Below are 144179 nucleotides of genomic sequence, written 5' to 3' on the forward strand. Positions count from 1 at the left end.
TACATTGTGTGATGGGATTGCTTACGTCACAGGGCCTCCAAAGGTCCTTAAGCTAAATACCAAAAAGTTCACCACGTCACATGACCCGCAGGTCCTGCAATGCTAATGGAAACAAGTAATTAACCATTTATTTACATATACTATGCTATTTACATTAACCTATGCATGAATTAGAGATTATACACTAGAATAGAGGCGACTAGGGGTAGGCTGGCTAAGAGGGATCCCTAAGTCCTAGGGACTCTGGCTATGGGACCCATAAATAAACAAGTACCGTATGGAATGTGGTACTGGGACACCACACATATATGGACTAATAAAGCCTATGAGTATTGCCTATGAGATTGGATCTGTACACCTTTTGAATCCGCAGTGAGTTTCCTTTGATATACCTTTTCCAGTTCAGTAATTCTTCTAGGCACCAGTTCACATTTCTTACCACTCAACAAAAAGAGTATAGATGAGAGGTTGTGACATAGCAATTAGTATGGTTTTATTTTCTTTATTACAGTTTTGTTATTGTCCCTATGCGAGCATAAAATAAATTTTTTGTAAATATATCTGTGTACACAGACACATGTGAAGGGGTTAACATGTGATCCCCAACACAGGTGGTCTGAATAGATCATGTGACCTTCTAGGACTATGGGATCTCCAACTCAGGTGCTCTGAGTGGATCTTGTAACCTTCTAGGATCATATGATTTCTAACTCCGATACTCTGAGTGGATCATGTGACATCCTGTTTAAATAGGATCTGTTTTTCATCAGATATCAGTATGACTTAGGTTGGTTTGACCAACCGAAACACGTCACTTCATGTCCATCCACCTTCATCAAGCTTTTAATCACGAGAAGCCGTGCTGAACTTTGTACTTTGCGGCGAGGCTACAAAACTGGGTGCACTGATCTCTAGAAAGATTGACTATATGACATATGAATAGAGGTTAAATAAGCTAGTACAGAATGATAAGCACAATCTCCATTGGCATACCTGCTGCTGCTGTAGTAGCCATAATAGTTGCTACAGGGCTTTCTGGTTTGAGGGTGCACACAATGGCCTGACACATATTCTGTGTGGAGCTTGGCCATGCACCGAAGGTCTTGGTGTTAGCTACTATCAGTACCCTGCATTTGGCGGATCATACTACATTTTCATATTTTACAATCGCAAGAGTTTAAGCAAATAGGTGCCTTAAAGCGAACAGCAAAAAAACAAAGAGGGCGCTCTGTAGCGCATTACCGCTTGATGATAAATGGGTGAACAAAGGTGTGGACAATGCTCACCCAGGCCGTTACACTCGCCAAGTGTAACAATGGATCGTAGCGTGTGATAGTGTATGCCGGCAGCCTATCCGCCTCGGGGAAAATCTGCATAAACCAAGGAGCCTCCAGGAGAACGGCGGATGTCAAAAGGCGCTGGACATACTCGTGGGGTAGAGAACACTTTAATCACCCATCATGCAACGCGTTTCACAGATTAACTGCTTCATCAGGCAGAGATTAGCTTGGTAACAGGTACTCTTTAAGATGTAATCTTTACACTAATAATTTCGGAGTCTTGTCTGCGAACTAGATATAATTGAGGGTCTGATATGAAGTGACATACTGCAACATATTTATAGAGATGAGTAAATCAGTTAGAACAAACCAAATGTGAGGTTATTGTTTTCCCTCTTTGCCTTGTAAGAGCTATAACTCTCTTATGAAGGTCCCAAAAAAAAAAAAAAAAAAAGCCATATAAAGGCTTGGTTTTGTGGGACAAATTGTACTTGTAATGTCAACAACCTTCTTATTAACATGAAATATACTTTGAAAAAAAATGTGTAGAGTGGAATTAAAAAAATTATTACCAAATTCTGTAATTTTTATGGTGTTTCATTTGTACAATGTTCTCTATGCAGTAAAGCTGGCATGTTGTTTTTATTCATCTAGTCAGTATGATTACAGTGATATCAATTTACATTGTTTATGTTTCACTGTTTTAAAAGGGAAACAAAATTACAATAAAAATGGCTTAGTAATGTCATATTCTAATACCTATATTTTTTATTTGTTTATTTATTTTGACATTTTTGGGGTACATGGGACTTTTTATTCCATTTATTTCTATATCTATATTTTTTATTTATTTGTTACCCTAGAAGAATTGTATGAGCAACATTTAAGTTGCCTATGTAGAACATTGCAATACTAAAGTATTGCAGTATACTTTCAGATCAGTGATCTGCTAGTAAAGCCTGCCTGTACTGATGTCATGTTGGATGGGGTTGATGTCATGGGCTGTGTGTGGGCCAGTCAAGTTCTTTCCATCAAACTCACCCAACTATGCCTTTGTGGACCTTGCTTTGTGAATGGGGCACAGTCTGGTGAGACAGAAAAAAAAAAAACAAAAAAAAAAAACAAAAAAAAAAACTTCCTTTTTCCACAATGTGTGAAGCATTCATTCACTAGAACTAGAGGGTTTGTGGCAAAACCCTTAAAACAGCCTTATAGGTGTATTCCTCCACCATCAAACACTACAGATGGCACAATGCAGTCAGGTAGATAACATTATTCTAGATCTAGCCAAATCAAGACTCATTCCTCAGACTGCAAGATAGAGAAGCATTATTCTTTACTCCACAGACCATGTGTCCACTCTTCCAGAATCCAGTGATGGCAATATATACACTACTCCATCCAAGGCATAGCATTTAATAGCAACATGTGTGCTTGGTGATGTAAGGCTTGAATACTTCAGTTTGGCCATGGGAATGTATTCGCTTATCCTCTTCCCGCCTTAGGGTGTATTCATACATCCTAGAAATCACCTGCACAGCGCGATGCAGGAGTTTGCTGGTGGTATCTGGCGGTCAATTACAGCCGGGGTCTTGCCGCAGCTGCTGAGCATATATGGGATTGACAGGGGGTGGGGGCTCCCTCTGTTCCCCAACGGCAACCACTCGCTGCAATCGCGAGGTCCCGAGGGTTGCCATGGCAGCAGGAGGCCAGCTGATGGTCTCTTTTCTGTCTAGTATGGCAGCCTGTGAGGTCCAGCCATAGGCTGGATCACATGGGCTACAAGTCAGTGCAGTACAATCCATTATACTGTGCTGCAGTACAGATATACTACAGCATAGTATAACAGTAAAAAAAAAAAGTGATCTTCTGGAGAGTTTCATTGAATTTTATGTAGCCATCTATCGGTATTCTTTTTATGTAATATTCTTTTTCTTTAAATGTTTGCAACATTTCCTTAAAGGGGTATTCCAGGATTTTTTTTATTTGACTATGCTACAAGGGCTGTAAAGTTAGTGTAGTTCATAATATAGTGTCTTTACCTGTGTGTGACGGTTTTCTCACAATTCTTCTGTGATTTTCACCCCAATATTTATTTTTAACAGCATACAAAATTACTGTTGTCTCGGATTTTTCCCAGCTTGCAATGCAGCTAAGACATGACTCACTAGTCAGCTGATGACAGGGAGCCTGTCTGCTTCAATGGGTGGAGGGATCAATCTGCAACTAATGCAACAGCTGGAGGCACCCTGATTGCAAACCACAGGTCTTTTGATGGATGCAGCTCATTTATATTTCAATGGGTGGGGTGGTTGATGTGTGGGAGGGAGGAAAATGGAATTGTGGGATTTGTAGTCAAAAAAAGAAAAGTCAAACAGGAAATACAAGTTCACAAAAAGCTAGCCACAGTATAATGGCAATCTCACAACATAGCCATTTAGCCCCAAGACAAGCGCAAATTCTTCCTAAGCATGACCATTACTGTCTGCCAGGTACGTACTAAAATGACCTTATGGTGGATAACCTCTTTAACCCCATGAGGACCAAGCCCATTTTGGCCTTTAGGGCTGGGCCAATTAAAATTTTTGCATTTCAGTTTTTTCCTCCTCTCCTTTTACAGTCCATAACTCTTTTGTGTTATAAAAAAAAAACACTCAATTTATATAGTTTTCTATTATTGTACTATTTTAAAAATATGCTAACTTTTTTTAACAAAATTGAGAGGCATAAAATTGTCACGTTCTGACTGCTTTAACTTTTTTATTTTTAGGGCAATTTCCACCGCGATCTGTAGTTTTCAGCTGTAAATTTTAATAAAAATGTTTCCAATATATGATGTAGATAAAAATCAGTATTTTTGGTGTTTGGTATTTTTTTTATGTTTATGTTGTTTATCATGCGGCAAATGTACACACATGGTAATACCAAATATGTAAATGTTTTGCCTTTGTTTGTCTAATGGGAAAGTAAGGGGGATTTATTTTTTATTTTTTTAGGGGAGGGAGTTTTATATTTTATATAATTTTAGAAACTTTTTTTTTTTCCCCATAGGGGACTTTTATATGCAATCCTTAGATTGCATTTACTGTATAATGGCATAGCATTGCACAGTAAGATCGTCAATCCACTGATTGAATTGAATTGGCAATTGGGCGGCAGGAGACAGGTAAGGGGACCCTTGCGGGTGTTCTGTGAGCTCCACTGAGCTGCCGACATCTTCCACTTTCACTGTAGATGCCGTGATTGGCATTGATCACGACATCTAAAGGGTTAAATGCCCAACATAAGCAGTGAGTGTGAGGCTTTTGATACTAACCGACACTCCTGTGCTCGCTTCAAAGCCGCTTAAGGATTCAGTGTGTACAGGTACACCCTTGGTCCTTAACCCCTTAAGGACTGGGGGGTTTTCCGTTTTTGCATTTTCGTTTTTTGCTCCTTGCCTTTAAAAAATCATAACTCTATCAATTTTGCACCTACAAATCCATATTATGGCTTATTTTTTGCGCCACCAATTCTACTTTATAATGACGTCAGTCATTGTGCCCAAAAATCTACGGTGAAACGGGAAAAAAATCATTGTGAGACAAAATTTTAAAAAAAACGTCATTTTGTAACTTTTGGGGGCTTCCGTTTCTACGTAGTACATTTTTCGGTAAAAATTACACCTGATATTTATTCTGTAGGTCCATACGGTTAAAATGATACCCTACTTGTATAGGTTTGATTTTGTCGTACTTCTGGAAAAAATCATAACTTCATGCAGGAAAATGTATACGTTTAAAATTGTCATCTTCTGACCCCTATAACTTTTTTTATTTTTCCGTGTATGGGTCGGTATGAGGGCTCATTTTTTGCATCGTGATCTGAAGTTTTTAACGGTACCAATTTTATTCATTTTTTCATGATATAAAAAGTGAACAAAAATGCACTATTTTGGACTTTGGAATTTTTTTGCGCGCACGCCATTGACCGTGCGGTTTAATTAACGATATATTTTTATAATTCGGACATTTCCCACGCGGCGATACCATATATTTTTATTTTTATTTACACTGTTTATTTTATGAGATAAGAAGGGTGATTCAAACTTTTAATAGGGAAGGGGTTAAATTATGTTTATTCACTTTTTTTTTCACTTTTTTTTTGCAGTGTTATAGCTCCCATAGGGACCTATAACACTGCACACACTGATCTTAATCATTGATCACTGGTTTCTCATAAGAAACCAGTGATCGATGATTCTGCCGCTTGACTGCTCATGCCTGGATCTCAGGCACTGAGCAGTCATTCGGTGATCGGACAGCGAGGAGGCAGGTAGGGGCGCTCCCGCTGTCCTGTAAGCTGTTTGGGATGCCGCGATTTCGCCGTGGCTATCCCGAACAGCCCACTGAGCTAACCGGAATGCTTTCGGTTTCACTTTAGACGCGGCGTAAAATTTTGAACGCCGTGTCTAAAGGGTTATTAGCGTGCGGCACATCGATCAATGCCGCGTGCTATTAGCCATGAGTCCCGGGCGTTGTTAGAGGCCGGGCCCGACCCGCTATGACGCGGGGCCACGCTGTGGCCCCCACGTTATAGATCGGGAGTGGCACATGACGTTCCAGTACATCATGTGTCCTTAAGGGGTTAAAGGGGTACTCCGGTGGAAAACTTATTTTTTTTTAATCAACTGATGCCAGAAAGTTAAACAGGTTTGTAAATTACTTCCATTAAAAAAATCTTAATCCTTCCAGTACTTATTAGCGGCTGTATACAACAGAGGAAATTCTTTTCTTTTTGGATTTCTTTTCTGTCACGACCACAGTGCTCTCTGCTGACACCTCTGTCAATATCAGGAACTGTCCAGAGCAGGAGAAAATCCTCATATCAAACATATGCTGCTCTGGACAGTTCCTAAAATGGACAGAGGTTTCAGCAGAGAGCACTGTGGTCGTGACAGAAAAGGGTCCCAATAGAAAATAATTTCCTCTGTAGTATAAAGCTGCTAATAAGTACTGGAAGGATTAATAATTTTTTATAGAAGTAATTGACAAATCTGTTAAACTTTATGGAACCAGTTGATTTAAATAAAAAAAAGTTTTCCACCGGAGTACCCCTTTAAGTACCAGGACGCAAGTAAGCCGTTCATCCTTAACAGGTTAAATACTGCAGCCAAAATTAACGTATCCTCTATCCACAGGATAGGGGATAGGTAATTCATAGCGAGGTGGTCTGATTGTTAGACGGCCCTCACTCCAGTCATTTCGAGTGCTGGTCTTTTCGGAGCTCCCATAGAAATCAATGGAGTGCATACCATCTCCCACACGTACTCCTCACTCAGAGCAAGGTTCTGTTGTAGAGATTGTGGAGGGTCTCAGCGGTCGGCCATTATCCTGTGGATAGGGGATAAGTTAATTTTGGCTGTAGTACCCCTTTAATGTTGTCCTATGAAAAATAGTATTTAAAGTTTAAACCAGCCCCAAATCGGAAAGTTTTTGGCCATCACCATCAGTGACCGACATCTGGGATCACGAAGATGATGGTAATTTAACCCCTTAAATGCTACTATCAATTGAACGGATTGGCACCCCTGGTTGCGATGTGACAATCTAATATGGCAGCTGAATGGCTTTGCTAGGCCTTTGTGCATAGAATTGATCAGTATAAGCAATCTAATTATTACTTATGAAAGTCTCCTAGAGGTACTTAAAAAGTGTAAAAAAAAAAAAAGTTTTTTCAAAAATACAAGGCAACTGCCATAATAAAATTAAAATCATGCACCTTTCTTAATTTTTGGTCAAAGGAAAAATTATTTAAAAAGTAATCAAAATGTCCCATCAAAAACAAACAAAAACTATTACCCTTTTAAACCCCTTACCTCATAAAACTTAACTTTTGATTACTTCAAGTGAATGAATATCTATTTATACAGTTAATATTGAAAAATGTATATTCCACAGCTCTTATAAATGATGCCACATTATCTATGGCTGGATTAGAGGCTACCCTATCAGAAAATAATTCCATATAAACAACATTAGAGTACATCATTACCACTTAGTGAAATACACTAATACAGATACAGAGCATCCTGGTGCCTCAAAATGAATCCAAAAAATAGAAATATGGATGTGAGGATAAAAAAGAAAAGGCAATTGCATCATATCAAAAATTAGACCACTTAATTCTAGTGGATCTATTGATCAATTGAGGCCGCTATGAATATGTCATTTATAATAGCATCCAGTGTCCTATGCATCTAAGATTGATTATGCATCAATATTTCTAATCTTTAATTCAGGGGTCTGAAGCGTACCTTAAAGGGGTTATCCAGCATAAGGTGATTTTAGTACGTACCGGGCAGACAGTAATGGACATGCTTAGGAAGGATCTACGCTTGTCTTGGGCAAAATGGCTATGCTGTGAGATTACCATAACACTGTGGCAAGCTTTTGTGAACTTGTATTTCCTGTTTTGAGTTTTCTTGTTTGCCTACAAATCCCATGATTCAATTTTCTTCCTTCCCACACATCAGTCACCCCACCCACTGAAACATAAATGAGCTGCAGACCGGTGGTTTTCAATCAGGGGGCCTCCAGCTGTTGCATTACTTGCAGATTGCTCTCTCCACCGATTGAAGCAGACAGGCTCCCTGTCATCAGCTGACTAGTGAGTCAGGTCTCAACCGCATTGCAAGCTGGGAAAAATCTGAGACAGCAGTCATTTTGTAGCTGTTAAAAATAAATATTGGGGTGAAAATCACATAAGAATTGTGAGAAAACCATCACACACAGGTACAGACATTATATTATGAACTACACTAACTTTACAGCCCCTGTAGCATAGTCAAATAAAAAAAAAATCCTGGAATACCCCTTTAAACCTCAATACAATAATGTCTAGATGGATTATTAATTGATGGATTATTGATAGCTCACTTAAAATCCCAGCTCTTATAAATGTTGAATAGATTGCCTAAAGGCAAGTGCACCTGCAGGATGTGCTGCCACTACATCTTAAGCCAGTGAATGATATGTGTTTGCACCATACAATATACAGGAGTGCTGCCTAAAGCCAAAACATACTGCTACTTTCTACATGTTTCGCCACTATATGTGGCTTCATCAGGGAAAACCTGGTACTGTCTGGATAGACAGGGCTTTTATGCCCTCCGTTTCCTAGGCTGATGGGTATCTGAGGATAGTCCTGAGAAATTACCCTGGAGTATCTCCTAACTTGTTTTGATGGCCAGAGAGGGACCTTTATAGTTAATTGTATGAAAGTTTTCACATGCATTTCTATATGCCTGAATACTTCTTCATTTCATTATTATCACATGATTCATCTAAATATAACAAATGTTAAGATCCAAACTGTACAAGATGATGGATTAATATGCAAGTTGGGCCAGTCACATAGTTTCTGTCTCAATGTAGAAAGTACAGTATAATAATGCACATCTTTGCGCTAGGTCAAAAAGAAGGACATATAAACCAGTACTCGGCCACTAGAAAGCAGCCCAGTGGCCAGACCCCATGATCAAACATGTTATGCCTTATCCTTTGGATAGGGGATAACATGTCTAGGGGTGGAGTACCCCTTTAAGGAATAAAAAGGGACAGGGCACTTGGGTTGAAAGATGTAACTGTCCCTCTAATAGAGGGACACTTGGGAGGTATGCAATTAAACTCGTCAAAAAAGGGGCGTGCCCCCAAACATAAAAATCCCAACATATTTACTATGGTTTCCACAGAAAATGTGGTGGATTTGAGCTGAGGAAAACCCTGCAGATTAGAGCATGTGTAAAAAAAAAAAAAAATGTAGGGAAACCTTAGTAAATACTTTGAAAAAATACTTGTAGATAATTAAAACCCACAAAGAAAACTACATCCGCTCTTAGTAAATCAGGGCCATTATGTATAAATAAAAGCAGTATTATAATGCAATTACTGTGTCTCACGTAGTTCCAACATTATGTACTCACATAATAATAATATATACAGTGGGGATCAAAATTTTGGCCACTTCCAAAATAACAGAAAACAAAAAAAAATGGTGTTTGCAAAAGTTTGGGCACCCTGCAGAGTTAATATCTTGTACTGCCCCCTTTGGCAAGTATCACAGTTTGTAAACACTTTTTGTAGCCAGCCAAGAGTCATTCAATTCTTGTTTGAGATATCTTTGCCCATTCTTCCTTACAAAAGTCTTCTAGTTCTTTGAGATTTCTGGGCTGTCTGTCACGCACTACTCTTTTAAGGTCTATCTATAAATTTTCAATTATGTTGAGGTCAGGAGATTGTGAAGGCCATGGCAAAACCTTCAGTTTACGCCTCTTGATGTAATCCCCAGTGGATTTCGAGGTGCGTTTAGGATCATTATCCATTTATAGAAGCCATCCTCTCTTTAACTTCAGCTTTTTCACAGATGGCATCAAGTTAGCATCCAAAATTTGCTGAAATTTCATTGAATCCATTTTTCATTCTACTCGTGAGATGTTCCCTGTGCCACTGGCTGCAATACAACCCTAAAGCATGATTGATCCACCCCCATGCTTAACAGTTGGACAGAGGTTCTTTTCATTAAATTCTGTTCCCCTTCTTCTCCAAATGTACCTTTGCTCATTCCGGCCAAAAAGTTAAATTTTAACCTCATCGGTCCACAGAACTTGTTTCCAAAATGCATTTTTGGGGTGAGGACGTAGAAGAGGTTTTCTTCTGATGACTCTTCCATGAAGACCATATTTGTACAAGTATCTCTTTATAGTGGAATAGTGTACCACAACTCCAGTGTCTGCCAGATCTTTCTGGTTTAAATAATTTTTATTGGATTTTTTTTTTTTGAGAAATTTACAACAAAGGAAAGATTGGCCAAAGAAAACAACATGGCCAAGGAACAATACATAACAAATATAACACAGTTATATAAATATTACTAAAGCAATCACTCAGCTGTATGTAGAAATATTAATTTGCAGAATAATGTCTTTGGATGTTGCGGATATTATAGACATATCCGGTAGATCATTATAGGTCATCTTGAAAAATAAAAACGTCACATAAGCAGTTTTAAAGTATTTTATAGTCATACCTATAACTCTGCAGCGAAGAATAGGATTTTTCCTTACTAGATCCCGTAGTCAACCCCTCTCTCGTCACAGGAAGACTCACTGGAAATATGTGCAAAGTGTGGCACCCAGTATTCATAAGTAGTAATGGGTAGTTCGAGTAGTACCATTTAATAATATAGGATGAACATAATTTAATGGAATGGATCCCAGAACAGCATGAAATCTAATAAAACCGTGATAGAAGTGATGTGCATGGTTAATTAGCAACACCTAGGCCAGTGGATAGTGCTTCGTCCAGGTCTTCCATCTTGACTCGCAGGTCCGTCTGTTGTTTAGCTTCGAAGCGTACGTTGTTTCGTAAAAACAATTGGACTTGACTGCTTCTATAATGTCAGCTGTAGAAGGGACAGAAGAGGATTTCCACCTAGCTGCAAGTTGGGATCTGTAGGCTATTAGGATATGGCATAAAGATGTTCTATAAGCGGCGTCTGATCTTTCTGGAGGAATTATGCAGTCAAAACATGGGTTTTGAATTGTTTTTCTCACAATCCTGCAAGCTGTTCTGTCTGATATTTTTTTTTTGGTCTTCCAGATCTTGCTTTAACTTCCACTGTTCCTGATGACTGCCATTTCTTAATTACATTCAGAACAGAGGATATTGACATCTGAAAACATTTTGCTATCTTCTTATAGCCTTCTCCAGCTTTGTGAGCGTCAACTATTTTCAGTTTCAGATTGCTAGACAACGGCTTAGAAGAACCCATGGTGCTGATTGTTGGGGCAAGGTCAGATGAGTCTGGGCATTTAAAACCTTTGAGATTGACATCACCTGGTCTTCCCAAATGATGATTGAGAACAATCCATGACACTGGCAGGTCTCAGCTTTGCAAAGGGGGCAGTGCATGTTATAAATTTTGTAGGGTGCCCAAACTTTTGCAGATGCCATTTTTTTGTTTTCTGTTATTTTGAAAGTGTAAATGATGGAAATAAAATCTAACTTTTGTTGACATATTAGAAGAATATCTAATCTGTAATTTGATGCCTTTTGGAGATGTTTCCATCTTTCCTTGGCTTCTTTATGCACATTAATACAAATTTTTACCTGGGGTGCTCAAACTTTTGATCCCCACTGTAGTAAGAGAGAGAAGTAGCGTACATTAGCTGGCCCTTCACTTTTCTGACCAGAATGCAATAGACAAGTACCTTGGCTTTCCTTCACATGGGGCACAGATACAGTTTACTGCCATAGAGCTATTTCTAAATTCTTTGGTCATGGTAGAGGGGCATCTTAGAAACCAGACATGGAATAGGATATTGTATTGTTTAACCAAATTTTCCAACCATTTGAGAAAGCATTATTTTCAGCATTTGTCTAAAGCACCACCTGCCTTTACATATAAAAGAATAAATGTGTTTGTTCGCCATATTCAGTAGCAGGGCCAGTACTGTTGGCAGTGACTATTATACTGTATTTTAAAAATGTAATTAGACATATTTGCCACTAGATGGAAGCGGAGAATGGTTACTGAATCGGTACTTAGCAGACATTTATCACTAAAGAGGCTCTTTTCTCAGATGCTTCCTCTTTCATTTCTCCTGTAAATGTGTGAATACATTGATAGCTGTTAGTTACACTTTTATTTGTCACTGTGTCCATAGGACAATGTCAGCAGTGAACGAGTATTGTGCTCAGTACTAGAGAATGTATCTTCAGAAGGATATAGATACTTTTGAGAGAGATAAGAGAAGATCTACTAAACTAGTACATGGATTCTAGAATAAAACTTACCAAGTGGTATACAAGTGGATGCTGATAAATATTGATATATATCTCCAATAGAAAGTGGTCAATCAGCCATCCAGCAAGTAATGTACCTATGTGCCCAATACTCATGTAGCTGGCGGTATTAGTGCTTCTACATTCTCAACAAGTATCACAGAAAGTATATGCAAGAAGTATAGAAAAAACGGAGCACTGCACTGACCGTTGTAGCTTGAAGCAGGAGAATCTTTATTTTCTCTGTGTATACATCATGTGCGGGGGGAGCAGACTGCTGGGAACAACTTTGGGCAACAGACCATATCACGCGTTAGGGCTTCCTCAGGTCCTAGGTAGGTAATAAAAGGTAACAGAAGTTTTGTAAACAAAAATAAACATATGTTCATATCACCATATGCGTACATGTCCGAACTGTTAACTGCATGGTCAATGGTGTATAGGTAAAAAAGATACCAGAGTCCAGAATTGCACATTTTTTGTCACTTTTTATACCCTATAAAATATTGAAAAAGTGTTTAAAAAAAAGTCCCATCAAAACAAAAATGTACCAATAAAAACGACAGATCACGGTGCAAAAAATGAGCCCTCATTTGTCCCCGTATACTGAAAAATAAAAAAGTTAGGGGGGTGGGAAGATTATAATTTTAAACATTATAATTTTTTAAAAGAAGTAAAACAAAATAAAACCTATATAAGTTGGGTATCATTTTAATTATGTGGACCTACAGAAAAATGCACTGTGTAGAATAGGAAGCCCCAAAAGTTACAAAAGGCTATTTTATTTTTCAGTTTGGCCCCACAAATAATATATATTTTTTTTTGTTTTGTCTTTCCGTAGATTTTGTGGTGAAATGAAAATGATTCATGTCATTACAAAGGAACATTGGTGGTACAAAAACATGCTTCATATGCATCTGTAGGTGAAAAATTGAAAGTGTTATGATTTTTAGAAGGTGAGGTGGAAAAAACAAAAGTGCAAAAATGAAAAATGGCCCGGTCCTCAAGGAGTTAAGCAATTGTTTCCTATACTAATAGAATATTTTCAAGTGTAGAATGTAGCTATAAATTTCAGACACATTTCTTAACAACTGTACTAAAAAAGAAAAAAAATACACAATGCCAGAATGTGTTAAAAATAGAGAATCTAATATTCTCCTGTTCACCTTCCGAGTACTGCCGGGCTCCATATCTTCACTGCTTCCTCCAACATATCTAATGTGATATTATGAGGAGTCCCCCCCTTACTCTATTAACACAACAGAGACTTGTGTAGTTCAGTCTTTTCCTTTTTATCTGTGAATCAAACTGCGAATGTTTCCTGTTATTGATAGGTGGTGTTCTTTATGTTTCGGAGCGGCGGCCTTGATTAATTGTACGCTTCCCCACCACTGCTATCAGCAAACTTTTCGGAGTTTGAATTTGGGCCAAGTAGTTTTTCGTAATACTGTGTGAGGGGAAATGAACTAGAGACATCCTGACTGTAAGGGTGAAAAGATTCTCCTGAAGGCTGGAACAATACAGTCACAAAGTTACATTCCAAACTAATTTATGTTCCTTTGGAGGCCATCCAGGTGTGCTCCATCCTTCTTGGAAGAACTGAATCTTTCATACCTGGATATTTTCATCAGGTATTACATCTATTATATCTTATTTATGCTTTTTAAATATATTTTCTTGTTTTCATTTATTATCATAGTTATGAGAATGATGGTCATAGAGATGAATCGGGGATCAGCAGTAATGTGTGTTAGATTTTGGGAGCAATCGCTAAATTTCCTTACAGCACCATCACAGGGGAAAGGAAGTATTGCACAGGGCATATTAAAATCAATGTACAGTACTGAGAGACACTCTTTCCAGCTACTCTAGAGCAGGGTTTCTCAACCAGGGGTACATGTACCCCTAGGGGTAAGCGAAGGGTTATGCAGGGGTACAGCAATTCGAGGACAAATGCAGACCATGCATTGGCCAGTATTTTTCAGTGCAGAGCGGGGATTGGACACCGCAGTCGCAGCGGCAGCTCACTATATTGTGCTGTGGCCACTTTACGTGAGCTGCAGTGGCTGCTGGGCCTCACGTGTGACACAGGCCTGGTAAGCATGTTAAACTAAGTGTAACACTGCAGTATGGGAGGGTGTTATTGTATGTATCTCATATATTGGCCCAGGGGGATCGGAGGGGGGAGTAATGGCACAAGGGGATTAAGATGGAGGGGGGGATAGTGGCAAAAGGGGATCAAAGGGAGGGGGGAATAATGGCACAAGGGGATTAAGATGGAGGGGGATAATGGCAAAAGGGGATCAAAGGGAGGGGGGAATAATGACACAAAAGTATTAAGATGGGGGGGATAATGGCAAAAGGGGATTAAGATGGAGGGGATAATGGTAAAAGGGGATCAAAGGGAGGTGGAATAATGGCACAGGTGGATTAATATGGAGGGAGGTAATCATTACCCCCCCCCCATCCATCTTAATCCCCTTGAGCCATTATTCTCCCCTCCCTCTGATTCCCTTTTGCCATTATCCGATTACTGCATAAGGAGATCAGAGGGAGTGGGAATAATGGCTCAAGGGGATTAAGTATCGCATTAGTATGGCATTAGAAAGCTAAGCACACGCCATTATGAAATTAAGTATTTTTATGACTTATTTTGCCTCGTACCCCTCGTGCGAACTTATGTGCGAGGGGTACCCGCGGACATACTTTCACCCTTTGGGGGTACAGTAACGAAAAAGGTTGAGAACAACTGCTCTAGAGGCCTAAAATGAAGTACCTCCTCTGAGAATACCCTAAGGGTAGGATCACACATAATCATGCATATTATGCATAATCACCATATTTGATGCTGGCGAATTGCTGCCGGCAGTCACAGAGCAGCAGCAGAGAAAGCACTGACACTCAGAGCTACCCTGCAGCAGCTGGGAGCTCCCTCTAAAGTCGCTTTGTGACTACCTGCAGTGCATTTGCCGCGTCAAATACGCTGCTGATGCGCTGTGTGTGACCCTTCTCTTATTGAGTATTTGCAAATGGCTTTTTTTTTTTAACAGAAAAATCATTTTTAGCAGAGCAGATTTCCTCCTCATTAATTTGCACTTTTTTTTTTAAATAAAACCCAATCAGAAAATATTTAGATCCTTTTACTTATTTAACTTTTTGGCATATTTATTATTTTAGCCTTCTTTTGTATGTTATTAAAGGGGTATTCCGGCCAAAGACATCTTATCCCCTACCCAAAGGATAGGGGATAAAATATCTGATCATGGGGGGCCTGTTTCTGGGGACCCCGCAATCTCCGTGCAGAACCTGCATTCTATGCAAGACTGCTTCTCCAGTCTCGGAAACCTCTGTGTTACCGAGACTGGAGATGTGATGTCACACCATGCCCCCTCGTGGCATCACACCCCCTCCATTCATGTCTATGGGAGGGGGCGTGACGGCCATGACATCATGTCTCCAGTCCCAGAAACACAGAGGTTTCCGAGACTGGAGAAGCAGCTCCGCATGTGAGTGTTGCAAGGAGATCGCGGGGGGTCCCAGCGTTTGGATAGGGGATAAGATGTATTTGCCTGGAATACCCTTTTAATGAACAAACAATATACAATGATGACCTGACGAAGGGAGGAACCTCGCAAAACACGTAGTCTTTTAAGTCAAATAAAGAAAAGAATATCCAAATACCACACGTCTCCTGCCAGTTCACTGTACCTTGGGACACAGGAGAACCATCCCAAGGTGCCCCGAGCTGCATCCACATTGTACACGCCGGATCTGAGACCCTGATGTCCAGATCCAGCACCAGCTATATTGCTTCAAACCGATGCACGGCTGCCACGGGGGATCTGATAGTGTATTATACACTTAAATGCGTTATCCAGTGTTGTGCCCTTAGCGCAACATGCAAAGGTGAGCGTGCCCCTCTTGCCCCATCTCTTCCTACTCACACCCTACATCCTTGGTAGTTCACAGTAATGGCACTTAGACTGCGCCTTTTTTTGTTCCTTTTTTTCATTTCTTCCACTTAAAAAAATCACATATATTGGCCAGCCTAAAATTGACAATGAACTTGACAATGAAAATGTTCAATGGCAAACATCAGATGAGCCACAGAAGCTTTCTTGTGCAAGGGGGCCTTGTGAGTGGTGCAGGATTTCAGTCCTTCTCGGTGTTGTGTGTTACCAATTGTTTTCTTGACAAGATCTTCCTATGTAGTTGGGCTTATTTTTCACCACTCAATAGTTAAACAATAGTGATACAAAAAGTTGCATTTAAGCTCTAGCATAAACAGTGGGGACCTCTCGACTTACCTTCAACAGAGGAGTACAGTGTAGAAAAGGATGTGGCATGTTTTAATTACCCCACTTCAACAAGAGTGTTACGCCGAGCGCTCCCGGTCCCTACTCCTCCCCGGAGGGCTCGCGGCGTTCCTCTCTCTGCAGCGCCCCGGTCAGACCCGCTGACCGGGAGCGCTGCACTGACTCTGCTGGCGGGGATGCGATTCGCATAGTGGGACGCGCCCGCTCGCGAATCGCATCCCAACTCACTCACCTGTCCCGGTCCCCGGCTGTCATGTTCTGGCGCGCGCGGCTCCGCTCTCTAGGGCGCGCGCGCGCCAGCTCTCTGAGATTTAAAGGGCCAGTGCACCAATGATTGGTGCCTGGCCCAATCAGCCTAATTAGCTTCCACCTGCTTCCTGGCTATATTACCTCACTTCCCCTGCACTTACTTGCCGGATCTTGTTGCCTTGTGCCAGTGAAAGTGTTTAGTGTTGTCCAAAGCCTGTGTTCCAGACCTTCTGCTATTCCATTTGACTACGAACCTTGCCGCCTGCCCCGACCTTCTGCTACGTCTGACCTTGCCTCTGCCTAGTCCTTCTGTCCCACGCCTTCTCAGCAGTCAGCGAGGTTGAGCCGTTGCCGGTGGATACGACCTGGTTGCTACCGCCGCAGCAAGACCATCCCGCTTTGCGGCGGCCTCTGGTGAATACCAGTAGCATCTTAGAACCGGTCCACCGACACGGTCCACGCCAATCCCTCGCTGACACAGAGGATCCACCTCCAGCCTGCCGAACCGTAACAGTAGATCCAGCCATGGATCCCGCTGACATATCCACGCTGGTCGCCCAGCTATCCCTACTGGTCGCCCAACGAGATCACCAGCTGTCGTACTTGACCACCACAATACAGCAACTTCAGTCACAGATACAGCAGCTGCTACAGCAACAACCATCTCCTCCGCCGGCTCCTGCACCTCCTCCGCAGCGAGCGGCCGCTCCCAACCCCCGCTTGTCCCTGCCGGACAAATTTGATGGGGACTCTAGACTCTGCCGTGGTCTCCTTTCTGGGAAGGCCCTGTCATGGGCCACAACGCTCGGAGCACCTCTCTCACAGTATCCTTTGCAATCTACCCCTGTGCCTCCCGCCGAGGAGGCTATGCAAGTGGATCGGTCTCGCCTGACCCCTGAAGAGAGGACTCGCCGCAGAAATAAAAATTTACGTCTGTACTGCACTGTGCGTTATCGCACAGAACCCCTGCTCATGAGCATTGAACTGCATCTCAAAAAAATTGAACTTTTTGTTTTGCCCAACTGCACCTCTGAAGCCCTCCTCGGTCTGCCATGGCCCCAACGCCACTCTCCTACCCTTGACTGGACCACCGGGGAGATCAAGAGCTGGGGTGCTTCTTGCCACAGAAAATGCCTCACATCTGCTCCCAGTCCCGTTAGTCAAACCTCAGTGTCTTCTCCTTTACCTGGTCTCCCCAAGGCCTATCAGGACTATGCTAAACTCCTCCTGTCTTTGTGTGGCTCTCCGCCAAGTATATCCGCTTCCGTGTCCCCAGTTTTAATCTGGGACCACGTTATCTTGGACCCTTTGAAGTCAAGTGCCTAGAGAAAGCTACTCCTGTCTCCGGGTCCTCAGATGTCTTCTCGATTAAAGAATTTTCAGGTCCCAAAAAGAGGGGGAGACCCAAGGGGGGGGGTACTGTTACGCCGAGCGCTCCGGGTCCCTACTCCTCCCCGGAGCGCTCGCGGCGTTCCTCTCTCTGCAGCGCCCCGGTCAGACCCGCTGACCGGGAGCGCTGCACTGACTCTGCCGGCGGGGATGCGATTCGCATAGCGGGACGCGCCCGCTCGCGAATAGCATCCCAACTCACTCACCTGTCCCGATCCCCGGCTGTTATGTTCTGGCGCGCGCGGCTCCGCTCTCATGGAAATACTTGTACTCAGATCTTTACCATCCAATCTAACAGACCTTGAAAGGTTCTCTAGAGAGAAATTTGAGAATATCCCATTGTGCCTTCAAGTCTTATTCTCTATAACAGTGACTCCACAAAGTGCTGAGCAAGGATTCTAAACCCTTATGTAGATGCCATATTTCAGTTTCTTTTTTTAACCCCTCCAATTAAAGGACATCTGCAGCAAAAGACAGCTTATCCCCTATCCACACGATGAGGGATAGGTGTCTGATCTCCCAAAAGGGGCCCCGCATTGCCGCTCAATGCGTGCAGCTAATGCACGTAGCGTCGACCTCTCTGAGGTCGATGGTACGCCCCCTCCACGCCACCTCTCCATACAGTTCTATGGGATGGGCGGGGAGGCACTGCCTCCCTGCCTCTCTCATAGAACTGCATGGAGGAGGCGTGTCTGCCACAACTTCACCCTGCGGCCGGCATGCCTCCTGTACGGGAAAGCCACAGCAGAGCCATGGCCCCGTGCAGTGGTTTGCGCGGGTCCCAGCAGTCCGACCCCACGATCAAACATAGGGGATAAAATGCCTTTTGCTGCAGATGTCCTTTAAGTTGCCGAAATTTGAACAAATATGATAGATTGATAAGAAAATGAATGATTTCCATAAAAAATAAGGTTGAATTCTAATGTTACAAATGGGGAGAAGTGAAGAGGTCAAAAAACTTTGTGTTTATTGTAAACAGGTAAAGTACATCTAATAATGAAATAAATGCTCGGTTGCACACGGCTTCAATATATTCTGATTTATAGACTAAGTGTTTCATTCTATAACACCTAATGCATTCAACTCATTGTGTTCATTAGATTGAAAACCATATACGGTCACCTGCTTCTATTGTACACATATTAGCTTTTCCACAGAATTTATGGCCATGAAATTCTTAAAGTTATGTTTCTAAAACTGTCTAGACTGGTCCTACCTGGTAGCATTAAAGTACCATTAATTTTCCTCAAGTTCAGCTCCCAATATCTGGATGTGATGGAGCATGGAATTCCCGCGGAAGCTAGTCAAGGCTGACAAACTCGAAAACATATTTATTTTGGTTGTATCAAAGGAGTTAGGTGCCAAGTAATTTTCTCGATTCTTTCATCTTTAACCAAGATTTTAAATGTGACACCTTAAGCATGGTGTCATCTACCAGACCTGATGGCTTAATGGCTGATGTGAAATATAGTTATTCATGTTCCCTTAAAAATGTGTTTTGGGCAGTCATGGGTCTACTCTACTGTATATACACTGTCTATGCCCTTACCTTTATCTCAACAATGCTATTACTTGCTGTTAATTTTTATTTATAAGGCTTTAGGTAAAAAATAACTTAGATGTAAGTAAATTAAAGGAATTTTTCTGGGAAGGGATTTTGCTATGTAAATACCTTGGGTTGCATCGGGAAAAGAAAGATGGAATACTTACCTTCCCAGATCCCCGGTCACTGCTATTTTGATGTCACTCAGTTCCAGCTGATCTTCTCTTCTTCCTGGATCCTGAGACATTTTCTTAGGGAAGGTAAAGCACACTCAGCTCAGTCGGAATAGCAGCTTTGGGAAGCAGGGCAAGTGAGTATGCCATTTTTTTTCTATTGCAAACTAGGTAATTAGAAGATCTAGACCAGTGTACAGAGCATATAACTAAGCTTACAGATGCTGCCATATACACTGTCATCACACATTAGTATGGTGAAATAGCTCTATCTTCGGTCATAAACATGCAAGGAGAACCTTATGTCATAATATCCCCACAATGATGGGTCTTACTTTTGCTCTAGATTTTACCTTACTATTTTTATCCCTTTTAACCCCAGATTGCTGGAAATATTACATTGTGTAATAAAGATTACAAAAACAATAATAGAAAAATAGCATGTGTAATTTTAGTACTGTGTGTTAAAGGGGTACTCTCATCTGGAACACACATCTATCTCTAGAGTAAAGGCTCCCTGGCCCCCACCACCCTGTTTGTAGAGGAGTTAGAGAAACAGTGATGCTCGCAGAGCTATGCCATTAATGTCAATTGGGAGTCAACCAAATTGCGTAATTATGAGGACTTTCCCTTTTTTTTTTTTAGCTTCCTGTCTGCCATGAACAAGCTGTAGGAGGCCAGGGAACCCTTGTTCTAGAGATAGATGTGGGTCCCCTGATGTATGGGACATTTATGGCAGATCTTGTGGATATGCTTAAAATGTCCCAGATGCAGATTTGTGCACTTCTCACATTAATGTCAATGGGAGTTACACAAATTGCGTAACACAGCAATGACCATGACCAGACCATTTTAGCCATCTGCAGACAGGATGAAAATTGTCAAGCAGACACCTTTTTCTTTTGTGACAAACCATTTAAGTAGACTAGGTTGTTTTTCATCTGTGACTACATTGCACTGCAAAATAAGGTATTGGCACTTTGGGGAAATCCAACATTGTTTATTCTTTTCTAAGAAGACAATGTTGAATGGCCTTAAAATAGTCTACTATTTTTAAAGACTGTATGTGAATTTATATATGGTTGGCCATCCTTGCCATTACTTATACCTGAAGGTGGGCATGCTTCTGAATGATAGGTAGCTAAGCTGGAATGGTTCTAATATATCTTTATGAACTTATGTAAATCCCATAGTCCATGCTGGTGTCCTCCTCTTATTTCTTAGAGAGGCCCTGTGGTCTCTTAGTAAAAAATTATTTAGTGCCATTGATAGACAGGTGAGAGGGGCTATTCACATACCTGCTCATAGTTTGGTGATCTGCCCCAGTTATGGAGATATAAAGGAGAGTTACTGGACGAGGATACAGTGTGTTGTGTGTGTGCACTGTGCTAGGAAAGGGGGTGTGTACACTTTATAGTCTGGTCATGTATTCATTTCCGGCCAGCACACATAACATCCTGTTCATTGAGCCCCGGCTAAATACAGGCGCAGACCATTAAGTATGCACAGCCTCATTCGGAATCAGCACCTATTTCACACAGAATTTTACCATGGAAATAAATAAGCACCGGGAAAAGGTCCCATTTAACAAATGGGATTCTGCTGTGAAACTCCACCGAATGAATGAACATGTTTAACTGGATTACAGAAATTAGCAGTTTGAACAGGTATGCGGAAATCCCTTTGAAATCAATGGTAGCGTCATGCAACTGAAATTCTGCATTGGATTTCAGCTAAAAAAGCTAAAAACTTTGTGAAAACATTTTGTGGCGTGAATGGACCTCTTTAGCCATCCAAAAAGAGTGTATAGGATTTAACAGTATATATATATATATATATATATATATATATATATATATATACATATATATATATTACCAGGAGAGCAGCGCAGCCAATTAAAGGTAATGCATAAACTAGGTGCACGCTGTATTTAGAGGTTAGAGGCTCCACTCTTCAGTGGATTCCCAGGAAACAGCAGCACACAAAAAAATGGTGTAAAAAAGTGAAGATGTATTCCATCAATTCAGTGCAATGCAGAACAACGTTTCTGCGACCTCACGTCGCCATTTTCAAGCTCAACTGAGTGATCCCAAGTGGTTTCTTATATATGCTCAGTAATTAACCTCATTACGTAATTAATATTCAGTGTATACAAACATGACGTGTAAACAAAACATGATTTGTGCTGTTAAGGCATAGTACAACGATGCTGTTAGTGATCAGTGTTCATATCGTGACAACAGTGTTCACCACCTGTGGCAATAGTGGATGTGCGGCAGTATGCTTGATAATTTCATTGCAGCTTTACATATTTACATATAATACAGTATTCTAGCACTTACCCGGCAGAGCATGCTGTATTCACACGTGCACTGTATTGAAGCGTGGACCTTCGGCTAATGTGTAGCTGCGCCGGGCTAACGAATCGGGTGCGCAACTATGGATCTGGCAGCCAATAGAAACATGCCAGTATCTAGAGAGACTGTAGGACTAGCCCGCATGCACGGTAGCAATTGGAGAACATCTTATGTAAGGGCAACATAGCCCATAGAGTAAAAAACGACGTGACTTGTAAATCTTGGCACAAAAGTCAGCTGTCTCGTGTTCCACAGCAGGGGTATAAGCAGTTAGAGCTGGCATGGCTCCTCTATTAATGCCGCCAGTACGTGGGTCACGGGTGTACACAGGCAGTCACCCCATATATCACCATGGGGAGCTGTCTGCGAGAGATCAGGTGAAGCGATATCCATCAGAGACAGGCACTGCCCCCCTATTCCTACTACCTCTCACAATGGCTGTTAGGGTACACTGCACCCAAAGAAACAATTTAGACATATCTGATGGATTTAAAGGCATATATAGCAAAGGCCATGTATACTAAAAGTAATAAAACTATTCATGTAGTACTCCATCAAGTGTATATATTAGTACAGCAGGTCTGCTGGTGGCCATAACCTCTTCAGGACACAGGGCGTATGGATACGCCCTGCATTCCGAGTCCTTAAGGACTGAGGGCGTATCCATACGCCCGTGGGAAATCCGGTCCCCACCGCTAGCCGGTTGGGGACCGGAGCCGGATGTCCTGAGACCCCCCCATGTCGGCGATCGGAGAAAATCGCATGGCAATTCAGACATGCGATTTTCTCCAATTCCGGGCTGATCGGGTCTCTGGTGACCCGATCACCCGGAAAATAGGGCTAATCGGAGTTGTCAGCAACAGCCCCGATCAGCCTAAAGGATAGAAGTGAGGTCGCAAAGCTGCAATCTACTCCTATCCCCTGGCATTAGTCAGAACGGAGTTCTGACCAATGGCAGCGCAGGACAGGGGGTTGCCATGGCAACCCCCCCGTTCTGCCCACCCCTGGATGTCGAGGGGCTCTGGAAAGAAGATGGAGGCCGTACCTGCAGGAGAAGATGCCTGGGGACCTGGGGTCTTCGCTGGAGCCTGCAGGATCCTGATCAGGTAGGAAATCGACAGTGGGGGGGGGGATTGAAAGTGAAAGTAAATCGATTTTTACTGTGGCAACCACTAGGGGGGCCAAACTGCAACTCCCAGCATGCCCAGAGAGCCAAAGGCTGTCTGGGCATGCTGGGAGTTGTAGTTTTGCAACATCTGGAGGGTCACAGTTTGGAGACCATTGTTACAGTGGTGCCCAAACAGTAGCCCTCCAGATGTTGCCAAACTACAACTCTCAGCATGCATCGACTGCCCAGGCATGCTCGGAGTTGTAGTTCTGTAACATCTGTCCCTTCAGATTTAACAATTTTCATGACATTTTTTTTAAAATTGCTGCTCTACTTTGAAGCCCTCTAATTTTTTCAAAAAGCAAAAGAATGTCCATTTTATGATGCCAACATAAAGTGGACATATTGTATTTGTGAAGAAAAATAAAATTTATTTGGAATATCCATTTTCCTTACAATTAGAGAGCTTCAAAGTTAGAAAAGTGCAAAATTTTCAAAATTTTCATGAAATTTGGGGATTTTTCACCAAAAAAGGATGCAATTAAACGCCGAAAATTTACCACCAAAATAAAGATGAATATGTCAAGAAAAAACTATCTCAGAATCAGAATATTCGGTAAAAGCATTTTCGCGTTATTAATTTGTAAAGTGACGGTGGTCAGAATTGCGAAAAAAGGCTCAGTCCTTAAGGTGAAAAAGGGCTGCGTCCTTAAGGGGTTAAACAACAGTTTCCAGTAGATCTGTACTATACATACAACGCATTATTCATGGGATCAAGATACAATATACAGGTCAGATATACAATATACAGGTCAGAGATAATACATAAGATTAAGGGACTACATTGGAGGAGGTTACCTTTTTATAATTTTTTGTACTTGAATTCTGCATTAAGGCCATAGGGCCTCATAGTATTTAAAGTGAAAATCCATTTGAGTTTACTTTTCTTTAAGGCTGTAACTCTATCTCCACCTCTTTTAGGTGGTGAAATATGATCCAAGATCATACATTTTAGATTTTGTTCCTTGTGATTTGCCTCAAAGAAATGCTTTGAGAATGGAAGATCCAGTCTCTGCTTACGGATTGTATATCTATGTTGATTGAGACGAGTCTTGAGATCAAGACTCGTTTTACCAACATACAATTTCAAGCATGGACACCAGAGGACATACACAACGAAGTCCGAGTTGCACTTGTGGTAATATCTAATATCATATTCACAGTTGGTTTGTGGATGTTTAAATTTTGAACCTTTGCGCATATAACTGCAGTTTACACAGCTTCGACATGGGAAACAGCCTGTATTTTTTACACTCAAATATTTTTGTCCCTTTTGTTCAAGTGAGACGTCTGTCTTGACTATCTTGTCCCTAAGATTGGGTGCTCGGCGAAACAACATTAGTGGAGGTTCTTTGAATTCATTAACCTGGGTGTAACTATCACGGATGAGATGCCAGTGTCTTCTTATTACTGATGAAATATGATGTGAATGTTCACTGCAGGTGGATATGAAGGGAATATGATTATGTTTTTCCTTTTTGTCAGGTTTCCCGATAAGGAAGTGTCCATTCCACTTGGAATGTGTTTCTGATGTCTCAGTTCCCTGATCCATGCAGTGTGTTCATCTATCAGTTTTTGAGGGTAGCGTCTTTCCAGAAAGTCTTCACTCATTTTAGACAATGCTTTCTCTAGTTTAGTGTCATCATCAGTTATGTGTTCTGCCCTGAGCATCTGACTATAAGGTAATGACCTGACCATAGCTCTAGGGTGCCCACTATTAAACCTAGGTAGTGTATCGGTATCTGTAGGTTTGTGGTACAGGTCAGTGGTCAATTTGTCCCCCACTATTCCCTCAGTCCCATCTAAAAAGTTAACGGAGGTGGTTGAATGTGTTAATGTAAACTTAATGTCTGCCTCAATGGAGTTCAAAAATTCATTGAAGGTAAGTGGTTCCTGTTCAGTGCCCGTCCAAAGTATGAAGATAGCATTTATGTATAGCACCCACTTCAGCACGTGGCGGAAGTGGGGCGATACATAGATGGATTCCTCCTCCATGTGTGCCACAAAAATGTTGGCGTAGGTGGGCTCCACATCACTGCCCATGGCAGTCCCCCTCCTTTGCATGTAGAATACATCCTTAAATATAAAGTAATTACATTCCAGTACAATTCTTAGAAGCGCGACAACAAAATCAACATTTTTGTGGCACACATGGAGGAGGAGGAAAATCACAAGGAACAAGATCTAAAATGTATGATCTTGGATCATATTCCACCACCTAAAAGAGGTGGAGATAGAGTTACAGCCTTAAAGAAACGTGAACTCAAAATGATTTTCACGTTAAATACTATGATGCCCTATGGCTTTAATGCTAAATTCAAGACAACTACAAAAAGGATAAAAGGTTAACCTCCTCCAATGTAGCCCCTTAATCTTATGTATTATCTCTGATCTGTATAGTGAATATCTTGATCACATGAATAATGTGTTTTTCTTTGTATTTATATTACAGATTTACTGGAAACTGTTGTTTATGGCCACCAGCAGAGCTGCTGTACTATTATACACACCTGATGGAGTACTACATGAATAGTTTCATTACTTTTAGTATACACAGGCTTTTGCTGTATATGCCTTTAAATGTGTCAGATATGTCTAAATTGTTTCTTGGGGTGCAGTGTACCCTAACAGCCGTTGTGAGAGGTAGTAAGAGTAGGGGGGCGGTGCCTGTCTCTGATGGATACCGCTTCACCTGATCTCCCGTAGACAGCTCCCCATGATGATCTATGAGGTGACTGCCTGTGTACACGCGCGACCCACGTACTGGCTGTAATAGTGGAGCCATGCCAGCTCTAACTGCTTATACACCTCCTGTGGAACACGAGACAGCTGACTTTTATGGCAAGATTTACAAGTAACATCGATTTTTACTCTATGGGCTATGTTGCCCTTACATAAGATGGCTCCCATGTTCTCCAATTGCTACCGCGCATGTGCGCTAGTCTTACAGTCTCTCCAGACACTGGCATGTTTCTATTGGCAGTTGCACAACCGATTGGTTAGCCTGGCGCAGCTGCGCAGTAACCGGAGGTCCACACTCCAATACAGTGCACGTGTGTATGAAGCATTCTCTATCGGGTAAATGCCAGAATACTGTACTATGTGTAAATATGTTATGCTGCAATGAAATTATCAAGCATACTGCCGCACATCCACTATTGCCACAGGTGGTGAACACTGTTTTGTGTGCTGCTGTTTCCTGGGAATATATATATATATATATATATATATATATATATATATATATTTAGGCCCATGATTTCTCAGAGCGCAGAGCGTAAACAGGCCTACCCATTATTTGAGGTAACTGCTGACATTATTTGCACGTATTAGAAAGACATGCTCTATAAAAGTCCATATTAGATTAATTGCCAGAGAGAACGGAAGCAGCAACAATTGCAACATGTAAATTATGTGTTGGACGAAGAAGACGTATCAATGGTTATAATAGTCATGAAAAGGGTGGCTATTAAAGGACTTTTTTATAGCACCTTGTCCTCCATTATTTTGTCTCATTTCATATAGTTGACTAACTTAACATTATAATAGACATAGATTATAGATGGTAATTTTAACTCCTCGGCGTGGGTTCACTATCAGTTCAGCAACATCATTGATCAATTGTGATGTTAAATGCAGATGGAAGCTCTATGGAATTTGCCTTCAAGGTAAATTAATAAGAAGAAAGAAGGAGACGTACATGCTCAACCTCAGTTCCTTTCCTGTTAATAACCTTGTTGCCATTGACATGATTGGTATCTTTCAGCTGTGGGGTGTTCAGGGAATGCCAAAAATGATTCTATGGGAGAACAACCCAGCGGTATGGTTATGTCATATTTAACCATCTCCTGCCCTTGAGAGCTTGTGTATCATTTTGGGCCATGTACTGAGAGGATTTCCTGAATTGTTAAATGATTTAAAGCATCCCTGTCATAAGAAAAAACATTTGACATATCACAGAGACATGGTGTGCGCTTCACTCCCATTATAGTTCTACAGAGCTGGTATTGTGCAACAAAACAGTAAAGGCAGCGAGCCGGGGATGGAGAAGTTTTCCCTAAGAAATAAAATAACTTGATAAGAAAGCTATATATATATTACATCTAAACTCCACAGTCGATGGATTAGATTAAAAAAACATAATAGTTACAAGTTCAAGGGCATTCACACCATGGTTTGGGCATATGGAAGTGGAAAAATTTGAAAAACAACTGCTGCCATATTCCCATACCTGTACCCTGTACTCTATTCATTTCAATATATGGTCCAAAATCACTCTATATGGTCTGAAAATATGGCAGCAGCAGATTTTTAAATTCTCCCTTCAGATGCCCAAACCATGGTGTGAATGCACCCTAATATTTTAAGTTGATCATTCAGAAATGTCTATTTTTCATTCTGTTAGGACATAAGCAGATGGCAACGTAATGTCCAGTGACAGCAACATGCATAATACAGAGCACATTATGACTCTGTAGGCACTCCATTTACTGCTGTATGATGGTATTTTTGGGAAATATATTCTCCGCTAAAAACAAAACTTTAAATGGACACTGTCATTTCCATTATAATATACATTAAAAAATGTGTGTATACGTGGGTGAAAAAAATGCTGTGCAGAGACAAAATACAGGAAGTGTGGGTGGACAAGCAGGGCTCTGTACACTGAGGACAAGCAGGGCTCTGTACACTGAGGACAAGCAGGGCTCTGTACACTGAGGACAAGCAGGGCTCTGTACACTGAAGGCAAGCAGAGCTCTGTGTACTGAGGACAAGCAGGGCTCTGTGCAGTGAGGACAAGAAGGGCTCTGTACACTGAGGACAAGCAGGGCTCTGTACACTGAGGACAAGCAGGGCTCTGTGCTTTGAGGAAAAGCAGGGCTCTGTACACTGAAGACGAGCAGAGCTCTGTGTACTGAGAACAAGCAGGGCTATATGCAGTGAGAACAAGCAGGGCTCTGTGCCCTGAGGACAAGCAGGACTCTGTTCACTGAGGACAAGCAGGGCTCTGTGCACTAAGAACAAGAAGGGCTCTGTGCACTGAGGTTCTGTGAAATGTCCTTGGCAGTGAGGACAAGCAAGGCTGTGTACACTGGGGACAAGCATGGATCTGTGCACTGAGGACAAGCAGGGCTCTGTGCATTGAGGACAAGAAGGGCTCTGTTCACTGAGGACAAACAGGGCTCTTTGCACTTAGGACAAGCAGGGCTCTGTGCACTGAGGTCAAGCAGGCCTCTGTGCACTGAGGACAAGCAGGGCTCTGTGCACTGAGGACAATCAAGGCTATGTTCATTGAGGACAAGCAGGGCTCTGTGCACTGAGGACAATCAATGCTATGTTCACTGAGGACTAGCAGGGCTCTGTGCATTGAGGACAAGAAGGGCTCTGTTCACTGAGGACAAACAGGGCTCTTTGCACTTAGGACAAGCAGGGCTCTGTGCACTGAGGTCAAGCAGGGCTCTGTGCACTGAGGACAAACAGAGCTCTGTGCACTGAGGACAAGCAGGGCTGTTTGGACTGAGGACGAGCAGGGCTCTGTACACTGAGGACAAGCAGGGCTCTGTGCAGAGAGGACGAGCAGGGCTCTGTACACCGAGGACAAGCAGGGCTCTGTACACTGAGGACAAGCAGGTCTCTGTGCACTGAGAATAAGCAGGGCTCTGTGCACTGAGGGAAAGCAGGTCTCCGTTCACTGAGGACAAGCAGGGCTCTGTACACTGAGGACAAGCAGGGCTCGGTGCACTGAGGACAAGCAGGGCTCTGTACACTGAGGACAAGCAGGGTTCTGTACAGTGAGAACACGCAGGTCTCTGTGTACTGAGGACAAGCAGGGCTCTGTACACTGAGGAAAAGCAGGGCTCTATGCACTGAGGACAAGAAGGGCTCTGCACACTGAGGACAAGCAGAGATCTGTGCTGTGAGGACACGCAGATCTCTGTGCACTGAGGACACGCAGGGCTCTGTACACTAAAGACAAGCAGGGCTCTGTTTACTGAGGACAAGCAGGGCTCTGTGCATTGAGTAAAAGAAGGGCTCTGTGCACTGAGGTTCTGTGAAATATCCCTGGCTCACACAGCAGGGCTCTGTACACTGAGAACAAGGGGGGCTCTGTACACTGAGGACAAGCAGGGCTGTGTACACTGATGACAAGCAGGACTCTGTGCACTGAGGACAAGCAGGATTCTGTGCACTGAGGACAAGCAGGATTCTGTGCAATGAGGACAAACAAGGCTTTGTTCACAAGCAGGGCTCTGTGCACTGAGAACAAGAAGGGCTGTGTCCACTGAGGTTCTGTGACATGTCCCTGGCTTACACAGCAGGCTGATTGACAAGCAAGCAATACACTGGTAATAGCTGAAGGGGCAGCATTTTCTTTCTCAAAAATATACACATTTTTTAACCATTCTATATTACAAATTAGCCAATGTATTTTTTTCAAAAGCAGACTTTTTGAAAAAATTTGGTTTGCAACAAACAGGTTTTGCATGAAGCGGCAATGCAATAAGCCTCAAAGTTAATGGCAAAGTTACAATGACATGCAGTAACTCATGGCAACTAACAGCTTATTTAATAACTCACTGCACTAGCAGATTTTGTATGCTTTTTAACACTAAAATAAAGGTGCTCTAAGTATCCCTGTTTGTTTGAAAATGCCTGCTGATGTTAAAATGCACACAGAGATATCGGAGGATGCAGTGGCTTTTTCCTCTTGGGAGTTGCAACAGCATCAAAGGTGATGGTCTGATGGTAGTTGTAGCCAACAGACAACAAGCTTTGGTGGACTGGTTGTAGTTGTAGTAGACAACTGACAGAACAGCAGACAGTTGTGAACTGGTGGGGTTGTAGTAGCCAGTGGACAGCAGGCAGTGGTTGTCTGATGGGAGTTGTAGTAGCCACCAGACAATGGTGGACAAGTGGGTATTGTAGTCAATGGACAGAAGGGGTGGTGTAGAAATATTTTATCAGTGGCATATGGCGCAGAAGCTTTAAATTCCTAATTGATCCATGCCTGATTCATTTTAAGAAAAGTAAGTTTTTCCATGTTGCTGAAAGACAGTCTTGTTTGCTTAGTGGTGTTGACGACACCTGCCACGATGAACACTCTCTGATGCTACACTAGAGGGTGGACAAGACAGAACACACATGGAAAACTGGGCAAGTTCTGGCCAATGGTCTAATCTGGTGATCCAGAAGTCCATGGGGTTTAGACACAGTTTAGGTAATCTCTTCCTCCTCCTGAGATGACCAAAAACAAGTGAATCAATCCACAATGGCCGTATTATCCTCCACATCAGCAAAACCCCTGGACAACATGGACAATGTTTGCTTGCTAAAGAGGCTGCTGCTTCCAATATCACCAGGCACCTGGCTGTTGCTGCTGCTACCTGTACTGGGCATGGGAAAATAGGTGATGCCCACAGAGTTGTTACTGCCACCAACATGCTTACTGGCGGAGGACATGGAAGGGGTACTCTTTCCTCTTCCCTGTCCTTGGCCAACCATTCCTTTAGCAGACATTTTATTTGTATATAAAAAAAAAATTTTGTGGTGATTTATCACTTAACAACTAGTTAAGTGGCGGACAAACTGACAGTCAACTTTCAGTGTTAACACTTTAAATGTGTAGTTATGTAAAACCTGGCTACAAAAGGTTTGATTAAACCCAGGAAATACAGGTAACTAGGCCTGCAAAGCCTATTCCACATTTACCCTCAATGCTTTGAATGTGGATATATGTTTAAAGACAGGTCAGCCCACTGTATAATACTTTGCTCAACTTGCTTTGATGTATAGTGTGATAGCTTTTTACGGGTTCCTTCTGTAGTCATACTGCCACAAATTTATAGTGCAGCAACTGGACACAGTAATGCAGGTACAAGATCACAGCCCACTGCACAGTGCTTTGCTCACCTTGCTTTGTATTGTGTTTGTGCAGGCTTACTAGTAGTTCCACAGTGAGTTCTTATGTGCGCAGCTCTCTCCCCAGCTTTTTCTTCAAGATAGCGGCCTCAGTGCAGTGCATAGGGTTTTAAACCCTCCCCTATGTCTCTTAAACCCACCCCTATGCTCTTTCCTGATTGGCCTGGTAGCTTTATGAAACATTTTGCAAGCAATGATTAGTCATGTGATCTTGCTGCTAGCTGCAAAGTATGCTGGACTGTCCTGATATTATTTTAATGTTACTTTCTCATCCTATCATGCATTTAGATGCCAAAACATGTGTTCCTTATCCCTTTTCTACAATAGCGCCGTTGCCAGATTCGCAAGTATGCAAACCTCTGCAAAACATTTGCAGACAGAAAGTTCTGGGGTCAAAAGCCAATGCTTGACTCGAGGGACTGAAGAGTAATTAATTGAAACTTTATTCTGTGCACTCCTGATGGTTTATAACAAAAACCTTGCTTCTAGCTCTGCCATTATTTGAGGGGCCATAGTTTTGTGTTTTTTGGCTACAATCCAATGAACTGCTCTTCCGTTGCTCACATCAAGTTTTGACTTTTGACCACAGCTACTTCAGTACACAGATGTTTTGCTGGTCTTTGCTTTCTGAAATGCAATCAAGGAAACACTAGACCTTGACATATCCATCAACTAATCAAGTCTGATCACAGACACCGTTACCAGGTGCGCACCAACAATTATTCCCCTTTGGAACTTTGTCAGATCTGACAGATCATACCCCTAAAACAAACAAAGAAGGGGCACTTCACTGGTCATAGCAGGTGTGTCAGGGAGTCAAAAGATATGGGCCACCATTAACAAGTTTTTTTAATCAAACACTGCAAGGAGTAGAATTTAACTACTTTAAGGCTGTCCTGGGCCCTATTCTTTTACATAAACTATCACAGAGTATAAGATACACTTAGTGTCAACCGAAAAATTCCTAATCCAAATATGAAACACTAAAATTTAACTTTTATTATATACCTAAATTAAAGCAAATGAAATTAAGATCCTATCAGACCAACCTATGTTAAAATCAAAGATCCTGATATATATTCATGTTGGCATGATGAAAGCCATAATTGATTTATCAGAAAACCAATTGCTCCCACCAATCAGGAGACTTGCCGTTAATGGTCCGTTATATGGTTACTAAGGAAAAGATGGGGGGGTGGGGAGGGTGGAGGGGGGGAAAGGGCCTAGGGATGTGTTGGCCTATGGATGGCGGCCTCTACCTACTGGCCCTTTCTACTAGGTCCCTTCACTACCCCTAAACCTAGACGGAGTGATCGCCCTAGAAAGGGCGGCCCCGTACTGGAACCTACCCCTATTGTACTAGCCTTACCCTGTACTATAGACAATGAGGAGGCTCTCTGTCTCACTAGTGGGGGCTATCTATCTCTTAGGATGGGAGAAGGATAGAAATGATCTATTGTCACCACTGTCATAAGGATACCATCTGAGATGGATCTAATTGTAAGGGAATGACAACAATGGTCCGTTGTCACCCCTATCATAAACTGTCGCTGGTACTCTAGATCTTACTAGGTGAATCTATATATGCGGTTATAGTGCAATAGGGTTTTTGTATTGTCTCACCCAGCTACTTGGTATCACATAAATTTAACATACATATGATGAAAAAGGAACATAACAGTATAGATAGACTGTAATATATGTTAAAGCGACAGTAGGATCATACACGAGCACATATTGTGGAGACAGAGCAATAGATGTAACCATGTAACTTATCTGGACCAAAAGTGGAGAAATCGATGATGGGGTGAAACCCCAGCTGTGTCCCGACGCGTTTCTTGCCCTAATCGTCAGGGGACAATAAAGGGTGTAAGATGAAATTAGGACCAAGGTTGTCCAGCATGATGGTCAGTTGGGGATAGGGATAAGATGACCAATGTTCCCGCTGCCATGTTGGAATATGGTGTCGGCCATACCTATATACCACGTCCCAATCAGTCCTGGCCAATCATTGATCACCGAGCGATAGACTGACTGGGAATGCCAGCTAACCAGTGTCTCTCATTCTAACTCCGGACCGCCCTATACCTGTAAGGAGGAAGTCCTTACCTTGTTGGTATACTCCTCGGCGTTCACCTGTATAAAGCATTTACTTCCGGATATCGGTCAAGTGTCCGATCTAGGTCACATGACCATAGATGTCGGAAGTACGTTTGCGCGTGTCATCTAGTGTGTTTTATACTCCCGGACTGCGCCGCGCAGGCGCACAGGAGTAATTGTGATAGGTTGATTCCCGCACCTGCGCCTGGCAATGATTGCCGGTGATCCTGCAGTGTCTAAGTGTTGAGACATGCGCATTAAGGCAAAAGTGACACTTAGAAATATGTCCTGCTTGTTTGGAAAAGTGAAAGTCAGAGAGACCGTATATACATGGGGGAAACCGATGTGAGTATATTGAATCCTATGTAGGATTGAATGCTTTATCTTCAGGATGGTGATTTACTTCTGTTATAAATAAACCATAAAGCTATGCATATAAGGTCAGATAATGTAATAAAACAAGGGTTATACCTAATATGACAAATGATGTAGCTGGATACTATATTCCAGGATGATATATAGGACAAATGCACACTCTTGTGCTAATAGTCACTGGCAAGGTGATACTTTTAATTGGATTAAAGACTTAACCTGTTCTGTAGAAAGTTAAAGTGGCATCGTTTCTTTAGGCTACATGATCGGAGGCAATGCCAAGAATTGGGCATTAGAGAGGAGGATCTTCCTGAAGTACAAATCATGGGTGAACTTTATGAATCTGGTTCCCGCCCACCAGGTACGGGTCCATTTACTTCATTACGCTCAAAAAGCACCCTATTCCCACCAATGTCGGATTTAACTAGTATAGACATCTTTTTGGAAATAGTTACCACAGAAATAGAGAGGCTGCAGACGGTAAACAAGAGAGGCAAGACCAACCTAACGTCTATTGAGATGAAGGCTTTACAGGAGTTAGAGAATAACCAGAATTTAATAATAAAAGGCAGCGGATAAAGGGGGCAACTTGGTTGTCTTAGACCATCACAAGTATAGGAAGATGTGCATGGATATTTTGTCTCTACGAGACAACTATACTGTGTAATCGGCTGATCCCACATCCCAATATTTAGTGGAATTGAAAAACTTGCTATATGAGGCCAAGTTGAATCAACTCATTGATGAAAAAGAGTTCTGCTATCTATATCCAAAACATCCCCAGCTGCCCACCTTTTACTGCCTTCCAAAGGTACACAAGGGGGTCCATCCATTGACAGGTCGCCCTATAGTGTCAGGGAATGGCTCATTAACAGAAGCAATCAGTGTCTATGTAGACAAAATACTTAGAGGGTTTGTAACAGCCTTGCCGTCTTATGTTAGAGACACGATGGACTTTCTTAAACGTATTGAGAACATCCAACTGGATAACTCTACCTTCCTCTGCAGTATAGACGTTGAAGCTTTATATAGCTCCATTTTACATGAAAAAGGATTAATGGCTGTGGAAGTATTTCTATCCTCGAGGGGCAATTATTTCTCCGCCCACAACAAATTCGTGGTTGACTTAATAAGATACATTCTTACACATAACATCTTTACGTTTGATGGGAAGATCTACCACCAGCTCAGGGGGACCGCGATGGGGAGCCCTTGTGCCCCCACATACACGAATCTCCTCCTGGGCTGGTGGGAGGACACCGTGGTCTTCCCACCAGAGGACAACCTCTGGACTGCCCACATATTGATGTGGGCACGTTACATAGACGACGTGTTCGTCCTATGGTCCGGAACCAGGGAGGATTTCCTTGGTTTTGTTGAGTTCCTCAACTCAAATACTTTGGGCTTAAAGTTCACGTTTGAGATTGACCCACATTCCCTCCCCTTCCTTGATGTACTGGTACAAAAGGATGACACAGGAACACTATCTACTAAACTATATCGTAAATCTACGTCCACGAATAGTTTATTACACTGGTCATCCTTCCACCCGTTTGCATCACGTAGAGGTATCCCGAAAGGGCAATATCTTAGAGCCCGTAGGAACTGCTCAACTGATGATGAATTTCATCAGGAAGCTAGGAGGCTGAGGGACCGCTTCCATCAACGGGGATATCCGAGGGAAATCCTCACATCAGCATTCAAACATGCACAAAGTCAACCACGAGAAGAGTTATTATCACCTCGAGAACGTCAACAGGATGACTCCTTTTCTCGGATTATAGCCACATATGATGATCATTCAGCTGAAATCTATGGGATCATCCAAAAAAATTGGTCTATCCTCCAGGCTGACCCCCTTCTTGATAGGGTAATATCTTCCCGACCATTAATAACGTACCGCAAGGGTCGCAGTCTTCAGGACAGACTTGTCCACAGCCACTATACCCGCCCGACTCTGCCAGGATCATGGTTAGATAGACGCATTTGCGGTAATTTTCCCTGCAGTGGCTGCACGGCATGCCCCTATATGGCCAGAACCAAACAGGTCACAAGTTCATTCACGGGTGTTAGCTTTGACATCCGAGATTTTGGAAATTGTAGAACCAAAGGGGTAGTATATCTCTGCCAGTGTAATTGCCCTCTTGACTATATTGGTAAAACAATACGGGATATAAACCAATAAATTGAGGCCAAAAACAAACAAGGTATAAACCACTGTTCGGTGCCCAAAAATACTAGAAAACCTATATAGATGCACCAAACTAACACAATAATATGAGTAAATATAAATCTTTATTATAATCAGATGAGATAAAACATGATAAAAAATCAGCAGCAGTTAGAAAGAAAACGACTCCGAACACAGATATTAAATAATGTCCAATAGGCACATGGAATGGCACATAAATATAGGTATACAATACTCAATGAAAAGTGGACTTAAAAACAAGCCACAGTACATGTATATATATATATAAAGAATACACCTAGAGGTGCCTAAGTAAACCCAGTACACTAATGTAAACAAGAAGGACATATAAAGAAGTCTAGCTAGTATAGTGTAATTTGCCCAGTGCTATCGGCAGTATGAATACAGGGAGACAAGGATGTTGCCCATACATATCTGAGGGGAAACAAACCACCTCGGTAAAAGTTGGAGCATCGGTTGTTCCTGAAAAAAGTTTTATTGAACATATAAGACTGTCCATGCACCTAGCCAACTGACAACCAGCTATACTTACAAAGGTCGGGAGCCTACCCCTACGTCGTTTCGCTCACTCGCTTCCTCAGAGAGTCGAGTGAGGAAGCGAGTATTAAGTCCACTTTTCATTGAGTATTGTATACCTATATTTATGTGCCATTCCATGTGCCTATTGGACATTATTTAATATCTGTGTTCGGAGTCGTTTTCTTTCTAACTGCTTGTTACGCCTAGCGCTCCGGGTCCCCGCTCCTCCCCGGAGCGCGTACGGCGTCTCTCTCTCCGCAGCGCCCCGGTCGGTCCCGCTGACCGGGAGCGCTGCACTGTCATGGCCGTCGGAGATGCGATTCGCACAGCGGGACGCGCCCGCTCGCGAATCGCATCCCAGGTCACTTACCCGTTCCCGTCCCCTGCTGTCATGTGCTGGCGCGCGCGGCTCCGCTCTCTAGGGCGCGCGCGCGCCAGCTCCCTGAGACTTAAAGGGCCAGTGCACCAATGATTGGTGCCTGGCCCAATTAGCTTAATTGGCTTCCACCTGGTCCCTGACTATATCTGACCTCCTCCCATGCACTCCCTTGCCGGATCTTGTTGCCCTTGTGCCTAGTGAAAGCGTTTTGTGTTTCCAAAGCCTGTGTACCAGAACTTCTGCTATCCACCCTGACTACGAACCTTGCTGCCTGCCCCGACCTTCTGCTACGTCCGACCTTGCTTCTGTCTACTCCCTTGTACCGCGCCTATCTTCAGCAGCCAGAGAGGTTGAGCCGTTGCTAGTGGATACGACCTGGTCACTACCGCCGCAGCAAGACCATCCCGCTTTGCGGCGGGCTCTGGTGAAAACCTGTAGTGACTTAGAACCGGTCCACTAGCACGGTCCACGCCAATCCCTCTCTGGCACAGAGGATCCACCTCCTGCCAGCCGGCATCGTGACAGTAGATCCGGCCATGGATCCCGCTGAAGTTCCTCTGCCTTATATCTCTGATATCACCACGGTGGTCGCCCAGCAATCCCGACAGATCGCCCATCTAACCCACCAGCTGTCGGAAATGTCCACCATTGTGCAGCAACTTCAGTCGCAACTTCTGCAGCAATCATCTCCTCCGCCAGCTCCTGCACCCCTTCCGCAGCGAGTGGCCACTCCTAGCCTCCGCCTGTCCTTGCCGGACAAATTTAATGGGGACTCTAAGTTTTGCCGTGGCTTTCTTTCGCAATGTTCCCTGCACTTGGAGATGATGTCGGACCAGTTTCCTACTGAAAGGTCTAAGGTGGCTTTCGTAGTCAGCCTTCTGTCTGGAAAAGCCCTGTCATGGGCCACACCGCTCTGGGACCGCAATGACCCCGTCACTGCCTCTGTACACTCCTTCTTCTCGGAAATTCGAAGTGTCTTTGAGGAACCTGCCCGAGCCTCTTCTGCTGAGACTGCCCTGCTGAACCTGGTCCAGGGTAATTCTTCCGTTGGCGAGTACGCCATACAATTCCGTACTCTTGCTTCTGAACTTTCCTGGAATAATGAGGCCCTCTGCACGACCTTTAAAAAAGGCCTATCCAGCAACATTAAAGATGTTCTGGCCGCACGAGATACTCCTGCTAATCTGCATGAACTCATTCATCTAGCCACTCGCATTGACATGCGTTTTTCTGAGAGGCATCAAGAGCTCCGCCAGGAAAAAGACTTAGATCTCTGGACACCTCTCCCACAGTCTCCATTGCAATCTGCGCCTAGGCCTCCCGCCGAGGAGGCCATGCAAGTGGATCGGTCTCGCCTGACCCTGGAAGAGAGGAATCGCCGTAAGGAAGAGAATCTTTGTCTGTACTGTGCCAGTACCGAACATTTTTTGGTGGATTGCCCTATCCGTCCTCCACGTCTGGGAAACGCACGCTCGCACCCAGCTCTCGTGGGTGTGGCGTCTCTTGATGCTAAGTCGGCTTCTCCACGTCTCACGGTGCCTCTACGGATTTCTTCTTCAGCCAGCTCTTCCCTCTCAGCCGTGGCCTGCCTGGACTCTGGTGCCTCTGGGAATTTTATTCGGGAGTCCTTGGTGAATAAATTCCGCATCCCGGTGACCCGTCTTGTCAAGCCACTCCACATTTCCGCGGTCAACGGAGCCAGGTTGGATTGCACCGTGCGTTTCCGCACGGAGCCCCTCCTAATGTGCATCGGACCTCATCATGAGAAAATTGAGTTTTTGGTCCTCTCCAATTGCACTTCTGAAATTCTCCTTGGACTACCCTGGCTTCAACACCATTCCCCAACCCTGGATTGGTCCTCAGGGGAGATCAAGAGCTGGGGTACCTCTTGCTTCAAGGACTGCCTTAAACCGGTTCCCAGTACTCCCTGCCGTGACCCTGTGGTTCCTCCTGTATCCGGTCTCCCTAAGGTCGTTATGGACTCTGCCCGCCTTAAGAAGTGCCTCTCCCCCCCTCCCAGTCCAGTCAGTCAAGCCTCGGTGCCTCCTCGTGGCCCTCGTCCTGGTGTCACACTGCCCCGTGCCAGGCCTCGCCCTCTGCCCTCCCTCCCCATTCCCACTCCTGCTGTACTGCCTGCCGTTGAGGAATCCCTCCATCCTTTCCCGGTGTCCTCATCCCAGGGGGGGCAGTTACCGGACAAAGAGAAGGGGAGACCTAAGGGGGGGGGTACTGTTACGCCTAGCGCTCCGGGTCCCCGCTCCTCCCCGGAGCGCGTACGGCGTCTCTCTCTCCGCAGCGCCCCGGTCGGTCCCGCTGACCGGGAGCGCTGCACTGTCATGGCCGTCGGAGATGCGATTCGCACAGCGGGACGCGCCCGCTCGCGAATCGCATCCCAGGTCACTTACCCGTTCCCGTCCCCTGCTGTCATGTGCTGGCGCGCGCGGCTCCGCTCTCTAGGGCGCGCGCGCGCCAGCTCCCTGAGACTTAAAGGGCCAGTGCACCAATGATTGGTGCCTGGCCCAATTAGCTTAATTGGCTTCCACCTGGTCCCTGACTATATCTGACCTCCTCCCATGCACTCCCTTGCCGGATCTTGTTGCCCTTGTGCCTAGTGAAAGCGTTTTGTGTTTCCAAAGCCTGTGTACCAGAACTTCTGCTATCCACCCTGACTACGAACCTTGCTGCCTGCCCCGACCTTCTGCTACGTCCGACCTTGCTTCTGTCTACTCCCTTGTACCGCGCCTATCTTCAGCAGCCAGAGAGGTTGAGCCGTTGCTAGTGGATACGACCTGGTCACTACCGCCGCAGCAAGACCATCCCGCTTTGCGGCGGGCTCTGGTGAAAACCTGTAGTGACTTAGAACCGGTCCACTAGCACGGTCCACGCCAATCCCTCTCTGGCACAGAGGATCCACCTCCTGCCAGCCGGCATCGTGACACTGCTGCTGATTTTTTATCATGTTTTATCTCATCTGATTATAATAAAGATTTATATTTACTCATAATATTGTGTTAGTTTGGTGCATCTATATAGGTTTTCTTTTAAAACAATACAGGAGTTTCGGAGGCGTATATGTGAACACCTCAATGATATCAAACACCAACGCCCAACCCCGATAGCCAGACATTTACGGGATAAACACAACAATGATCCCAAATGTCTGAAATTCTCCATCATTGAAGTTGTGCGTCCCTCTCCCCGTGGTGGGGATTTTGATAAGAGACTTCTTCAAAAAGAAACACGATGGATACACTGTTTCAAATCGACCACCCCTAGGGGGATGAATGAGGTGTTATCCTTTGCATGTTTCTTATAGAACTGATGTTACCTTTCCATGACTCTAGACTGTACTCCCTGGGGATTAATAGGCTGTATCATGAGCCTTTCTCTCCACATCAAGGGTAGAATTAGTTTTGGTGTTTGAAAACCTTGCCAGTGACTATTAGCACAAGAGTGTGCATTTGTCCTATATATCATCCTGGAATATAGTATCCAGCTACATCATTTGTCATATTAGGTATAACCCTTGTTTTATTACATTATCTGACCTTATATGCATAGCTTTATGGTTTATTTATAACAGAAGTAAATCACCATCCTGAAGATAAAGCATTCAATCCTACATAGGATTCAATATACTCACATCGGTTTCCCCCATGTATATACGGTCTCTGTCTTTCACTTTTCCAAACAAGCAGGAAATATTTCTAAGTGTCACTTTTGCCTTAATGCGCATGTCTCAACACTTAGACACTGCAGGATCACCGGCAATCATTGCCAGGCGCAGGTGCGGGAATCAACCTATCACAATTACTTCTGTGCGCCTGCGCGGCGCAGTCCGGGAGTATGAAACACACTAGATGACACGCGCAAACGTACTTCCGACATCTATGGTCATGTGACCTAGATCGGTCACATGACCGATATCCGGAAGTAAATGCTTTATACACGTGAACGCCGAGGAGTATACCAACAAGGTAAGGACTTCCTCCTTACAGGTATAGGGCGGTCCGGAGTTAGAATGAGAGACACTGGTTGGCTGGCATTCCCAGTCAGTCTATCGCCCGGTGATCAATGATTGGCCAGGACTGATTGGGACGTGGTATATAGGTATGGCCGACACCATATTCCAACATGGCAGCGGGAACATTGGTCATCTTATCCCTATCCCCAACTGACCATCATGCTGGACAACCTTGGTCCTAATTTCATCTTACACCCTTTATTGTCCCCTGACGATTAGGGCAAGAAACGCGTCGGGACACAGCTGGGGTTTCACCCCATCATCGATTTCTCCACTTTTGGTCCAGATAAGTTACATGGTTACATCTATTGCTCTGTCTCCACAATATGTGCTCGTGTATGATCCTACTGTCGCTTTAACATATATTACAGTCTATCTATACTGTTATGATCCTTTTTCATCATATGTATGTTATATTTATGTGATACCAAGTAGCTGGGTGAGACAATACAAAAACCCTATTGCATTATAACCGCATATATAGATTCACCTAGTAAGATCTAGAGTACCAGCGACAGTTTATGATAGGGGTTACAACGGACCATTGTTGTCATTCCCTTACAATTAGATCCATCTCAGATGGTATCCTTATGACAGTGGTGACAATAGGTCATTTCTATCCTTCTCCCATCCTAAGAGATAGATAGCCCCCACTAGTGAGACAGAGAGCCTCCTCATTGTCTATAGTACAGGGTAAGGCTAGTACAATAGGGGTAGGTTCCAATACGGGGCCGCCCTTTCTAGGGCGATCACTCCGTCTAGGTTTAGGGGTAGTGAAGGGACCTAGTAGAAAGGGCCAGTAGGTAGAGGCCGCCATCCATAGGCCAACACATTCCTAGGCCCTTTCCCCCCCTCCACCCTCCCCCCCCCCCCATCTTTTCCTTAGTAACCATATAACGGACCATTAACGGCAAGTCTCCTGATTGGTGGGAGCAATTGGTTTTCTGATAAATCAATTATAGCTTTCATCATGCCAACATGAATATATATCAGGATCTTTGATTTTAACATAGGTTGGTCTGATAGGATCTTAATTTCATTTGCTTTAATTTAGGTATATAATAAAAGTTAAATTTTAGTGTTTCATATTTGGATTAGCTATTCTTTTACATCACAGAGCTCTGCTCCGGCTTGGTCCCCTGTCCCTGCATGCAGCCGAATGACTCATTGGCCACAATAAATGTCACTGTGCCTCCTCCATGCCTTGCTTGAATGCAGTGTACTGCTATGGTGGGCACACGGTGGCGTGCATTGTCATGTGCTCCTCCATAGGCAGCTATGTATGTACAATGAGCTGCATTCTGGAACACCGAGCTCTGTGATGTTAGAGAATAGGGCTGCAAGTAAGTAAAACATTATACTCACTGCAAGTTTTTATGAAAACTACCCCTTTAACTTAAATAGGGATCTCCTAGTTTTTGTTTTGTTTTGTTTTGTTTTGTTTTGTCCAACCTCTGAATATATCTCCATGATTGCAGACTACAAGCATTCCCTGTGTATTGTCTGATCCTGTAGTTTGGGCCATTAACTTCTATCTGGGCCCCACTTCTTACTAACCTACCAAAGTACAGCAGCAGACGAGAGGAAAGATTAAAATAACACACACCTACAGGGTTGCAAAATTGTGTAAAATTGATACAAAAGTACATATTTAAAAAATTTTCACAGCTGTCCATACTTGTAGGGATCAAAAGTTTGGGCACCCCAGGTAAAAATTTGTATTAATGTGAATAAAGAAGCCAAGGAAAGATGGAAAAATCTCCAAAAGGCATCAAATTACAGATTAGACATTCTTATAATATGTCAACAAAAGTTAGATTTTATTCCCATAATTTACTCTTTCAAAATAACAGAAAACAAAAAAATGGCATCTGCAAAAGTTTGGGCACCCTGCAGAGTTAATATCTTGTACTGCCCCTTTGGCAAGTATCACAGCTTGTAAATGCTTTTTGCAGCCAGCCAAGAGTCTTTCAATTCTTGTTTGAGGTATCTTTGCCCATTTTTACTTACAAAAGTCTTCCAGTTCTTTGAGATTTCTGGGCTGTCTGTCACGCACTGCTCTTTTAAGGTCTATCCATAGATTTTCAATTATGTCTAGGTCAGGAGATTGTGAAGGCCATGGCAAAACCTTCAGTTTACGTCTCTTGATGTAATCCCCTGTGGATTTAAAGGTGGATTTAGGATCATTATCCGTTTGTAGAAGCCATCCTCGCTTTAACTTCAGCTTTTTCACACATGGCATCAAGTTAGCATCCAAAATTTGTTGAAATTTTATTGAATCCATTTTTCCTTCTACTCGTGAGATGTTCCCTGTGCCACTGGCTGCAATACAACCCCAAAGCATGATTGATCCACCCCCATGCTTAACAGTTGGACAGAGGCCAAAAAGTTCAATTTTAACCTCATCGGTCCACAGAACTTGTTTCCAAAATGCATCAGGCTTGTCTATATGTTAATTTGCAAAGTTCAAACGCTGATTTTTGTGGTGAGGACATAGAAGAGGTTTTCTTCTGATGACTCTTCCATGAAGACCATATTTGTACAAGTATCTCTTTATATTGGAATAGTGTACCACAACTCCAGTGTCTGGCAGATCTTTCTGGAGGGATTGTGCAGTCAAACGTGGGTTTTGAATTGTTTTTCTCACAATCCTGCGAGCTGCTCTGTCTGATATTTTCTTGGTCTTCCAGATCTTGCTTTAACTTCCACTGTTCCTGATGACTACCATTTCTTAATTACATTCCGAACAGAAGATATTGACATCTGAAAATGTTTTGCTATCTTCTTATAGCCTTCTCCAGCTTTGTGAGTGTCAACTATTTTTAGTTTCAGATTTCTAGACAACTGCTTAGAAGAACCCATGGTGCTGATTGTTGGGGCAAGGTCAGATGAGTCTGGGCATTTAAAACCTTTGAGATTGACATCACATGGTCTTCCCAGATGATGATTGAGAACAATCCATGACACTGGTAGGTCTCAGCTTTGCAAAGGGGGCAGTGCATGCTATAAATTCTGCAGGGTGCCCAAACTTTTGCAGACACCATATTTTTCTTTTCTGTTATTTTGAAAGTGTAAATGATGGAAATAAAATGTTACTTTTGTTGCCATATTATAAGAATGTCTAATCTGTAATTTGATGCCTTTTGGAGATTTTTCCATCTTTCCTTGGCTTCTTTATGCACATTAATACAAATTTTTACCTGGGGTGCCCAAACTTTTGATTCCCACTGTATTTTATCTTGTTGAATATTTTTCTTTCCTTTTTCTCCTTTTTCAAAAATATAAATATGGGACTTTTTTCAACGTACCCAAATTTGATGTGTAAATGTTTTAAGCTGGAAGAGCTAGTGCACATTGTAACAATTGTATATATTATCATTTTCAGTTCAGTATACACTCAGCTGCTAATGTTAATATCTGAGTTATAGACAGCATTGAACCAATGACTGTATAATCTTTATAATTTATTATGGTTTTCCAATGTGTCCATAAAAAATGTCGACTGTCTGGGAATTTTTGGATAAGTTGTCCGGAAAGAATGAAAAATCAGATTGACAACCTTGCAAACATCACTAGCACAATGGTGTTGTATGACCACTGACTGGAAAACATAGGTCATGTTTTTTCATGATTTAATGACTCACCATATTAGTTTTTCACAAGGGAAATACTTTGTGGTAAATAACCCATTAATACTGTCCTTCCATGGATTGATGTGGTTAAAATAGTATTGTAAATTTCCTGACTTGGGTCCAACCCGACAATTAAAGGTATGTAGCTCATTATGAATGGTCTTCATGGTCTACAAGCAAAAATGCATCATAATAAAATATGCTAAAGTCTACTTATAGAATAATATAACTATTCCCAAAGAAGCGGTATCATATGCTATAATGAAGGTTGTGTCCACAAAAGAGGGATTTGTGTGATACCTGCTTATTGGCTCTCTATTATGTTTGTGTAAGCATAATAAAGCAATTTTTTTGTATTGTTCTAAAAAGTCTTAATAATCTAAACCAATATATTACCAGTGAATCCAGAAAATTTATGTCATAAAAAGATGATGTCTGAGGATTTGACATGTTGTTGTACTGTACTTTCTATAGGATGATTGTTCAAGGGAATCTGTCAGCTCTATATCATGCTCAGAGCTGCAGACATGAGCAGACATGAGAAGATACTATAATGATGCCTTATCTTTACCTGATTAGTGTTTTCAAAGTTATAAAATCATGTTTTCTTTCCAAGCTGAAATCATATAGGCCATTATGAGCTGCAACATGCTCTCTCCCCCACCCACCCTGCTTGGCTTATAGTGCTGACTCTTGTACATCAATTGCAGGGCAGAGAGGGGTTGGGGGAGGAGATATACATGCTGCAGCTCTGGACATGATATAGGGCTGACAGATTCCCTTTATTAACATCTCTGAGACTGCAGTTCAGGGAGGGAAGCTGCTGTAGGCTTACTTATGACTCCTCAAGAGACACATGATAAACTATACAGATCTATGTATATATAGTATCTCACATATATGGAAGAGACAAATAAATGCTGCATAAACATATCCATTGCTCAACCAGCAATGGAGAACAGAAATGTTTAGCCCTGCCTTTTTGCATAGCCCTGAGCCCTAGGCAAGGGCATTGTCTAGTCTATAAAATTCCATACCCCACTTGGTAGTCTCCAAAATGAAAAACATTACCCCTCAGATCAAAATCAAAGGCCTCTCACCCAACTAACCAGAACCCTGTTCTACTGAAGGGTTAGGGCAAGGACCCTAAAAGAGCTGTCTACAGGTGGGTCCTCTTCCTTTTGGAAGAGGTTCTGGTTTGGCTGATAATCCATAGTCATGTTTGAAGGCTCTTTTATGAGTCAGACAAAGATCTAGAAGGGGGCTACCTCTGGCGGTACTACCATAAACGAGAGCTAATTATACCGTATGTACCTTTTTCAGTAGAGAAAACACACCAATTTCAACCTGCTTGGCAAAACAGTTCACACAGATAATTATATAATATTATACCCCCTATAACTTCAAGTATCCTTAAAACCACCCCAGGCCTGTTTAGATGGACACCACCTACAAGTCTATGCACCCAGGAAAACATTGAAAGCAGAAAAGGTAAAAGAACTCTCAAAGACAAGACCTAGCTAGTTATTGGGTTGGACTCCTATTGCATGTCAGTCAGACGTATCCTTGAAGCACTGTGAGCAAAAGCCAAGTTATCTTTTATTCCCATTTTGATTTATTTAAACACAGAAATTGGGACAGAAGCCAGTCCCTTGAGCAAGTATACGTACACACCCAGAGATAACATTCATAAATAGATTAAAATTCATCTACATGGAGGCAAATATGTACTGTATACATCCACAGTTTAACAGGTTCTTGTGAATCCATATGTGAAAAAGTATACTTTCTAATCTCATATTCTTTACTGAAGAATGTAGGGCTCAATAGTTTTGCTTTAATGTTAAGTATTACTGTTATATAAACATGCAATTGCAAGTACATAAAAGTCTTAAGAATAATAAAAAAAACATCTTCATTTTGGGATCACTCGTTGCTTCTTATTGGACATCATTTTAAAAAGCATGAGAAATCTACAAGTGTAGTGTGTTTTTATTCAACCAGTCAGTTACCACTGGTACCATCGGCTTACCCATAAGCATACATATTGGTGTAACTTGGGATCTTGGTCCTAAATAAGCTCAGAAGTACATTGATACACTCTTAGGTGACCCAACACTGTTATACAGGGCTTTAAGAGCTCTCAGACAGTGTTATACACATTGTGGGCTTTTCACCAGAGTTAGGTAAACCAGCAGAACCAAACTTTTGAAAAGATTGTTTATCTCTAAATGGTATATGGCGAAACTATTGGCTCTGACTGCTTGGAAATGGGGGCTACAAGAAACAGACAAGAGAGAATCATTAATTTCTAACAATAATTTTTTTTACCTTAGTCCTAACAGCAGCACACATTGGGTTAACTAGCCCCCGTGGACTGGTAGGACAGTGGAAATATTATTAGAGATGAGCGAATCGAAGCAGACAAACCCAAATTCATTATGAATTTCAGGAAGTATTCAATTTGCAACGAACGTGAATATCGCCGTGATTCTATCGCGCGAATCGCTGCATTTAACTACATTTTACAGCGTTCCAGGCTCCCAGACACCTAAAATGGCAGATCCAGATGTCAGTACACAGGGCAGGGGATGCTAGGAAGGCGGAGGGAGGTTGGTGGGATGACCCTGACTCACATGCAGGATGCAGCCTATGAGCATTCAGTCACCCGTGTGATGTCACAGCCCTATATAATCGGCAGCCAATTTGCGGCTGCTCATTTCATGCCGTACACTACAAAGGGATAGAACGGACTGCGTGTCTCTGTGTGTTACACAGACAAGCTGAATTGATCATACCGCAGCATTCCACTTCCAACTGCTAGTCACTTCAGCGTTGTGGACAGAGAGCAGTGCAGTGCTTTGCTTATTCTCACTGAAAAGGATTTTTACGCCAGCCATTAACCTCCCAGTCACTTTATTCAGCATTTTATCAGAGAGGGGCAGATAGCTTTTTGTTGTCTCATACATTTCAACAAGCTTCATCAACTTCATCAACCTTAGCAGATTCTGTGTATTTTTTCCACAAGAAATAATCTGCTGCTTATACTAGTCTGTAGACTGTATAATAATCAGGATTTCACATTATTCTTAATACTCTGTGACAATTTTGTGTTTAATACCAAATTTTTTTTTGTGGTGCTGTACTGTTGTGCAAAAATAAAAAAATTTCAGCGCACTGTAGTGCATTTTTTCTGCCCTCATACGTGCATACCACATACCTACATCAAAGTAGTGCACTTTTTTGTACCTGTTAATCTGTAACAAGCCTACATACAGTGAAAGGCCAGGGAAGAGTAATCACTGGCTGTTGTTTTATGAAAATACGTTTTTCAAGTGTACTGTAGCACATTTTTTTGCCCTCATACGTGCATACCACATACCTACATATAAATAGTGTACCATTTTGTACTGGTTAATCTGTCAAGGGCCTACATACTGCGAAAGGACAGACAAAAGTAATCACCAGCTGGTGTTCTACAAAAATACAGTTTTTCGGCGCATTGTAGCGCATTTTTCTGCCTTCAAAAGTGCATACCTCATACGTATATCTAAGTAGTGTACTATTTTGTACTTGTTAAGCTGTCAAGGGCCTACATACTGTGAAAGGACAGCCAAAAGTAATTACCGGCTGGTGTTTTACAAAAAATACAGAGTTGTTAGGCTCATTGTAGCGTATTTTTCTGCCCTCACCAGTGCATACCGCATACGTACATCTAAGTAGTGTACTATTTTGTACCTGTTAATCTGTCAAGTGCCTACATACTGTGAAAGTCAAAGCTAAAGTACTCACTGGCTGGTGTTTTACAAAAATACAGAGTTTTTAGGAGTATTGTACCTCATTTTTCTGCCCTAATCAGTGCATATCGCCTACCTACATCTAACTAGTGTACTATTTTGTACTTGTTAATCTGTCAAGGGCCTAGATACTGTGAAAGGACAGCCAATAGTACACACCTGCTGCTGTTCTAGACACATACTGTTGTAAGTATAGTGAAGCATATTGCACTCCCCTCACATAGCGATAAGTATGTCAGGAAGAGTATTGCCAGGACGTGCACAGAGGAGTGGTAGAGGCCTAAATTCATCAGGTGCAGGCAGAGGTCACAGTAGAGTAGGGGTGTGTGGCAACTGGAGTCGCAGCGAGAGGTCTGAGCTCCCGGTGTCAGCTAGCAGTCGTGTTGCGACCAGCCACCCAGCAGCCGTGATTGATCGGTTCACTCGGTCATTCACTTCATCTCAAGTGACATCTGACACCCCCAGTCAACAGTCGGTGGGTTCCTCACACTCAACCCTAAGTTGGCATGGCCCTCATGTTGCTGCTGCCACCTCCAGGCTCTGTCATTGTGCTGCTCTATGGTCTCCTCATGCTATTGCTACCACCTCCAGGCTCTGTCATTGCGCCATAATATGGTCTTCTCATGCTGATTCTGCCACCTCCAGGCTCTCTCATTCTGCTGCTCTATGGTCTCCTCATGTTAATGCTACCGCCTCCACGCTCTGTCATTGTGCCACCATATAGTCTCCTCATGCTGATGCTACCACCTCCAGGCTGTGTCGTTGTGCCGCCATATGGTCTCCTCATGCTTTGAGCCATATGAGGCTTGTTTTTTGAGCCACCAATTATTCTTTGCAATGACACCTTTCATTTTACCACAATGTGTATGGAATAACAAAAAAAATACATTTGTGGCGGGAAAATGGGAAAATGGAAAAAGAAAACTATTTTGCAACTTTGGGGTGGGGGGTGGGGTTGGGGTTTACCACGTGCACTTAACAGTAAAACAGATAAGTAATTTTTGTGTGGGTCGATATGTTAAAAAATATACCAGTATTTACATTCTGGCTTAGGTGGGACTTTTTGATCTGTTTTTATAATTCTTTTTTTCTCATATATGATGTGACTAAAAATCTGCTGGCTATTTCTTTTTTTCCAGTGCACGTTTACCGTATGTGATCAAGAATTTTATATTTTAATTTTAGTTCAGACAATTCTGCATATAGCAACACTAAACATTGTGTTGTTCATATTTTTTTAATGTGTTTTATTTTTTTACACTCTTTAAGTCCCTCTAGGGGACTTTTATAAGCATTGCATAGCATTGCTTAGTGAGATAGGTGTTCTGCTAGTAGAGTCTGCCTGAGGGCAGGTAAAGACAGGAAATGTTACTGCTAAAGGTAAAGCCTGGTTTGCAGTCAAGCTACTCATCAGCATTATTATAGTAAATAATGTTATGGACTATTGTATAGCATAGTAGAAAATAGTACCGCAAATTTGTGTTCTTTTAGTTCCTAATAGCTTATATCTGTTAAATGGGTTATCCAGGAAAAAAAAATGTTTTATATGTCAACTGGCTCCAGAAAGTTAAACAGATTTGTAAGTTACATCTATTAAAAAATATTAATCCTTTCAGTACTTATGAGCTGCTGAAGTTGACCTGTTCCTTTCTGTCTAAGTGCTCTCTGATGACACGTGTCTCGGGAACCACCCAGTTTAGAAGCAAATACCCATAGGAAACCACTTCTATTCTGTGCAGTTCCCGAGACAAGCAGAGATGTCAGCAGAGAGCACTGTTGCCAGACAGAAAAAAACAACTCAACTTCAGCAGCTGATAATTATTGAAAGGATTAAGATTTTTTAATCGAAGTAATTTACAAATCTTTAACTTTCTGGAGCCAGTTGATATAAAAAAATTTTTTTTTCTGGAATACCCCTTTAAGGTCAGTGCAATTTTAGGTGATGCAGTGCAAGAATACATACAGTAGAAGGGTAGGGTCACACGTGCCGTATATTGCTGTGTATTTGCTGCTGCATATTTTCCTACCCATTGAAGTCAATGGGTAGCAAAATATGCAGCTGATATTGCTACCCATTGACTTTAATTGTTAGGAAAATACACAGCAGCAAATACTCAGCAAGTGTGTAGCTGAATTCCATGTTACCACTACGAATGACGAATGTCATGCTTTTAAATATTATTAAAGTTGTTGTCCAGCTGTTTATGGTGTCAAAAAGAATAATAAAGCAACTTACTAATATGTTATTAGCCATATAAGCCTGCTTCCTTCCCTTCTCCCCCTTTCCTCCTGTCTGCTCAAGATAAGACCATTGATGTGAAGAGAGGGAGCTCATATTACTGCTTATTATATTTTAAATGCATCAAGAAGCCTTTTTCAGTCACAGTAGTGTCCATCAGAACATGTTCACTGCTGTTTTATCTGAGAAATGCTTCCTGCTGCCTTCAAATCTAATGCGCAATAGTACTATAGTATAGTAATAGTATGAGCTCCCTCTTCTTTAGATCAATAACCTGCTCTTCAGCAGACAGGAGGGAAAGGGATAGCAGGGTCAGAGCAGATTGCTTTCTCAGCCTGTAATGCACAGCTACAAAGGAGAGAGCAGAGCTGAGAGTGGAAGACCTATGTACCATATAATTAACATTTATACACATATATATTGTAAGGATTCCTCCTTGGGGATTAGCTCCGGGATCGTCCTGGACACTGCCACGTGACACGTTTCCACTCAATAAACCCGCAGACAACGGTTATTCATGCAAGCCTGGCACCTTGCCAGCTTTATTTAGACAGGTTGCAGGTAAAACAAAACATAACTCAGAAACAAACCAAAGTCCTAGACCGTCTGGTCACTGACTAAACATATCAGCATGCCCTGACTACTATCTGGTGAGCTACCCTCAGCCAGCATAAAACATGTGCCCCTGCAACCTGTTACTCACAGTTCACTTCACTTCTTGGACCGCTCACAGTTCGCTGTGTGTTTCCTCAACAGGGTCCGTGTGTCTCCCCCTACAGCGACATGCTGTTACCCAGGGAGAGCCCCAACTATTCTGTTTCTTTTCCTTTTCAACACACTTTCCCTTCCTGATACCTCATTAATCAGGCCATAGGTGGAGCATTCTGCAGAGATAGCAAGGGAAATACACCCTTTCCTTGCCACACTGCCACAATATATATATATATATATATATATAATGGGCTATATGAATGTAAATTGTTTATAGGTTTGAGTATTTACTGATAGGGTTTTACTGTCTGTAACTATTGAGGAATACTGTATTTTCAGTTCCAGTAGCATTTGCTGTTTGGTGATTGGTGATTACAAGTAATTTTTAAATAAATTACTGTATAGTTACTATTCCAGTTTATGTGTGCTCAAGTGGCTCTCTTAAATGGGCACTCTCATAAAAAAAAATGTTGCTATTGCACTCCATATCGTAAATGAAAAATCTTTCTAATGTACTTTGTTTTAAAAAAATAATGAAGTTTTCTGTGTTTTATTTGTGTTTAACCCCTTAAGGACATAGGGCGTATCCATACGCCCCCGTTTCCAAGTCCTTAAGGACCGAGGGCGTATGGATACGACCTGAGCATTTCCGGCCCCCGCCGCTAGCCGGAGGGGCGCCGGAGCCGGATGCCTGCTGAAATCGTTCAGCAGACATCCCGGCATATCGCCCAGGGGGGTCATTATGCCCCCCCATGTCGGCGATCGCAGCACATCGCTCATCAATTCAGATGAGCGATACGCTGCGATTCCGTTCCCCGCCGCTCGCCGGGCGGGGATCGGAGCCGGATGTCTGCTGATTTCTATCAGCAGACATCCCGGCAGTGTGCCGGAGGAGGTCCGGAGGACCTCCTATACCGGCGATCGCTGCAGGACGCCGGTAACTACTTACCGGCGTTCTGCAGCGGTTCCGGGTCATCAGTATACACCACCAATCACCATCCGTACTGTACTGGCGGCTGGCATTGTGGCCACCCCCCTCAGTACAGTTGTGATTGGGTGGCCAAAGTGGCCACACCAATCACATAGTAATGGTGTCACGATGCCGGCTGGCAGGTAGTGGATCCTCTGTGCCAGAGAGGGATTGGCGTGGACCGTGCTAGTGGATCGGTTCTAAGTCACTACTGGTTTTCACCAGAGCCCGCCGCAAAGCGGGATGGTCTTGCTGCGGCGGTAGTGACCAGGTCGTATCCACTAGCAACGGCTCAACCTCTCTGACTGCTGAAGATAGGCGCGGTACAAGGGAGTAGACAGAAGCAAGGTCGGACGTAGCAGAAGGTCGGGGCAGGCAGCAAGGATCGTAGTCGGGGGCAACGGCAGGAGGTCTGGAACACAGGCTAGGAACACACAAGGAAACGCTTTCACTGGCACAATGGCAACAAGATCCGGCGAGGGAGTGAAGGGGAAGTGAGGTATAAATAGGGAGTGCACAGGTGAACACACTAATTGGAACCACTGCGCCAATCAGCGGCGCAGTGGCCCTTTAAATCGCAGAGACCCGGCGCGCGCGCGCCCTAGGGAGCGGGGCCGCGCGCGCCGGGACAGGACAGACGGAGAGCGAGTCAGGTACGGGAGCCGGGATGCGCATCACGAGCGGGCGCTACCCGCATCGCGAATCGCATCCCGGCTGGAGACGGTATCGCAGCGCACCGGGTCAGTGGAGCTGCCCGGAGCGCTGCGGTAGCGAGAGAGAAGCGAGCGCTCCGGGGAGGAGCGGGGACCCGGAGCGCTCGGCGTAACAGTACCCCCCCCCTTGGGTCTCCCCCTCTTCTTAGAGCCTGAGAACCTGAGGAGCAGACTTTTGTCTAGGATGTTGTCCTCAGGTTCCCAGGATCTCTCTTCAGGTCCACAGCCCTCCCAATCCACCAAAAAGAACCTTTTTCCTCTGACCGTCTTGGAGGCCAGTATCTCTTTCACTGAGAAGACTTCAGAAGAACCGGAGACAGGAGTGGGAGAAACTAACTTGGGAGAGAAACGGTTGATGATGAGTGGTTTAAGAAGAGAGACATGAAAGGCATTAGGAATACGGAGAGAAGGAGGAAGAAGAAGTTTGTAAGAGACAGGATTAATTTGGCACAAGACTTTGAAAGGACCAAGATAGCGTGGACCCAGTTTGTAACTGGGGACACGAAAGCGGACATATTTAGCGGAGAGCCATACCTTGTCTCCGGGAGCAAAAATGGGGGGAGCTCTTCTTTTCTTATCGGCAAACTTTTTCATGCGAGATGAAGCCTGTAAAAGAGAATCTTGGGTCTCTTTCCATATGGTGGAAAGATCACGAGTCACTTCATCTACAGCGGGCAAACCAGAGGGCAAGGGAGTAGGGAGGGGGGAAGAGGGTGACGGCCGTACACCACGAAAAATGGGGATTTGGAGGAAGATTCAGAGACTCTAAAGTTATACGAGAATTCGGCCCATGGTAGAAGATCTGCCCAATCATCCTGGCGGGAGGAAACAAAATGTCGTAAATAATCACCCAAGACCTGGTTAATTCTTTCTACTTGTCCATTGGATTGAGGATGATATGCAGAAGAAAAGTTTAATTTAATCTTGAGTTGTTTACAGAGAGCCCTCCAGAATTTTGACACGAATTGGACGCCTCTATCCGAGACTATCTGTGTGGGCAACCCGTGAAGACGAAAAATGTGTACAAAAAATTGTTTAGCCAACTGAGGCGCTGAAGGAAGACCAGGAAGAGGGATGAAATGTGCCATCTTGGAGAATCGATCAACGACCACCCAAACAACAGTGTTGCCACGGGATGGGGGTAGGTCTGTAATAAAATCCATACCAATCAGAGACCAAGGCTGTTCGGGGACAGGCAGAGGATGAAGAAAACCAGCGGGCTTCTGGCGAGGAGTCTTATCCCGGGCACAGACAGTGCAGGCTCGCACAAAGTCCACGACATCCGTCTCCAGAGTCGGCCACCAATAGAAGCGAGAGATGAGTTGCACAGATTTCTTGATGCCTGCATGACCTGCGAGATGGGAGGAGTGACCCCATTTGAGGATTCCGAGGCGTTGGCGTGGAGAGACGAAGGTCTTTCCTGGAGGAGTTTGCCTGATGGAGGCTGGAGAAGTGGAAATCAGGCAGTCAGGAGGAATGATGTGTTGCGGAGAGAGTTCAAGTTCCGAGGCATCCGAGGAACGAGAGAGAGCATCGGCCCTAATGTTCTTATCGGCAGGCCGAAAGTGAATTTCAAAATTAAATCGGGCAAAGAACAGAGACCACCTGGCCTGGCGAGGATTCAGCCGTTGGGCAGACTGGAGATAGGAGAGGTTCTTGTGATCGGTGTAAATAATAACTGGAAATCTTGATCCCTCCAGCAGATGCCTCCATTCCTCAAGTGCTAATTTAATGGCTAGAAGCTCTCGATCCCCGATGGAGTAGTTCCTCTCCGCCGGAGAGAAGGTCCTAGAAAAAAACCCACAAGTAACAGCATGCCCGGAAGAATTTTTTTGTAGAAGGACCGCTCCAGCTCCTACAGAGGAGGCATCAACCTCCAAAAGGAAGGGTTTAGATGGGTCAGGTCTGGAGAGCACGGGAGCCGAAGAAAAGGCAGACTTGAGCCGTTTAAAGGCGTCTTCCGCTTGAGGAGGCCAAGACTTGGGATTGGCATTTTTTTTGGTTAAAGCCACGATAGGGGCCACAACGGTAGAAAAATGTGGAATAAATTGCCTGTAATAATTGGCGAACCCCAAAAAACGTTGGATAGCACGGAGTCCGGAGGGGCGTGGCCAATCTAAGACGGCAGAGAGTTTGTCTGGATCCATTTGTAGTCCCTGGCCAGAGACCAAGTATCCTAGGAAAGAAAGAGATTGGCATTCAAACAGACATTTCTCTATCTTGGCATAAAATTGATTGTCACGAAGTCTCTGAAGAACCATACGGACATGCTGGCGGTGTTCTTCTAGATTGGCAGAAAAAATCAGGATATCGTCCAGATATACAACAACACAGGAGTATAAGAGATCACGAAAAATTTCATTAACAAAGTCTTGGAAGACGGCAGGGGCGTTGCACAGGCCAAAGGGCATGACCAGATACTCAAAGTGTCCATCTCTAGTGTTAAATGCCGTTTTCCATTCATCCCCCTCTCTGATGCGGATGAGATTATAAGCACCTCTTAAGTCCAGTTTGGTAAAGATGTGGGCACCTTGGAGGCGATCAAAGAGTTCAGAGATGAGGGGTAGGGGGTAGCGGTTCTTTACCGTGATTTTATTAAGACCGCGGTAGTCAATGCAAGGACGTAGAGAGCCATCTTTTTTGGACACAAAGAAAAATCCGGCTCCGGCAGGAGAGGAGGATTTACGGATAAAGCCTTTTTTTAAATTTTCCTGGATGTACTCCGACATAGCAAGAGTCTCTGGGGCGGACAGGGGATAGATTCTGCCCCGGGGTGGAGTAGTGCCCGGGAGGAGGTCAATAGGACAATCATAAGGCCTGTGAGGAGGTAGAGTCTCAGCTTGTTTTTTGCAAAAAACATCCGCAAAGTCCATATAGGCCTTAGGGAGACCGGTTACAGGGGGAACCACAGAGTCACGGCAAGGGGTACTGGGAACCGGTTTTAGGCAGTCCTTGAAACAAGAGGGCCCCCAACTCTTGATCTCCCCAGTGGACCAATCCAGGGTTGGGGAATGGAGTTGAAGCCAGGGTAGTCCAAGGAGGATTTCGGAAGTGCAATTGGGGAGGACCAAAAATTCAATCTTCTCGTGATGAGGTCCGATGCACATTAGAAGGGGCTCCGTGCGGAAACGTATGGTACAGTCCAATCTTTCATTGTTTACACAATTGATGTAGAGGGGTCTGGCGAGACTGGTCACTGGGATGTTGAACCTGTTGACGAGAGAGGCCAAAATAAAATTTCCTGCAGATCCGGAATCCAAGAAGGCCATAGTAGAGAAGGAGAAGGCAGAGGCAGATATCCGCACAGGCACAGTAAGACGTGGAGAAGCAGAGTAGACATCAAGGACTGTGTCACCTTTGTGCGGAGTCAGCGTACGTCTTTCCAGGCGGGGAGGACGGATAGGACAATCCTTCAGGAAGTGTTCGGTACTGGCACAGTACAGGCAGAGATTCTCCATGCGGCGTCGTGTCCTCTCTTGAGGTGTCAGGCGAGACCGGTCGACCTGCATAGCCTCCACGGCGGGAGGCACAGGAACGGATTGCAGGGGACCAAAGGAGAGAGGAGCCGGGGAGAAAAAACGCCTTGTGCGAACAAAGTCCATATCCTGGCGGAGCTCCTGACGCCTTTCGGAAAAACGCATGTCAATGCGAGTGGCAAGATGGACGAGTTCATGTAGGTTAGCAGGGATTTCTCGTGCGGCCAGAACATCTTTAATGTTGCTGGATAGGCCTTTTTTAAAGGTCGCGCAGAGGGCCTCATTATTCCAGGATAATTCTGAAGCAAGAGTACGGAATTGTACGGCGTACTCGCCAACGGAAGAATTACCCTGGACCAGGTTCAACAGGGCAGTCTCAGCAGAAGAGGCTCGGGCAGGTTCCTCAAAGACACTTCGAATTTCCGAGAAGAAGGAGTGTATAGAGGCAGTGACGGGGTCATTGCGGTCCCAGAGCGGTGTGGCCCATGACAGAGCTTTTCCAGACAGAAGGCTGACTACGAAAGCCACCTTAGACCTTTCAGTAGGAAACTGGTCCGACATCATCTCCAAGTGCAGGGAACATTGGGAAAGAAAGCCACGGCAGAATTTAGAGTCCCCATCAAATTTATCCGGCAAGGATAGTCGTAGACCAGAAGCGGCCACTCGCTGCGGAGGAGGTGCAGGAGCTGGCGGAGGAGATGATTGCTGAAGCTGTGGTAGTAGCTGCTGTAGCAACACGGTCAGTTGAGACAGCTGTTGGCCTTGTTGCGCTATCTGTTGTGACTGCTGGGCGACCACCGTGGTGAGGTCGGCGACAACTGGCAGAGGAACTTCAGCGGGATCCATGGCCGGATCTACTGTCACGATGCCGGCTGGCAGGTAGTGGATCCTCTGTGCCAGAGAGGGATTGGCGTGGACCGTGCTAGTGGATCGGTTCTAAGTCACTACTGGTTTTCACCAGAGCCCGCCGCAAAGCGGGATGGTCTTGCTGCGGCGGTAGTGACCAGGTCGTATCCACTAGCAACGGCTCAACCTCTCTGACTGCTGAAGATAGGCGCGGTACAAGGGAGTAGACAGAAGCAAGGTCGGACGTAGCAGAAGGTCGGGGCAGGCAGCAAGGATCGTAGTCGGGGGCAACGGCAGGAGGTCTGGAACACAGGCTAGGAACACACAAGGAAACGCTTTCACTGGCACAATGGCAACAAGATCCGGCGAGGGAGTGAAGGGGAAGTGAGGTATAAATAGGGAGTGCACAGGTGAACACACTAATTGGAACCACTGCGCCAATCAGCGGCGCAGTGGCCCTTTAAATCGCAGAGACCCGGCGCGCGCGCGCGCCCTAGGGAGCGGGGCCGCGCGCGCCGGGACAGGACAGACGGAGAGCGAGTCAGGTACGGGAGCCGGGATGCGCATCACGAGCGGGCGCTACCCGCATCGCGAATCGCATCCCGGCTGGAGACGGTATCGCAGCGCACCGGGTCAGTGGAGCTGCCCGGAGCGCTGCGGTAGCGAGAGAGAAGCGAGCGCTCCGGGGAGGAGTGGGGACCCGGAGCGCTCGGCGTAACAGTACCCCCCCCTTGGGTCTCCCCCTCTTCTTAGAGCCTGAGAACCTGAGGAGCAGACTTTTGTCTAGGATGTTGTCCTCAGGTTCCCAGGATCTCTCTTCAGGTCCACAGCCCTCCCAATCCACCAAAAAGAACCTTTTTCCTCTGACCGTCTTGGAGGCCAGTATCTCTTTCACTGAGAAGACTTCAGAAGAACCGGAGACAGGAGTGGGAGAAACTAACTTGGGAGAGAAACGGTTGATGATGAGTGGTTTAAGAAGAGAGACATGAAAGGCATTAGGAATACGGAGAGAAGGAGGAAGAAGAAGTTTGTAAGAGACAGGATTAATTTGGCACAAGACTTTGAAAGGACCAAGATAGCGTGGACCCAGTTTGTAACTGGGGACACGAAAGCGGACATATTTAGCGGAGAGCCATACCTTGTCTCCGGGAGCAAAAATGGGGGGAGCTCTTCTTTTCTTATCGGCAAACTTTTTCATGCGAGATGAAGCCTGTAAAAGAGAATCTTGGGTCTCTTTCCATATGGTGGAAAGATCACGAGTCACTTCATCTACAGCGGGCAAACCAGAGGGCAAGGGAGTAGGGAGGGGGGGAAGAGGGTGACGGCCGTACACCACGAAAAATGGGGATTTGGAGGAAGATTCAGAGACTCTAAAGTTATACGAGAATTCGGCCCATGGTAGAAGATCTGCCCAATCATCCTGGCGGGAGGAAACAAAATGTCGTAAATAATCACCCAAGACCTGGTTAATTCTTTCTACTTGTCCATTGGATTGAGGATGATATGCAGAAGAAAAGTTTAATTTAATCTTGAGTTGTTTACAGAGAGCCCTCCAGAATTTTGACACGAATTGGACGCCTCTATCCGAGACTATCTGTGTGGGCAACCCGTGAAGACGAAAAATGTGTACAAAAAATTGTTTAGCCAACTGAGGCGCTGAAGGAAGACCAGGAAGAGGGATGAAATGTGCCATCTTGGAGAATCGATCAACGACCACCCAAACAACAGTGTTGCCACGGGATGGGGGTAGGTCTGTAATAAAATCCATACCAATCAGAGACCAAGGCTGTTCGGGGACAGGCAGAGGATGAAGAAAACCAGCGGGCTTCTGGCGAGGAGTCTTATCCCGGGCACAGACAGTGCAGGCTCGCACAAAGTCCACGACATCCGTCTCCAGAGTCGGCCACCAATAGAAGCGAGAGATGAGTTGCACAGATTTCTTGATGCCTGCATGACCTGCGAGATGGGAGGAGTGACCCCATTTGAGGATTCCGAGGCGTTGGCGTGGAGAGACGAAGGTCTTTCCTGGAGGAGTTTGCCTGATGGAGGCTGGAGAAGTGGAAATCAGGCAGTCAGGAGGAATGATGTGTTGCGGAGAGAGTTCAAGTTCCGAGGCATCCGAGGAACGAGAGAGAGCATCGGCCCTAATGTTCTTATCGGCAGGCCGAAAGTGAATTTCAAAATTAAATCGGGCAAAGAACAGAGACCACCTGGCCTGGCGAGGATTCAGCCGTTGGGCAGACTGGAGATAGGAGAGGTTCTTGTGATCGGTGTAAATAATAACTGGAAATCTTGATCCCTCCAGCAGATGCCTCCATTCCTCAAGTGCTAATTTAATGGCTAGAAGCTCTCGATCCCCGATGGAGTAGTTCCTCTCCGCCGGAGAGAAGGTCCTAGAAAAAAACCCACAAGTAACAGCATGCCCGGAAGAATTTTTTTGTAGAAGGACCGCTCCAGCTCCTACAGAGGAGGCATCAACCTCCAAAAGGAAGGGTTTAGATGGGTCAGGTCTGGAGAGCACGGGAGCCGAAGAAAAGGCAGACTTGAGCCGTTTAAAGGCGTCTTCCGCTTGAGGAGGCCAAGACTTGGGATTGGCATTTTTTTTGGTTAAAGCCACGATAGGGGCCACAACGGTAGAAAAATGTGGAATAAATTGCCTGTAATAATTGGCGAACCCCAAAAAACGTTGGATAGCACGGAGTCCGGAGGGGCGTGGCCAATCTAAGACGGCAGAGAGTTTGTCTGGATCCATTTGTAGTCCCTGGCCAGAGACCAAGTATCCTAGGAAAGAAAGAGATTGGCATTCAAACAGACATTTCTCTATCTAGGCATAAAATTGATTGTCACGAAGTCTCTGAAGAACCATACGGACATGCTGGCGGTGTTCTTCTAGATTGGCAGAAAAAATCAGGATATCGTCCAGATATACAACAACACAGGAGTATAAGAGATCACGAAAAATTTCATTAACAAAGTCTTGGAAGACGGCAGGGGCGTTGCACAGGCCAAAGGGCATGACCAGATACTCAAAGTGTCCATCTCTAGTGTTAAATGCCGTTTTCCATTCATCCCCCTCTCTGATGCGGATGAGATTATAAGCACCTCTTAAGTCCAGTTTGGTAAAGATGTGGGCACCTTGGAGGCGATCAAAGAGTTCAGAGATGAGGGGTAGGGGGTAGCGGTTCTTTACCGTGATTTTATTAAGACCGCGGTAGTCAATGCAAGGACGTAGAGAGCCATCTTTTTTGGACACAAAGAAAAATCCGGCTCCGGCAGGAGAGGAGGATTTACGGATAAAGCCTTTTTTTAAATTTTCCTGGATGTACTCCGACATAGCAAGAGTCTCTGGGGCGGACAGGGGATAGATTCTGCCCCGGGGTGGAGTAGTGCCCGGGAGGAGGTCAATAGGACAATCATAAGGCCTGTGAGGAGGTAGAGTCTCAGCTTGTTTTTTGCAAAAAACATCCGCAAAGTCCATATAGGCCTTAGGGAGACCGGTTACAGGGGGAACCACAGAGTCACGGCAAGGGGTACTGGGAACCGGTTTTAGGCAGTCCTTGAAACAAGAGGGCCCCCAACTCTTGATCTCCCCAGTGGACCAATCCAGGGTTGGGGAATGGAGTTGAAGCCAGGGTAGTCCAAGGAGGATTTCGGAAGTGCAATTGGGGAGGACCAAAAATTCAATCTTCTCGTGATGAGGTCCGATGCACATTAGAAGGGGCTCCGTGCGGAAACGTATGGTACAGTCCAATCTTTCATTGTTTACACAATTGATGTAGAGGGGTCTGGCGAGACTGGTCACTGGGATGTTGAACCTGTTGACGAGAGAGGCCAAAATAAAATTTCCTGCAGATCCGGAATCCAAGAAGGCCATAGTAGAGAAGGAGAAGGCAGAGGCAGATATCCGCACAGGCACAGTAAGACGTGGAGAAGCAGAGTAGACATCAAGGACTGTGTCACCTTTGTGCGGAGTCAGCGTACGTCTTTCCAGGCGGGGAGGACGGATAGGACAATCCTTCAGGAAGTGTTCGGTACTGGCACAGTACAGGCAGAGATTCTCCATGCGGCGTCGTGTCCTCTCTTGAGGTGTCAGGCGAGACCGGTCGACCTGCATAGCCTCCACGGCGGGAGGCACAGGAACGGATTGCAGGGGACCAAAGGAGAGAGGAGCCGGGGAGAAAAAACGCCTTGTGCGAACAAAGTCCATATCCTGGCGGAGCTCCTGACGCCTTTCGGAAAAACGCATGTCAATGCGAGTGGCAAGATGGACGAGTTCATGTAGGTTAGCAGGGATTTCTCGTGCGGCCAGAACATCTTTAATGTTGCTGGATAGGCCTTTTTTAAAGGTCGCGCAGAGGGCCTCATTATTCCAGGATAATTCTGAAGCAAGAGTACGGAATTGTACGGCGTACTCGCCAACGGAAGAATTACCCTGGACCAGGTTCAACAGGGCAGTCTCAGCAGAAGAGGCTCGGGCAGGTTCCTCAAAGACACTTCGAATTTCCGAGAAGAAGGAGTGTATAGAGGCAGTGACGGGGTCATTGCGGTCCCAGAGCGGTGTGGCCCATGACAGAGCTTTTCCAGACAGAAGGCTGACTACGAAAGCCACCTTAGACCTTTCAGTAGGAAACTGGTCCGACATCATCTCCAAGTGCAGGGAACATTGGGAAAGAAAGCCACGGCAGAATTTAGAGTCCCCATCAAATTTATCCGGCAAGGATAGTCGTAGACCAGAAGTGGCCACTCGCTGCGGAGGAGGTGCAGGAGCTGGCGGAGGAGATGATTGCTGAAGCTGTGGTAGTAGCTGCTGTAGCAACACGGTCAGTTGAGACAGCTGTTGGCCTTGTTGCGCTATCTGTTGTGACTGCTGGGCGACCACCGTGGTGAGGTCGGCGACAACTGGCAGAGGAACTTCAGCGGGATCCATGGCCGGATCTACTGTCACGATGCCGGCTGGCAGGTAGTGGATCCTCTGTGCCAGAGAGGGATTGGCGTGGACCGTGCTAGTGGATCGGTTCTAAGTCACTACTGGTTTTCACCAGAGCCCGCCGCAAAGCGGGATGGTCTTGCTGCGGCGGTAGTGACCAGGTCGTATCCACTAGCAACGGCTCAACCTCTCTGACTGCTGAAGATAGGCGCGGTACAAGGGAGTAGACAGAAGCAAGGTCGGACGTAGCAGAAGGTCGGGGCAGGCAGCAAGGATCGTAGTCGGGGGCAACGGCAGGAGGTCTGGAACACAGGCTAGGAACACACAAGGAAACGCTTTCACTGGCACAATGGCAACAAGATCCGGCGAGGGAGTGAAGGGGAAGTGAGGTATAAATAGGGAGTGCACAGGTGAACACACTAATTGGAACCACTGCGCCAATCAGCGGCGCAGTGGCCCTTTAAATCGCAGAGACCCGGCGCGCGCGCGCCCTAGGGAGCGGGGCCGCGCGCGCCGGGACAGGACAGACGGAGAGCGAGTCAGGTACGGGAGCCGGGATGCGCATCGCGAGCGGGCGCTACCCGCATCGCGAATCGCATCCCGGCTGGAGACGGTATCGCAGCGCACCGGGTCAGTGGAGCTGCCCGGAGCGCTGCGGTAGCGAGAGAGAAGCGAGCGCTCCGGGGAGGAGCGGGGACCCGGAGCGCTCGGCGTAACAAATGGGAGGGGATGGTGGGGGGTAGGAGCACGTTGCTCCATTCTGCCCCCCATTCCACTTAGATCTGGTGTGCAGGACGGAGCCCCGTGCTGCCCACCATCCCCTCAGTTGAAAAAAGTGCCCCTTGCCCCCTTTTCTGTGGCCCCTTGGCACAGAAATCACACAGGGTTAGCTTTAGATTAGGTAGGGACAGGTTAGGGTTAAATAAAAAGCCTTTTTTTTTTTTTCGGCGTACCTCAGTGGGTGTCCGTGGGTCCGTAGCACCTTTAGCTGCGTGACCCCGGCCCTGCTGGGTCGCTGCGGTCTGCCGCCAGATCTTTTTTTTATTTTTTTTTCCCTAAGCGTGTGTGCGGACCCTCTTAGTTATAAAAGAGCGGTCCGCCACCGTTTGTTAAAGCCCACCCGCCGCTGATCAGTCCCGTAGTACTGATCAGCGTTTTTTTTGTGGTGCCGGCACTTTTTTTCGCGTTTTCTAGCGCTTTTTTTGCACCCATAGGCGGTCCGTGCCACCAGTAGCAGGCGTGTACTGTGTGGCCGGACCGTACCTGTGTGTGCGGCGTGCCTCACCGCTGTCAGTGATTTATCACTGATCAGCGTTTTTTTTTTGTGGTAAAGGCACTTTTTTCGGTTAACGCGGTATTTTTTTTTTGCACCCATAGGCGGTCCGTGCCACCAGTAGCAGGAGTGTACTGTGTGGACGGACCGTACCTGTGTGTGCAGCCTGTCCCAGCGTTTTTTTGGGGTTCAGGTGGGTGCATTTTTTTTCGGGGTAAAACGTTTTTTTTATTTTATTTTTCGGGTTTTTTGTGTGGGGGTCTGTGAACAAGCCACCAGCCACTGTTCTGGGCTGAGTGGCCGGACCCCCCCACTGACTTCTACGCCCCCTGCCGCCACAAGCGCTAATCAGTGCGCACACCACTGATTAGATAAACGCTTTTTTTTGGCGCAGGGCTTTTTTGCGCTAGAAGTCCCCTTTAAAAAAAAAAAAAAAAAGTCCCCTTTTTATTTTATATTTTTTTTTTGTTAGGGCGGGTTAGGTTAGGTTAGGCTAGGGCGGGTTAGGGCGGGTTAGGGAGGTAGTATCGCACCACACCACACACAGCACACACACCAATAAAGTTTTCCCCCACACACACACCGCCGTATCCCCATTATAGTAGGGAAATGGCCCGCAGAGTGTTTTCGGCGGAGGAGGCATATGACCTAATTGCCTCCGACACCGAGAGCTGCTCAGAGGACGATGAAGACCCCACCTTCCTTATTTCATCGTCCTCCTCATCATCTAGTTCTGATGATGAGCCACCAAGGCGGCGGAGACGCCGCCGTGCGGTGCCGCAAACCTCCTCTGCCCTTGACCCTGTGCCCCATGCTAGTATGAGTCCCCCTGGCGCTCATACTAGTGAAGCCCCCCTGCCAAGATCACTGGTACATCGTACCGGAGAACTTGACTGGGCTGAGCCAGCGGACCACGAGCCCGTGATTCCTGAGTTTGTTGGCGACTCAGGAATCAAAATTAACATCGCCGGGTTCACTGAAAAGGACTTTTTCGGTCATTTTTTCAGTGACGACTTTGTTAATTTGATGGTTACACAGACGAATCTGTACGCCCAACAGTTCGTCGCCGCTAACCCGGGCTCACTTTTAGCTAGACCCGGCGGCTGGACTCCAGTCGATGCAGCCGAAATGAGGACCTTTTGGGGCCTCGCGCTGCATATGGGTATAGTTAAAAAACCCAGTGTCAGGCAATATTGGACTGGGGACGTCTTTTACCAGACACCCCTCTACAGTATGGCCATGACACGCTCCCGGTTCGAGGCCATTCGGAGATGTTTGCATTATGCTGATAATGCGGCATGTCCCCCCCGAACTGATCCCGCGTATGACCGCCTGTATAAAATCAGGCCGGTCATCAATCACTTCGGGGCCAGATTTTGGGAGGCCTATGTCCCGGGGCGGGAGGTCTCTATTGATGAGTCGCTCATCAGCTTCAAGGGGAGACTCAGCTTCCGGCAATACATCCCGACCAAGCGAGCGCGGTATGGCGTGAAGATGTATAAACTTTGCGAGAGTACCTCCGGGTACACTTGCAAGTTTATAGTGTATGAGGGACGAGATTCCCGTTTTGAACCCCCAGAATGTCCCCCCACTCTGGGTGTTAGCGGGAAAATCGTTTGGGGCCTTTTGCACCCATTGCTAGATAAAGGTTACCACCTTTACGTGGATAACTTTTATACTAGTATCCCTCTCTTCACATCCCTCGCCGCCAGATCCACGGTCGCTTGTGGGACAGTCCGGAAGAATCAAAGAGGCCTTCCGCCCCATCCCCTACATGCTCCTATCCCCCGGGGTGAGTCCCGTGCCTTTTCCCATGAGAACCTGTTGTTGGTCCAGTATAAGGACAAGAGGGATGTCCTTATGCTCACCACAATTCATGGGAATGGCAGCACCCCTGTCCCTGTGCGAGGTACCGCGGGACCGGTCCTCAAGCCCGATTGTATTCTGGACTACAATCGGTATATGGGGGGAGTTGATCTTTCTGATCAAGTCCTCAAGCCATATAATGCCATGCGGAAAACACGTGTATGGTATAAAAAGGTTGCGGTCTACATGGTACAGGTTGCCATGTACAACTCTTTTATACTGTACCAGAACGCTGGCAACACAGGGACATACCTGGAGTTTCAAGAGGTAGTTCTAAGGGCCCTCATCTTTGGTGACCGCCAAAGAGCGGGTCAGAGCACCTCTGGAACTTCAGTGCCCCGGATCGTCCCCGGCCAACACTTTCCAGGTGAGGTCCCCCACACTGGAAAGAAAGGACGATCTCAGAAAAAATGCAGAGTGTGTCACAGGAGGGGGATTCGGAAGGACACTACCACTCAATGTGACACTTGCCCCGATCATCCGGGCCTCTGCGTTAAAAACTGCTTCAGGGAGTATCACACTTCCATGGAGTACTAAATTTTTAATCCTTTTCCCTGATTTTAATTCCCCAGAATTCGGCTCCAATGTACCAGTCCAGGGTACATTGACTTCCAAATTTTATACCAAAATACCCTACCCCCAAAAAATCAAACCCAAAACCTCTTTCCCAATGCCCCTCATAACATCTTTGTCCCCCAAAAAATGGGTTATGGGACACAGAGTCAACGGCATTGGAGGTTTGCAGTTGCCTCAAATGCGCAACGCTCTCTCTCCCCACCTGAGCGGGTTGCGCATTTGAGGTAACAGAATAGGGACGGCCCCACACATCCCCTTCCCAGAATGATGATTCAGAGTATAGGGTTTGGGGCGGGCATCATTTTTACTTTTGGCTGTACTCTGGGTCATCATTCTGGGAAAATAATTGGCATATCAGTTCTAAAATTGCAATTTTCTTCCCCCCATAGTACTCTTCATCCATTCCTGGAAAATAAATGAAGGGAACACCCGTCTGTTCCAAATCTCCACTTCACCCTATACACCTTCCCTAGGGGGTGTACTGTTTGTAGTATTCTCACATATGGATGTTCCTTTCTTGTATTTTCCTCTGAATGTATGTAACTGTTAGGTCCGTAACAAACATCCACCTCAAATGCGAAGAGTTCTCACTGAGCTCTGTCGTATTTCCAGGCGACAATTCGGAGTCACATGTTAGTTGTTCCCAGAAAGATGAAGCAGAGCATAGGTTGAAAATTGCAATTTTCAAAAGCTACCCTTCATCCATTCCTGGAAAATAAATTTAGGAAACACCTGTAAAAATGTCCTCTTTACCCCTATACCCATTCCTCAGGGTGGGTACTTTCTGTAATGGTGTCACATGTGGGTGTTTCATTTTTGTATTTTCCTCGGAATGTATGTAACCGTCAGCTACTGATATGCCATAGGCCACAAATACAAAGTGACGTCTATGACTTCTGAGCCTTGTTGTGCGCCCGCCCAGCATGTTACCCCATATGTGGATGTATTTTTATAGTCAGGGGGAAAAGCCATCAAAAATTTGTAACCCAATATCTCATATTAACCCTTGTGAAAATGTAAAAAATTGGATAACGCCAGCATTTTAGTGTAAAAAAATAAAATTTTCCAATTTATGGACCACTTTTCAAAAAAACTGTGAGGTGTTATTTCCCACTGTACCCCTTGTTACGTTCATTGAGGGGTGTAGTTTCTAAAATGGTGTCTCATGTGGGTTTATTTTTGCTTTTGGGGCTTTATAAATGCACGGGACCCCCGACTTCAATTTCAACAAAATTTTCACTCCTTCTATTCTGAGCATTGCAGTGCGTCCACAGAGCAATTTACATCCACATATGGGGTATTTTTGTTTCTCAGACAAAATTGTTCTACAAATTTTGGGGGCCTTTTGCCCTATTACCCAATGTGAAAATGAAACATTTGGGGTAACACTATCAATATAGTGCAAAAAAAATCTAATTTTTCACTTTTACGGCCCACTGTTCAAAAAACCTGTGAGGTGTAAGTACTCACTGTATAACTGTTACTTTCCCGGAGGGGTCTAGATTCCAAAATGTGATGCCATGTGGTTTTTTTTTATGCTGTCCTGGCACCATAGGGGCTTCCTAAATGCGGCATGCCCCCAGAGCAAAATTTCCTTCAAAAAAGCCAAATGTGACTCCTTCTCTTCTGAGACCTGTAGTGCGCCAGCAGAGCACTTTTCACCCCCATATGGGGTGTTTTCTGAATCGGGAGAGATTGGGCTTCAAATTTTGGGGGGTATTTTCTGCTTTAACCCTTTGTAAAAATGTAATTTTTTTGGAAAATCAAGCATTTTAGGTAACATTTTTTATTTTATTTTTACTTATGCAAAAGTCGTGAAACCCCTGTGGGGTATTAAGGTTCACTTTACCCCTTGTTACGTTCCCCAAGGTGTCTAGTTTCCAAAATGGTATGCCATGTGAGGTTTTTTTGCTGTCCTGGCACCATAAGGGCTTCCTAAATGCGGCATGTCCCCAGAGCAAAATTTCCTTCAAAAAAGCCAAATGTGACTCCTTCTCTTCTGAGACCTGTAGTGCGCCAGCAGAGCACTTTTCACCCCCATATGGGGTGTTTTCTGAATCGGGAGAGATTGGGCTTCAAATTTTGGGGGGTATTTTCTGCTTTAACCCTTTGTAAAAATGTAATTTTTTTGGAAAATCAAGCATTTTAGGTAACATTTTTTATTTTATTTTTACTTATGCAAAAGTCGTGAAACCCCTGTGGGGTATTAAGGTTCACTTTACCCCTTGTTACGTTCCCCAAGGGTTCTAGTTTCCAAAATGGTATGCCATGTGAGGTTTTTTTGCTGTCCTGGCACCATAAGGGCTTCCTAAATGCGGCATGCCCCAGAGCAAAATTTCCTTCAAAAAAGCCAAATGTGACTCCTTCTCTTCTGAGACCTGTAGTGCGCCAGCAGAGCACTTTTCACCCCCATATGGGGTGTTTTCTGAATCGGGAGAGATTGGGATTCAAATTTTGGGGGGTATTTTCTGCTTTAACCCTTTGTAAAAATGTAATTTTTTTGGAAAATCAAGCATTTTAGGTAACATTTTTTATTTTATTTTTACTTATGCAAAAGTTGTGAAACCCCTGTGGGGTATTAAGGTTCACTTTACCCCTTGTTACGTTCCCCAAGGGGTCTAGTTTCCAAAATGGTATGCCATGTGAGTTTTTTTTTGCTGTCCTGGCACCATAGGGGCTTCCTAAATGCGGCATGTCCCCAGAGCAAAATTTCCTTCCAAAAAGCCAAATGTGACTCCTTCTCTTCTGAGACCTGTAGTGCGCCAGCAGAGCACTTTTCACCCCCATATGGGGTGTTTTCTGAATCGGGAGAGATTGGGCTTCAAATTTTGGGGGGTATTTTCTGCTTTAACCCTTTGTAAAAATGTAATTTTTTTGGAAAATCAAGCATTTTAGGTAAAATTTTTTTTTTTTTTTACTTATGCAAAAGTCGTGAAACCCCTGTGGGTTATTAAGGTTCACTTTACCCCTTGTTACGTTCCCCAAGGGGTCTAGTTTCCAAAATGGTATGCCATGTGAGTTTTTTTTGCAGTCCTGGCACCATAGGGGCTTCCTAAATGCGGCATGTCCCCAGAGCAAAATTTCCTTCAAAAAAGCCAAATGTGACTCCTTCTCTTCTGAGACCTGTAGTGCGCCAGCAGAGCACTTTTCACCCCCATATGGGATGTTTTCTGAATCGGGAGAAATTGGGCTTCAAATTTTGGGGGGTATTTTCTGCTATTACCCTTTTTAAAAATGTAAAATTTTTGGGAAAACAAGCATTTTAGGTAATTTTTTTTTTTTTTTTTACATTTGCAAAAGTCATGAAACACCTGTGGGGTATTAAGGTTCACTTTACCCCTTGTTACGTTCCCCAAGGGGTCTAGTTTCCAAAATGGTATGCCATGTGTTTTTTTTCCTGTTTTGGCACCCTAAGGGCTTCCTAAAGGTGACATGCCCCCCAAAAACCATTTCAGAAAAATGTTCTCTCCAAAATCCCCTTGTCGCTCCTTCCCTTCTGAGCCCTCTACTGCGCCCGCCGAACACTTTACATAGACATATGAAGTATGTGCTTACTCGAGAGAAATTGGGTTACAAATATATGTAAAAATTTTCTCCTTTTACCCCTTGCAAAAATTCAAAAATTGGGTCTACATGAACATGCGAGTGTAAAAAATGAAGATTTTGAATTTTCTCCTTCACTTTGCTGCTATTCCTGTGAAACACCTAAAGGGTTAAAACCCTGACTGAATGTCATTTTGAATACTTTTGAGGGTGTAGTTTTTATAATGGGGTCATTTATGGGGTATTTCTAATATGAAGACCCTTCAAATCCACTTCAAAACTGAACTGGTCCCTGAAAAATATCGAATTTCAAAATTTTGTGAAAAATTGGAAATTTGCTGCAGAACTTTGAAGCCCTCTGGTGTCTTCCAAAAGTAAAAACTCATCAATTTTATGATGCAAACATGAAGTAGACATATTGTATATGTGACCCAAAAAGAAATTTAATTTGAATATCCATTTTCCTTACAAGCAGAGAGCTTAAAAATTAGAAAAATGCTAAATTTTCATTTTTTTCATCAAATTTGGGGATTTTTCACCAAGAAAGGATGCAAGTTACCATAAAATTTTACCACTAAGTTAAAGTAGAATATGTCACGAAAAAACAGTCTCGGAATCAGAATGATAACTAAAAGCATTCCAGAGTTATTAATGTTTAAAGTGACAGTGGTCAGAATTGCAAAAAACGCTCCGGTCCTTAAGGTGAAAAAGGGCTCGGTCCTTAAGGGGTTAAAAAAAAGCTGCCACTACTTGTCCAGAGCACATTTCCCCCCATCTTTTCAACAGACTTTGGACTCCTGCTGACCTGGCATAAGTCCAAACACAGGAAATGGAGCCTAGAGTGCTGAGGGGGGGGGGGTGTGCAGCTTTATCCAATCATAGCTCCTCTCACACTAAACTGCACACTGGCAGTTGGTAGCAGAGTGAGGGAGGAAGTTCTCCTCTGTATGGTTTCAGATGATGTCTCGCCTGCTGGGGAGCGCCCCTTCCCAGTGTGTGAATCTGACTGAGCAGAAAATACAGAGTAATATCAAGGTAGAAAACTAACAAATACAAAAATAAAGGCTGGGGGTGGTTTATCATGATGGGGGCAGTGAACTGAGAGGATTATAACATTTATCAAGTTAATGAGAGGTACTCTTTAAGCCTGGCCTTCCTGTACAAAAGCCTTACACTTGACATATCCAGAACACCTGCTTGTGAGGGACCATACTATAGTAGTGCAAGCTATTGGGTTGTATATACACAGCCATGGGAGACTAGAAAATAATTCCATAAAGAATAGTGGCTTAGCAGTTGTAAGAATTCACGGAGGTTTCAGGTAGTCATAAATGGTTGGTATAATTGAGGAATTTCTAGGTGCTGTAGATTGTGTAGCCTTTTTAGAGATTTGGGAGAAAAACTATAGGTGAAAGATGGCAGCCGTCTTGAGTGCATACTGATCCTCTAGGGATGAGTGGCATTCCTCACTGTTCTTTGGTTATTGGTATGAGACCACTATATTCAAAGTTAAATTTGATGTTACATACCTGTTTAGGAGAATAAAACCACCAAGTGAGTGCAACTATTAAAGTGACTGTAGCAGTCAAACATCTAAGTTAGGGCAAAACTAAAGTTTAAAGGGGTACTCCGGTGGAAAACGTTTTTTTTTATCAACTGGTGCCAGAAAGTTATACAGATTTGTAAATTACTTCTATTAAAAAATCTTAATCCTTCCAGTACTTATTAGCTGCTGAATACTACAGAGGAAATTATTTTCTTTTTGGAACACAGTGCTCTCTGCTGACATCACAAGCACAGTGCTCTCTGCTGACATCTCTGTCCATTTTAGGAACTGTCCAGAGCAGCATATGTTTGCTATGGGGATTTTCTCCTACTCTGGACAGTTCTTAAAATGGACAGAGATGTCAGCAGAGAGCACTGTGCTCGTGATGTCAGCAGAGAGCTCTGTGTCCCAAAAAGAAAATAATTTCCTCTGTAGTATTCAGCAGCTAATAAGTACTGGAAGGATTAAGATTTTTCAATAGAAGTAATTTATAAATCTGTTTAACTTTTTGCGACCAGTTGATTTAAAAGGAAAAAAAAGTTTTCCACTGGAGTATCCCTTTAACCCCTTTACTCAACAGCCTGTTTTGACCTTAATGACCAAGGCCTTTTTTTCAAATCTGACATGCGTCTCTTTATGTGGTAATAACTTTGGAACGCTTTTACTTATCAATGCAATTCCGAGATTGTTTTTTTTTCCGTTGTGGTCCTTACTCAAAGTCTGGACACATGGTAGGGTCCAAAATGACAGGAGCTCCCAGAGGATTTCAGAGCATCAATTTTGCTTGAGAATTTTTCAGGCCTCATTGCACACCTGCCAGAACAATTAAATTCCCCATAATGTACCCCATTTTGAAAACTATACCCCCTAAGGAATTTATCCAGGGGTGTCATGAGTATTTTGACCTTACAGTTTTTGGAGCAAACTTATGCAAAAAAGGTTTAAAAAGGGAAAAAATATTTTTTTTTTTCCACCAATGTGTCACTTTAAAGTAATTTATTTTGTACTGTGCACATGAACATAACAAAATGCACCACAAAATTTATAACCCCATTTCTACTGTGATCAGAAATATCCACGTTGTGGTCCTTACTTGATGTATGAACACATGGCAGGGTCCAAAATGATAGGAGCCCCAGAGAATTTCAGAACATTAATTTGGATATTGTACACTTTTTGAGATAATATATGAAGAGATATATGAGCTAAATGTTTTTTTAGGATAAGATCAAAAAACATGAGTGCCTCCTTGAAGAAAATTTCCCCCATTAAAGTATTCCTTTAGGGATATAATGGGAATTTTTACTTGTTTTATCTTATTCATCAAAGTATTTATCTAGGGATATAATGGGAATTTTTATGAGCTTTGAAGGAAATGTCAGATGGTAAAATGGGGAAATAGCGGATGTAAAATAAAAAGATTTAAAAAACAGGGAATATGAGAAATTAATTATTTTTTTAAATAGATAGATTTTCTTAAAGGGCTACTCCGGCCCTGAGACATCTTATCCCCTATCAAATAAGATTCACCACCCACCTGTTTGAGCTGCATGCCGCGGTGCCGGCTCACAAACAGCCGGGTGGCGACCACAGGGCCGGAGTATCCTTTGGATAGGGGATAAAATGTCTCAGGGCCGGAGTACCCCTTTAAGGCGCTGTAGGGCTGCAGGACCTGATCGGAAAGGTCCACCCCTTCCATATATTTATTATAATCCTGGATACACACAGGCTTGTTTTTATGCTCTGTGGTTCCTCGGATTGGGACTGGGGTTGACTGGTCACCATGGAGTGTTGTCAACACAAGGACATCTCGTTTGTCCTTGTATTTGAGCAACATCAGAGTGCCTAAATAAACAGCCCTACTTTGTCCTCTGGGCACTGGTTTAGAAATAAATGTTTTAGGTAGGTCTTTTTCATTTTTTCTCATGGTACCACACGCAGCTGTACTTTTGGCAGCAAGGGACTTCAGAAGGGGGACACTATTGTAAAAATTGTCAATTTATACATGGTAACCGTGGTCCAGTAAGGACAGGGGGACACTCTGAATGGATATATCTTTTCCTTCATAAAGATGAGGATGAGAATGAGGATTCTGATGACGAGGATACTAAATATTCCAGATCCTCTCCGCTGTCAGAGCCAGAATCAGCAAACAGCATCTCATAGGCCTCTTCTGCACTATAGACACACTTAGTAATTTTTTTAGGTTTCAAACACAGGTGGACAGTGATAAGGTACAGGGCAGTGATGGCGGTACCACTAGGTGTCTCAACTCCCTACCGATGGCACCCTAGAAAAAGTTCTGTGAGGCAGGTGTAATGTAAAAACTGACAAGTGTCACTGAACGCCTGTATGTGACAAATGCAACCCCAACTGCAGACGAAACAAAAAAAATGGACAAGTGTCACTAAACGCTGGTATGAGACAACTGCAACACCAATTTCACCTTTAACTAATAATTAAAAAAAATATATTTTTAAAAAAAATTTTTATAACCAGAACTTGAAAAACTTTCTTTGGGCTGACCCTGCCTAATAGAGCACTTGCCCTAACAAGGGCGACTCCAACCTTTACACTTTCCCTAGACGCTAACTAAAAGTGTATTTTTTTAAATGTATTTTTTACATATTTTTTTTCTTTTTTACGTTCAATACATTTTTATTAAGAATTTTTTTTTCATAGAAAAACAGAACAGCAGGTATAAATCAAACATTTAAAGACAGACGCAGCTGTCTATATATGGCAAAGAAAAAGACAATCACGAATATAGGGACTATACTTTGGAAACAATGTAATCAAAAGAAAACCAGAACATGTGGCCCAAGAGCGAACAGTCTTCCTCAAGGATTTAGTAGCAGGGAAAAAGTAACACATGTTAGAAATGCAACCCATGGCCAGTATTTTCTCATAAGAGAAAGGGGTGTTTATTTTCAGTATTAGTGTAACCATGGAAGGGGTATTTGGTGTTTTCCAATGGCTGACTAACGTGGTTTCAGCTATAATGCAGATGATACAAAAAAGGTGTCTAAACATAGTAGGTATGGAAAGTGCGCCCAAGAATAATAGCACCAGTGAGGGTGACCAATCTACAGGGAAGAGCAGTAAATCTTCTATCAATGCTCTGCACTCTTTCCAAAATTGGAGTGTGATGGGGCAGGACCATAGAGTGTGGTACAATGAGCCTATGTGGCCACAGCCTTTCCAACATACAGGGGAGGAACCTGGGTATGCCCTAGCTATCTTATCGGGAGTGAAATACCATCTCAAGATGGTTTTGTAAGCGGATTCTATAGGTGAAGAGCACTGGGGTGCCTTATTGAGGCAGCAAAAAGCATATCTCCAGTCCTCCACCTCCGTAGAGATAGCCAAATCGCATTCCCAGAGTCGTAGCAGATAGGATTTTTTACAGATGTCTGAGTGAAGCATGGAAGTATTATCTTTTTTCTTTTTTTTATAAACCAATGGAACTTAACCGGATGACAACTGACAAGATGACTGTCATTGCCACTGCCACTGGCAGTGAAGGGGTTAATGGATAGGTCACTGGTTGTGATCTGGCAGTGGAGGGATTACAGGATGACCGGATGATCACTGACAAGATGATAACGGACGGACAGGACCGACAGGATGACAACTTGACAGCATGACAACTGATAGGATGGCCACTGACAGTCACTGCCACTGCCAATGGCAGTGAAGGGGTTAATCTATAGTGTCACTGAGGGTGATCTGGCAGTGAAGGGGTTAACAGAGACTGTGCTGATGATAAGTGAAGATGATTATCAGTGACAGCCTGACAGGTGGCAGGATTATCTCTCTCTGCTCCTTCCTGCCTCACTGTCACTGCACCGAAGGGGTTAACGGGGGCTTTTTAGCACGTTTCGGGGCAATCTAAGATATTTATCTGGCTCTCCTGCACAGACTACTTCTCCAATCGCTTCTCTCCTCACACTGAAGCGTCGGAGACAGCCAGCAGGAGGAGCCAAGCTTCCCTGGGCTGAAAATGCTTGCTATTGGTCAGCTGTCCCACTGACTGACCAATAGCAGCGATCCTGGACCAGGGACCAGTGCAATTGGTCCCTGGATAGTGACACCAGTTACCGGTCAGTGTGTCGCAGCCGGGATCGCCAAACTGTTGCAGCGCCCGGCTGTGATGAGACAGTTTTCATTCATCAGGTACATGTACGGGGTACTGCGGGAAGTCGTCCCAAATCACAACATACATGTACCTGATTTTGCAGGAAGGGGTTAAAGGAGTACTACAGTGCAACATAACCTATCCCCTATCCAAAGGATAGGGGATAAGTTATAGATCGCGGGGGGTCCGAGCACTGGGGCCCCCAGCAATCTCCTGGATGGGGCCACGGTAGAAAGCCGCTGCAGACACGCCCCCTCCATGTATCTCTATGGGGTACATGGAGGGGGCGTGTTGGCTGCCGCGTCATGTGGGGATGGAACACCCCCTTTCCAGCATACGGCCGCGGCCCCATCCAGGAGATCGCGGGAGGCCCCAGTATCCTTCAGAGAGGGGATAAGTTATATTGCATGTAACTTATCCCCTGTCTTTTAATTCTAAACCAAACAGCATTTACCACATTACAGCAGACTGCACCATCTTTATAGTTGCACCCAGGCACTACTACACATAGGTGCACCAAACATATATTTTTCCTATTAAGATCAGTATTATAAAGAGCACAAGCTAGGCTGAGCAGCTTTGTTACAGACTTTGCATCGGTACTGAGGATCCCCAAGTTACATTTTTGTGGACATCTAAATGAGGACCTATGGCCAAACCCCAAAAATTTGGTTTTACTTTAATTAAAGGCTTAGGGTGCCCTGATCACATGCCTTTTTATAGTTTCTTGATTTACATTTCTGCTCCAGAGATATGAGGGTTTATAGTTTGTCTGACAAATCTGTCAGATGGGAGTGAACATACTTTGTACAATGAAAGTGAATATCCGGTGTTACATAGTCAGACTGTTGTAAATTGAGGGGCGTGCATGCCTAATAAACACCCCTGAATATATAATCCCACCTATCACCTCCCATTATTAAAATAAATTCAAGCCCATCTGACTAATTTCCTGAATTGTCAGACAAACTATAAACCCTCTATAAACATATCTCTGGAACAGGAAAGCATATAAAGAAACTGTAAAAAGTTGTGTGATCAGGTCACTCTAAGATATTGAAAGGGGTACACCGGTGCTCCAGCATTCTGAACATTGTGTTCAGAACTCTCGGAGCTGGAGGCCATGATTGGGAGGTCATGGCCACACCACTCGTGACATCACGGTAACGCCCCTCCATTCATGTCTATGGGAGGGGGCATGTCAGCCGACATGCTCCCTCCCATAGACACGCATGGAGGGGGCGTGGTATGATGTCACGAGGGGGCGTGACATGGTGTGACGTCATGACCACTGAGGCAGGAACTTGACATTTGTTTAGAACGCTAGGTGCTGTGGGAGATTGTGGGGGCCCCAGCAGTGGGACTCCTGCGATCAGACATCTTATCCCCTATCCTTTGGATGGGAAATAAAATGTCTAGCAGCGGAGTACCCCTTTAATGATAAATGATAATACAATCTAATTTTTTCAACATTTATGTACCATTCCTAGGTTGAACTTGGCGAAAATCTTTTTTTTACCCGTTCTAACTATGTAACTATGTTCCATTCAAAGTCTATGGGCTGATGAAGATAGTAAAGTACTGAATTAAATCAGTCCCACAGACATTGGCTTTTCCCAGCATCAAGACCCCTAGTGATCAGGCATATTTCACCTATCCACAGGACGTGGATTTTGGAAAACCTCTTCAATTATGGCTTAAGAGGGTTATGCAGTGGATAGGGGATAGCTAGCTGACTGGTGGTTGGGGGGCGGGGGCCTCGACTGCTGGGACCTTTACTGATCCCTAGAGCAGAGGTCAATTGTGCCCTGAATTGATGCATGCATGGCCAGCTCTCCATTCACTCTCTATGGGGAATGAACATTATGCTGATGCTCACTTTATATTTATAAACCTATTTAGTGCTACTTATTGTACCTTATTAATGCTAAATTTACTCACTTAATATTACAGCTCAATTTGAGACCAAATGGGACCAAATTCAATGTAAAAAAATTTTTGGAAAGGGTTGTCCCGCTTTCCCCTGACAGTAATAAATCATTAGATGCTGGATTGTATTGCCATGCTTGTTATATAACACATGGTTTATTTAATTGTATCTACAAACTTGTATGAACAGATTATATTGACAAAGTGCTTTTCACCAGCTTTACAGTTATTGCTTAGCAATGTAATCCTTCTGTACATATGTGTTCGGATTGCCAATGTGGAAATATTACTTATTTTTAGGTCAGCAATTAACATGAAATCTTTTATGCTAACAGTAAAAACAGTAAGTATGACTGTAAAAACGAAATACTTATCTTGTTTTTTTATTTTTTATTTAACGAACATGCATGGACATTCGAAGGGCGGAACCCTGTGTAATCTCGATGCTTCCTTAAAAATGTAATTGGCAATTTTGCGCCTCTATACACAAGCTCCCAAGTGTGGCAGTGACTGAGTGACTAAAGTGCTCCCCACGACCAGCGAACACTATTGGTCTCTGGGGGAGTTAGCTTTGTGCATTGGTCGACACAGCATTGTGCACGGGGGAGGCATTGGGGGGAGGACTGGGCAGGAGATTGCGGGGTATACCAGCAGTCAGTGGATATTGTTATCCAAAACTTCAAATAGGGGTGTAGAACACTTTGCCTTGCTGTAACACACAAGGCTGCCACCAACTCCAGGCTGTGTCATTCATCTACATATGGTCTCCTCATGCTTCCGCCACCTCCAGACTTTGTCATTCAGCCACTATATGGTCTCCTCATGCTGCCACCACCTCCAGGCTGTGTCATTCAGCCCCTATATGGTCTTCTCTTGCTACCGCCAACTACAGGCTCTGTCATTCTGCCAGATTACGGTCTCCTCATGCTGCTGCCACCTCCAGGCTGTGTCACTGTGCCACCATGTGGTCTCTTCAGGCTGCTGGCACATTAAATAAAACTTTTTAGGTTCATCAATTTGAAATCTTCAATTTAAATGTTAAAAAATATATTTTATCTTTTCAAATGTGAGGCCCTATGGTCTCTACAGGCTGTTGTCACCTCCAGGCTGGGTCATTCAGCCACTATATGGTCTCCTCATGCTTCCGCCACCTCCACGCTGTGTCATTGTGCCACCATATGGTCTCCTCATACTGATGCCACCTCCAGGCTCTGTCATTGTGCCCCTCTGCGACAGTGATTCTAATAGTGACGCCTCTAATCTGCATGTCATACTGAATAACAGTATTATTTCACTAACACAGCACACTCCCTATGCGTGTTACGGCAAGGCAAAGTGCTCTACACCCCTATTGAGGCTCTCTGTAGCCCAGAAATAGCCATTTTTAATAGCAATTCAGCGCAAATAAATTCGGATCGAACCGCATTTTTACAAAAATGTGCTCATCTCTAGACATCTTTATAGGGAGATGTGTATGGACATCTTTATAGGGAGATGTGTATGGACATCTTTATAGGGACATGTCTATGAACATCTTTATAGGGAGATGTGTATGAACATCTTTATAGGGAGATGTGTATGGACATTTTTATTGGGAGATGTCCAATCTGAAAAAACCTTTCAACAATGCATTATAACTGTAGCCCCAGAGGGTTGAGTGACAGCTCTTTTAAATCTTTAACCATTAGCATCCATCATCCTTAGAAGATAATGTTCTCTTACAACTTGCATTGTTTGTAAACACAGCTCTTCAAGGACACAAACAATTTAAAATAGCCTAAAATAGCTACTTACCCCAGGGTAATGACCCATGTCTTCATTCATGCATCTATCTCAGGGAATGTTAAATGAGCAGCAGAAATGTTCAGCTGCTCAGTATACAGGAGCAGGAACTCCTGCCTTTGACAGGAGTCCATGCTACTGTATAAAACCGAATCGGCCATCAAATTCGAACTTAAGCTGAATCAAATTTGACAGGTGACTTGAGCCAATCTACAAACACATAGAAAATGTAAGCAGGGACTCCAAAAAATCAAATTTTGGGGAGGGAAATCAGTGAGAATTCAGTTTTATTTACATTGACTGTTTCACTCATCTCATTTTACTATGTAACCCCCATAAAGTAGATCTGATAGCTTAATATTTAGTCCTATAGTATGTAAGGGGAGTATATTACAGCTACTGGTATAAACAAATTTGTAAATGTTGTTCTGAGTGTGGAGTGTAGATAGAATACAGTCATCTCATAGTTTATGAGTCCAGTTCATTTATGGGAGCACACATGATCTAGGATGCTTTGTCTTCTGATGCACTAATCTGAGCTGCTATTTATAACAATAATATGCTATAAAAGTTATTTAAAAATAAATATTTATTTAATATAATATTGTGCATAGACCTGCAATATGGCATACCGTATTTTTCGTCCTATAGGACGCACCGGCGTATAAGACGCACCCAATTTTTAGAGGCAAAATCTAAAAAAATTTTGAAGATTTTGAACCCAATAGTGGTCTTCAACCTGCGGACCTCCAGATGTTGCAAAACTACAACTCCCAGCATGCCCGGACAGCCGTTGGCTGTCCGGGCATGCTGGGAGTTGCAGTTTTGCAACATCTGGAGGTCCGCAGATTGAAGACCACTGCAGGAGGAGGTAATACTCACGTGTCCCCGCCGCTCCGGACCCGTCACCGCTGCCCTGGATGTCGCTCCATCGCTGTCGCCGTGTCCCCGTCGCTCCGGAACGTTTCTGCTGCCGGCCGGGTATCTTCGCTCTCCGTCGCCGCCATCACGTCGTTACGCACGCCGACGCACGCACGCGATGACGTGATGACGAGGAAGGAGAGCGCCGGCATACAGAGGATCCCTGAACGGAGAAGACACTGAGGAGGCAGGCAAGGTCCCCCCCGGTGTCCTGTAAGCACTAACCCGGCCATTCAGTTGGGCTGTTCGGGACCTCTGCGGTGAAATCGCGGCGGTCCCGAACAGCCCGACTGAACAGCCGAGTTAGTGTCACTTTCCCTTCAGACGCGGCGGTCAGCTTTGATCGCCGCGTCTGAAGGGTTAATACAGGGCATCACCGCGATCGGTGATGTCCTGTATTAGCCGCGAGTCCCGCCCGTTGATGGCCGCAGGGACCGCCGCGATAGGGGTGTATTCGCCGTATAAGACGCGCCAACTTTTTCCCCCCAGTTTTGGGGAAGAAAAAGTGCGTCTTATACAGCCAAAAATACGGTACTTCTCAAGAAGTACATTCTCAAACTAAGATATCACATAAAGGAAAAGAAGTTGAAAAGTTATTAAGTGAGTTCATATCCTGACTTGAAATCTACTAAGGCTGATTCATATAGATAAAGTGAACTCATCTATTTTACTTTATCTTCGTAGCAGCTTAGTGAGGAAGAAGAGACCCTCATCCATCCCACATCAAAGAGGAATATTATAAACACACCTGCCTTTAACAAATCTGCCACTTGATAACAGTTTTGTAAACACCATCGTAGAAAGTAAAAGGCTATCACATTTTTCATGATGTTATAAAGCGATACTGCAAACATGCAAAAGGGTCTTATTATTATTATTATTATTATTATGTTGTTTGATGGAAAAAAAAACATTTAGTAAAACCTGATGAGGGATTGCACTTACATTTTACAATATATATTTGTATTTTCATACTTTATAAACCAGAATACTATATATTGTAAAGGGTATTTTCTGTGGAAACACATGTTTACCTCTTAGAGTTACTTAAAGAGGTACTCCACTGGAAAAACATTTTTTATTGGTGCCAGAAAGTTAAACAGATTTGTAAATGTGTATTTAAAAATCTCATTCCTTCCTGTACTTATCAGCTGCTGTATGATCCACAGGAAGTTCTTTTCTTTTTGAATTTCCTTTCTGTCTGACCACACTGCACTCTGCTGACATCTCTGTTCATTTTAGGAACTGTCCAGAGTAGGAACAAATCCCCATAGCAAACCTATTCCTAAAATGGACAGAGGGGGCAGCAGAGAGCACTGGGGTCAGACAGAAAGGAAATTCAAAAAGAAAAGAACTTCCTGTGGAACTGGAAGGATTAAGATTTTTAAATAGAAGTAATTTACAAATCAGGTTAACTTTCTGGCACCAGTGGATTTAAAAAAAAAATGTTTTCCAGTGGCATACCCCTTTAAGATAGTATTCAATTGTTTCTTATTTATACTTGTTTTGCCTGAACAAACTACATTGTTATCCAGTGAAATATCAACTGCAGAACTAGACATTTTTTTTATTCAGGAGTCAGTCCACAGAACATGTCTGAGAACCCCTGTCGAAGGTACAGTGGCTGGAAAAAGAAAAAAGGACACGTAAAGGATCAGTGTATTTATAGTATTCAGAAAGAACAGAACAGCATCATAGGTAAAAGTGGACCTGCTGGCATAACAACAGGGGTATATACTCAGATCCCCGCAAAACTTGGCATGCAGTTATGTCTCAGGCGGATATGTAAATGATTACAGGTGTGGTCTGGGTCTTGCCAAAGGAGGGCATAAACGTTATCCACCCGCTGCACTATAAAAAGGCTCTCACAGGCTACTTTAGGTAATGTACTTTCTGATGAAATATCATTGTCTGCCTATGGCACAGTCAAAGACATTTTGCCCAGTGGACAAACTATGAGAGGGGGCTTATCATTGGACTAGAAGAAGCAGGGTGGCTGATTTGATGAACTGCCTGCTTTCTAGGCCATTCTGATTGTGAGTAGTGGTTACATGAGCACACACACAGCAAACAGGCTCTGGACAGATCGATGAATATGATTCTTTGTCCGCCCACAAGCACAAGCAGCACCTACATTTTCCTTTTCCCCCATCAAGACACAGATTGAACCTTTATTGCCCATTAGTCTCTGCCCATACAATTTCCAGGAGCTTAGCAGAAGGAAGTTTGGTGTCATAGTGCTCATTACAAGCTCTGCCATGGACAGCTAGCCATCCTCGCCTATGTTTGATTTGCGATGCAACTAAGTGCAGGTATGGAGGCTTTGTGGTGAACACTGCAATCCTTCCTTGGCTGTAGAGTGACACACTGCCTGAACTGCTGATGTGATGATCTGCGGAGCCATAAGCCAATTACCCCTAGTACTGAAACTCAGGCCACTACCAGCTGAGCAAGATGTACAGGATTTCCTGCTGCCACATGTGTTGCCTCTCATGGCAGGGCTTTTAGCTGGCATTTTAAGTAGGATAATCATCACCCACACACAGCAAGGGTTTTCCAAGAATGTCACATTACATGGGCCTACTTGGTTGCCAGAAATAAAGCATAACAGTCAGATCCCCCCCCCCCCCCCAAGAAAAAATAAAAAATAATAATAATTTCACTCAGTACCTAATCCTGACCATGTACATTTTTATGCCTCTATCACCAATATTCATTATAAAAATGCCTCTTTTCATTAGCTCACAGTGTTAGAAATCCACTCAGGGAAAGGGACATGTCCCTCCCTTGTGGTGGTGGGAGGTGATTGGTGTCTACTTATGCAGCCTTGTCCATGAGTCATCTTTTGTCCATGACTCATGGACAAGCCTGATGCTGCTGCAGGACTGGTTAGTGACCCAGTAGGTGTGGGTACCCATATAGGTGGATATTCTCAGAAGCTGTTTTCTTTATTAAAATATACCCTTCTCACCTACCACCATCACTGAGACATAGATGTGCAGCACTTTCTGTGTACGGGGTTGGCATAAGCAGTTGCCAATCAGTGGCTAAAGAGGGACACTGCTGCAGCTAATGATTGGCTGAGTGAGCTGTCAGTGTCAAGACTCGTGCATCTGGGAAGGTGGGGGGCAAGACCGCTCAGAGGTAAGAGTTGGGCCCTGTTCTGGGGATTGTGGGGTTCCAAGCAGTCTGATCCTCCTTGATTAGACACTTATCCCCTATCCTGTGATATTAGCTTGATAACCCCTTCAAGAAGGCTCCATGCTTTCATAGTGCTGAATATTAAAGAGCACCTATCAATAACTAAACTTTCCCTAATCCCCCTCCCCATCTGTCCCTGACACTAACTACCTCTATCCCTGTATTTTTTTTTTTATATAAAACCCCATTTGAATACCATTTTAAGATCATCTTTGGTAGCTCAGTGTTGCGCTCTCTGTGGAGGGCAGGAAGTGGGTGTGGCCCGGCAGGCGCGACGTCATCTGAAGCCTGGCCGGGGCTCGCTTCCACCTGTCTTACTGTATGCTGATTTTCCCCTCTATGTCATCTCTCTCTCCAGTATGAGAGAAAGACTGCAGCTCGCGCGCTGCAATGAATGAGATAGGGGAGATGCAGGGGGTGGGGATATATAAATTTTGCGCGCCACGTGCACACGAGCACTGTGCTCGCTCTCTGCCTGTTTGATATACAGGCAGAGAGCAAGCTGAGGGCACGCATTTGGAACCACGCTGGACCACACTGCCCGGCCAGCAGTGGTACGAACGTGCCCGACGTGAGAGGGGGGGGAATGATTCCTGGACCACCTAGGGTGACACCTAGTGGCCAGGATTTCAAAGGTAAAATATGTGAAACATACAATTTTTTTAATGACATTTATTCCAAAGATTTTTTTTTTTAGGCATAATCTATTTAATTACAAAAATTATGTTTAATGAGAGTACCCATTTAAGCCTTTCCTATGCTGCCCTAAAGCTGGTGCTTAGCTGTCTAATGATACAATCATGATAATCTGAAGAACTTTGACCTGTGAACTGTAAAACTTTTTTTTATATACAAATGACAGGCAGGACTTGTCTTAAAGGGGTATTCCACTGGCCAGCATTCGGAACATTTTTTGCACATGCTGCGGGGGTCAGCCATGCCCCCTTGTGATGTCACACCCCACCCCCTCAATGCAAGTCTATGGTAGGGGGCGTGGGGGCTGCCATGCCTCCTCCCATAGACTTCCATTGAGGGGCGGGGTGTGACATCACGAGAGGGTGTGGTTGACCCCCGCAGCGTGAGCACAGCGTTCGGAACTAAATGTTCCGAATGCTGGCCAGTGGAGTACCCCTTTAACACCATTTTACAATGGTATGGTCTTTGCAGCAAGGTGATTTATATGTCACAGTCTCTAAGCTGGTGTATGATCATGGGTAACTTGCGCTACAGTAACCAGATGGCAAAGATTAAGTTGTTGCATAGGCTGGCATGAGAGTCTAAGATCAGATGACTGGAGATGGAGATCAGGGGATGCAGACAAGAATAACGTAGCCAAGGGTCAGTGTATGATGACAGTAGAATAAAATGTCATCATGGCACTAGATAAAAAGTGGCACTAGATATGATTATTGTTTATTGCAAATATCAACATATTTAAATATTTCTCTACACATTATAAGGCAAAACCCTGCCCTCTATTACAGATCCTTCAGCTAGTACATTGGAGTGCACATAGTTTAACTACCATTCCCAACATGCTCAGATTGACAGCCTCCATTCAGCGGATAACTACTGTATGTTACATATTGTCAGCTCCAAATTCTCCCACCTTTCTTCTATTTACTTTTAGTAAATGCCAGTGTTCCCTTTTCTCTGCCAGCTGAATATCTTTACCTGAAGTGAACTGTATGGATACAAGTGTTCTTCCACCTCCGCAATGAATACAACACAAATATCCACATATATCTAAATCAGACCATAGCGCTAAATGAATTCTGAACATGTAGCAATAAGAGATGTATAATGATAGGAATCTGTGCAGATATGTAAACTATGTCTTTGTCTAGTCAACTGCTATAAATTACTAATAGAGGAACATTGGGATAGGAAGGTCTATGACCTGGACCATTAATCTCCTGCAGACTTCAAACAACAGACCTGCTTCTAAAGTCTATGTAACCCTGAGACATGAACGTTTTCCACAACTAAAATAAATGGATTCACTTACTCAACTGCTACCTGAGAAAAGTAATTGGGACTCTTTTAAAGGGCCGGTAATTGAGAGACATTGTTTTGGTTTGTAAGCTAGTACTTTACCTGTATAGCAAATGACTTTGTCACAGTCAACAGATAGTATGGGATTTCTTCAAGAACTTTCACTCTCGGCAGTTTCAAGGTTATCCTTCCAGCAAAAGTCTACAGAGCACTATGGGATAAATCAATAGATAGATAGTATCTGGATAATGGGCAGCACTGTAGGTGAGGAGAACGTGCAGGCTGGAGTGACCTGGTCAGGGTCCGATATATCCACAATGCAATCAGCAGCACGCTGGACTTGTGAAGTAGTGTGGCTTTATTCACCAAAACATCACAGACGCAACGTTTTCGCCATCTCGCACGGCTGAAACTTGACAAAGGCCGTGCGAGACGGCTGAAACGTCGCATCTGTGATGTTTTGGTGAATAAAGCCACACTACTTCACAAGTCCAGCGTGCTGCTGATTTCATTGTAGGTAGATAGATAGATAGATAGATAGATAGATAGATAGATAGATAGGAAATAGAGATAGAAGATTGTTTCATAGATAGATAGATAGATATTCCAAAGAAGAAAGCAGAACTCCTGGAGGTATGTATAGGTGCTCACTAGCTAGGGTCCTGGCTTAGGATCCTCCACAAATATTCCAAAGAAGATGCAGTGACACTCAAATGGTGAAAAAAGGGTGAATTATTTATTCATCTTGAATGTGCAGACTCACTCAGCCATTATCAAGTGAGTGCGTCAGCCGAAACGTTGCCTTTTCTGCACATTCAAGATGAATAAATAATTCACCCTTTTTTCACTATTTGAATATATAGATAGATATAGAATTATGGAAAGAGATAGATAGATAGAATTATGGAGAGATAGATAGTTGGCTCCCTTCCCTGAAACCAGTGTCTTCTCTTTGTGACTTCTTCAGGCAGCCACTAGAGGCCAGGGACATCATTCATTGTGAGTAGGTGTGTCCTTAGGATAGAGATGTTCCCTGCCTCAAGTGACTAAATGACAGCCCATGGTCTTCATCTGAATAATGCTTTTAATTGCAAGTGTATTATTAGGACTGTTACGCCGAGCACTCCGGGTCCCTGCTCCTCCCCGGAGCGCTCAAGGCGTTCCTCTCTCTGCAGCGCCCCGGTCAGACCCGCTGACCGGGAGCGCTGGACTGACTATGCCGGCGGGGATGCGATTCGCATAGCGGGACGTGCCCGCTTGCGAATCGCATCCCAAGTCCCTTACCAGACTCGTTCCCCGTTTGTGCTGTCCCGGCGTGCGCGGCCCTGCTCCCTAGGGCGCGCGCGCGCCGGCTCATTAAGATTTAAAGGGCCAGTGCACCAATGATTGGTGCCTGGCCCAATCAGTCTGATTAGCTTCCACCTGCCCCCTGTCCATATAACCTCACTTCCCCTACACTTCCTGGCCGGATCTTGTTGCCATTGTGCCAGTGAAAGCCTTTCCTTGTGTGTTCCTAGCCTGTGTTCCAGACCTCCTGACGTTGCCCCTGACTACGATCCTTGCTGCCTGCCTTGACCTTCTGCTACGTCCGACCCTGCTCTTGTCTACTCCCTTGTACCGCGCATATCTCAGCAGTCAGAGAGGTTGAGCCATTGCCGGTGGATACAACCTGGTTGCTACCGCCGCTGCAAGACCATCCCGCTTTGCGGCGGGCTCGGGTGAATACCAGTAGCAACTTAGAACCGGTCCGCCGCCACGGTCCACGCCAATTCCTCTCTGACACAGAGGATCCAGCTCCTTCCTGCCGAATCCTAACAGTAGATCCGGCCATGGATTCCGCTGAGGTGCCGCTGTCAAGTCTCCCTGAGTTTTCCACGCTGATCGCCCAGCAATCCCTACTGATCGCCCAACAAGATCACCAGCTGTCGCTCTTGACCACCATGATACAGCAACAACCATCTCCTCCGCCGGCTCCTGCACCTCCTCCGCAGCGAGCGGCCGCTCCTAACCTCCACTTGTCCCTGCGGGACAAATTTGATGGGGACTCTAGACTCTGCCGTGGTCTCCTGTCTGGGAAGGCCCTGTCATGGGCCACACCGCTCGGGGCACCTCTCTCACAGTATCCTTTGCAATCTATCCCTGTGCCTCCCACCGAGAAGGCTATGCAAGTGGATCGGTCTCGCCTGACCCATGAAGAGAGGACTCGCCGCAGAGATAAAAATTTATGTCTGTACTGCACTGTGCGTTACCGCACAGAACCCCTGCTCATGAGCATTGAACTGCATCTTGAAAAAATTGAACTTTTTGTTTTGCCCAACTGCACCTCTGAAGTCCTCCTCGGTCTGCCATGGCTCCAACGCCACTCTCTTACCCTTGACTGGACCACCGGGGAGATCAAGAGCTGGGGTGTTTCTTGCCACAAAAAAAGGCCTCACGTCTGCTCCCAGTCCCGTTAGTCAAACCTCTGTGTCTCCTCCTCATAGCCCCCGTCCTGGTAACACTCTGCCCCGTGCCAAGCTTCACCCTCTTCCCCCCCTCCCCACTCCCACGCCTTCTGGTTTGCCCGCTGTTGATGAGGTTTCCCGGGACTTCTCCACCGTCTGGAAAGAGACTCAAAAATCACTCATACAGGCCTCATCCCGGATGAAGAAGCATGCCAACAAAAAAAGAAGAAATCCTCCTGTCTTTGTTCCTGGAGACAAAGTGTGGCTCTCCGCCAAGTATATCCGCTTCTCTCCCAAGGTTGTTGCTCCTACTCCTGTCTCCGGGTCCTCAGATGTCTTCTCCATTAAAGAATTTTCAGGTTCCAAAAAGAGGGGGAGACCCAAGGGGGGGGTACTGTTACGCCGAGCGCTCCGGGTCCCTGCTCCTCCCCGGAGCGCTCGCGGAGTTCCTCTCTCTGCAGCGCCCCGGTCAGACCCGCTGACCGGGAGCGCTGCACTGATTCTGCCGGCGGGGATGCGATTCGCATAGCGGGACGCGCCCGCTCGCGAATCGCATCCCAAGTCCCTTACCAGACTCGTTCCCTGATTGTGCTGTCCCGGCGCACGCGGCCCCGCTCCCTAGGGCGCGCGCGCCGACTCTTTAAGATTTAAAGGGCCAGTGCACCAATGATTGGTGCCTGGCCCAATCAGTCTGATTAGCTTCCACCTGCCCCCTGTCCATATAACCTCACTTCCCCTGCATTTTCTGGCCGGATCTTGTTGCCATTGTGCCAGTGAAAGCCTTTCCTTGTGTGTTCCTAGCCTGTGTTCCAGACCTCCTGCCGTTGCCCCTGACTACGATCCTTGCTGCCTGCCCTGACCTTCTGCTATGTCCGACCCTGCTCTTGTCTACTCCCTTGTACCACGCCTATCTCAGCAGTCAGAGAGGTTGAGCCGTTGCCGGTGGATACGGCCTGGTTGCTACCGCCGCTGCAAGACCATCCCGCTTTGCGGCGGGCTCTGGTGAATACCAGTAGCAACTTAGAACCGGTCCGCCGGCACGGTCCACGCCAATTCCTCTCTGACACAGAGGATCCACCTCCTTCTTGCCGAATCCTAACAAGGACACACTTACAGTTAAAAGCAATGCAAAGCCAGAAGGAAATTAAAACCTTCTTCTGAATTTCTGGGGGTATTCAGACCTATAGGAGCTCTCTCCTACTGCACAACTGCCAATGGCACCCGTTAGACCCTGTGGAGATATAATGGGGTCCATAGGGTTCTATTATGGTGTCTGTCAGTTTAACCAGACAAATACAACTGCATGTTATTTAAATACATCTTTTTCCTTTAAGTATACTACAACATTACAAAGATGATATTCATTTATGTGATGTGCTCCTTTAACATTTGCTACATTATTTTTAAAATGCTAAAGTAACTCTCAAATTTCATCAAATATTCCTTTGCATAGTAATTGCACGGCAGGAGGCTGTGAGCGCTGCTGAAGGGGCATGCCTGTTTATTTGGGATACACAGCTGTGTAACTGTTTCCCAGTGGTTTTGTAAATGATGAGTACAAAGAATTCTGGTCTCATGTTTGGTCATTTCTGGAGGGTCAGGGATTAGGATTTAAACGCCCCCAACAGAGGCTGACACTGGGTCCCTGACCGGGAATATTTGTTCACCATTGTTTGATTGGATTCAAAGGCGGAAATCAATGACTAATAGCCCAGAAAAAGACAAACAGGAAAAATATTTCTAATACAAATATTGTTATGTGTTTGTTTAGGGATTTTAATTCTGTGATCTCATTTGCTTTATCAAGACTCAAGTAGTTACCTTTATAAAAAAAACAACTGTTCTATTTCCAAGCGTTGCTAGATACAGAAAAACACCTACGCAAACCTTGGGGTATTGGTTAACTAGCAAAAGAGGAGAGTAACGCTGCTACGGTAAGGGCAACATAGGTCCTATCCCCAAATAACTTTCCCCATAAATACAAGTTCTTCATAACTACATATAGCTTTATAAATATAATCAGATATTACCAATATGTCGTCTAACTGTCATTAAAAATGGGTACTCCACTACCCCAGCATTCGGAACATTTTGTTCCGAACACTGGGTGCGGGCTGCGGGGGTCGTGACATCACAGCCACGCCCCTCACGGCATCACACCACGCCTCTTCAATGCAAGTCTATGGGAGGGGGCATGACTTTGCCAAACCCCCTCCCATAGGCTTGTATTGAGGGGGTGTGACATCATGACCCCCCGCAGCCCGCTCCCAGCGTTTCGAATGCTGAGGCAGTGGAGTACCCCTTTGATGAAATGTTTCCCACACACACACCAAAAGTTTAGCTCGGTTGGGTCTCCATGTTGTGACCCTTCTGATCATTAGATATAGCTGGCTGAAGCACTTGGCAGCAACGCTCTATGCAACCAAGTGCAAGAGTCAGACTCTATTATGTGTTTATGGCATGTCAAAGATCTTGTTACAAAACTTTAAAGTGTCTTTAAATGCATAAAAATATTCAACTAACTGTTACATACCCCTCCGAGCCTGTACTGATCTTCTGTTCACTCTCTATTCAGCACCCTGTCTTACTTTAGGAGTGGATGTCACGAAACTGCCACAGCCAATCAGTGGCCTCAGCAGTCACAGTGATGCCAGGAGTACCGAGTGGGACTACTGAGGCTGCTGATTGGTTGTGGTGATCACATGACATCTGCTCCTAAATTTAGACGGGGTCCTAGGGAAATGTCAGTCGGTTCTGGATGTTCAGACTGAAAAAGGGCATAGTAGAGAAGCACCCGGGCATGTGCTTCTCTCCCAGCTCTGTCTGAGACCTGGACAGCCATTATGAGTCTGTCCATGTCATGTGACACAGAGCCAGGAGAGAATGCATTAAATATGCACTTCTCCAGGCTCTTTCTCGGACCCCGACCAATATGCCTATCAAATTTTCTTTTATAACAGTGCCCATATAATATATGAGATTCCAGGTGTGTGAACCATAATATGGGACACAGAAAATGAGGGCTTGTTTCCAAAGCGCTTCTCCTCTTAGTTAATAGGTGGCATGCCAAGGCAAAAAGGATACCTTTTTGACTTGGCATACCACCTACCGTATATATACTCGAGTATAAGCCGAGTTTTTCAGCACGATTTTTCGTGCTGAAAACACCCCCCTCGGCTTATACTCGAGTGAACTCCCCCACCCGCAGTGGTCTTCAACCTGCGGACCTCCAGAGGTTTCAAAACTACAACTCCCAGCAAGCCCGGGCAGCCATCGGCTGTCCGGGCTTGCTGGGAGTTGTAGTTTTGAAACCTCCGGAGGTCCGCAGGTTGAAGACCACTGCGGCCTTCAACATCATCCAGCCCCCTCTCACCCCCTTTAGTTCTGAGTACTCACCTCCGCTCGGCGCTGGTCCGGTCCTGCAGGACTGTCCGGTGAGGAGGTGGTCCGGTGGGATAGTGGTTCCGGGCTGCTATCTTCACTGGGGAGGCCTCTTCTAAGCGCTTCGGGCCCGGCCTCAGAATAGTCACGTTGCCATGACAACGACGCAGAGGTGCGTCATTTGCGTCATTGTCAAGGCAACGCATCTATTCCGGGCCGGAAGCGCGGAGAAGAGGCGCCCCCGGTGAAGATAGCAGCCCGGAACCACTATCCCACCGGACCACCTCCTCACCGGACAGCCCTGCAGGACCGGACCAGCGCCGAGCGGAGGTGAGTACTCAGAACTAAAGGGGGGTGAGAGGGGGCTGGATGATGTTGAAGGCCGCAGTGGTCTTCAACCTGCGGACCTCCGGAGGTTTCAAAACTACAACTCCCAGCAAGCCCGGACAGCCGATGGCTGCCCGGGCTTGCTGGGAGTTGTAGTTTTGAAACCTCTGGAGGTCCGCAGGTTGAAGACCACTGAGGGCGAATGATGAGAAGAGGATGATGAAGGGGGGGTGTGGGGATGATGAAGGGGGGTGGGGATGATTACAAGGGGATGATGAAGGATGGATGTGTGGGATGATAAGGGGATGATGAAGGGGGGATGTGCGGGATGATAAGGGGATGATGAAGGGGGGATGTGTGGGATGATAAGGGGATGATGAAGGGGGGATGTGCGGGATGATAAGGGGATGATGAAGGGGGGATGTGTGGGATGATGACAAGGGGATGATGAAGGGGGGATGTGTGGGATGATAAGGGGATGATGAAGGGGGATGTGTGGGATGATAAGGGGATGATGAAGGGGGGATGTGTGGGATGATGACAAGGGGATGATGATGAGGATGTTAATGACGGGTCTGGATGATGACAGGGGGGGATGAGGTATTTCCCACCCTAGGCTTATACTCGAGTCAATAACTTTTCCTGGGATTTTGGGTTGAAATTAGGGGTCTCGGCTTATACTCGGGTCGGCTTATACTCGAGTATATACGGTATTAACTAAGAGGAGAAGCGTTTTGGAAACAAGTCCTCATTTTCTGTGTCCCATATTATGGTTCACACACCTGGAATCTCACTACAAATACTGAGCGTCTAGTACACTCAGAGGGGATCCTGGAGCTGCTGACCTCACGTCGACTGAGCGATATTACACGCCTACTGTTACGCCGAGCGCTCCGGGTCCCCGTTCCTCCCCGGAGCGCTCGCCTCATCCTCGTTGCTGCAGCGCCCCGGTCAGATCCACTGACCGGGTGCGCTGCGGTACCGCCTCCAGCCGGGATGCGATTCGCGATGCGGGTGGCGCCCGCTCGCGATGCGCACCCCGGTCCCCGTACCTGACTCGCTCTCCGTCGGTCCTGTCCCGGCGCGCGCGGCCCCGCTCCCTAGGGCGCGCGCGCGCCGGGTCTCTGCAATTTAAAGGGCCAGTGCACCAATGTTGGTGCCTGGCCCAATCTTCCCAATTACCAATTAGTGTGATCACCTGTGTACTTCCCTATATTACCTCACTTCCCCTGCACTCCCTTGCCGGATCTTGTTGCCTTAGTGCCTAGTGAAAGCGTTCCCTTGTCTGTTCCTAGCCCGTGTTCCTGACCTCCTGCCGTTGCCCCTGACTACGATCCTTGCTGCCTGCCTCGACCTTCTGCTACGTCCGACCTTGCTTCTGCCTACTCCCTTGTACCTCGCCTATCTTCAGTATCTTCAGCAGTCAGAGAGGTGAGCCGTTGCTAGTGGATACGACCTGGTCACTACCGCCGCAGCAAGACCATCCCGCTTTGCGGCGGGCTCTGGTGAAAACCTGTAGTGGCTTAGAACCGGTCCACTAGCGCGGTCCTCGCCAATCCCTCTCTGGCACAGAGGATCCACCTCCTGCCAGCCGGCATCGTGACAGTAGATCCGGCGATGGATCCCGCTGAAGATCCTACACTGGTCGCCCAGCTAGCCCTAAAGATCGCCCAACGAGATCAACAGCTGGCATACTTGACCTCCGAGGCACTGCGTATTCAGTCACAGATACAGCAGCTGCAGATACAGCAACAGCTACAGCTGCAACTACCATCTCCTCCGCCGGCTCCTGCAACTCCTCCGCAGCAACCGGCCGTTCCTAACCCCTGCTTGTCCCTGCCGGACAAATTTGGCGTAAAGATCGCCCAACGAGATCAACAGCTGGCATACTTGATCTCCGAGACACAGCGTCTTCAGTCACAGTTACAGCAGCTGCTGCCGCAGATACAGCAACTTCAGTCACAGCAGCTGCTGCCGCAGATACAGCAACTTCAGTCACAGCTACAGCTGCAACAACCATCTCCTCCGCCGGCTCCTGCAACTCCTCCGCAGCAACCGGCCGTTCTTAACCCCTGCTTGTCCCTGCCGGACAAGTTTGATGGGGACCGCAATGATTCTGCCACAGCCACAGTCCAGTCCTTCTTCGCTGAGGTCCGTGGTGTCTTCGAGGAGCCTGCCCGAGCTTCTTCTGCCGAGATTGCCCTGCTGAACCTGGAACAGGGTGTTTCTTCCATTGGCGAGTACGCCATTCAGTTCCGTGCTCTTGCTTACGAGTTGTCCTGGAATAGTGAGCTTCTCTGCGCGACCTTTAAAAAAGGCCTATCCAGCAACATTAAAGATGTTCTGGCCGCACGAGAGACTCCTGCTGACCTACATGAACTCATTCATCTTGCCACTCGCATTGACATGCGTTCTTCCGGATGGCGTCTGGAGCTCCGCCTGGATATGGACTTTGTTCGCACGAAGCGTTTTTTCTCCCCGGCTCCTCTCTCCTCTGGTCCTCTGCAATCCGTTCCTGTGCTTCCCGCCGCGGAGGCTATGCAAGTTGACCGGTCTCGCTTGACACCTCAAGAGAGGACACGACGCCGCATGGAGAATCTTTGCCTGTACTATGCCGGTACCGAACACTTCCTGAAGGATTGTCCTATCCGTCCTCCCCGCCTGGAAAGACGTACGCTGACTCCGCACAAAGGTGACACAGTTCTTGATGTCAACTCTGCTTCTCCACGCCTTACTGTGCCTGTGCGGATATCTGCCTCTACCTTCTCCTTCTCTACTATGGTCTCCTTGGATTCCGGATCTGCAGGAAAAATTTTTTTGGCCTCTCTTATCAACAGGTTCTACGTCCCTGTGACCAGTCTCGCCAGACCCCTCTACATCTATTGTATTAACAATAAAAGATTGGACTGTCTCATGCGTTTCCGCACAGAACCCCTCCTAATGTGCATCGGACCTCATCACGGAAAAATTGACTTTTTTTTCCTCAGGTTCTTTGGCCCCAAGAAGAGGGGGAGACCCAAGGGGGGGGGTACTGTTACGCCGAGCGCTCCGGGTCCCCGTTCCTCCCCGGAGCGCTCGCCTCATCCTCGTTGCTGCAGCGCCCCGGTCAGATCCACTGACCGGGTGCGCTGCGGTACCGCCTCCAGCCGGGATGCGATTCGCGATGCGGGTGGCGCCCGCTCGCGATGCGCACCCCGGTCCCCGTACCTGACTCGCTCTCCGTCGGTCCTGTCCCGGCGCGCGCGGCCCCGCTCCCTAGGGCGCGCGCGCGCCGGGTCTCTGCAATTTAAAGGGCCAGTGCACCAATGTTGGTGCCTGGCCCAATCTTCCCAATTACCAATTAGTGTGATCACCTGTGTACTTCCCTATATTACCTCACTTCCCCTGCACTCCCTTGCCGGATCTTGTTGCCTTAGTGCCTAGTGAAAGCGTTCCCTTGTCTGTTCTTAGCCCGTGTTCCTGACCTCCTGCCGTTGCCCCTGACTACGATCCTTGCTGCCTGCCTCGACCTTCTGCTACGTCCGACCTTGCTTCTGCCTACTCCCTTGTACCTCGCCTATCTTCAGTATCTTCAGCAGTCAGAGAGGTGAGCCGTTGCTAGTGGATACGACCTGGTCACTACCGCCGCAGCAAGACCATCCCGCTTTGCGGCGGGCTCTGGTGAAAACCTGTAGTGGCTTAGAACCGGTCCACTAGCGCGGTCCTCGCCAATCCCTCTCTGGCACAGAGGATCCACCTCCTGCCAGCCGGCATCGTGACAGTAGATCCGGCCATGGATCCCGCTGAAGATCCTACACTGGTCGCCCAGCTAGCCCTAAAGATCGCCCAACGAGATCAACAGCTGGCATACTTGACCTCCGAGGCACTGCGTATTCAGTCACAGATACAGCAGCTGCAGATACAGCAACAGCTACAGCTGCAACTACCATCTCCTCCGCCGGCTCCTGCAACTCCTCCGCAGCAACCGGCCGTTCCTAACCCCTGCTTGTCCCTGCCGGACAAATTTGGCGTAAAGATCGCCCAACGAGATCAACAGCTGGCATACTTGATCTCCGAGACACAGCGTCTTCAGTCACAGTTACAGCAGCTGCTGCCGCAGATACAGCAACTTCAGTCACAGCAGCTGCTGCCGCAGATACAGCAACTTCAGTCACAGCTACAGCTGCAACAACCATCTCCTCCGCCGGCTCCTGCAACTCCTCCGCAGCAACCGGCCGTTCTTAACCCCTGCTTGTCCCTGCCGGACAAGTTTGATGGGGACCGCAATGATTCTGCCACAGCCACAGTCCAGTCCTTCTTCGCTGAGGTCCGTGGTGTCTTCGAGGAGCCTGCCCGAGCTTCTTCTGCCGAGATTGCCCTGCTGAACCTGGAACAGGGTGTTTCTTCCATTGGCGAGTACGCCATTCAGTTCCGTGCTCTTGCTTACGAGTTGTCCTGGAATAGTGAGGTTCTCTGCGCGACCTTTAAAAAAGGCCTATCCAGCAACATTAAAGATGTTCTGGCCGCACGAGAGACTCCTGCTGACCTACATGAACTCATTCATCTTGCCACTCGCATTGACATGCGTTCTTCCGGATGGCGTCTGGAGCTCCGCCTGGATATGGACTTTGTTCGCACGAAGCGTTTTTTCTCCCCGGCTCCTCTCTCCTCTGGTCCTCTGCAATCCGTTCCTGTGCTTCCCGCCGCGGAGGCTATGCAAGTTGACCGGTCTCGCTTGACACCTCAAGAGAGGACACGACGCCGCATGGAGAATCTTTGCCTGTACTATGCCGGTACCGAACACTTCCTGAAGGATTGTCCTATCCGTCCTCCCCGCCTGGAAAGATGTACGCTGACTCCGCACAAAGGTGACACAGTTCTTGATGTCAACTCTGCTTCTCCACGCCTTACTGTGCCTGTGCGGATATCTGCCTCTACCTTCTCCTTCTCTACTATGGTCTCCTTGGATTCCGGATCTGCAGGAAAAAATTTTTTGGCCTCTCTTATCAACAGGTTCTACGTCCCTGTGACCAGTCTCGCCAGACCCCTCTACATCTATTGTATTAACAATAAAAGATTGGACTGTCTCATGCGTTTCCGCACAGAACCCCTCCTAATGTGCATCGGACCTCATCACGGAAAAATTGACTTTTTTTTCCTCAGGTTCTTTGGCCCCAAGAAGAGGGGGAGACCCAAGGGGGGGGTACTGTTACGCCGAGCGCTCCGGGTCCCCGTTCCTCCCCGGAGCGCTCGCCTCATCCTCGTTGCTGCAGCGCCCCGGTCAGATCCACTGACCGGGTGCGCTGCGGTACCGCCTCCAGCCGGGATGCGATTCGCGATGCGGGTGGCGCCCGCTCGCGATGCGCACCCCGGTCCCCGTACCTGACTCGCTCTCCGTCGGTCCTGTCCCGGCGCGCGCGGCCCCGCTCCCTAGGGCGCGCGCGCGCCGGGTCTCTGCAATTTAAAGGGCCAGTGCACCAATGTTGGTGCCTGGCCCAATCTTCCCAATTACCAATTAGTGTGATCACCTGTGTACTTCCCTATATTACCTCACTTCCCCTGCACTCCCTTGCCGGATCTTGTTGCCTTAGTGCCTAGTGAAAGCGTTCCCTTGTCTGTTCCTAGCCCGTGTTCCTGACCTCCTGCCGTTGCCCCTGACTACGATCCTTGCTGCCTGCCTCGACCTTCTGCTACGTCCGACCTTGCTTCTGCCTACTCCCTTGTACCTCGCCTATCTTCAGTATCTTCAGCAGTCAGAGAGGTGAGCCGTTGCTAGTGGATACGACCTGGTCACTACCGCCGCAGCAAGACCATCCCGCTTTGCGGCGGGCTCTGGTGAAAACCTGTAGTGGCTTAGAACCGGTCCACTAGCGCGGTCCTCGCCAATCCCTCTCTGGCACAGAGGATCCACCTCCTGCCAGCCGGCATCGTGACACCTACATAGGTGTTGTGCCCTCAGCACAACGCCCTCTGGTAAGCCTTAAATTTGTTTTGTTAAGGGTCTTACCTATCCTAACATACAACACTAGGAGCGCATCTCTTTTTTCCCTTTTTTATATATACATATAATATATGGAGTTACTATTTTAATCCCAACAATATACCTAAAGGGATTGCCAAGGAATATTTATTGATGGTACATGCTTTAGATTGATACTGTAAGTACTGTGTGATTGTTTTTGACCCCCTGAACCCCCACTATCTGTATTATAAAAAGGGTCTCTTTGTTGTTTTTCAAGGCACAGTTGCTCTAACACACATGTGGCTGTGCTCTGCAGCTTAGCCACATTTAGATTGTTCTACAGATTTGCGGGGTCCTCGGGGTTGGAATCTCATTGACCTCACATGAGAATAGGCAATAAATGTATATCCATGGGTTACTTAAAACTTAATTGGCTTCCAAATGAAGCTGTCTTCCTATCGTGTACATGTTACAGGTAAGGAAATAAGACTTAAGGCCCAACCAGGGACAGTGACCCATGGTACTGAATGTATTCAGTGTACCTTTCAGAAGAGTATGTTGGAGCTGCATTCCATTGTGCATACAAAATTTATTTTATTGCCTCTTGTGTTCACCGAGGCATGATGGCCTGACTGCCATTGTCACATCAGTAGCCCCTGTTGCTTCAGTTCTCCTCTGTATACAGTCAGACAATGAAGCAATACCTTATTATTACCTAACAATTTGATATCAACAACTAACATAATAAGATATGAATCTTTAAATGGACGCTGTCAACATCAAAAACTTTTTATATGTTTGTACATCTTGGCAAAACCATTCTATATACTTTATATTTCTATATCTCCTTTTTATAGAAATCAAGACAACTAGGGGTTCCCATACCATCCAGAAAATATTTCCGTCCAGATGCAGCATCATTTTTGTCCCACCTGAAGCACAGGCTGGGACAAATTCCAGGAAGTGAGAGTGGAATAAATACAGGACTTCAAAAGACCAGGATTTTCTGTGCTGACCACGGAGAAATGAATAAAGCCCAGGAAAAGGAATGGAGGTTTAATAGCAATGTGTTTCACCGCATGCGCGGCTTCAAATCCTGGTCTTTTGAAGTCCTGTATTTATTCCACATCTTTCAGGAAGGCTGCAGACTACAGGATTGTGATCCTCAAATCACATGCGATCAGCATTGTTGTGTATGCCACTACACAACTTAGCAGGGTGAGCACGAAAAAAAAAATGTCTTCCCTTTTCCCCGTCCTCGTGCTGGCTTTACTCCACAGGGAGCGCCTTTCTTCTTTTCTCTTTTCAGGAAGGGAGAGTGGAACTAGCGATCCTCTGTGCTCACCCCTGTCCTATTAGACTGCAGCATAAAAAAAGAAAGGAGGGGGTTACAGAGCAGCCTGCAGTGTTTGGATAAAGAGACCCAGCACAACACAGCAGACTCAGGGAAGAAGTGAATGCATGGTGATTGAGGGTGGGCTCAGTGCTTACCTCGGACATGCCCCTTCTGAAGCAGTGGATGTCAGAATGAGAATGAGCAGCAAAATGGTGGGATTTGTGAGCCAAATACAGAAGCTAGACACATAAAAAAGACATGTAAAGTGTCTGCATGACGTAGAGGCTAACACATATAAGCATTTTTTTACTTGTGATATGACAGGTACACTTGAAATCACTGTCAACCTGAAAGGTTTGATCTCTAATTATTTAGATGTATACTGTACATATTATATGCATCATCTGCACCTTAATAATTTATCATCTTATGGCTTTGAAGATATAAAAGGAAAAGAAGGTTCCCGTACTACTAATAAATGTATCTAATGTAATTAGTTAATCATTAGAAGCCAAGGCTCTGCTTACACTGGCACATACAAGGTTGGCAAATAGTTGTTACCTACTCCCTACATCATGAAGAAACATGCAGTGATCTCGATCATCTATCTTTAATAGAATTTCATTAATGACACGTTCTTGACAAGTCTTCAAAGCATGTGTTTGATAGAAATGATATTTTGCTATATAATGGAAAATAAGGACATGTATATACAGTGGGGTCTAGAAGTATTTGGACAGTCACACCATTTTAGCCTCCATAAAGCACAGCAATGGTGATTCCCCTCACCTCATGGGTCCAACTCATAGCCATCAATATGTAATTGAAGTGTAGTCTTTCAGCTTATATTCAAGGGGTATAACAAAAATGGAGGGACTTTTGCCATAGTCCCTCCATTTTTATATGCTCAAACATAAGTGGACAAACTAACATAGTTATAAATATACAGATGCAAATACTTGGACATCATTAAATGCTGACTTTCCACCCTTAAGATGTTTTGTTGGGCTCTCACTGCAGGAATTCTAGGTTGCTGCTTTTTGGAGGTCTGTTTGCTTTAAGTTTTGTAGTAAAGGCAGGAACATAGCTATAGGGGGTGCACAGATTGCATTAGGGCCATGGTGGCTAAGGGATCCCCAAAGCAAATTTGCCCCACAAGAGACAAGTATTATAATTGACACATGGGGCAGTGTTACAGATTTTGCATCGGAGCCCAGAAGCCCTGATTAAAGGAGTAAAGGAGTTTACTAGGCTTTTAACCCCACCTCTCCAAATTAAAGAGTCTGACCCCCATCATTCGAATATCTTGCAGATAGGCCTTCAGTTTTAAAATACCAGATAACCCATTTAAGAAATATAAAAATCATACTCCATCAGGTTGAGGCCAGATAAGTCACTAAAATGTTCCATTTTATTTTTGGTATGTTTTGGGACACTATCCATTAATACTGCAAAGCACAGTTTAAAAAAAAATCGGCATTTGACTGAATCTGAGCTGGAAATCTAGTGCTATACACTCCTCCTGTTACATCTACAGCCACATCATCAAGAGACACCAATGACTCAATTGGCAGCCACACAGGAGAGTGCCATAACATGGCCTCCAGATGATGAAGTTCAGAACCAAGGTAGAAACTGTTTGTCAAATCAACACTATGTCTCCTCTGGTGAAGAATCTCTCACAAACTTGCACAGGCAACCATCTTGATCAGCTCCACAACAGGCCTATGCCACATCTCTTGGCTTCCAGTACACCTCTCAGCCTACAGGCCCGCTGCCTCTTCGAGAGCGGAGAAAGTGCGCGCCCTGTTGCCTTATGGTCCATCATCTTGTAGCACCTGTAGCAAAACAGAGAAAAAAATAACGTCTCATAATACATCAGTATGTACAGTACATGTATAAAGTGAACGCCTACCCCTGTTCCCCAGAAACATGGCTTTGCAGCTCTACTGTGTCAGGTAATCAGCAAGATTGGCAGTAACCATTAGTATAGTATGGACTGTGTTCGGTGCCGTGACTGTAATGGGGGGCGTGCACGCGCTGGCCACGCTGTCATGAGAGCCCACTGTCTAAGCATGGGCAGCGGTGAATATACACCCCCATGCATTGAATATTCCCGCTCCCTATTACAGTCACCACCATGAACAACACAGCCAATATTATAATAATCATGGTTCCTGCCCCTCTGACAGATTACCTATTAGAGGGACTACAAAACTACAAAGCCTTATATCTGGAACAAGGGGTCATTAGACATGCTTTAAAAAGTTATGTGAGCCCCCCCCTCCCTCCCACCGTGACCCTAGATATTCTTACAATACTGAGGTAACAGCTACACAGGGCCATGAAATTGCTGTCAGTCAATTGAACAATTACATTTGAGCCTATAAAAATGGACAAACTATGTAAAAAAAATGGATTTACTACCTAAACCATAATACAATAATTTTTTTAAAGCTCTTGAATTCGAGCTGAATGACTACACTACAATCACATATTGATCACATATAGCTTTATAGCAAGTCCATAGTGGTCACAGAGGCTACATTCTAGAAAATGTTTAAATGTCCAAATACTTTGGGACCTAGCTGCACTTTGGGATTGGATAAGGAATTTGGTCCCTGACATTGTAGACCTGGAGTTATGCATTTTATTGTTTTTAATTTTAACCATTAGGCCTCCCCACTTATACATTACATGGGTTTCCCAAAAACATAGCATATTGCAAGCTTCAACTATTAGTAGATTAATTTATTACCAAATTGCTAGGTTACAGCTTTTATTGCCCTCCATGCCTCAACAAGCCTCTCGTGTTTCTTGGGAAGGATATGTCAATAGCATAAAGCTCAGGTAGCCAGCCGCTTAACTCTGCATTTTGGAATTTTCTGCATATTTTGTGCAGCTGGTTTTGCGACCTATTAACTTCAGTGGGTAGCAAAATCAGCTGCAGAAAATATGCAGTAAAAATATGCATCAGATCCTGTAGGTGTGTACCCTTAGGCTGAATTCACGTTGCAGATTTGATTAAAAAAAAAAAAAAGCTTACATTTATCTGAATTTGGCTTGTAGAAAGCCATGTGCTTACCACCAAAACAGCCTCATACATTTAATTGGAACTGATTTTCATAAATGAATATACAGCCAATCTGTAGTGACCTGACATGTGGGCTGGAGCGTGGGAAGCACTGACAACAAGGACTGGCACCATCAGAACAGCTTTGGGGGGGGGGGGATCAGAGGTAGGTGAGTACAGTTTTTTTTATGTTAGGCTGGCTTTCTGTCCACTTATAAATGTCAAAGTTATCCTCTGGAATACCTCTTTAAACCTCAAACTCACCATAATGGACTGAGTACATTATTTGTTACTAAACACCAACAGATGCTGCAGAACATCTTTTTTTTCTTTCTTTTTTTTAAACAGGAAGAAACATTATATCAGTCTATCCATGGTAGACAGCAATCTCCCCTGTAAGGGCCCTTGCACACTATGGATTTTCCGCTGAGAATGAATTCTTACCACAATCGGCTTGCAGGAGAATTTTATTAATCTTAAAGGGGTACTCCCGTGGAAACCTTTTTCTTTTTTTTTTTTTTTTTTTTTTTAAATCAACTGGTGCCAGAAAGTTAAACAGATTTGTAAAATTACTTACTAAAAAAAAATCTTAATCCTTCCAGTACATTTTAGGGGCTGTATACTAAAGAGAAATTCAAAAAAGAAATGCATTTCCTCTGATGTCATGACCACAGTGCTCTCTGCTGACCTCTGCTGTCCATTTTAGGAACTGCCCAGAGCTGGAGAAAATCCCCATAGCAAACATATGCTGCTCTGGACAGTTCCTAAAATGGACAGCAGAGGTCAGCAGAGAGCACTGTGGTCATGACATCAGAGGAAATGCATTTCTTTTTGGGATTTCTCTTTAGTATACAGCCCCTAAAATGTACTGGAAGGATTAAGATTTTTTAATAGAAGTGATTTACAAATCTGTTTAACTTTCTGGCACCAGTTAATTTAAAAAAAAAAGTTTCCACGGGAGTACCCCTTTAATGGGAATTCTGCTGCTCCGTGCACACTGCCAAAAGAATGAACATCCACCCGGAAAAATCCATTAGTCAATAAGACTTTAAATTGCAGGGGTTAACTTCTGCTCCAAATTCTGCGCAAGGTTAACACTATTCCAGCAGCACGGTAGCACTGATGGAAACCGGCGAGGAAATTCCTTGCTGAATTTTTGCCCTTACACTTCCAAAATAGGTTCTGCAGCAGCTGAGGAAGGCAATATAATGAATTACATACATACTATAAACTAGAAAGAAACTCATCTCTGAGTTCCATAACTGTATAAATGTACTCAGTTTGCTTTTTAGATGTCGTGAATCTCCTTCGGATAGGGGATAAGATGTCTAGCAGGGGAGTACCCCTTTAATCCACCAGATGCAATTCTTTGTCAAGTTTTTGGTGACATAATTTACTCTGTTTTTTTATTCTGTGTAACCTATTCTGTACAGATAGATTCATGACCATGTGCATATACATTAATGGAAATAAAATACACTGAAATTAAAATAATTCCTAATTTTATGACATAACTGTTTTAACATTCATTTCACTCTGTAGGAAGAAAAAAAATCATTTAAGCTCGGGTGAGTTTTAGCATTATTAAAAAAGCATTAGGGTAATGGGTCCTCTTCTGTAATGGGAGTTTTAACTGCAGGTTTCATCACCTGCCTAAGGTGGGCCTGAGAACAACAAAGGATAATGACTGCGCTGACGGATCCTGTGCCGTCTCTCTGTGTGGCAGTCATTTTCTACCTGTCAGCGTGTTACTATCTCCTCAAACACAAAGCACCTCACATCTCGCTTTAGTTTTGATGAAAGAGACTATTTTCAGCCTCGGAGGGGAGACTTCTGAACAATTTTGCTTCACAGCTGCTTCTGTGCTGTGATACATCGAGGGCAGGAAAGAACGGGCGCTCCGGACAATAATAAAATTGTCTGGAAAGAAAATAACTAGTAATAAAGTTAGTTTTTACCCTATGTAACTAAATATTTAGAGAATATTTATTGATCCAACCTTTCCTTTCTGGGCCTATTTATAAGGATAGATAGATGATAATTGATAGATAGATAGATAGATAGATAGATTGGAGATAGATAGATGATGATAGATATAGTGGATAGATAGATAGATAGATAGATAGATAGGAGATAGATAGATATTAGATAGATAGATAATAGATAGATAGACAGACAGATAAATATTAGATAGATAGATAATAAATAGATAAATAGATAGATATTAGATAGATAATAAATAAATATATATATATATATATATATATATATATATATATATATATATGGGATAAGTATTTACCTCAGGGAGAGGCCACCACTTCTGGTGTGACGGAGCTTCAAAAGGCCAATTAGCACTCCATTCTGGGTAAGGGAATATGCAAAGTAGCTCATTACACCACCTTCTCAGGTAGTGTTCCCTGGTATCAGCTTGTCTCCTGTTACGGAATATAAAAAGCTGATTGGGATTTTATATTCTGTAACAGGAGACAAGCTGATACCAGGGAACACTACCTGAGAAGGTGGTGTAATGAGCTGCTTTGCATATTTCCTTATATATAAATATATATAGATAGATAGATAGATAGATATGGATAGATAGATAGATAGATAGATAGATAGATAAATAAAAAGTCCAGATAGGTTGCCAGCTATAGAAAGGCTTGGTCCAACAGCATATCCACATGAAATATCACAGCAGCACATCCAGATGGCGGTTTGGCTTTATTCAGCACTAGATTGCCGCAGCAACGTTTCATCCATCTCGCATGGCTGAACGGCATTCTGGTGTTGAATAAAGCCAAACCGCAATCTGGATGTGCTGCTGTGATATTTCTGTAGTTAGCTATCAGATCAATAAATATTATATAGATAGATAGATAGAAAATAGATAGATAGATAGATATATAGATAGATAGAAAATAGATAGATAGATGATAGCTAATAACAACAGGATGCCGCAAGCAGTGGGGCTCCATAAAAAAAAACTATACTAGAATCCCCCTCCATCATGATTCTATTCAACTGCAAATTTGTCAATTGGCCAAATTGTATCTGATGTGACCTTCTTACGTTTCTTACTGATCTGAGCATTAGCTCTTTCTTACAGCATAAGCTTACACTCGAAATGTGTCTCATGGATGTGGATTTTATTCTGGAATCCTGAGATAAAATAAAGTGTGAGCAAATTTTATTCTTTTAAAGTTTGACTGGTGGACGTTTATTTTGATTGCATTATATTCAATAAATCTTTTCCCAGAAAGCCCGTGGAGTGCTAATGGCCTTTTTTGGTTCTCCATACACCAGAAGTGGGGCTCTTCCCTAAGGAGAAAACTTATCCCCTTTTCATATATATCTATATTTAGTATTGTATATCTAAAAAAAAAAAATATTTTAAGCTTTTGTTCGTTGTATATTTTTAGACCATTTGTGACCAGAGGTGTATCTAAATTTTCATTAATCCAACCCTCACCGGGGGGGGGCGCAAGCCGCCAATGTATAGGTACAGTACATGCGCATGCTCATTCACTAATGGGGAATCCAGGACACTTCTTCCAGATCCCCAAACAAGTGAGCACTGCTTCAGCTGTATGAGCTCACTCACATGCCATTAAAAGCTTTCCCTTAGTGTAGGCCACAGGAGACCGCAACTTCCATCCCAACACAGCACAGGCTCCAATCACTCATCACTGCCTACACTGCGGAGGAAGGAAGAGACGGTCAGGCTGTACTGCAGAGGAGATTGATGTGTGGGACATTAGGTAAGGCTGCTTTCACACTATAAGTTGCTCTGTTTTAAAGACCCGTTATAATGCCCTGTTAAGAAAACCCTTTAAAACGGCCATTAAACAGCCTTTACAAAATCTAGTCTATGGGATTTTTACATAATCCCTTTTCACCCCTTATAGCCCGTTATGAATAACTGACATTATTTGTGACGGGAGAAAAATGAGTGCATGTAACTTTTTTTCTCCCATCACAAATAATGTCCGCTATTCATAATGGGCTATAACGGGTGAAAACAGATAATGTAAAAATCCCATGGACTTGAATGGGATTGTTAATGGCCGTTTAACAGACGTTTTTAAGGGTTTTCTTAACAGAACATTATAACGGGTCCTTAAAATGGAGCAACCTAACCATATTTTGTTTTTTATCCTGGCATCTTGGGAGGGAGGGCTGGATGGATACCAACTTAGCTACCTATCTGGATACCTACATACATAGCTAGCTATCTGGCTACCCACCTACATAGCTACCTGCCTACATAACTACCTGACTGCCTGCCTAGCTACCTGCCTACCTACCTATGTAGCTACCTAAATGGCTACCTACCTAACTATCTACCTACTTGTATAATTACCTACCTACTTATGTACCTACAGTCCTGTAGGGGAACCGCTCTCCCATGTGGATTACGGGTGCAAGCTGGTCCAACCCGGGCAGGGTCCCCAAATATAAACAAAAAAATGCAGCAGCACTCCGTTGTGGATGAAAAAAGTGGAGTTAGGCTTTATTCATCAGGTGTACTGCACCTGATGAATAAAGCCTAACTCCACTTTTTTCATCCACAACGGAGTGCTGCTGCATTTTTTCGTTTACTTATGTACCTAGCTACCAACCTATGTACCTACCTACCTATGCACTAGCTATTTACCTACATACTTATTTACCTAACTACTTGACTACCTACCTCCTTACCTATCAACATAGGTAGCAACCTGGCAACCTACCTATGTAGCTACCTAAATGGCAACCTACCTAGATATCCACCTACTTATTTACCTACCTACTTACTTATGTACCTAGCTACCCACCTATGTACCTATCCACTAGCTACCTACCTACCTCCCTACTTACTTACCTACTTACTTGACGACCTACCTTCTTACCTACCTGGCTACCTACCTAGCTACATGGTACCTACCTACTTATTTTCCTACCTACTTACATACCGCGCTACTTACCTATGTACTTACTTACCTATGTACATATCTACTTACCTAGCTACCTACCTACATAGCTACCTACTTATCTACCTAGCTACTTGGCTACCTACCTCCTTACTTACTCAGCTATCTACCTACCTACTTACATAAATAGCAATTTAGCTAACTATCTAACTACTTATCTACCTAGCTACTTTGTTACCTACCTACTTACCTACCAAGCTAGCTGATACGCCATTTTGCCAGGGGTGCTAGGGGCCCTAGTACGCCTCTGTTTGTGGCACAATTGTTATTTATAAAACATGAGATTCAGCTTTAAACTCATCTCAAGCACATTTTCTTTTTTTCTGAACATTTCTTACATTGTCCTAAATTTCTTTGCCTCTCGGCTCAATAAATACCAGGGGTGTGTTCATCTGTTCAGCTAGCATGTTCAGACCTTGAGGGTGATCAGACCTGCAGAAATGTACCTTTAACTAAGGAAGTATTTCTGTGTTCTCATGTAGATTGTGTGTAGACCGGAAGAAATCAGACTCCAGTAGCTGCAAGGGATTTCTGTTCACACGAGTCCTTTTTCAGAAGTAAGATGAGAATTCTTAAAATGTTATACTTGTATGAAAGAATAAAATCTCCCTGATATAAAATCCTTTATTACTTCACATGGTGGTTTATAATCACATAGAAAGAAGCTGATTAATATCTGGAGATCTAGTAATCCAGTAGATTAATATAGTATGGTAATCCCAAGTGATGACCCAACAATGAAAAGTAAGGCTCCTTGGTGCCCAACTGATGCTGAATCTACAGTAGCTACCCAGTGCTATATGGTCTTGTACCTGCATAACTGGTGGTTTAGTCCATCTTGAGTGTCCAATGAAATAGTCTCCAAGACATTTACAGTACCTTTTTCTCTTGAGCTAGTGGTTTAGAATCCAGACACAATAAATAAGTGAGCACCCTGGCCGATCCAGTGAATTACTATATATTCACCTTGAGCTATTATCTCAATTGCCATTTCTTTGGCCCAATATCCTGTTTAAATGGAGCAAAATGATTGGTAAGTTGAACTTCAAAATGTCTGATCCTTCTCTGCCTGGACCACTACCAATGGGGGATTCAAGAGCACTGGTGTATGCAGGATTTTCTCAGAAGAGAAGGTAGAAAGAATATTATTCCTCCACACCATGACTATAAATTATCACCATACTTTTATTTCAAAACTATGAAAAAACACTACACACAGCCCAATATCCCCTATACAGTGTCCATGCAATGGTAGATACCATCTCTAAACAGTCTCTGAGGAACATATAAGTTATTATAGTGCAGGTACATCCAGCAACTCAAATGACGTCTTATCTTATCTGAGTTAGTCACTTTCCCTTTTACATGTTATAGTTACATAGTTAGTATGGTCGAAAAAAGACATACGTCCATCAAGTTCAACCAGGGAATTGAAGGGTAGGGGTGTGGTGGGATATTGGGGGATTTTATATTTCTGCATAAGCATTAATGTTATTTTGTTCCAGGAATGTATCTAACCCTGTTTTAAATTTATTAATCGTTCCTGCTGTGACTAGTTCCTGCGGTAGACTGTTCCATAAATTCACAGTTTTTATGGTAAAGAAGGCGTGTCGCCCCTTGAGACTAAATCCTTTCTTCTCCAAACGGAGGGAGTGCTCCCTTGTCCTTTGAGGGGTCTTAACCTGGAACAGTTTTTCTCCATATGTTTTGTATGGGCCATTAATATATTTATATACATTTATCATATCTCCCCTTAAACGTCTCTTCTCAAGACTAAACAATTGTAACTCCTTTAATCACTCCTCATAGCTAAGATGTTCCATGCCCCATATTAGTTTAGTTGCGCGTCTCTGCACCTTTTCCAGCAACACAGTGTCCCTTTTACGGACTGATGACCAAAACTGAACAGCATATTCCAGGTGAGGCCGTACCAATGCTTTATAAAAGGGGAGTATTATGCCCCTGTCCCTCGAGTCCATGCCTCTTTTGATACATGACAATATCCTGCTGGCCTTGGAAGCAGCAGCCTGACATTGCATGCTATTCTGTAGTCTGTGATCTACAAGTACACCCAGATCCTTCTCTACCAGCGACTCTGCAAGTTTAACACCCCCTAAGACATACGATGCATGCAGTTTATTAGTACCCAGATGCATAACTTTACATTTATCCACATTGAACCTCATTTGCCAAGTGGATGCCCACACACTTAGTCTATCCAAGTCATCTTGTAACACATCCTCTATACACTGTACTGTGCTACAAAGCTTGGTGTCATCTGCAAAGATAGAAACAGAGCTGTTAATGCCATCCTCTATATCATTGATAAATAAATTAAACAACAGCGGTCCCAGTACTGAACCTTGGGGTACACCACTAATAACCGGGGACCAATCAGAGTACGAATCATTGACCACCACTCTCCGGGTACGATCCATGAGCCAGTGTTCAATCCAGTTACAAACTAAAGTTTCCAAGCCCAAAGACCTTAACTCACCTGTCAGACGTCTATGAGGGACAGTATCAAACGCTTTAGCAAAATCCAGAAACACTATATCCACAGCCATTCCTCTGTCAAGGCTTCTACTCACCTCTTCATAAAAGCAAATTAGATTGGTTTGACAACTTCTATCCTTAGTAAACCCATGCTGGCTGTCACTTATAATACAATTATCCCCTATGTATTCCTGTATGTAATCCCTTATATGTCCTTCAAACTATTTACCCACAATGCACGTTAAACTTACCAGTCTATAATTTCCTGGGGAAGACCTAGAGCCCTTCTTGAAGATTGGCACCACATTCGCCTTGCGCCAGTCCCTTGGCACAATGCCAGGCACCAGAGAATCTCTAAATATCGTGAACAAGGGTACAGATATTACTGAACTTACCTCTCTAAGAACTCTTGGGTGTAATCCATCTGGTCCTGGAGATTTGCTTACATTTACTTTACTTAACTTACCTTGTACCATCTCTACATTAAGCCAGTTCAGTACATTACATGATGTGTTACCAGCACTGACCTGGCCAATGTCAGCTCCTCCTTCTTCCCTAGTATATACAGAACTAAAGAACCCATTCAGTAGCTCCGCCTTCTCTTGATCGCCTTGTGACAACCTCCCCATTATTATTATTAAGGGGTCCTACATGCTCTGTCCTTGTTTTTTTCGCATTTATATATCTAAAAAAATATTTAGGATTAGTTTTGCTTTCTTTGGCCACCTGTCTCTCATTTTGAATTTTTGCAGTTTTTATTACATTTTTACAGATTTTATTAAGCTCTTTGTACTGTTTAAATGTTATAGCTGACCCATCAGATTTGTATTTTTTGAAGGCTATTTTTTTGTTGTTTATTGCTCTTTTAACATCATTTGTCAGCCATGTAGGATTTAGTTTTAATTTTTTATATTTGTACCCCTTTGGTATATATTTACCTGTATAGTTATTTAGAGTAGATTTAAAAATTTCCCATTTACCTTCTGTATCTGTATTTGAGAACACCTCCCCCAGTCTATGTCCTGTAGTGCAGCTCTCAAGGGAAATTTGCCTTTTTAAAGTTATATGTTTTTGCCTTCCCCATCTGTCTTTGTTTTCTACATTTTAAATCAAAAGTAACTATATTGTGGTCGCTATTACCAAGGTTTTCCCGCACAGTTACATTACCAACCAACTCTGCGTTGTTGGAAATGATCAGATCCAACAAGGCACCACTTCTTGTTGGGTCCTCCACAAACTGGCCCATAAAATTATCCTGCAATAAATTTAGAAATTGTTGCCCCTTTGAAGTTTTAGCCAACCCCCGACCCCAATCTATGTCTGGATTGTTAAAATCTCCCATTATTACCACTGTACCGGCCCGGGCAGCCCTCTCTATTTGTTTATACAGCCGACCTTCTATTTCCTCAGTGATATTAGGGGGTCTGTAGATTACACCAAATATTATTTTTTCAGTATTTCCCTCCTTTTGTAATTCTACCCACAGTGATTCCTGTTCATTCTATTCTTGCAAAACAATGTAAAACCCTACAGATTGACAGCCCAGTCATGCGAGGAGTTCAGCCATGTCTCAGTGACCCCAACTATATCAATATGTTCCTCCAGTATCAAGGCCTCCAGCTCCCCCATTTTATTTGCTAGGCTTCTGGCATTTGTGAACATACACTTTACATTTCCATCCTTTATGTTATTGGGGTTAATGGGATTCAAGGGTATATGTTTTATTTTCCTATGAAACCTATTCCTACTAACTATTCTAACCCCTCCCACCGCTCCACCGCCAGGTATATTAATAATTCCCACCTCTCTATCTACGCTATCTTTCCCCTCTTTGCTGTAGGTTCCCTCCCCCCAAGTCCCTAGTTTAAAAACTCCTCCACCCTTCTAGCCATCTTCTCCCCAAGCACAGCTGCACCCTCCCCATTGAGGTGCAGCCCGTTCCTACGGTAGAGCCGGTAACCGACAGTGAAGTCGGCCCAGTTCTCCATGAACCCAAACCCCTCCTTCCTACACCAGCTTCTGAGCCACTTGTTTACCTCCCTAATCTCCTGCTGCCTCTCTGATGTGGCTCGTGGTACTGGTAGTCCTTGCCTTAATCTTGCGGCCTAAGTCCCTGAAATAATTTTTAAGGACACTCCACCTACCTCTTACTTTGTCATTGGTGCCAATTCGTACCATGACTGCTGGGTCCTCTCCAGCCCCGCCCAGCAACCTGTCAACCCAATCCGCGATGTGCCGAACTCGAGCGCCAGGTAGACAACACACTGTTCGGCGATCCCGGTCTTTGTGACAGATCGCCCTGTCTGTCCATCCGGTCCTGACCACAACTCATCTTTGTAGAACCAGCCAGACAATAAAATAGGTAGTTTCCCAAGCATATAGGCCTCTAGCAGGTGGATTCCCCAGTATACAGGCCCCAAGTTAATAGGTTCCCCAGTATATAGTGCCCAGTAGGTAGATCAGTAGGTAGTGTCCCTTGGTTAAAAACGTTGAAACCACCCCATGTGTACACAACTCTGGTCTGGAGACCTTTCAACACATTAGAAGGGCAGCCGGTCCCACCAAAACTGAGGGTTCAGCCAATGTCTAAGATATATAGCTAGCTTTTGCTGTCGGCAGCAAGGCTACAATCCAACAATTTGACTTCCTGCTCTCCTCTCTTGATCATTGAAGGCAATAGAGTACATGGACAAAGTAATGTGACAAATTTACTTGGGTCAATGAAAGACACCGTGGTTCAACAGATTAAATCCCTGCATATACAGTTTATAGTACATACTAAGTCTAGTTCCATTTAATGATGGCTTCAATAAATAAGATAATTGCTAAAGAATTTGCTTATGATTATCTCTATTGGTTTAGAGTTCCATACAGTATTTCCTCTACAGCTGGGTTCTTTCATCAAAACTTTCTATGTTGAATTACATATCACTACTAAGTAACTAAGTAGCAATTCAATCGTTCGTACCTGCGAACGGTAGTGAGATAGCAGCTGTTACCTGATAATGTGCCGCAGAGATTGGGAGAATCTACTTGGTGTGGATGGAAACACTTTGTTTGAAAAGAATTTGGGATCACTTTTCCTTTACTGACAAACGTCTGATTCTTTCTTCACTCTTATCTGGAGGGAATTTGTAATGGACTCTGAGAGGGTAGTTGTGCCTTACAGTAACAAATCAGGTTAGGAATGTACACTTTCTGCAAATGGATTTTAGGGTAATAAATTCTCTGCAGAAAAGTGATAGATTTTTCACGACCAAAATAGTTTAGACTTGTTATGAAAGTGATATGCAACATCTGATATTTCCTATTACAAAAATTAAAAGGGGATTTTAAATGTTTTTGTAATTTATTTTATTGCTCTATTCTGCCCCCTTCTATGTGTAAAGAGGTATTAAACAGCCCCACCACCCTTGTCCTAGCAGAATGGGTAGTAGCAGAAAATGGCAGAGCTGTGTCTTTACCAGATGCCTAACCAGTGCCCTTTGTCTCTGCCATTGGGTACAGCATCTAGTTAAGCTATTTAGAGATATTTGAGCAATTTGAAATGTTTTGGTAATTTATTTTTATTACTCTATTCTTGCCCCTTCCCACTCAGCTAATCGGTGGCTGAGGTGGAACATCGATTGGCTTAGCAATAAAATCCTAGTGGGACACAGAGACAAGGTAGAGGAGCCTGGCCAGGATTGACATGGACATGGAACAAGCACGATGTAGTTGAGAAAGGGGGTAAGTATAGGGTTTTTTCTCTATTTAACTGCACCCTGAACACAGTTAAATACAAAAATAATTCAATAAGATGCAAGCAAACAGATAACATGATCACACCACTTTCCTTCTTTTCTAGATGCTAGCCTGGCTAGAAAAGTAGCATCTGCTGAGAACAACATGGAAGGTGGTGGGTGAGTATTTTTTTGGGGAACAGTATATTATAATTATTTGATGGGACACAGCATAATATAATTATTCCCTTCCCACAAAATCACATACATGTACGCAATTAATGTGGCGAGGAAATATGGAGACGACTAAAAAGCTAAGCCCACTCTATATGCATCACTTGCTATGCCAGAGGCCTTTAGTGAGCCTCCATAGCTGTCATGGCAATCTGCTATTACACCCTGCAATAAGCTAATTATGGTAATGTACTCTATGTATGAAAAATATTTTTTTTTTAAAAGTTCTACTAAGATTTAATTTCCTTCTTTGAAATTTGTAAAAAATAACATAATTGGTATTGTTGCATAAATAAAAGTCTGAGCAATTAAAATATAACTTTATTAAACCCGCAGAGTGACTGTCACTGTCTTAAAAAAGTAGTGGTTTTGGTCACCCCATAAAATGGAATAAAAAGCAATTCAAAAGTCCCAGTAACCCCTAATTTGCACTAATAAAAACTAAAAATCACTGCATAAAGAAGTCCTCAAACAGCTTCTTAGGTGCAAAAATAAAGAGTTAAAAGGCCTAAAACTTGAGGGGGGGGGGTTGTAGAAGTGCATTTGTTTTTGGGTATTAACTTGATCACCCCCCAAAAATTTTTGTTTAGTTTTTGTATTGAATTTTATGGTAAAATGAAGGATGATGTTGAAACAATTGCTCCTGCAAAAGCAAGAGCTTTTATGGTTTTTATTACCCATAACAAAAGAGTTATGAGTAATATAATATATATATATATATATATATATATATATATATATATATATATATAAAACTCAATGGCCCTCATTTACTATTGCAAACCCGACATGTTTTGTCGGGTTTTGGGCCATGTTCTGTCGCATTGCGCCAGAATTTGCGCCAGATTTGAAAAAAAACCCTGACTAACTCTCCATTTTGCTAAGAAAACCCTACAAAAAGGGGCATGTTCCCGACATTTTCACAAAAATCCAACATATTTACTAAGGTTTCCACATAAAATGTGGTGGATTTGAGCTGAGGAAAACCGATCAGAGCATGTGTAAAAAAAGCAAAGTGTAGGGAAAGTGGAAAATGTAGGGAAACCTTAATAAATACCATGGAAAATAAATTGTAGGGAATTATAACCCACAAAGAAACCTACACTCCACTCTTAGTTAATGAGGGCCAATGTGTGTGTGTATGTTCCAGCATCACGTCCAAACCGCTAAAGATATTAACATGAAACTTGGCTCACATGTTACTTATATGTCAACAACAAACATAGGATAGGTAATTTAACCCTTACTCACCCCCATTTGCCAGGGGCGGGGTTTTTGTTTAAAGTCCAATACAAGTCTATGGGAAAGATATGTTACTGCACAACTTCCAAACAGCTGGAGATATTTCGATAATAGTTGGTCACATGTTACTTATATGTCCACTTAAAATATAGGGTAGTTAATTTAACCCTTAACTACCCCCATTTGTGAGTCGGGGTTTTTGTTTAAAGTCCCATGCAAATCAATTGAAAGTGTATTTTTCCACATAACTTCCGTACGGCTGGAGATATTTCAATACCTGGTACACATATTACGGGTCAGGATATGAGGTCGAGATAGGAGGACGGTATATGAGGATGGGATAGGAGGTCGGGATAGGAGGTTGGGATAGGACGTCAAGATAGGAGGTCGAGATAGGAGGACGGGTTATGAGGTCGGGATATGAGATCGAGATAGGAGGTCGAGATAGGAGGACGGGATAGGAGGTTGGGATAGGAGAACAGGATAGGAGGACGGGATAGGAGGTCAGGATAGGAGGTCAAGATAGGAGGACGGGATAGGAGGATGGGATAGGAAGTCGGGATAGGAGGTCGGGATAGGAGGTCGGGATAGGAGGTTGGGATATGAGGTCGGGATGGGAGGTCGAGCTAGGAGGTCGGGATAGGAGGACGGGATGGATAGGAGGTCGGGATATGGGGTTGAGATATGACAACAATATATGAGGATGGGATATGAAGTCAAATGCTTCCTCTGTTGATTTTTCTCCACAACAAGGATTATTATAATATATACTCAGCTAGTATATATTATATCACATTCTATAATGAATTTCAGGGGGCATGGTTTATAATGTTATTACTATCAGAGGGCACAGTGTGTATTATATTTTTTTTCAGGGGGACACATTGGTGTTTTTAAAGGGTACAGTGTTGGGCAGTATTATAATCAGAGGGTACAGTGTGTGACTATTTTATATTCGGGGAACAGTGTGTGGCAGTATTATATTCAGGAGGAACTGTGTGTGGCAGTATTATATTCAGGGGGAACTGTGTGTGACAGTATTATATTCAGGCAGTAAAGTGTGTGGCAGTATTAGATTCAGGTGGTACACTGTGTGGCAGTATTATATTCAGGGGGAACTGTGTGTGGCAGTATTATATTCAGGGGGTACCATGTGGTGGCAGCATTATATTCAGGGGGTACTGTGTGTGGCAGTATTATATTCAGGGGACACCGGCGTACCGTGGGTAGGTGTTTCTAAACAACATGGCTCTTACTTATAACATGGGGCGATTGTAGGGGTTCATAGCATGGCTTAGTGAATAGCTCACTATGTGGCACATGCTTGCACTAGTTCCTCCATTGTGGGTGCCACTATTTTCCCACACCTCAGGCTAATAGAGGAGTACTAAATAGGAAGTCCATGTGCCCGTTGCCCCTTATGTTTATTACCATCCTTTTTTCTCTGTTATTTTCAGCTTTTCCTCCTTTATCTTTCTTATGGCTGTACTAAATACATTTAATCAGATTGTATTGACATTGGCAGAGTACAGTCCTATAATGTAATATTGTAATGTTCATTTTTGTGATCTACAATGTGGCCAGATTTCTTTCTCATAGCCGTTCTGCTATTTATATCTTAAAAGCCTTTTTTTGAGTGAGTTGTTTTCCTCATTTACATGCATAAGGTTAAAGATACATTGTGAACCTCCCTCCTCCAATAGTGGTTGCAATTCATTGTGCGGTAAAGTCCGAACATTTTTAGACCATAAGTTTGTAAATGTCCTCAGGATAAATTTCTATATGAACAATTGGGAGGATTCTGTTTGAAATGCCTTGAAGAACTCTTGACTGATGGCTGTAATAGAAGGAGATGTAACAGATCTGAGGAAAGAAAATCTTAGCTTTGTGAAGCATTGTTCTGATCTCGGAGGAAGTGAAGGTACAGTGTGGGAAGTTACATTAAAGAAGAAGGATGAAATCGTGGGAATATGTCAGGCCGCTAGCCTGTCATAAATTGTTTGGAAATCTGTTGTGTACAAAGAGCTGCCTTTATTTAATAAATGTTCTGTCTACACCACTTACATTATAACCTTTTTGTTCAAAAATGGGAGATTGCCTGGTTTCTATCTAAATGATCACTCCTCCGTATCACACTTTATGCTGCTCGGAGAATGTATTGATTTAAAATGAGGAGTGCTGCATACCAGCCCAATGACATCTTCCCTATCTACCTCATCAGGGGGCAAAGCCTGGTTAAGCTTCCATAAGAATCCAACTTCGATGTGTTTTATGGTTTACTAGATTTAAAACATAAATATTATTTCCCTTCAATGTATAGACGGACAGAACAGCCATAACATTAAAACCACTGATCCTCGTGTGACAATGGCTCCTGTCCAGAGATGGAATCTATTAGGTAGTAGGTGGACAATACATTCTTGAAGTTAAAAGATGGGCAAGTATGAGGATCTCAGTGATGTGGGCAAAACTGTGGCAGGTGTAACAATGTTGTGTTATTCCCTGTGTTCCGGGTTTAGAACCTGCAAAAATTGATGTAAGTAAAGACAACCAAACTGATGATTAAACAGATTGATTTAAATGGGACAGGTCAGATTTATCCAGCACTTCAATTACGATGCCGGATCGCTGCACGGGCCAGATAGGGAACACATACTGCAGCATTTCCTCATCTGGCCTGCAGAAATAACTGGGTGCTGGATCATAAAGAACTTAAGAACTTTGCTATCAGTTGTTGCATCAGTTGTGGTCAGTTTACCGATCCAGATCACCACAGATATTTCATGGCACCCTATGAGTGTCCATACTTATCAATATCTACTCTTGAAGGCATCTTCACTATGCACATGAGTATCATAACTGGATCATGGGGAAAAGAGAGTAGGTGGCCTGGTCTGGTCAATCATGTCTTCTTTTACATCATGCGCCCGGCCAGGTGTGATAATTACTGGGATGCACTATGGGAAGAAGGCAAGTTGGCAGAGGCAATGTCCAATGTTCTGTTGGTAAACCTTTTATCCTGGCAGGATGTGGAATTTATGCTTGATGAATAGCATAAGTGCAAGGCCATCAATTACCACAGTCTGGGTGTAAGGGGAAGGGCAAGTGTGATTTCAATCGCCCTCCATGACTGGAAAACCACACAAAGTCACAGTCACCACAAGCAAAGTTGCTTTTCAGCTTCCTGTGGCATTGGTGAGAGTTGAGTAGTACAGAATTGAAATGCTGTTTACCTTCCTGTCTGGTCATGGACCAGAGTATGAAGCCCTGGGGACCTGACATGTTCCCTTTAATATATTCATATTTAACAGGGTTTTGGGGGTGTCCTTTCATATCCCTGTGGTCCTTTTCCCTTGTTGCCTCTTAGTGCCCAGTAGGTCTATCATGAGCCTCCACTACCAGGCAGTGTCGCAATGCCTCCACCCTACGAATCCTCTGCGTATGGATTTGGGGTCCCGTTGTGAGGGAATAATAAAACTGACATAAAGCTAACTTTTTATTGCATAAAGAAATAACTGTACATAACATAAAAAAAACAGTAAGTTATAGTATAGCACAAAACTAGACAAATGCAATATGTATATAGGCCTCACCCAACCACAACCCATCCTAATCTTTTCCCTAATGGCTGTTGGGTTCTTTCAGTTGGTGCAAATGTAATAGGTAAGACCCATGCAAAGTCCTTCTCCACAGTGATACTTGAACTAGGCTAAAGCTCTCAAAATGTCTATAAAACAGAAACTAAAGTCTTGTATCTGTATGTGAGTTCAGAGTACTCTCTTGTGGAAGAGAAGAAGGGGTTCAGGCAAATCTAAGATGGCCATAAGCACATGTCCAGTCTCCCCTTTCCCCAGCTCAAGTCACTGCTCAGTTCATTTGCTTGTGCAGTCCTCGATCTACTGGACACCTCATGTAATTGCAGGGTAATAACACAATGGTAATCCTAGGAGGTTACACATATAATAAGGTTTATTATAAATATATCATTTAAGTTTTCCTCTAGCATAGTTTATAAATCATGTTCACAGCAGTGACAGATCGAATACTTAAGAGATGTGAGGGTAAGCAGCATTGCTTTTAGAGCAATGGCTCCTACCCAGTCCTCAAGGCCCACTAACGTTACAGGTTTTTTCAGTTACTCCATTGGAAAAAAAAACAGGGAAAAATTCAAACCCTGGACTGTTGGTGGGCCTTAAAGGGGTACTCCGCCCCTAGACATTTTATTCCTTATCCAAAGGATAGGGGATAAGATGTCTGATCGCGAGGGTCCCACCACTGGGACCCCCTGCAATCTCTGCTGCAGCACCCCAGTCATCCAGTGAACTTTGCTCCGTGCCTGAAGACTAGTGATGTGGCGCCGTAGGCTCATGACGTCACGGCCATGCCTCTGAAATGCAAGTCTATGGGAGGGGGCGTAACGGCCACCAAACCGCCTCCCATAGACTTGCATTGAGGGGGCGTGCCCATGATATCAGGAGAGGCCGTGCTCCTGAAGTCACAAGCCTCTGGCTTCGCAGCCGGTGTTCTAAATGGACAAGATAGGGGATGAGATGTATAGGGGTGGAGTTTCCCTTTAAGGACTAGGTTGAGGACCTCTGCTCTAAAGGGTCAATGTTACGGGTTGCATTTTGTAACCAAATACATCTGAGTAAGATTGAAGTTGGCCAATGTTGCTGATTGTTAAAAAGTGGTAAATACCGTGACTACTAAGGCTTTTTGATGAACACCTGTAGAAACTAAAAGAACGTCACCAGATCCACTTTAGAATGACTGATATTCTATTTGATCAAATAGTAATAATGTAAAACTTTTGACCTGAGGAAGAAACATGACAAACATGTAAATCCACATTTCAATGTAATCATTATGAATTTTTTCCAGTCTGGACACCTGTACATAATTAGTGACTTGAAGAAATTGCCTGGAGTAGTAAGATCAAAGGGATTTTATTCCTTTTAAAATGTATTAATTTGAAGAAATTGTTCCGTTAGTAATATTTGGAAAGAGTTCAGTGACCTTTTTTTAATTATCTTTTCTAAACGTATTTTAAATAAAAAAGTTAAAAGATTTTACACAAAGATGTTGAATATAAAAACTTGATTTAAACAATTGATCATTTTCATTTTATAGCTTCCCTTGAGGGTGTATTCACACGTACACTATGTTGCGCATATTTGATGCGCAGATTTTGATGTTGTGTTCAGTCAGTTTATAGTTAGTTTATATTGAACTCTGCAACATAAAATCTGCAGATTTACCCTTCACTGCTCTACCAGTACTCTCAGTTACGCCATTTTTATGCAACATTAAACTCAGCTTGAAATTGCATCCCCCCTCTCATCATTTGAGAACCTGTGTGACTCCGAATCCCGCTACCGCCTCCGAAACTTTCTCTTATATGCTGTCTGCAACCAACCGCTCCCATTCCGTCATAGTTGGGAGAGGGAATTGGATCGCTCATTCACAGGTGAAGAGTTGGGGAGAGCATTGATCCTGTGCCATAAGTTATCTATCTCTTGCAAGGCTCAATATGTCAATTATAAAATCTTGACTAGATGGTACAGGGTTTCGGCTTTGCTTTTGCAAATTTGCCCAGGGGTCCCAGACACATGGTGGAGATGCAGAGCCGTTGAGGGCACCATGCTCTATGTCTGACTGACTTGCCCCACCCTGACCACCTTTTGGACCCAGGTCCTTGACATTGAACACCACCTTACCTTCATCTGCTTCCTAATGGTGCTGGTTCCCCTGCTACTCTCCATATTACTCCTCTCTCTCTACCGAAATGGTCCACCCAGCTGATAATATTTATGCTCCTGGCCACCAGAACAGTGATCCAGAGACTATAGAAGTCTTTTTACTCTACTATTATCTCTTCCTGGCTTCAGGAACTTACACACCTACACAGAATGGAAGAAATAATGGCCTCTAGGAAGCAAATAGATAAACATCATCTTATTTGGGGTCCTTGGATTGACTCATTGTCTTTGGACACCTATAGGACCATACATTTGTCGCCTTGATTGCTTACCCCTGCTGTGCTCCCTTAGGTGTGTACTGCCACTTTGCTTGCCTGCTACTCTTCTGCCTCGGGGGCCACCTTAATGTACCATCCCAGAAGGTTTGTATATTCCCACACCTGTAGCATTATTCCCCCCCCCTCTTTTTTGCACCCTTCTCTCTGCTCTGGATCCTTGTCTCTCTCTTTCCTTAACCCATTCATTGCTTTCTCAACAGCACCTTGTCCTGTTGCCTTTCTGGTTTTTAATTACTGTCACATGGTGTGAGGCGAGATACCCACTTTTTCCTTATTTTTGAATTTGATAAACTACACTGCAACTTGCTGATTCCCCTAGTTAGAGTCATATGTTGTTGGGCACTCCAATATGGCTTGCATACTGTTTTGTATTGTACATTAAAGTGTTAAGGTTGTTAGAAACTTTTTTCAATTTAATACTCCCTTAAAAACTAAGCATTTTCCTAATATACTTTGTTAAAAAAAAATTTGATTGCTAAAGATGTGAAAAAAGGGTTAAAAAAATGGCCACTAGGGGTCTCTTTCTTTTAAATTTTGCAAACGAACCCTGAAAATCCTTTTTGGTCCATTAAAGAAAAGGACCAAAATATCTGAGGGGAGGGGAGAGAGTAGTGGTTATCTCCATTCTCTTCCTCAGAGCACAGACAAGATACAAACAGCTTGCAGTCTTTAAGAAGAGCATTTCCATGCACAGTGAAAAACAATTCAAGGTGCTAAACTAGTATTTGACAGACTTGATGACAGGGAAGGGGGGAGAAGAGGAGTTCATTATACTTCAGAGGAAATGCCCCCAGCCTCTCTGAAAAATTCCGAAAGACTGATCACTGTAATACACAGATCAAAAGGTATTTAACATATAAACACATGCATATTATTATGCATACAGGTCTTAGGGCACATTACTACACTGACTTAAAGGGTTCCTCAGCCCTAAGACATCTTATCCCCTATCCAAAGGATAGGGGAGAAGATGTCTGATGGCAGGGGTCCCACCACTTGATAACCCCGCAATCATCATTGCGGGGGTATCCTCCAGCGTTGTGTTGAGCTCACACAGGTGTGTACTGCATGAGAGATTGTGGGGGTCCCAAGCAAAAAAAGTGCAAAAACTAAAATTGGCCTGGTCGTTAAAGGGGTACACCGCTGCCCCAGCATTCAGAACATTTTGTTCCGAACGTTTGGAACGGGTGGTGGGGAGGTCGGGCCCCCGATGTCTAGGGGCGGAGTACCCCTTTAAGGCCAAAATGGGCTTCATTTTTAAGGGATTATGTATGCACAGGATACTGTACATGTGAATAGACCCTAATAGTGTATGTTCAGCAGAATAAAAAATAAACATAAGTGCAATATTTACTATATGCATCCTCCGCCACTGCTGTTGCAATGATTTAATGGGCTAAGGCCAGTAATTCACTGAGCAGGCACTTCCTGTGTGTCCAGACAGGGACCAGGAAGTCCAGATTATCAAGGACCCTATTATCATCAAACCAGCAGTGCACTGGAATTGGTAAGGTGAGTACTGCTTGTTTTTTTTCTTTGCCACTCTGAAATGATTCTGTTGCTAAGTAACTCCAATGTTTTTATAACAGTTCTTTGGTGTTCCTTTTATTAAAAATGGCTCCATAACTCACTCAGAGGCAGGTTTTACTGCGAGGTAAAAGGTGAGGTGAACAATAAATGCCCCCCACACTTCATTATGTATACACAATATATAATAAAAAACAATTACTTTTCACATTGCCAATTTATGTTTCATAGGGCAATAATTCAGTTGCAAGCTGCAAAATAATGTATGCATTTTACAGATTTAATGGCATCAGATTATTATAATAGACCTACTTATTGTCTTATTAAAGTCTACGTAGACATTAATGCAAATCCATAAAAGTTCTATGTGCGAAGTGTTAATATATGCTTCATAATGATCTCATTAACTTCATCATTTTTCATGCTGAAAAGGTTTCTGTGCTACATATGTCACCATTCTAAGAAGGAAAGGAAAGATTAATAAAATAAAAATTACAGTTCTGCTTAAGGACAAGGTGGAGTTGGCATAGATTTGACTTTCCTCTTATCTTCATTTTTGTTGTCTTTATTCCAAAGAAGACTTCTCTTTACCACCTAGAGGTGCATACAGTATAATGTAGAAGAAGAGAAAAAAGGAAGAAAGGAAGAAACATTGTTAAAGGGAATCTGTCACATTAAAAATGCAGTCCAATCCACAAGTAGAATGTTATAGAACAGGAGGAGCTGAGCTGAGGTGCTTGGTAACTTGGTGGGTGGCCCTCCTTAGAGACTGAGAGATATCTTTATCACACTTATACAGGGAAGGTTGTCAATCACAGTGATGGACCACCCACAGGTTTTCTTAAGGTAAGAAAGAACCTTGTCGGGGAGAGAAGCTGGTAAAACAGAACACCAGCTCTTACAAAAACCTTCTTGAATTTAGAAGTCAAATTTGAACCATATGTCACTTCGAAAATCTGTTTTGGACAATCTTTTTCAGTAGGACTAGTCACGTGAAAATGCAATGCAACTGCAGAGAAATGCATAGATATGCTGAGTCCTATAGAGCAAGGGATACTCTTTTTAGCTGCTCTTATTTCTGACTATGAGAAACACTCTGTAATGTAGGGTGGACAGTGCAGTACTGACCTCTGCCCGCACCTCTGTCTTTACCTACATGGATAATTTACTCTAAGTGGCTGCCCCCAACTGGGCGACGGTCCCTAGCTAAAAGCACATACAATGGCTCGGATGAATATGTTTCCCGGGAACAATCACAATGGGGGAGATTTATCAAAACCTTTACAGAGGAAAACTTGCCCCATTGCCCATAGCAACCAATCAGATTGCTTCTTTCATTTTTAACAAGACCTCTGCAAAATGAAAGAAGCGATCTGATTGGTTGCTAGGGGCAACTGGGCAAGTTTTCCTCTGCACAGGTTTTGATAAATCTCCCCCAATGACTTTAGCAATTGAAAATATTACTCAGCCTAACCCTGCTGTGGAATACAAATATTTGTTCATATTGTATTGGTGGTATTGTATGTAATTGTTTGTAATTACTGGTGAAATATGTCTTGTAGAAAGCAGGGGAGAACTCAATTTACAACTTTTCATTCAGTTACCCTTATCTGAATGAGTAGCAGTTAAAAAGGGCTGCATCCTACCGTCTCCAGAGCTCAGCTACCTAGAGATGAAAAGAATGTGTTTAAACAAACCACTGCTAGAAAAAGTCATATTCCACAATTATAAATATAGGATTATGTAGCTATGTCCACATATCCTATTGTACCTGGTTTGATTCTGTCACGTATGGGAAGGGAAGGAGTGCAGCCCTGATCTCACCCAATCCCTCTGACCCTGCCTATATGCCTATCCACCCTAAACAGCATATCAACAGCCACATTGACAGTGCCTTCCTTAATAAGTGATGAAAGTCACTGTCAACAAAATAAACTACAAAACAGACACAGGTCGGGATACAGTCAGGAAGCACACAAATTAACAGAAATAATACTAAACAAACACACACAATTAGTCAAAGTCCACTAGCCGAGTCTATACCAGGAGTTGTCAAATTGCCAAGTCACAAATACAAGAGAAGAGTCAGGAAACCAAGCCAGAAAGTCACAAATACCAGGAAAACAGAGTACAAGGTAAATACACTAGCTACAGGAGGAAACTTCTTTTGCAGGCGAGGTATGATAGCACACTTCAGGCTTATTTAGGAAACCAGACAAGTGCTCTCATCTAGGTCTGCTGACCAGTAAGACAACCAGGCATAGCCCAGCAACCAAAACAAACAAACATCCCAACCGATTAATCCTACGAGTTCTGACAGTACCCCCCCTTTTAGAAGGGTCACCGGACCCTTAAATTAGGGTCTGGGTTTGTCCGGTTGAGAGTCGTGGAACTTTTAAACCAAGGGGGAAGCATGAATAGATGATGCTGAAACCCACGACCTCTCTTCCGAACCATACCCTTTCTAATGGACTAAATATTGGACCGAGGTTTGTACCCGAAGAATGTCCAATATTTTGGAGACTTCGTACTCCAGTTCACCATTGATTTCAACTGGAGGAGGAGTATCAGAAACAGGAGGTTGTGTAGGCACATTTAAGTAAAGAGCAATGGAAAACATTATGAACCTTAACCCCTTAAGGACTCAGGGTTTTTCCTTTTTTGCACTTTCGTTTTTTCCTCCTTACCTTTTAAAAATCATAACCCTTTCAATTTTCCACCTAAAAATCCATATTATGGCTTATTTTTTGCGTCGCCAATTCTACTTTGCAGTGAAATTAGTCATTTTACCCAAAAATGCACGGCGAAACGGAAAAAAAAATCATTGTGCGACAAAATCGAAAAAAAAACGCCATTTTGTAACTTTTGGGGGCTTTCGTTTCTACGCAGTGCATATTTCGGTAAAAATTACACCTTATCTTTATTCTGTAGGTCCATACGGTTAAAATGATACCCTACTTATATAGGTTTGATTTTGTCGCACTTCTGGAAAAAATCATAACTACATGCAGGAAAATTTATACGTTTAAAAATGTCATCTTCCGACCCCTATAACTTTTTTATTTTTCCACGTACGGGGCGGTATGAGGACTCATTTTTTTGCGCCGTGATCTGAAGTTTTTATCGGTATGATTTTTGTTTTGATCGGACTTTTTGATCACTTTTTATTCATTTTTTAATGATATAAAAAGTGACCAAAATACGCTTTTTTGGACTTTGGAATTTTTTTGCGCGTACGCCATTGACCGTACGGCTTAATTAATGATATATTTTTATAGTTCGGACATTTACGCACGCGGCGATACCACATATGTTTATTTTTTATTTTTTTTACACTGTTTTATTTTTTTTATGGGAAAAGGGGGGTGATTCAAACTTTTATTAGGGAAGGGGTTAAATGACCTTTATTAACACTTTTTTTTTACATTTTTTTTGCAGTGTTATAGGTCCCATAGGGACCTATAACACTGCACACACTGATCTCTAATGCTGATCACTGGCGTGCATTAACACGCCTGTGATCAGCATTATCGGCGCTTGACTGCTCCTGCCTGGATCTCAGGCACGGAGCAGTCATTCGTCAATCGGACACCGGGGAGGCAGGTAAGAGCCCTCCCGGTGTCCGATCAGCTGTTCGGGATGCCGCGATTTCACCGCGGCGGTCCCGAACAGCCCGACTGAGCAGCCGGGTCACTTTCACTTTCACTTTAGAAGCGGCGGTCAGCTTTGACCGCCGCTTCTAAAGGGTTAATACCGCACATCGCCGCGATCGGCGATGTGTGGTATTAGCCGCGGGTCCCGGCCGTTGATTAGCGCCGGGACCGACGCGATATGATGCGGGATCGCGGCGCGATCCCGCTTCATTTCGCGGGAGCCGGCGCAGGACGTAAATATACGTCCTGCGTCGTTAAGGGGTTAAATGAACTAGGCAATTTCAATCTATAACAGACTGGATTGATGACATCTGTAATCTCATAAGGTCCAATAAAACGTGAAGCTAACTTTTTAGACAGAACCTTGAGACGTAAATGTTTTGTAGAAAGCCACATCTTATTACCTACTTTAAATTTAATGCCACAAGTACGTCTCTTGTTGGCAAATTAACGTTAAACCTCTTGGGCTTTCCTCAGGTTCTCCTGAACCTGGGACCAAACTGTGCACAGTTTACTCATAGTTGTTTCAACCTCAGGGTTATCACTTATGGTATTAGTACAGGAAGAAAACTGTGGATGGAACCCACATACACAGAAGAAAGGTGACATGCCAATAGAGAAATGTTCCCGATTATTCAAGGCAAACTCAGCAAGAGACAAAAAAGAAACCCATTCATCCTGTCTATCTGCTACATAGCATCTAAGGTACTGTTCAACATTTTGATTCATTCTTTCTGACTGACCATTAGATTGTGGATGAAAAGCAAAAGAAAAGGACACTTTAACTCCCAATTGTTTACAAAAAGTTTGCAAAAAATTTTAAACAAATTGTACGCCTCGATCAGAAGCAATATTCTCCAGTACCTCATGGTGCATAACAACATGCCTTAAAAACAAATTAGCAAGAATCTTGGCTGAAGGGAGATTCTTCAAAGGAAAGAGATGACACTGTTTACTGAACCTGTCCACCACCACCCATAGAACAGTTTTTCCCTCAGATGGAGGCAGATCAGTCATAAAATCCATAGAAATATGAGTCCACAGCCTCTTAGGAATAGACAACGGACACAACTCTCCTGCGGGAAGTCTTAGCTTGAGCGCAAACTTCACAAGAAACCACAAAAGCCTCCACAACCCTGTTGAGAGTTGGCCACCAGAATTTCCTTTGAAGCTATTTCTTTGTACCCGCAATACCAGGATGACCTGCTAACGGGGAACATTGAGATTCCTCAATAATTCGGAGACTAAACTGACTGGGTACAAAGATCTTGCCTCTAGGAGTCTCTGGAAGAACCAAACCTTAATTGTTCAAGATCTCAAAAGTTAAATCTGAAGGCATTGCTGAAATTACCACACTTTCTGGGAGAATTGTCTCAGGATTACAATTAGAGATGAGCAAATTTTACAAAAAATCTATTTGGCCAATTCGCCGAATTCTCCCAAAAAAATGTGGTCCGGTCCGAATTTATATGCAGTGAATCCCTATTAAAAACGGATATTTCTGGCCTGCAGAGAGCCTCACTATGGGTGTGGAACACTTTGCATTGCTGTAACATGCATAGGGCGTGTGCTGGGTTAGTGAGATAATACTGTTATTCAGTATGACAAGCAGATCAGAGGCGTCGCTCTTAGAATCACTGTCGCAGAGCGTGCCGCTCTGCGACAGTGATTCTAAGAGGGACGCCTCTGATCTGCTGTGTCATTCAGCCACTATATGTTCTCCTAATGCTGCCACCACTTCCACGCTGCATCATTCAGCCACTATATGTTCTCCTCATGCTGCCACCACCTTCATGCTGTTTAATTTAGCCACTGTGGGGGAGATTTATCAAAACCTGTCCAGAGGAAAAGTTGACCAGTTGCCCATAGCAACCAATCAGATCGCTTCTTTCATTTTGCAGAGGCCTTGTTAAAAATTAAAGAAGGGATCTGATTGGTTGCTATGGGCAACTCAGCAACTTTTCCTCTGGACAGGTTTTGATAAATCTCCCTCTATATGTTCTCCTCATGCTGCCGCAAACTCCAGTCTGTGTCATTAAGCCACTATATGCTTCTGCCAACTCCAGGCTGTGTCATTTAGCCTTTATGTGGTCTCCTCATGCTGCCCCTAACTCCAGGCTGTGCCAATGAAAGAGCCTGGAGGTGGCATCAATATGAGGAGACCATTTAGTGGCTGAATGACACAGCCTGGAGGTTGTGGCAGCATGAGGAGAACACATAGTGGCTGAATGACACAGCCTGGAGTGAGGGGAAGCATGAGGAGAACCCATAAAGGCTAAATGACACAGCCCGGAGTTAGCAGAAGCATATAGTGGCTTAATGACACAGACTGGAGTTTGCGGCAGCATGAGGAGAACATATAGTGGCTGAATTAAACAGCATGGAGGTGGTGGCATCATGAAGAGAACATATAGTGGCTAAATGACGCAGCGTGGAAGTGGTGGCATCATGAGGAGAACATATAGTGGCTGAATGACACAGCGTTGAGGTGGCGGCAGCATGAGGAGACCATATAGTGGCTGAATGACACAGCCTGAAGGGGGCGGAAGCATGAGGAGACCAAATTGAGGCTGAATTACAAAGCGTGGAGGTGGTAGCAGCATGATGAGACCAGATAGTGGCTGGATGACACAGCCTGGAGTTGGCGGCAGCATATAGTGGCTGAATGACACAGCCTAGAGTATGTGGCAGCATAAGGAGAACATATAGTGGCTTAATGACACAGCGTGGAGGTGGCGGCAGCATGAGGAGACCATATAGTGGCTGAATGATACAGCGTGGAGGTGGAGGCGGCATGAGTAGTCCATAAAGTGGCTGAATGACACAGCGTGGAGGTGGCGGCAGCATGAGGAGACCACATAGTGGCTGAATGACACAGCCTGGAGTTGGCGGCAGCATATAGTGGCTGAATGACACAGCCTAGAGTTTGTGGCAGCATGATGAGAACATATAGTGGCTTAATGACACATCGTGGAGGTGGCGGCAGCATGAGGAGACCATATAGTGGCTGAATGATACAGCGTGGAGGTGAAGGCGGCATGATTAGTCCATAAAGTGGCTGAATGACACAGCGTGGAGGTGGCGGCAGCATGAGGAGACCACATAGTGGCTGAATGACACAGCCTGGAGTTGGCGGCAGCATATAGTGGCTGAATGACACAGCCTAGAGTTTGCGGCAGCATGAGGAGAACATATAGTGGCTGAATGACACAGCGTGGAGGTGGCGGCAGCATGAGGAGACCGTATAGTGGCTGAATGACATAGTGTGGAGGTGGCGGCAACATGAGCAGAACATATAGTGGCAGAATAATACAGCGTGGAGGTGGCGGCGGCATGAGGAGTCCATATAGTGGCTGAATGACACAGCGCTGAGGTGACGGCAGCATGAGGAGACCACATAGTGGCTGAATGACACAGCCTGGAGTTGGCGGCAGCATATACTGCCTGAATGAGACAGCCTGGAGTTTTCGGCAGCATGAGGAGACCATATAGTGGCTGAATGACACAGCGTGGAGGTGATGGAAGCATAAGGAGACCATATAGCCTCAATAGGGGTGTAGAACACTGGGCCTTGTCCAAACATGCATAGGGAGTGTGCTGTGTTAGTGAAATACTATTTGTTATTCAGTATGACATGCAGATTACAGGCATCTCTATGAGAATCACTGCCGCAGAGCGTCTGGATGTGGCAGCAGGGAGACCACATGGCGTCAAAATTGAAGAGAATAAAGAGATTTTTTATGTAATTTCTATTTTATTTTATTAGAATTTACTTAAAAATTTTGAGTACCCTTTCAGGTGAGCATCCCCCAGCGGTCAAGCCGCTGCCTCTCAGCGCCCCCCTGACTGTGAAAGTGCGAATGTTTCATTTCATCAGTTATAATTCATTGTTATCGCTCCAAGCTGTTTTATTGGATTCTTGTGGTAATTCCATAGGTAATATATGACGTCGACGACCATAGGGCCTCAGTCTTGAAAAGATTGCATCAATTTTTTTTAATTTAAATTTAAGATTTATATTAAGATTTATATTAGATTTATACAGCTTGGATGAGGCTGAAGCATGAGGACACCATATAGTGGCTGAATGACACAGCGTGGAGGTGTTGGCAGCATGAGGACACCATATAGTGGCTGAATGACACAGCATGGACATGTTGTCAGCATGAGGAGGCCATATAGTGGCTGAATGACACAGCATGGAGGTGTTGGCAGCATGAGGAGACCATATAGTGGATGAATGGCACAGCCTGGAGTTGCCAGCAGCATGAGTAGGCACTAGGCCTTCACAATCCCTAAGATTAAAAGATGAATTAAGAAATTTAAACCGAAGATTTTGGATAGCGGGTGCTACCTATGAGAAAATTTGAAATTCTCAGACCCAGGCCCCACAGCGGCATCAGTAACCCATATATTGCCTGAATGGCACAGCCTGGAGTTGGCTGATGCACGAATACACACCAGGGCTTCACAATCCCCCCAAAAAAACAACACAATTTTAGAAATTTTTGAAAAAGATTTTGGATAGCGGGTGCTACCTATGTGAAAACCTGAAATTCCCAGACCCAGGCCCAGCAGCACCATAATTTTTTTATTTGAAAATTAAAACAAACTTTGAGTGTCCCGGACCCCATTGTGTGGGTACGAAAGACCAAATCCAACAAGCCCCCACAGCATCATCAGTAAAGCATATATTGCCTGAATGACACAGCCTGGGGTTGGCTGATTCACGAGTACACAGAAGGGCTTCACAATCCCCCCCAAAAAACACCACAATTTTAGAAATTTTTGAAAAAGATTTTGGATAGCGGGAGCTAACTATGAGAACATTTGTAATTCCCAGACCCAGGCCCCACAGTGGCATCAGTAAACCATATATTGCCTGAATGACACAGCCTGGAGTTGGCTGATGCACGAGTACACAGCAGGGCTTCACAATTCCCCCCCAAAAACACCACAATTTTAGAAATGTTTGAAAAAGAGTTTGGATAGCGTGTGCTACCTATGAGAAAATTTGAAATTCCCAGACCCAGGCCCAGCAGCGCCATCATTTTTTATTTGAAATTTAAAACAAACTTTCAGTGTTCCAGACCCCAGCGTGTGGGTACGAAGGACCAAATCCAACAAGCCCCCACAGGGCTCATGTGGCCGTGAGATGTAGGCGCAGCGTCTCCATTGCCCTGACCGGCCATTATTTCCAAGACTTTTCGCCAAGGCAAACCATGTGAATAACAGAGTGACACCGCCGTGCCCTGCACACATGGTATACTGAAGGGCCACTGAGACTTGTCCGGGCAGTGGAGGCTTAAGACACAGTGGAGGATGTGGAGGCGGAGTAGCACACTGTCACAGGACCAACGGGCTGACAGAGTGTAGCAGGAAGCAGCATTGAGGACACACCAGGGCTTCAGAAGCCCCCAGAGAAAAAACAACCATTTTTTAAAGCATTTTTTAGAACATTTAGGACAGCTGGTGCTACCTATATATTGCCTGAATCACACAGCCTGGAGTTGGCTGATGCATGAGTACACAGCATTGCTTCACAATCCCACCAAAAAAACACAACAATTGTAGAAATTTATGAAGAAGACTTTTGGATAGCGGGTGCTACCTATGAGAAAATTTGAAATTCCCAGGCCCAGCAGCGGCATTAGTAAACCATATATTGCCTGAATGACACAGCCTGGAGTTGGCTGATGCACGAGTACACAGCAGGGCTTCACAATCCCCCCTAAAAAACACAACAATTTTATAAATTTTTCAAAAAGATTTTGGATAGCGGGTGCTACCTATGAAAACATTTGAAATTCCCAGACCCAAGCCCCACAGCGGCATCAGTAAACCATATATTGCCTGAATGACACAGCCTGGAGTTGGCTGATGCACGAGTACACACCAGGGCTTCACAATCCCCCCCAAAAAACAACACAATTTTTTGAAATTTTTTAAAAAGATTTTGGATAGCGGGTGCTACCTATAAGAAAAATTTTAAATTCCCAGACCCAGGCCCCACAGCGGCACACATGGTTTGCTGAAGGGCCACTGAGACTTGTCCGGGCAGTGGAGGCTTAAGACACAGTGGAGGATGTGGAGGCGGAGTAGCACACTGTCACAGGACCAATGGGCTGACAGAGTATAGCAGGAAGCAGCATTGAGTACACACCAGGGCTTCAGAATCCCAAAGAAAAAACAGCCATTTTTAAAAAAAAATTTAAGAATATTTCGGACAGCGGGTGCTACCTATATATTGCCTGAATGACACAGCCTGGAGTTGGCTGATGCATGAGTACACACTAGGGCTTCACAATCCCTCCAAAAAAACGCAACAATTGTAGTAATTTATGAAGAAGACTTTTGGATAGCGGGTGCTACCTATGAGAAAATTTTAAATTCCCAGACCCAGGCCCAGCAGCGCCATCAGTAAACCATATATTGCCTGAATGGCACAAGCTGGATTTGGCTGATGCATGAGTACGCACCAAAGCTTCACAATCCCTAATAAAAAAAGACAAACATTTTTTACGAAAATTTTTTACGAAAATTTAGGACAGCGAGTGCTCTCTATATATTACCAGAAAGACGCCACCTGGAGTTGGCTGCAGCATGAGGAGACCATTGAAATGTGTGATTTTTTTATTTGAAATTTTAAACAAAATTTGTGTCCTGGACCCCGCCATGTGGGTACAAAGGACCTAATCTCACAAGCACCCACAGGGCTCATGTGGCCGTAAGATGTAGGCGCAACGTCTCCATAGCCCTGACCGGCCATTTTTGGTTTTTGTACCTTTGTTTAAGAACAAGCGCATATCCAGTCCAGAAGACTCTATAATGCAGGACGGTGGACCACCAAAAGACATTCTTCTATAAAATATTTTTTTATGAAATAAAGAAGCAGAGTTCATCCCTAAAAAAATCACACGTTTAATGGTGTAATGGTTATTATTGTGGAAAATTCAAGTTTATTACTGTGATAATTATCAGAAAATTGGAAAAAAAACACTACCCAAGAGTGTTTAATAACCCCATACATTGCACCATAAATGTTGAAATTTAAATTAAGCATGTATGTAAGTATTTCAAAAATCCTAAAATTAAAGGCCCAAGCCCAGAAGCATAATGAAGTCAAGTAGTTCCTGAAAGACACAGGAGCAGTCAGGAGTAGGCATCAGCAGTACCCAAGAGGCATTAATAACCCCTTACATTGCATGATCACTCGCGAGATCGAGCAATAACAGGTGTGTTATGCCCTCAGATGTCCGGGGCTGCACGCGCACTACACTGAACGGACCAGCGTGTGTCTATTTTTCACCGACAGCTGAACACCGTTCGCGATAGGGATCAGGGATTACAATTATTTGCCAGGAAAGAAGAATCACAACTAAGTGCGGGTCATAAGCTCGGTTTCATTAAGTCCCTGCCCTTTGTACACACCGCATGTCTCTATTACCGATTGATGGTTTAGTGAGGTCCTCGGATTGGCCCCGGCGGGGTAGGAGAAGGCCCTGGCAGAGCACCGAGAATTTAAAGATCATTGTTCAAATTAAGCATGTATTAACTACTGCTAAACTTCCAAAAATTGAAGGCCCAAGGCCTGAGGCATCAGGGAGGCAATTATTTCCTGAAAGACACAGAATGAGTCAGGAGCAGTCATTCACAGTACCCAAGAGGGTTTCATAACCAACCCCTTACATTTAAAGATCAATGTTGAAATTTGCATTAAGCATGTATTTAGCTACTGCTAAACATCCAAAAATTGAAGACCCAAGACCTGAGGCATCAGGGAGGCAATTATTTCCTGAAAGACACAGAATGAGTCAGGAGCAGTCATTCACAGTACCCAAGAGGGTTTCATAACCCCTTACATTTAAAGATCAATGTTGAAATTTGCATTAAGCATGTATTTAGCTACTGCTAAACATCCAAAAATTGAAGGCCCAAGGCCTGAGGCATCAGGGAGGCAAGTAGTTCCTGAAAGACACAGGATAAGTCAAGAGCAGGCATTCGCAGTACCCAAGAGGGTTTCATAACCAACCCCTTACATTTAAAGATCAATGTTGAAATTTGCATTAAGCGTGTATTTAGCTACTGCTAAATATCCAAAAATTAAAGGCCCAAGGCAGGGAAAAAGCTAGGAACCATAGGGCCCCGATGCTAAAAATTGTCCTGGCCCCCCTACCCATACCCCCCTCCGACAACCTGCTTTCCCAATCCCCGACGACCCCCTTACTCGGCCTAAGCCGCACAAAGATACCAATTAATAGGGGAAAAAAAAACAACAGGAGGTGCGCCCCTAGTGAAGACCGTTTACCAGTTGTGACAAAGTGAAATCAAAGATGGATTCTTATCCCTAGGTGTTGCGCTCAGGGCACAACACCTACAGTAGCATCTGAAGAGAAACAGGCGGACCGCTGCCACGAGGAACTTCCCGGTGTGACGTCAGTCGAATCGGTGGAAGGGAAGTTGCAGGATATTGGGAAATGGATTCCTCTCAAAGAAGTTGCTGGTCCCCAAATATTGTAACAGATGTTCGCAACGCGTTTCGATCCCGGACAGGGATCTTCGTCATCTCTGCCTGACAAAGATCCCTGTCCAGGATCAAAACGTGTTGCAAACAAATAAACATCTGTTACAATATTTGGGGACCAGTCAGGAGAAAACACAATATATCAGTGACCTGAGTGACGTCTTCTCGGCTGTCTTTCCTTTTCTTCCTCATCTGGTCCAGACGCCAGGACTTCTTCCAGCTCCATCTTCTTTGCAGAGTCTGGTTCCTCAGCAGATCCTTATCCTCTGTATGAAGACAATAATCATTAGATTTCTGCCAAATACTGTACCCCCTGAATATAATACTGCCAAATACTGTACCCCCTGAATATAATACTGCACCCCCTGAATATAATACTATAAACCGCTACCTCCTGAATATAACCCTGCCACGTACTGCACCCTCTAAATATATTATTGTCACACACCGTACCCCCTGAATATAATATTACAAACCACTACCTCCTGAATATAACCCTGCCACGCACTGCACCCTCTAAATATATTATTGTCACACACCGTACCCTCTGAATATAATACTGCCACACACTGCACCCTCTAAATATATTATTGTCACACACCGTACCCCCTGAATTGGACTGCCACACACTGTACCCCCTGAATATAATACTGCCAACCACTGTACCCCTGAATATAATACTGCCACACACTGTACCCCCTGAATATAATACTGCCACACACTGTACCCCCTGAATATAATACTGCCAACCACTGTACCCCCTGAATATATTACTGCCAGCCACTGTACCCCCTAAATATAACCCTGCCACACGTAGTACTCTCTAAATATATTATTGCCACACACCATACCTCCTGAATATAATACTACCACCCACTGTACCCCCTGAATATAATACTGTCATATACTGTATCCCTGAATATATTACTGCCACACACTGTACCACTGAATATCATACTGCCACACACTGTACCCCCTGAATATAGTCCTGCCAACCACTGCACCTCTAAATATAATACTGCCATATACTGTATCCCTGAATATAATACTGCCACACACTGTACCCTCTAAATATATTATTGCCACACACTGTACCCCCTGAATATAATACAGGTACACATTTTACCACCTGAGTAAAATACTGCCACACACTGTAGCCTCTAAATATAACCCTGCTATATGCTGTACATTGAATATAATGTAAATCTTCCTCCCGATTCCTTTGTTTCCCCCTCTTTCCCGCTAGACTTGTAAGTCCTCTTTATGCTCCCCTGAACTCCTCCCTACATTCTTAAGTCCTTTCCCATGTAAATAACATCACTCCCCTACCACCACCATACAGTCCCATGTAAATAACATCACTATTATACCCCCAACATACAGTCCCGTGTAAATAACATCACTATTATACCCCCAAAATACAGTCCCATGTAAATAACATCACTCCCCTACCACCAATATACAGTCCCATGTAAATTACATCACACCTATACCACCAATATACAGTTCCATGTAAATAACATCACTCCCATACCACCAATATACAGTCCCATGTAAATAACATCACTTCTATACCACCAATATACAGTCCCATGTAAATGACATCACTCCTATACCACCAATATATAGTCCCATGTAAATAACATCACTCATATACCATCAACATACAGTCCCATGTAAATGACATCACTCCTATACCACCAATATACAGTCCCATGTAAATAACATCACACCAATGCTTGTCTCCATTCCTGTTGCTTTTTCATGGCAAGAATAACGGGGGAGATTTATCCAACCTTGTGCAGAGGAACAATAGAGCTGTCGCCCATAGCAACCAATCACATAGCAACCAATCACATTTCAGCTTTCATTTTTCAGAGGCCTTTTTTTTTTATGAAAGCTGGAATCTGATTAGTTGCTATGGGCGACTGCTCCAGTGTTCCTCCAGCAAGCCCGGACAGCCCTTCAGCTGTTGCAAAACTACAACTCTCAGCATGCCCAAGCAGCCATTGGCTGTCTGGGCTTGCTGGGAGTTGTAGTTTTGCAACATCTGGATATCTGGTGTACTAGTTTGCCTCAGTATTAGAGGAAGGCATTTTGTATAGTAAAAGCCCCCCACACACTCCATCCTCAGTCTCCTCATTATCACCGGTCCCCCCCCCCTCATCATTACACACACACACACACACACACACTGTCCTCGGTCTCCTACTCCTAATCAACATTACTCCACATCCCAACCCCCACCCCGTCCTTCTCATCATCATCATTACACCCCCCACCAATCCTGGCTCGGCTCTACTCACCTTCCTGAAGCTGAGCGGTGCGAGGCTGGAGAGTCTGCTTCTCCTGTCACTGCCGGCTGCCTGGGATAGATCTCGCGGGGTCAGAGGCTGTGACAGGTCACCTGCATGCCTGCAAGTAGTTCATGAAAGACACAGGATGAGTCAGGAGCAGGCATTCGCAGTACCCAAGAGGGTTTCATAACCCCTTACATTTAAAGATCAATGTTGACATTTGCATTAAGCATATATTTAGCTACTGCTAAACATCCAAAAATTAAAGGCCCAAGGCCAGAAGCATCCGAGAGGCAAGTAGTTCCTGAAAGACACAGGATGAGCTAGGAGCAGGCAATGGCAGTACCAAAGAGGGTTTCATAACCGTAATTGATAACCCAAGAGGGTTTCATAACCAACCATAATTGGGAAATGTTGGTGTAGCAGCATGGTCAATCTACTCTGAGGCATGTTATGAGGGTATTACAATACGCTACACTACTCTTTAAACACTATTTGTTTAGAACAGCAGCAGGTGATTACTTACGGCTGTCCTTTCACAGTATGTAGGCCCTTGACAGATTAACAGGTACTAAATGGTACAATACTTGGATGTACCTATGCGGTATGCACTGATGAGGGCAGTAATATGCCTAACTATACGCAGAAAAAAATCTATATTTTTGTAAAACACCAGCCGGTGGATACTTTTGTTTGGACTTTGACGGTATGGAGCACCTTGAAAGCTTAACAGGTACTAAATGGTACAATACTTGGATGTACCTATGCGGTATGCACTGATGAGGGCAGTAATATGCCTAACTATACGCAGAAAAAACTCTGTATTTTTGTAAAACACCAGCCGGTGAATACTATTGTTTGGACTTTGACGGTATGGAGCACCTTGACAGCTTAACAGGTACTAAATGGTACAATACTTGGATGTACGTATGCAGTATGCACTGATGAGGGCAGTAATATGCCTAACTATACGCAGAAAAAACTCTGTATTTTTGTAAAACACCAGCCGGTGAATACTATTGTTTGGACTTTGACGGTATGGAGCACCTTGACAGCTTAACAGGTACTATATGGTACAATACTTGGATGTACGTATGCGGTATGCACTGATGAGGGCAGTAATATGCGCAATTATACGCAGAAAAAAACTCTATTTAAAAAAAAAAAAAACAGCCGGTGAATACTATTGTTTGGACTTGCACAGTATGTAGCCCCTTGACAGATTCCTCTGGATCCCTTTGAAGCAGAGACATGACAATTCCTACTCTCTGGACTTCAGTGCTAGCTGACTGGGGTCTTAAGCGAAAATACAGTTTACAACTCTCCCTGAACACCACAAATTTCTTCTGTCACCTGAAAAGCAGTAAGGAAAATTTACTTTTGGTTTACTAGAAAAAACTGGAGAACAGACCACTGCCTGAACATTAGCTGATTCCTTAGCTTGAACCTGTTCAGCAAGAGACTGTACCAAATGTGTGAGAGCCTGCATTTGCTCCAATAGAGCCGTCATAGCCTCCATATTAGCAAATGCAGGTATTGGGCCTGCGAAAATGTCAGGTATGGGCAGGGTAGAAGTGCAGCCCTGATCTCACCCAGTCCCTCTGACCCTGCCTACTTGCCTATCCATTCTAAACAGCGGATCGACAACCACGGTGATGGTCCCTTCCTTAATAAGTGATGGAAGTCCCTGTCAACAAAATAAACTACAAAACAGACACAGGTTGGGATACAGTCAGGAAGCACACAAACTAACAGAAAGAATACTAAACAAACACACAGAATTAGTCAAAGTCCACTAGCCGAGTCTATACCAGGAGTTTTCAAATTGCCAAGCTGCAAATACAAGAGAAGAGTCAGGAAGCCAAGCCAGAAATAAAAAAAAAAACAGGAAAATGGAATACAAGGTAAATACGCTAGCTACAGGAGGAAACCACTTTCGCAAGCGAGGTATGAGAGCACACTGCAGGCAGGACTGATGTAAGGATTTTTGCCACCCTAGGCAAAAGCTAATTCTTCCGCCCCCTTGACTCAGCACATTGGCTCCGCCCTTTTACACGCTCCCACTTTACTACAGGGATGACACATTAAGAAACTAACCTCCTCCACATGTAATCACATTACTACTGGGGTGAGCGGTTGCTATCAGGCCTGGAGACAGTGTGCAATAACTTTCTTGCAGTGGACAGAGCGGTGCCCCCATCAAGAAGGCACTCTAGGCGGCTGCCTATTTTGTCAATAGGTGGAGTCGGCCCTGACTGCAGGCTTATATAGGCAGCTAGACAGGTACTCTCATCAGGGTCAGCTGACCAGTAAGACAACTAGGTGTAGCCCAGCAACCAAAACAAACAAAATAAACATAAGAACCGATTAACCCTACGGGTTCTGACAGATTCCTTATCATAATCCCTTTCAAAGCTGCCTCATAAAATTGGGAGATCATGTTAAGTGTCCCCAAAAAGGGCAGTCTTTGGGAGAGCCTGAATATGGAGAAATTACATGGGTACTTGGTCCAAGCTATTGTCCCATTTCTTGGGCCTAAATGTATTAATAAAAGGGGAGCACCTGCCAGCAGAAGGTAGAGAAATACTAGCTTCAAAATCTGGGTGTGCTTATATTGGGGAAACGTCTCTAATGTGACATCAATTTCTCACTGGAAGGTCTCCTTTGGTAGATTTTAATACTTCGAAAGCAGGATTTCTATAATTTTTCTTTGTTTTATTTTATATTCTGTGTGGTATGTCATTATCTGTTTTTTATCTGTACTGTGAATATTTTTTATAATAAATCATTAATTTATTACGTTTAACCTTCTTATGATAAAACAAACTATATATAATTGTAGACATAGCCAGATTGGATTGGTGTCTCCTGTTGATTTGAATTGATAGGTAGTGGCAGTGATGTTTTAAGTGTAAAAGTGAGTAAAGTGGAAATGATTTTAGGTGGCTGGTATTAAGCCTCGTATTTAGATGGGAAGATGTCTGTGTAGATGTGCAGGACAAGCAGTATTTATTTTGTCTTTGTTTAAGCCTGAGGCTGTATTTGCAATGTAACTAAAAAAATTAAGGCGGTTTAAATGCTACTTCCATGTGACTGCTATTTTGCCGCTATTTGACTCGTCGGCAACACCCCCTCTTGACATCAGGCCACGCCCCACCAATATAAATCTATGGAAGGGGGCATGAAGGCCGCCATGCCCCCTTCCATAGACTTGCATTGAGGGTGCATAGGGGGCGTAGCCTGATGGCGCGAGGGGGCGTGGTCTACCCCTGCGGTGCAAGCACAGCATTCGGAACCTTAGTTCCGAACACAACCGGAAGGCTGGCAAGACTAATATAAAAGCATTTCATTTATAGCTTTTGATCAACCAAACCTGTATGTAAAATACTGACTATATATGAAAATATTTTTCATTTATTCCATCGTCTACATCTCTGCATAATCTAGTATGTGTTTGTGGCTTTGAAAGTTTGTGTGGCTGTTTTAAAAGTTGCATTCCTGAAAACACAATTATTGCATTACATGCATGTTATAAATACAATACACAGGTTATTAAGTCAATTATAAAAAGCCTCTGAGAATATAATTTACCTAAAAGATAAAAACAAAATATTCTCACAGAAAGGGTTCAAAAGAAAACATAAAATATGTGCAGCTCCCAAGTGTGAAATCTCCGAGATATTTCTCTTATTTACTGTAAATATGTTGCTTTGTAGTTGACAATATACTCAGTTTATATATAATGAATATAATTACTCCTAAATCTCAACTAAGTTCAGTAGTTCATCAAAAAAGGCAATTGTTGGTAATTAAATGCAATCTTATGGAGGACAACATGTCATTAGAGGAAGAAACGTTTAAGTAATGGGATAATGTCTGCACAAGGGCCATGGTTCAAATGAATGTCAAATGAACGACAGGCCATCAGTCACCTAGGGCTTCACAAAAGTATTCATACCCATGAATAAAAGTTTGTTCTTTGGGATGTAGCTGTGCTTGGTATGCAGCTCAACCTTGTTCCCTTAAATGGCTGAGATGTAGTGCCAGGTACAGTAACAGGGATAGCCATCAATCAAGTCATGGGCAAACCCTTTAACTCTTTAGTTCTGTAAAGATCAGTGGGTGTGGACCCACTGTGCCACCTATTCGGTTTGACTTTGGGACATTTCTGAGGGCATTGTCTAAAGGTGGCCATACGCTTTTAATAATTGTGAACGTTTGATATGGATGACTTTTGTCTTTGGCCTATGGGTACCTTAAGTTGCCATATTAAAGTAGAAAGTGCAGAGTCAGCTCACCCTTCTGTAGCTTTGATAGTACGGTTGGAAGCACGGTTGATTGCTGGGGCGGATCCCAGGTAGGAATACAAGAAAGGATGGATTGGATTTCCAGCTTCCATAAAAGCAAAAAGTTTTATTTCAATCCATTTAAAATATAGAGTGCAAAAACAAAGTGCAGGTTAAAAGCCAAATGAAACGCCTTTGGCGTTTCATTTGGCTTTTAACCTTCACTTTGTTTTTGCACTCTATATTTTAAATGGATTGAAATTAGTGTTGAGCGGCATAGGCCATATTCGAATTTGCGAATATTCGCGAATATATGGACGAATATTCGTCATATATTCGCTAAATTCGCATATTCGTAGTATTCTCGTTTTATTTTCGCATATGCGAAAATGAACATATGCGAAAATTGGCATAAGCAAAAATTTGCATATGCACAAAATTCGCAAATGCAAATTTTCGCATATGCGAAAATTCGCACGACAGTCTCACACAGTAGTATTAGAGCCTTCTTTACACCACACAAGCTGGAAGCAGAGAGGGGTGATCACTGTGATGTCTACTGTGAAAATAAATAAATAAATAAATAAAAAACTAATATTACGAATATATAGTGCTATATTCACGAATATTCGCAAATTCGCAAATAAAATTTGCGTTGCGAATATTTGCGAGCAACACTAATTGAAATAAAAGTTTTTTTCCAATCCTTCTTTTCTTGTGTACCTTAAGTAGCCCCCTGGTTTTCACCCATGGCCTCCATGGAGAGATCTGAATTTCACTGCATGGAACCGCCAGGTCAATATTGTAAGAGTTGTCTTGGTATGGGTGGTGGCCAGCCCAGTGGCCAAAAGACACCAGTGTGAAGCCCTGAGGGACAGGCAGACACAATTCCAAGTACTAGCCAAGGTCTTGTCTTGGGCTGGCAGCATACTTGCACTGTCAATGGATGAGCAAAAAGGTCTGAACAGGCAGCACAGGTTTATAATAAAAATGGAGCAAGGTCAGACATAGAAGATTCAGGAGATACAAGACTAAAGACAAGGATAAGGTCAAGGCAAGCTTGGGTCATACACAGTAACCGAATGACATGAACGAGAGACAACTTTATAGAAACACTAGAGACTAGGAACCTATTACTCATGCAGGAAGTGAAAGGTGGAGCTCAGTGGCATCGCTAGGGGGGGGCCAGAGGGGGCCATGGCCCCCCTAGATCAGGCCGTGCCCCCCCCTTGTGCCCCCCCAATTTAAAATAAATAGGGCTGTCCCGATACTAGTATCGGGGCCAGGGGCAGACTGACCCCGCTGCAGCTGCTGTGGATATCCCTGCGCTGCTCCTGGTCTGTGTATTATTAGCAGAGACAGGCAGCAGAGCAGGGATGAAGGTACCTGATGATGGCTCCGCCCCCAGCACTGGAGAGGACGGGGCCGAGAGCAGACAGGCTGCCGGAACACAGAGCAGCTTCATGGGAGGTGAGTGATGTCCCGTGTCCTCCCTCTCTCCCCCCTGATCAGCAGTATATCCTGGGGCTGGGTCATGTGTATAGTAGCAGCCCAGAGGGGTCACTTTCCCTCCTTCAGTGTCTACAGGTCACATTATCAGAACAATTTTTTTGAAAAATCGCTGCAAAATTGAGCGGTTTTACCGCGATTTTTCCTAAATCGTGGTAAAACTGCACAATTTTTGGCGCGATTTTTCCATAAATTGTTCTGTTAATGTGACTGGTTGGAGACCTGTGGACACTGGAGGAGGGAAAGTGACCCCTCTGGAAGGACAACATGTGAACACACTGCTAGTTTATCATTAAACCCCGTTAAATCATAGCATATTTTGTACAGCTGATTTTGCAACCCATTAGCTTCAATAGGTAGCAAAATCAGCTGCAGAAAATATACAGCAGATCCTGTACGTGTGAACGTACCCTAAGGGCTCATTCAGGGGTGGATCCACAGTGTATTTTATGCTGCAGATCCACCGACAATGGACCCTACAGTGCTGCCTCCATCTGTGCCTGCTCATAACGGCAATCCTCTGCTACGAGCAGACACGCTTTTGATGTGTATACTGCTCCCACTGTGTTGTATAAATCATTAGCTAGAACCCTCAGCTAATGCCAGACATCACCAATCAGGCTGGTGTCCGACATTAACACTTTAGATGCCGCTATCAAAGTTTATGGTAGTATCCAAAAGTTTTAACGCCTTAAGGACATAGCTTTTTTCCGTTTTTGCACTTTTGTTTTTTTCCTCACCTTTTAAAAATCATAACCCTTTCAATTTTGCACCTAAAAATCCATATTATGGCTTATTTTTTGCGCCACCAATTCTACTTTGTAGTGACATCAGTCATTTTACCCAAATATCTACAGCAAAAACGGAAAAAAATCTCATTGCGCAACAAGAATGTATGAAGATTTTAAATTACATTTTTTTATAATTTTTTTATTAAACATGTTCTGCACAGTGTGTGCATATATATATATATATATATATATATGTATTTATTTATGATATATATATATATATATATATACACACACACACACACACACACATACACGTTTTAAAATTGCCCCCCCACTTGTCACTGGCCCACCATGTGCCCCCCCTAAATATGAATGCTGGAGACGCCACTGGTGGAACTGTCTGATACTTTTGGAGGTGAGAGGGGATTGAAAGAGGAAGAATTAGAGTGCGCATAGTGGTACCCTAAGAGCAAAGCCTACAGCGTGAGCAGCAGAGAAAACCCTGCGTCTGTGTCCTCCAGGAAGCACAGTACACTAGAACAGACTGCCGGCATTGGAAATTCTAAATTTAAACAGTAAAATGATGCTCACTGGTAAATATTTACAAAAATATCATATGAATATAATATAACAAAAGTCATGCTACATATATTTCAATTAAAACAACCTTCAGGTATGTATTTAATTTTAGGCACAGAAATAGTTGACATAAATTTGTTACAAATAAGCATTCTAATAAAAATAATGCATCTCATTAATGGGACACCATTTAGTCATTGGAAAAACACAACCCCCGTAATGTCATATGTTTTGTTTTTGAGTTGTGTCACGATGATTATTTAACATGGAACATATCGCCTATCTGTATATGAAAACAACACAACCAGCATGATAACAAAGAGCAGAATGATTCATCTAATGGAACAATAATGTTTTCTATTAAGGATAAAAAAGCATTTCCAATGAAACACATAAATAATTTCAACCTCTTGACTTGAAGAAAAAAAAAAGAAAATTACAAAAATGGTGCATAAAGTAATGAATTTTGGCACATATACATTATACATAGTGCACAACTAACACAACTAACACTTTTGTGCTAAAATTGCACCTACAAAATGGCACACACTCATTAATACTCAAATACTGATAATACAGCTCCAATCTCGGGCTGCTCAATCCGGCATGGTAGACAAAGGTGGCGTGGGGCGCCACCTTTGTCTACCATGCCGGATTGAGCAGCCCGAGAGGGGCGCCGTATTATCAGCATTTGGACGGTGAGTGCAGGACGCCTGTTTTTCTTTTCTATATACTTGTACTTACTGGGTTTCCCATTGTCCTAGCACCTCTGTCAGCTGAGTTGATCTGGTTAGTTGCCCGAGTGTTCATACTATCCATCTCGAGGAGCTGTGTAGCCAGGTACCGGTGCCACTTTTCTATTTTCTTATTGTGTGCTTCATTAATACATATGGTCCATTAAACCATATTTACTAAAAATTATAGCTATAAGATTGAATTTTTGCCAATAACAACCA

The sequence above is a fragment of the Hyla sarda genome, chromosome 6 (assembly GCF_029499605.1).
Source record: "Hyla sarda isolate aHylSar1 chromosome 6, aHylSar1.hap1, whole genome shotgun sequence".
NCBI classification, from domain to species: domain Eukaryota; kingdom Metazoa; phylum Chordata; class Amphibia; order Anura; family Hylidae; genus Hyla; species Hyla sarda.